This window comes from Anas acuta, chromosome 17 (assembly GCF_963932015.1).
Source record: "Anas acuta chromosome 17, bAnaAcu1.1, whole genome shotgun sequence".
Classification (NCBI taxonomy): domain Eukaryota; kingdom Metazoa; phylum Chordata; class Aves; order Anseriformes; family Anatidae; genus Anas; species Anas acuta.
In genome coordinates this window covers 12,885,085-13,004,467 of record NC_088995.1, presented here as the reverse complement: position 1 = coordinate 13,004,467, position 119,383 = coordinate 12,885,085, and the positions used below count along the sequence as shown (strand labels likewise).

Sequence of the window (119,383 nt, the reverse complement as noted above, 5' to 3'; positions counted from 1 at the left end):
AACAAAAGAAAGCACAAATACCTCAGCCCTACACAAAGGCTTGTTGGCACTTCTTTCTTCTAAGGCTGTACCAGAAATGTTATTACAATATAGGAATGAATGTTAGAGCTGTAAATCTGCACTTTTAGTTACTTGCTTTCACCCACACTATACAGCATCTGCCTAAAAGCTTACACAGTCCTTCCTGTCTTTTGTTGTTATTATAACGGTCAGACCAACAGGCCATAAGAAGAAGGTGATGAGCACATAATGTGTATTTATGCAGACAAATACACAGTACAAAGGAGGTTTCGCTCAGAAGAGCCTTTAATCCATAAAACAGTTTTCTGAACTATGAAGCAAGCTGATTAGAAGGAAAAAACAGGCCTCCCAGTTTCCAGCCTACTATTTTATCCTCTTGACCACATACAAATTTACCATAACAGAACTTTTGTAACCATATCCTATCAGTCTGAGATGTGTCTGATTTTAACTTCTCTTTGCTTGCACACTTGTATATTACCTTAACATGACATTACAAGCCTTTGAAATCTATAGTGATCTGTAAATATTTCAAAGAATTCTTTAGTCTCTAAAAATATATATGTATAGTTATGCTATACATACATACATATGCTAGAGAGGGTGTAAAAATAATTATAAATGAAGTTTACCCCAACCGATAATTTATGTGGAATAAGTTTTCTTTTTTGATTTCACCTGAAGTGTTTTGACAAAATTTTCAGCCCAAATAGGATTCAGTCCTGATGTATAAAGGCAACATCTCCAAGAAGGACAGCCTATTCTTATCAAATGCATGTTCAGCCTGACTTGCATGTATCACCTGCACAACATATTGGTTACTGCACAATTTCCAGGTCTAGAAAATCAGACAGAAGCCAAAAACAATGTTGAAACAGCTACTATCCAAGATGAAATACTGTCTGAAAGGTGCGTGGCATCTCTCACGGCACAAGAATATGAAACAGATGGTTTAAACACTGTTCCTACTTGTGTCATCAAGCTGCTGTTTAATTTCAGGAAAGTCACTGCCCTTTTCTCTCAGGTTAGCCTGCTGCTCTCCTGTCCAGGTTCCAGCCGGAAGCATCTTTCCTTAAGTGCACCTACAGCATGGGATATTAAAAAAAAGAAAAGGAAAAAAAAAAAAAGTAGTACCAGTAAAGACTCCTTAGGCACTATACTAACTCTGTAACAACATTGCAGACTGATCTTAATTCAAGAAATAATCTGTTTACAAACCACTCGCTCCTAACTTACTTCTCTCAGCATTTCCTGAAGATTTAAGACTTATCTGTTTACATATCAATCATTGTTTCGGCAGTTCCAAGTTAGTTATTTTTGACATTAACAAGATTCTGAAGCCAACACATACTGAAATCCAGGTATGACAGCTGAAGGAAGTTAAACCAATGAAGCATAAAACAAAATGATATAGTTTGCTCATTTTCAGTCAGTCATGAATGTTCAGTTTGGATGTAAGAGATCAGAAAACTCTCATAACTGAAATTGCTTCCTTAGAGCAATATGCTTACTGTTTCCATTGTACTATTTGTTAACATCTGAAAAAAAAAAGAATGTAGTGGCAGCAAGCGTTTTTTGTTTTTCAGAAATTGAGAGCATAATTAGTTATAAAATGAGCGCTTTGGAAGTGCAGCTTTAGAATTTTAATCTTTGAACGATCTAGAGTTCAAGAGAGGAATCCATACTTCACAATTCAAGGAAAATATTTTTGTTCGGTTTTTCAACTTTCTGAAACTATGGAGAAGTTTAAAGCTATATTACTAATTAACCCTTATCACTTCACTGATAAAAAAAATCAACTGACAACTGCAATATCACATTTTAATGCATTATTTAATACATTACTTATATGCAGGGATAACATATTTTTGTCTTGAAGCAAGTGCCTGTTGTGCTTGCTATCAAGATTACATAATATTCAGCATATATGATAGCAATGAGTGGGAACGCCTTTGGTGTTGAAATTTTCCAAGTATCCAGCCACCCAGTAGCTTTCTACACATGAAACAGAAAACTGTAGGCATCCTTTCATGAAAGCCTTGGCATTTGGCATCCCTCATTAACAGATTTACTAATTTTCCACTCCTCAATAGGATTTTTTTTTTTTTTCTGGCACTTCTCTCTCTTGTATAAGTTATTCCTAATTAATTAAAATGAAATTCTTAAGATGTGAGTTCATTAATCCCTTTAATGAGAAAGAACATTTTGGACCTTATTATTAGACTGTCATCAGTATCTGTTAGACAGTTAAATTAATAAAGTGATTATATTCAAATAATTCAAACATTTGCATTTTATTTTTAACATTACATGTCTCTCTTGCTTACTCTGAGACTGGGGAAGTTTTGTTGGCCATGCAAAAGTAGTTTGGATTGATTTCTGTGCACTGTATGCCTGGACCCTTCAAATGTGTTTAGGGGTCAGAATATCTGTGGTCTAGGAGAGGTCTACTTAAGGTCTGCTGAAACCTCGAGGAATGATTCAAGCAAGAACAGAGCATAGACATCTCTGAAAAATAAAGGGAACGCGGTCCTTTATTATTAGAAAGCAAAAGGCTTGAAAGAAAGATAGTGAGAATGGACACTTCATATCCTTGAAAGCATCAAGATAAAGTGGGACGCAGCAGTAATTTGCTACTGTACTGCACATTTTGTGTACTACTGACAGGCTGTGAAAAATATCCATCGGCTAAAAGCAATATACAAGATGGAACTAGAGCTCCAAATGTCTCCTATTCTTGTGAAAAGCCATGGGTGTTTTATAATGATCTCAACATGCATCTTCCTCAAATAGTGATCCTCCAGCTATGCAGCATCCCTTTAATGCTTTTCTAGGACACTGATTCAGTCAAAGCACACAAAAGAGGCACGACCTTAGCTCAAAAAGGCAAGTGCAACCACTTTGAAAATTGTAAGTCAGAGAGGTGGATAAAGCTGGTATCAGTTAAAACATTAACTTATGAATCCTTTTAACTCACAAAACCTAGATCTGATTTTTAATAACCGATTTATGCTTTATAAATGTGCATATTGAAATACCAAACTGAAATTTTTTGTTCTCAAACATCTTTGGTCAACAACGCAAGCATTTTTCTCCTCTTCATCATCACTTAAACAATAATCATCACATTTCTTCCTTCTCACATTTCCCAAGTCATAAACATCACAACAATCAATAGATATTTAAAAAAATAAAATAAAAGACAAATCCAGCCCAGCTCCTGCTGGAACTAAATTACTTTTTAAATGTTGTAATCTTTAAAGGCAAACAAGATAAACTTTTGCTTCTAAAAAAGTTTAGATTTACTGTAGCCACATAGAAAGAAGCCGCACGAGTGAGATTTGTTGCTCAGCAGACAAGTACAAAGGAAGAAAGAGGAAGAATTTTTCCAATTTAATTAGAAATGGTTTTATGTCTCAGGCACCAGTGCCTCCTAGACAAGTTTAGCTAAGGAGGAATTTAGAGTGTTGCTTCTTCAGCTATGCCTGCTGCAGTTATATAACTAACATTTACAAAACAATTTAGCTGAAAAGATAGTGGAGCACCTGTTGAATTGTTTTACATATTTACTCCACAGCTTTTCTTTCTTTCTTTGAGGCTTTAGTTAGCCACAGAATTGAATACCACAGGAGTTAGATTAAGATTCATCCCAGAGTTAATGACTGAAATTGTGACGTACATCAGAGCTGCTGTCATTTGGAAGTAGTATCAGATCCTTGGGCTTGAACCAGTGCTATTGATCATGGTGACGATATAGAAGCTTCCTAAGAGCTCTCTTGTGGTGGAACAGTACAAGAATGCCCAGGGAGAACAACTCTGCCAGTATCTTTGCCATATATCCAGCTCACACATAAACATATGTCTTACCTTCCAGTTTAGCATATGTTTAATGATAAAACAAAGTGATGTGCATGGCAGGCTAGCAGCCTGAAAAATTTACTACTGGAGGAACTTGCCACGTAAACCCACTACACTGTGAGAGGAGAAAGGTCAGTCATTGTGTTTAGAGATTCATCAAATCAGTGATTATAAACCTAGAAAATGCAACACGCATTCCTGCAGGAGACACTTCTCAAATCACCTCTGAAGGTAGGTCAACAACAATCAAGCCCAAAGAAAACTGCAGCTTCTTCTATGTGGTGAAAGTACATAACATGCCTCCAGAGCTAGGCCACTGGTATGTAGGAAGGTTCTCGATCCAAACTTGTAAGGTAAGAGCAACAAAGTGCCAGTTTACCATCCTGAAAGATTCTGACTAACGCAACATTAACTCCAAGATGAGTGCACTTCAAATATTGTCTTGTTCTTCACAGTACAGTCACAGTTGACTAGTAATCCAATTCAAATATTTACCAAAAACTCACACAATCACTACATTGTATTCTCAAATAGAATATTTGCTTCTCTTTGCACTAGAAAAACCTCATCATTTCAATGACGGATCCACTTATCAAGAGTAAAGAAGAAAATTGTGTGTTTGCCTATTCATTTCTCCTGTCAGAGAGATGCTATTTAAATCAGTCATCCAATTATACATGGAAAACAGAACTACCATAGCATTGTATATACAGCATCACATTGCAGTTTTTCTGTGGGAAGAACATATGTAGTACATACATTTCTGGATGCAGAAATGAAGTCTTGTAACCACTGTTTGTTTTTTTGTTTGTTTGTTTTTAAGTGTTGAAAAACACCTAGACAAACAGCTAGTATCTTCCATATCAGCCTTTTGTGAAATCAGAAGCCTTTTCACATTTAATTGCAAACCAAGGCTTTACCAATCATTTTAATTCAAAGTGAGAAGGGATTTGATTACTGTACATTGAATTAAATATATTTTTATTGAAAAACTGTTAAAATCTAATGATATATCCATCTTCAATTACTGGATGATGAGTATTAACAATAGGCTGAAATTCTCCAACCTAACTAAAATCATGTTATCAGAAAGCTGTTCTAACCTGAAGATAACATCCTATTTCACAATATTTTTAATGGGTAGCTTTAATTTACTGCTTAAAATAGAACTGGAGTTCTGCGATTAATAAAGCTCTCTCTTGTATTGCCAGTGATGTACTACATGCTCTTGTGTCCCTGAGGGCATCATCTGGCTTTACATAATGTTCAGCATATATGATAGCCAACAAGCCTGACAGAGTGCTCAGCACCACCATACAGCCTGCATCCAAACTGGGTGCTACGGGCTTCCTGCAGCTGGAGAGATGGAGCTCAGCTTCCACCGCAGATTTTAAACCACCAGTGAAGGTTACTTCAAATCTACTTTTCAAAGCAAAGACTGTTTTAATGTCTCAAGTGCTTCAACCCTTAGGAAAAAAAAAATATATATATTGTTTAAATGCTGAAATAAGGGAATAGCAGGATTATCAGACCATTTGTGCCAGAACATTTTACGAACGCATCAGTGCAGAGCATATGTTTCAAATTCATCAAAAAACATCAAATGCAACTCTTTGAGTGAACAGGGCACTTCAGAAATTTTTGAAAGGTAATTTTTTGGTGTTTTTGAGGTGAAACATTAACAAAATACCAAATCAAAGTGCTTTACATTATCACGCTTCTATCTGCCTTTTTTCTAGCACGTACTATTTACCAAGTTTAGCCCAAATTCTCAATTTTTTACTTTGCCCTAAATTCTTAATAATTTTTTACTTTGCCCTAAATTTATACTCATCAAGTACATAGCTTTTTTCCCTACTCATTCCTATCTGAAGTTGACACTTTTTACACACATGCTGCAACATAAAGAAGTCAGCAATAATATTAGTGGCTTTAAATGAATTCATATAACAGGAAAAAATTATGTATAATACACGTGCTTCTCATTTTCACCAGCAGGCCAGTTTAAGTACTATATATAAAACAACACTATTGAGCTTGTTCAGTAAATTTAAGACAACTGGTTTTGTTTCCCCAAAGCAGGCCCCACAAGATAACTAACGGAGCTCTAGATGTCCACAGAAGCTTGAATTCAGAAAAAGACAAAATCTGAATATAAATGGCTTTTAAGGAATGAACATTTTACTTTAAAGTAGTTATCCTGAAAATTTGGAGGTACTGATTTTACAGATTTTCTAGCTTTTGATGCCCTTTTGGTAAAAGTACCTAAGCATGTACTTAAAACATACTTAAGTCTAAGATATGAAGATATCTCAAGCCCTCATTCCCCTAGTACTTCAGTAGCTTATAGTTACGACCACATCTACAACAAATGAAAGATAAGTGAAGATAAGAGTGCTGGTACACAAAGATCATGCTCTTAGAAGCACACGTTCAGCAGGTGAAGCTGGGATACCAAAATGCTCTTCAGAACAGTCTGATTTGTACAAGGCCACACAAAAATGTTGCGACAGAACAAGGAAATCTGTGCCTTTATCTCTGGATCAAGTTTTTTTTTCTCTCCATCGTAAATGTCAAGAGGATGTAAGCACATGCTCTGCTGAATATAGAATCATTCTACTGATTTAAAACCTAAATCAGCATTCCTGGAAATTGAGGACAATTGCTTAATTTTTATTTTTGTAATACATAGCAACAAGAATAGTGATATATTAAATTGAATTCTGAAGTAGAGAGCTGACACAGCACAAATAGGTAGTTAATTTTTCCCTCCTCATCACCATCTCCTAACATTACAGCATTTGCACCTTATCACATCATTTCTTACTACAAAGCATCTAAAGAAGTCAGGAGATCACTGCAAAGAATGCACATCATAATATGATAAATGCTATGGATGTTAGGGAGACACCTAACTGCATGCGCTATACAAGCGTTTCTGTGAGTTGGAGCTTTTGGAAGCCAAACTTGGGCATTTACTTTAGCATGGTTGGCATTGCCTGAGGTGATTAGAATAATTTAATTTAATTTGTATACTTTGTGGACTTTTATCACTATGGAAATATATCAAATGAAATAAACTTCTTTCAATCATTTCAAAGCACATTTACTTTCTGAGCACTGCACTAACCCCTGCTGTTACAGAAACCTTCAGGGATTTCTGAATGGCTGTATGGAAAATTATTCAAAGAAGCTACATGAATTGCAAAGACAACAACTGTTTCAATTTTGAATCCAACAGTTCACAAGTGTTGACTGAATGCATACTCTTTCAGTATAGAAGGCTGATATAGCAGTAATTATTTTATTTTTAAATTAGCCACTGATTAAACAAGTCCAAATAGAGGAGGTTTAAGCAGGTAGATAAGTTGTATGTCATCCCTTACTTCCAATAACTGTCTTTTTTAATAGCAAATTTAAAACACAAGTTTTCTGCTGGGCTGTATTGAAAAGGACAATGCACAAAATCCAGACAAAAATATCAGGTTTTGAAATTGTTGAATAGTTTTATTCCTGAGAAGAAAATGTGCATGCATGTTTTTTTGTGTGCGCGCGTGCAAGTTCTGCAGAATGTACTTCCAATTATATTAAAATGTAACACACAAACAAAGGAAAAGTGAGGAAAAACTAGGACAGCTATTGTATCTTTTACATTCAATCCCCACACTTCCATCCATTAATGATTAAACTTCAGCTTATATAAATAGTAAATTCCACTAAAGATTACCAGGAGTGTTCTGTATTTCTGATCATTATGCTCTGTACCAGTATATCAGTGAACTATTTTGCTTAGTATGCCGTTCTCTCTCTAGATTTTAATTTCTGAAGTTCCTCCTGACAGAGAGCCTCTCTTGACAGAGAAGTTCAAGGCACAGAGTTACAAGCTGCAGAGCGAAGGAGACCAAACGAAGGCAGTAGGGAGCTGAACAGTACCTGCACTCATCTGTACTCCAGCTTATTTAGGGACTACAGTATTTTCTTTTCCAAAATAATGGAGACAATTTAGCTTCAGAAGCAGGGTTATAGCATTGTGGTGTTTTTTGTTGTTTTTTGTTTGGTTCGTTTGTTTTTGTTTTTTGTTTTGTTTTGTTTTTAACATAATTTATCTTGGAGAAATAAAACAAAACAAAAAGATGGTTGTGACCTACAGTCTAACAGGAAACCAGATTAATTTGCAAGGGAAGTTTCACAGCTTATGAAAATTTTGGGGCACACAGTATGTTCTGTGTTTCCTTTGTGAACCTCTTTGCCAATTCTGCTCTATTCTAGATCTTGTTATCCATAGCTATTTGACACTTTTCCTTCAGAACCTTCCCTTTTAGTAGACAGTTTCTCTCACATTACAAGCATCAATATATATCCCAGTTTTTACACTAATTTAAAAAAGAAAAAGGAACATTAGATCAACAGAGCAACATCACAAATTAAGACACAGTAAAAAAACATTTAGGACAAGTCCAAAACAATTATCTCTAAAATATTTTAGAGGGATTATGAACATGCATTTCAGCAGCCAGCAGATTTAACGCTGAATAAAAGGAAGATGCTGAACCCTCCTTTTTGGACTCTGATCTGTATTCCAGAAATGCAAAGTGAAGAGTTAAATAACCGAGTAGAGCATAGAGATTACTTAGCAGGAAGCGGTCAACAATTATGTATCTGCATTTTGAGCCATTAACTGGGTAGTAGTCTCGTAGGTTCAGAAAGATGTTAACAGAACAGCTGCCAGATAACAGGAGGGCTGCAGAAATATGTATTTTGCTATTTGTTACACTGGTGTCAGGGTGCGCATCTGTCTGCAGATCAGCCTGATCCAAAGCCCACTGTAATCTGTTCTGTGACTTACATAGCCATTGGTGCAGGCTCTAGACAAATTCAAACCACAACTGGTAACCTCTGGATAGATGATTTTAAATCCTGTTAAAATAGGACAAATTCGGGTTGTTAGGCCTAATTAAATCTAAATGTGTTAAGATAAGTTGCGCTGTTGCAGAGTTCACTGTGGTCGCTTCATACTGTGGTATTAAAGTAGCTTTCTCCTCTGCTTAACACAATGCCCATAATCCTTTAAGATCATTATCATGGCTCTACGTCAAAGACAGAATAGTTATACGTTATTAGACAAAACCTTCTCTACAGTTAGATAAAGTAATTTCTACTGCTTAAGTAACGAGATGCAGTCATATGCAAGAACTCAACAATGAGTTCTTGCCATCGAGCTTTGCATAAGAATATTTTTCATTTATTTGCAGGTCCTTTAAATTCATTTGGCTGTTATTATTCAGTATGGAAAGAGCAAAGTAAAAAGCACTTATGGGCTATTAAATAATTGAGGAAAAATGCTATACAGAAATCCCTGTATTGTTTAAATTGCTTGTTAGTAACAAAGTTTAAGTTCACAAAGGCTTTAAAATCTAAATTTCTATTCAATTCTGTCAGACATCTCTGCAGAAGAGAACATGCTGAAACAAACATGCTAATTCTCTAAGAGTTTTTTGGTGTTTTAGGAAATCAGAAGAGATTGTATGGTCCAAGTAGTGATGTGTCAGCTCCCGGATCAGTGCCTGAGATAATCTTTCAAAATGTCTTTAAATTTTGAACTCTTGAAACTCATTCTGTGTAAGGGACAATTGTGCTTAAAGCATGCACATGCATGAAAAAAGCAAGACTTTTTATATGCATTTAACATAGGAGTAAAATAGAGACCAGAACATTTCTATAAATATCAGAAGTTATTTTGTTGAAGTCAACAGAAAATGACACCTGCACTGTCCAGAAAGCAGAAGAGAGAAATGCAACACAACAAAAAGCATAGGGGAAAATATTGATTTCATTAGTGATAATTTCTGATTAAAGTCCTTGAAAAATAGAATCATAGAATCATAGAATATCCTGAGTTGGAAGGGACCCTTAAGGATCATCAAGTCCAACTCTTGACACCACACAGGTCTACCCAAAAGTTCAGACCATGTGACTAAGTGCACAGTCCAATCTCTTCTTAAATTCAGACAGGCTCGGTGCAGTGACCACTTCCCTGGGGAGCCTGTTCCAGTGTGCAACCACCCTCTCTGTGAAGAACCCCCTCCTGATGTCAAGCCTAAATTTCCCCTGCCTCAGCTTAACCCCATTCCCACGGGTCCTGTCACTGGTGTTAATGGAGAAAAGGTCTCCTGCCTCTCGACACCCCCTTACGAGGAAGTTGTAGACTGCGATGTGGTCTCCCCTCAGCCTCCTCTTCTCCAGGCTGAACAGGCCCAGTGCCCTCAGCCGTTCCTTGTACGTCTTCCCCTCCAGGCCTTTCACCATCTTCGTAGCCCTCCTCTGGACACCCTCCAACAGTTTCATGTCCTTTTTATACTGTGGTGCCCAGAACTGCACACAGTACTCGAGGTGAGGCCGCACCAGCGCAGAGTAGAGCGGGACAATCACCTCCCTTGACCTACTAGCGATGCTGTGCTTGATGCACCCCAGGACACGGTTGGCCCTCCTGGCTGCCAGGGCACACTGCCGGCTCATATTCAACTTGCTGTCTACCACGACCCCCAGATCCCTCTCTTCTAGGCTGCTCTCCAGCGTCTCATCGCCCAGTCTGTACGTGCAGCCAGGGTTTCCCCGTCCCAGGTGCAGGACCCGGCACTTGCTCTTATTGAACTTCATGCGGTTGGCGATCGCCCAGCTCTCCAACCTATCCAGATCCCTCTGCAAGGCCTTTCCACCCTCATTCGAGTCCACAACTCCTCCAAGTTTGGTGTCATCAGCAAACTTGCTCAAAATACCTTCTATTCCTACATCCAGATCGTTTATAAAAATACTGAAAAGTACTGGCCCTAAAATGGAGCCTTGAGGGACCCCACTGGTGACTGCCCGCCAGCCTGACGCAGCCCCATTCACCATAACCCTTTGGGCCCTGCCTGCTAGCCAATTGTTCACCCGTCGTATGATGTTTTTATTTAGCTGTATGGTGGACATTTTGTCCAGTAGGATCCTATGGGAAACCGTGTCAAAAGCCTTGCTGAAGTCCAAAAAAATCACATCAGCTGGTTTCCCTTGGTCCACCATACGGGTGATCTTATCATAAAAGGAAATCAGGTTAGTTAGGCAGGACCTACCCTTCACAAACCCATGCTGGCTGGGACCAATGACTGCTTTGTCCCCCAGGTGCGCCTCAATAAGTTCGAGAACCATCTTCTCCATGATTTTACCAGGCACTGACGTGAGACTGACAGGCCTGTAATTGCTAGGGTCTTCTTTCTGACCCTTCTTGAAAATCGGCACAACATTTGCCAGCTTCCAGTCTACTGGGACCTCTCCAAATTCCCAGGATTGTTGAAAAATAATTGAGAGAGGTTCCGCGATGACGTCCGCCAGCCCTTTCAGCACGCAGGGATGAATCCCATCCAGACCCATGGACTTGTAGGGATCCAGGTGGAGTAGCAAATCCCGCACACATTCAGGGTCGGTTGGGAGTTTGTCATCCCCACCGTCCCAGTCCTCCAGCTCAGGGCACCCTGGGTCCCAAAGCCCATCATCGGCATTGAAGACAGAGGCAAAGAAGGCGTTAAGCGTCTCTGCTTTGCCTATGTCATTGTCTGTGAGGAGACCTTCCCTATCAAGGAGCGGCCTATGTATTCTTTAGTTCTCCTTTTTCCATTCACATATCTAAAAAAAAAACTTTTTATTTTCTCTCACAGACACAGCCAGCTTCAACTCTAGGTGTGCTTTAGCCACACGAATTTTCTCCCTACAAACACGAACAGCATCCCTGTATTCTTTCCATGACACCTGGCCCTCCTTCCAGTAACGAAACACTCTCTGTTTCCGCCTAATCTCCATAAGAATGTTCCTGGTCAGCCACGCCGGCCTCCTGCCCCGCCTGCCTGACTTGCGATATTTAGGAATTGCCTGATCTTATGCTTCTAGGAGGCATCGCTTAAAGAATGACCAGCACTGGTGGACATCGAGGCCTTCAAGAGCAGTTTCCCAGGGGACCTTGCTGACTAGTTCCCCGAGCAGCCTGAAGTCCGCCTTCCCCATATCTAGGGATGAGGTTTTGGTGGCACTTTTCCTTCTGTCACCGTAAATTTTGAACTCAACCACTTCATGGTCGCTATGACCGAGGCGGCCACCAATCACCACATCTCCCACCAGACCCTCTCTGTTTTCTAGCAACAGGTCTAGGAGGGCACCTTTCCAAGTTGGCTCCGTTAGCACCTGCACCAAGAAGTTATCATCTAGGTGCTTCATGAACCTCCTGGACTTGCTCGTGTCAGCCGTGTGGCACTCCCAGTTAACGTCTGGCAAGTTGAAGTCCCCCATAAAGACAAGGATTAAAGTCCTTGAAAAATAGATTTAAACAAGTTCAAATTATGTTGCTGAAGTTATTACTCTACCGAAGTTGACTTTGGTCTTTTATTTGCTCACCTTTCTTCCACTAAAATTACAAGAAATATTCCTACCAGTATTTCCATACCATGTCACCATTATGTTCATGGTGGTCAGTTTTGCAGTTGGTAAAATCTCTAGTCTTCTTCATACCTATCCACATTTTATGAGCTTCAACAGTGTTATCTTCCAGACTAAAAGACTGCTCATGTTAATAAGCATGTACTTAAATAATATATTATAATGGACTTAAATGGCTACAGGCCTAGACACCAAATGCAAATCAAAACTCCCGTGAAAGCCATAAAAAATGCTTTGAAAATTACTATCAACATTAGAAAATGCGTAGATAATAAGAGATTTATACAGACAGATTAGGACTTTAAACATTCCAAAGAGATTCTTTGCTTTCTATGTATTAAAATCCTATTATAAAGGAAATTAACAGAAAAGTACTAAGCATGATAAATCTGAAAAGCCAAGTGTTGCAAAGCATACAAATCAGCAGGAAGTTCAGAGGAACTCCACTGCAGTCTAACCAAAGGACATTGTTTTCTTCTGACACTGAATTCTGAAATAGCCCAGAGAAAAAGCTGTCCTAGAGCTAAGGCAAGGAAAGAGAACTTCTCTCCTTGAAAGGACAGAAAGGAAACCACCCTTTTTCCAACAGGGCCCAGTAGTGCTGAGCTGCACTTACCGGCTATCCCAGAGTAAGTCAAATTTATAGAATTAGATTTTATTACCGGAGCAAATAAGTTGTAGCCATTTCACAACCACAGAATAAGGAATCTTTATTATCCCTTTGTTTTCCTCAGTGGTTTTAAGAGTAGGAACTCTTTCAACACACATATTCAAACATCCCAGAACAGCCTTAGGATCAGGCTATCCCTGCAGAAATTAACTATATGGGGAAGGGAATTTAACAACAGGTGGAAGTGTGAATGCAAATGCTTCAGCTTTATTGTCTTTGAAACAAATCTGATAATGACTAAAGCAAGCAACATCAGCTACCAAGAGGAAAGAACTCAAACTGTAGCAGGAAAACCATGGAAAAGAGAGGACAAAGTGTGGTGGTGCTTTCAGATTTTAATCAGTGAAAGCCAAAATGAGCTACATGCCTGGCTCTATCAAAATCTGGCCAAAAAAAGAAATATGACATTTATTATAAAGCTGAGCAACAAAATTTGTCTTCCATATGACAATTTACAAGATAATAAGAAACATGTCTTTCAGTGTTGTGCTTCAAAGACATCTGACAAGAAGTGTAAGATAAATCAGTATTCTGAGGAACATATTTCCATTAGAGTTGTGACTCTTCCAAGGTGTTCACATCCAGATACAACCCGAGGGACAAATATTTTTTTTACACAAATATTTTTTTACTTATTCTCACACTTGATGAGACGAGGGCTACAGAGGTAAGGCTGGGAAAGTTCTTTGGGAATTTTTCCTTCTAAGGCTTTCAGATACTGTAGGAAGGAAAAACAAGAAGAAAAAACATGAAATTCTGGGCTAATAGGATGAAAAAAATCAAAAACTATGGTCTGACAAGTATTCAGGAATTTTGGGAACAGCAACCATGCCACATGAGAGGAGTTGCAGACTTAAAGATGTTTCCCCATGACAGTACTGGAATACTGTCTTCACCCCATCCCTCACTCAGTAACATTTCTGAAGACGCTTGTAGAGAACAGCTTTCAGATTTCAACAGAATTATATATATGTGCCTTGTAGCAGGCACTGTACTCTTCACAAAGAAAAAGTCTATGGATTCTATGGATTCAGTCAAGGCTAGAGCATCAGCTGACTCAATGCCTACTTTCAAAGGCTCTCAAATTCCTCCAGCATGTTTCTTTCCATAAAATCAAATGACAGAGAAAAGCTGTTGCAAAAGGTCTCTTCTGAAAAAAATCTGTACCATAGGGAGGGTTGTCCCATGGAGGGTTTAAACTTCAGCAGTTTATCTGCTTCAATTGTGCAGAGAAACTAATCCCTTTAGAGTTTTACTTTAGAATCCAGCACAACAGTTTTCTATCAGTATGTGGGGTGCTTAGCTTGGATTATAGTGTGGTTTTATAGTAGTTTTAATAGTTTAGAACAATGTTTGGCAAAGGCACTAACTATAATTAGATGGCTTTTTCAGGCAATGATTGCATATAACTGTGTGCACGAATGTTTAGCTCAACTGAGTCCTCATTTCAGACAGGACCTTTTCTGTAAGAGCAACATGCAAATTTTCTGGCTTACAACCATATTAGCACCAAGTAAGCAATTACCTAGACTGTGTATAGCATAAAGCCAGCTAGCATGAAGTCACATAAAGCTAAGTTGAGAAAATACAGAACCAATTTAACAAGATATGGAAGCCTTGTACAAAGTCGTGAGCTTTTAAACATTAACCACTGATTAAGTTAAAATGCTTGCCCAACATATTTTGGGGTGAAATAAAGATGACAGAAATATTAGAGCACCAAAGCTCCAGAAAGTTCCATGTTCTTAGATGTTCCCTACATCAGACTTCTTTATATTAAACTATGAATATGGCAGTTTTGGCTTTGATTGGATTAAATATAATAAAAAGAATTACCACTTCAAATTTTCAGTAGTTCTCATTTCAGTGTAATTAGATGTAGTGATTAGAATATCTTTTCTATTGCGTTGTAGTTCTTCCTTAGCACCAAGCAATGATACAAGTTATTTACATAACTATCTTAAGTTAAAGAAGGAGCAAAACTTAACACAAGAGTTGCCATTGTTTCCACTGGAGTTTCTCCAAACTCCTGCCAAACACCCTGCAGTGTTGTGCAATGTCTTTGTAAACTTTCAGTTTACAAACAACCTTGAGTACTTTGGGTATGGAAGACGGACTGGCTTTGTGGTTATGACTCCAAAATGCAGAATGTGAGAGGAATTGTGAAAACTGAAGAATGTGGCCTTTCATTTAGGAGAGATACAAGTAACTTGCACTTCCCTAAAAATTTCCCAACATAGCATTGAATTTTGAAGTGACTTGCGAATACAGATCAAAATTTTTTAAGTGAAACGCATTTCAGCTGAGGTGGTAAAAGGTGAATAAATAGTAATAAGCTTGTACTTCTTTGTCATTACCAGTCATAAAAGGAAGGCAATCTTTGCAGTGTGTTTGCTGGCTTTGGGTGTACACCAGGGGATGGAAAGTTTGTTGTCAGTTCACTATCTGTAACATTTTTTTCTATATTAAAACACACAAAAAACACACTTCTCAAGACCTACCAAACTTACCTATAGACACTTCAGTTCATCACTCGCTCCCTCAGGGAGAGATATCCTTTGTACCCCAAAGACCCTGAAAGAAGCTTCGGATATTAATTACTTTTGGACTGCCTGCCTCACCTGTCAAGTTCGAAGCACAGACAGGATGGCCTCAGCTTCTTCATGTTTCCTGAGATGCTAAATGGATCTCTGCATGTCAACGTATCGTGAACATTTACAGTTACATTAACAGTGTGAGTAGTTAAGAATACTTCTAGGAACCGCACTTAAATATATAAACTCTCATTTATCAATGTTTATGAACATTTAGGTTCCAATTTGTTGGACGATTAATCCAAGTTTTTTTAATAACCCATGCTGAAAAGTTACTAGGAAAAAAATAATTTATGGAATGATTTTTGCTTACTAACTTTTTTAGAATAGAAACAATGTCAGCACATGAATTATATGTCAATAAAGCAATATACTTGACTAACTTTCCAGTCACATACTGGAAGAAAACAATTTCGGCTTAAAGAAATATGGATGAATTCTCTACTCTCTTCTCTCACTGAACGTAGCTAAATGACAATGATGCTCTTGATTGAGATCTAAATTATATTTTGATCTATGTGTTCTGTGTCTTCTGTTCTAGGGCTGTCTGATAACAAAGCGTACCATCACAGACTTTTCTATTCTCTTGATAATACTGTTGCTAATTAGTTCAGCAATTGATCTCCATCTCTATCTGATTCATTTAGCATTGTGATAGCAATAATTGTTTCACCCTGACAGCAAACACCGAGCAGCCAAATCCCTAACCTTGTTACAACTGAGATTTTGCTACCACAGGAGCTAAGTGAAAAAATTGTGTTCAAAAGCTTTGAATATTTTAGGTGTGTGCTGTGACCTTCAGTGGGACCTAAGCTGCCCTTTCAATCTGTGGCCACAAAGCAAATGTAGCAAGAGAAGTTTTCCTGAAGGTCTGCAGCAGCTCTTTGAGTCATCTGCAGCAAGAACAATTTCTGTGTATCCATTGCTATTCTATAAAGCAGGGATAACTGCATTTCTTTCTCCCCAGTGCTGCGTGGCATAAACTTTCATAGTTTTATCATTTCTCAGTACTTGTACTTATTGAAGACCCAGTTCCTAATATTGTTAAACTCGGTCATCACAGCCAAAGCCAAATATCTACCAGTATTCCTGGATTTGCTCTGTAGCACATCCTGTTGCATTCCTGGCAGCTCTAAGCTGACTGATCTAAAGAAAGCTGAGTTTTAGTCATCACAGCTGACATGATTATCACTAAATTATTTGAGGCAGGGACTGACTACTGCTATCATGGTTGTTTGGGGGTGTTTGTTTTGCAAAACATTAACGGATGTGTCTGTATCCTTTGTTCATATATCCAGTTTGTACTACAACATAAATGACATAGGTTTGGTGCAAACAGTTTTTGGAGTCCAATGGAGCTTTGCTCCAAAACCACATACACTTCCCTCCCTCCTTTCTCCCCATCAACTACTAAATTAGCATGAGACATTTAGGGTGGTGTCTTATTTCTAGCTTTGAGTCAGTTGCAAGAACAGGCTCCACTTCCAGAGTGAGTAAGCTGGCCAACACACAGTATGTCAGCCAGTCACCTGTAGAGACATTGCACTGAGGGATGGCCACATGTGAATTTTCCTTCAGCAAGCAAAACAAATTGAGGAAATCCTTTTATCCAGAACAGCAATTATGCATATTCTGACTTCCAAACAATAAAATTTTAAACAGTTTAAATTTCAGTGGTTCTGTGAATCGAGCTCTATATTTTTGCTGTCAAGTCATCATTGTTTTGTGGGTTTTGTTTAAATCCACATTTATACAGCTATAAATCAGTCCAGCAGACATTTGTGCCAGTGAAAAGGAGCTTTAAAGAGGCATTTAACAGGCATTCCATACTCAGAGCAGGAAGGAAAAATAAAGGGGAACTGAACCTTCCTTAAGATTATTATTATTTTTTTTTTTTTTTTTTTACAAAAGGACTCGGTCAAAAACCAAGTCTAACAGTGAAAATGGATGCTATGGTTGGAACGTGCCAAATATTTTAAACAAAACCTAGCAGCCTACATGGCAATTGCAGATAGATAATTGCACAAGGGAAGGAGGAGATTTTGCCACGAAGCCTTTCTAGGGGAAATTGGGAGTTTGCATCAAAGTAAAAGCATTCCACTAGAAAGATGGAAAGATAGTCTGAAATCCTCTAGCATCCACTTCCAAGTTGTTTAAGTCTTTACCATTTAAAGAAGTTGATGACTCTAATAATTTCTACAGCATTTCCTCCATTCCGCACCCCCTATACACAGCATATGAGCAGCTGATGAAAAGTAACAAGTTAGATAAGAAGTGAAATGCAAACTGTCACAAGACTTTCATGATTCAAGAAGATCAGGATGAATATATTCTGTTTAATCAACCCACAATAAATCCCTGCTCTCTTACCTCACTCTTTGAGCTCATTACTCAAGATAACTATCCCAGCTTTCTCGGTTTTAAGAAAAGTTTTTTTGTAGCTTACATTAGTCAGGAAATTCCACAAAATGCTGACAGTTCAATCTCGCTCTTCAGTCATTATTTGTTCTATTTTTAACAACAATGATTTACTCACCAAGTCTCTGTACTTTTTAAATGTCTTCTGTTTATTTCAAATTTCTTAGATACTGGAAAGTATTCAGTAATTTTTGTGCAATGCCCTTTTCAATGCATGAGTGATTAAAAATAGCTGGTTACTGGTACACACACAGCAAATTGTAAGTCATATTTGCTTTCAGACAGGTTACATAAATGAGCCAATCATCATGATGGCAAATTTTAATATCATAATGTTAAAGATTTAATCAGATATTTAATTAGAACCACTGCTCAAGCCTAGCATACTTTTCACATATGTATAGGCCAACTTGGAAAATCCAAGGGTGGTCCCTCAAGAGGCTCTCTCTGTAAGCTTAGCTCAGAGTATAAGGAAAGCTAAGAAAATTTCTGCGGGTACAAGAGCCTATGCCACATGCAGCCTGTTGCTACAGGACTGAGCTGGCTGGAAGCCATGTGAATGTACCAGTGAGGTGCTCGTTCTATCTGGCAGCGTGCTGCTCCTCTGCAGGCTTTCTTTGGTCTGACTCAGCTTAGCACTGGCTGTGGCCCCTCAGCCTTTTGTTGTGCCTGGCAGGGGGCTCAAATCTGGCTGGGAAGGGCCCTGCGCAGATCTGATGTACGAAGGACAAGGATCAGACTTCAGCTCGCGCTTTCCTCACAACCATTCATTTGTTCCTGATTTACAAATCTGCAGGACTTGTACAAAGTGGAAAGTGATCAAAGGATTGGAACGAGGATCCTGGCATGCTTCCATGGATAACGCTCCGTAGTCACTGGTCATACATGAGCTCCTGGACTCAATGCGGGAACTACTGTATGAAGTGCACTATCCTGAGATCTCCACATTCACCAGGTGATCTAATTGCTGCTAGGAGCTGCAGCAAGACTAGCACAGACAGCAAAATAGCTTGTTTCAGAAGAATAGATTGGATTTTCTCACCATATTACAAAGGGTCAAACTATTTCCTGAGAATGTTATGTTTCATCATTCCCAACCAAATGCAAGCATCACGTGTGAGCACTCTCAGCTCTCATTTGCAGGAACAGCTTTACTGCCAGCTAAACAAAACAAATGCAGGATGTTCCATTTTCCTACCTGTAGCTAAGCTGTTGTTTTTTTAGCAGGAAATAAAGGTAGTCTTTCCAGTAATCACTGGGAACTCTGGACACATCAGCAGTACTTGCTGGTAGATTGCTAGAATGTGTGTGATCTGAACAAAATGCTTCAGCTGAGTGAGCTACATTAAAAATTGGCTGTTTTTAATTTAAGTCTCTGAACTTAAAAATAAATCAGTGTGAGCTAGAGCACTTCTTTTCATAAGTTTTTAAGCCCTTCCTCAGAATAACTTTGTTTTCTTTATGTGAATCCTGTATCACTTGGAAAACGTTTTTTTGTGCATTTAAACAGCACATTCAAACCTATTTTCACGATTTGAGGAGAATGGAAAAAGGTGAAAGAAACAGGATAGTATCTCACCTATCATAGTGAAAAATGAAGCTTAAGGCATATGATTTTTTGTCTCCCATTCCAAAACTGGTGCGAACACCACAGAGGTTTCTAAAGAAGCTCCCACCTATGTTCTGCAACAAAATGTCATGACAAGGCCAGTCAACCAATTTTCTCAAAATACCTGCTGTACTTTATTTATGCTATAGTTTTTCCTTTACCATATCTTTATCTTTACCATACCTTTAAATATGATACTCCTTCCTATTGGCCCAAAAAAGCTTTTGTAGAAGAGCTCCAGTAATGTTCCTCTATCAGCTGCTTCACACAAAATAATCAACTCTTCCATGAGTTTTCATTTATTTGCATTTTAATGTGCTCATCAACCTGATTAGAGAACGGGGATCCAAACTCTCTAGAGGACAGTATGCTACCCATGAAAATACTGCTTTTGACTACTATAATAAAAAGAGATTTAAATACTACATTCTCAGTCAATCAGTAAACGTCCCCCTCAGCTCCTTACATCCACCTTCTATGTCAATTTTATATTCTTCAGACATCATCATTATAACAGCCAATCTAGTATTTTATAGTTTAGAACTAGTTTATACCTGATACCCAAGAGAATTTGGGGTTTCAAAATACCTAGACCCCAGAAAAAACAAACAAACAAACAAACAAAAAAACACTAGAAGTCTGGCAACATCTACTCCAACATACAATGGTCTTAAGTTCACTGCATTTAGGAAATTAGCAGTGACCTGACAGAGAACATATATTGTATAGTAATTCGGGCTGCCAAAATAATTCACAGAATCACAGAATTTCTAGGTTGGAAGAGACCTCAAGATCATCGAGTCCAACCTCTGACCTAACACTAACAGTCCCCACTAAACCATATCCCTAAGCTCTACATCTAAACGTCTTTTAAAGACTTCCAGGGATGGTGAGTCCACCACTTCCCTGGGCAGCCTGTTCCAGTGCCTAACAACCCTTTCAGGAAAGTTCTTCCTATCATCCAACCTAAAACTCCCCTAGCGCAACTTAAGCCCATTCCCCCTCGTCCTGTCACCAGGCACGTGGGAGAACAGACCAACCCCCACCTCTCTACAGCCTCCTTTGAGGTATCTGTAGAGAGCAATAAGGTCACCCCTGAGCCTCCTTTTCTCCAGGCTGAACAAGCCCAGCTCCTTCAGCCGCTCCTGGTAGAACTTGTTCTCCAGGCCCCTCACCAGCTTCGTTGTCTTTCTCTGGACTATCTCGACTACCTCGATGTCCTTCTTGTAGCGAGGGGCCCAAAACTGAACACAGTACTCGAGGTGCGGCCTCACCAGAGCCGAGTACAGGGGGACGATCACCTCCCTAGCCCTGCTGGTCACACTGGTTCTGATACAAGCCAGGATGCTGTTGGTCTTCTTGGCCACCTGAGCACACTGCTGGCTCATATTCAGCCGACTGTCCACCATCACTCCCAGGTCCTTCTCTGCCTGGCAGCTCTCCAACCACTCATTTCCCAGCCTGTAGCTCTGCCTGGGGTTATTGCGCCCCAGGTGCAGGACCCGGCACTTGGCCTTGTTGAACTTCATGCAGTTAATTCCTCGAGTAGCTGAACTTATGTCTGTTGGACTTGATATACAGCATGGTGTGTAAAAAGCCACCTACTTTTTAAACTCCCTTTTTTTCCAGATTGTCTAAATACATCTTGATTAAAGTTAAGATGATGAAACAGACAGGATATCAAAAAGAAAAGTCTGCTCTGTTCTAGAAGATGCTTGGAGTCTCCACTCATCTACCAGAGAAGTTCCCAAGGTGCAAAATTTGTGACTGCAATACAACCACAAAGCTACAAGAACACTTGCTTTTGTTTCTCTGAAAAGAATTGTAACAAAACTCTATGGTCTCTCCAGTACAATGCCTACTATTTCAGGAATACCAGAAAAACACTGAGCAGAACCTTTTTATTCCATCACTTTGTTTCTTACATTTCTGCCCTTCAGAGCATTTAATTCTTACTATTTTTCAAAACACTGTTCCAACTCCATTATAACCTTGGACCAGCCAAATATATCAGGCAAAAGCCAAGCAGACAATCGTAGTACTCTTCAGTGTTAGGTTCTTGGACAACTTGCATCATAAATTTACAAGCTTGTCAATTAAGTTTAGAGATCCAGTAAACCATCTATATTAAGTATGACTTGGATATGAGGGAAGACAAAAGAAGATGAACATGGCATTCTCACAGCAGGCATAATCTGTTGACTTTTGGGTGGAAAAGATGCAACAGGCTGTCCTTTACCCTTTGCTTAGAGTTCCACTCAGTGCTCCGGATTTGCAAGCATCTTCAGAGCCTTCCATTTTTATTTATTTATTTTAGGAGAAGAAATATCCTTCTCTAATAATTTGTGAAACTATCATACCATAACCTAATGAATCAAGTCGTTTTTTTGTTTGTTTTTTTTTTAAATTTATGTAATGTATTCCATTGTACCTTAGCTCTATAGAATTCATAGTTCACAATGTTTTTTGCTTTTTATTTTTGTATTTTTTTTTTTTTAAGCATGCACTTCTGCTTGAGCAGCTGTTTACAGATTAACTTGAGTACCATTGCATATCTTGTTCTCAAGACAGTCAGTCTCATCAGGCAGTACTGAAAATAAATACTTGGCATTCCCACCCCTCCTCCCCGATACACATCTCAAGCTCTGTTTCTTCTGGTCCTATATAAGCTTGAGTTTGCACATGTGAACGGACTCACTAAAGCACTAAAGTCACAAATATTGAGCATGCATAAATCGGATAATTTTATGTATAGGCTAAGCATTCAAGAGAAAAATATATAATACATGGGAAACTAATGCACAGGAGTTAAAGCTGACATTTTCAAGTAAATCCAAAGGATTGAAATGCCAAAATCCTGGTTGTAGTGTGCATATTAGAGTATATCATCCTTCTTATTTGACTATTTCCATGTGCAAACTAATTCCCAACAGAAGATAAATGCATGTTAAGCTTTAAATAAGCAAGGACAGACTTACAGAACTAATCTGATTTACATCACTGAAGACTTTTTACCTACTACCTGTGGCAAAGCAAGTCAGCCTATTCCTCAGGAGCTTCCTCAATAATAAGCAACAAATTCCTTATTGACAGAAGGCTTTAAGACATCTCTCAAGAGCCACCTCCTACAACAAACACACACACAAAAAACCTTCGTTTAGGTTTACATAGCATCTCTGCCAATTTCCAGTGAGTATTTTGTTGTTCTTGTTTATTTTAAAGGCTCTTACAAAACAGACCTGTCATAGGACCTGGCATGTAAGTACAAGGAAGCTCACCAAGTTAACAAGGCCCACCAGTACTTCTCCATTTGATAATCAAGCTTGGGAAAAGGAATTCAAATGTTAATGCAATGTACAACACCTTAAACTGATTAAACCTGAAATTTACCTTCCTCTGTGTATTTTTGTGCTGTACTTGATTGCTAATCATGCCATGTGAAGTGTGGTAAAGGTCAATAGACTGTTAACATACATGTTCAGGGTCAGTTTTTGACAAAAGTTTTTGGACAATTTCTACCATATTTATGTGAATTCCAATAGATACTTTTTTGTTGTATTGGCAAAAGGACAATTCTGGATAATGTTTCAGACGACAATTTTGAGCCATTTTTAAGTGAATTGCTGCTTATTGGGTTTTCTGTTTTGTTTTTGTTTGTTGATTAATTAGTAAGATCTGTTTTCTCTCCCAGAGTTCAGTCATCATGCTAGTTCACCCACAGATGTTTTGAAAGAAGTCAGCAGAACCTTCTCTAACCTACTATGCGACCAGCTATATAGTTCCTTTGAAAGTTGAAGGTGATGCCCATTAACACACGTTGCTGCCTGCACACAGTCCTTTGGGCACTTCTACCAAATTGTTTCCTGTTTGATACGTTCTTAGATGCTATAAATCTTTCCCATTTACCCTGACAATAAAATACGTCTAGGGGATTTTTCTACTATTTATTTAAAGCACTGATTGAAGTTTCTGAATTATAAGTAATTCTCGCCAATATTTAAGCTCATAAAAATGATAACTCATCAAAATAATCTCTTCATTTCTATATGTGGGTCTATGGCTCTATTGATGACTTCAGAGAACCAGGAGTTTTTTCTCCTCAAGAAAAGCAACGAGCGCTGCAGGGACAAGGTGCCCTTTAACTCCACACTGCACATTCACAGCTAGATGAACTGGATTTTTGTTGACTGGGAGCATTAATCGTAGTGTGATTTAATTTACTGGAAGGCCACAGGGCACCTTTCTGCACACAAAACAGTAGCAATTTCACTCGGCTGTCCCTTGCTAAAGAAACATAAGGAAACCTGATTAAAAATACTAAAGAGATAATCTTTTCTGCCTGACACAAGAAGCTAATTACAAATGCAAAATAATACTGCAGTATTATTTTGCAACAAAATAGTGAGAAGGAAGAGTTAGGCACTGAGGTGGCAATTTGCTGGAGCCTAGTCAGAATATCAGGGAGCAGCTGATGCTCAGAATAAGAAAGCTATCTGTGCCTTTGAAGTCACACACACAAGCATTTGGGATTCAGCATAAAATTCCATCTCAACACAGTATTTTCAGCTAAGTACTATACATAGTATTGGTAGATGTTGTCCTGGAGGGACGGTACTACTGGATCACTGCCATCTTTCTTAAAAGTTCTCTTATTATCCTTCTGGCTTTTTTTTTTTTTTTTTGGTGGTATTTCTCAGAATCACACTAGCAGCTGTTATTGCTGCAGGTTATACAGAGGATTTGCACATATCCACCTCCAAATAGCTGGGAAGGTATTGAAAAGTACTATTCTATAAAGTATTTGTAGATATCTGTATTCTTTGAAAAGATACCCTCAGTTATGACTTTCATTTTTCCTTTAATAGCTACACTCATTACAAATGATAGCTCTCTCAGTATGCAAGATCTAGCTAATTCACTGTAATTGCAACTGAGCACTAATGATTCTTCTAATCTTTGGCTTTTTTATATGGTATTATCCTATTTAAGATCATAAGAACAGTAATAACTGGGCATGAATACCAGACACAGATGCATCTGCCATTTCAAGAGAGCTCTCTTTCCTCCCATGTCTCCTGCTTCACTAGTTTAACAAATATATTTATTTATTTACATCATTTCACGCCTTAAGACAGCTCAGTATTACTGAGCCTCTTCCATGCCAGGATGAAGAAACAATGTCAGGTAACAAAACCTTAAGGATGACTGATTTGTCTCATGCCTGCACTGTAATAAGCACCAGAACTGAAGATGGCCATAAATCATACCAGTATTTCAGGTCAGAGGCTGCAGTACCTGAGCTTCCACAGACACAGAACAAATGAGGACTGTCACTGTCTGGCCGAGGAGTACACATCCTATGCACTTGAGTTTTGCCACTGCTAATGCCTTGTAAGACTTCTCAGCTGCCCCAACAGGAGCAAGTGACACTGAGAAGAACAAGGTCCTGGAGACCCTTTTGCACGGCCCAGCACCCTCATTTCTTGTTTGAAATGGTCTCCAGAGACCTGAGCCTCCTGCCTCAGGAACTGGCTCAAATACAGACATTTCTGTCTGGTGGGTGGCCTCCAGTCAGCCCTCCAGGAATGGGGCCCCATTCTGTTGGTGTCTCCAGGCTGACATCCTTGCCCTTCTGCCCCACACACCTCAGCTTCTCTTTACCCAACCTGTTCTCTTAACACAAGTTTTGGGACAGAGAAAAATCACAGGGAGAGAAAAAAGGGTATCAAAATTCCACTACTCAACATCCAGTTTTACCATCACTGTTAAAATAAAATTCAGTGTCTTCACAACACACATGCTTCTTGGATTCAGAAGGGAGGGTTTGGGACTCAAGTTTTGTAAGCCAGGATGAGGAAGGAATTTGGGCATTTCAGCTCAGTCCTCATACACAAGCTTGGCAACTCTTTCACTCTGTGCCCATCTGATAGCACTAATCCACAGTCACAACAGAGGGAAACAAGAGGCCAATCTGCTGCGTAGTTGAGAAGTGTCTGGCTGAAACACAGAGCAGTCTGCTGAGTCTAATCCATGTTTTATATACAAAAGAGGAAAACAGATACAGTAACTGACTCCTAAAATCTGCAGCTATGGTCTTCCACTTATTCCTCCCGGATAACTACTCTCAGAACAGAGCTGCTTGGAGCTGTATTTATTGTGGTCTTTCTTGACCCAAAAGTATAGCTTTTCATATTTGATCTCAGACTTATATAGAAACTCCACAAGTCTACAGATGTAGAACACTGCACACGCAAATGTGAATCAAGTCACCTTTGGCAGTGTTACCTTCTGGGTAAGCACAGCAGACCCAATCAGAATATGCTTTCTTTGTTAAAGGTTTTATAAAACCTCTCAGTTTCCAATTCTACAACAGAATAGATTAAAGAGCTATTGAATTTTCTTGCTATTTCTATGTAGTATAATTTGCAAAGTTATCCTTGTGCAAAATCGCTACTATACACAGACACTCCTGCATTGCAGATTTTCTTTTAAAGTAGCTATTAATAACAAAAACTCAGTGAAAAATACAATTTCCTTCATTGTCAGAAATGTTTGTCCCTGTTTGCTAGCAAAGTCAGAAAAAGATAGGCAGGGGGGAGCAGGAAGTCACTTTCTTCTGTCAAAATACACAGTAACCACTCTATGGCTTCTCTCTATAAATCTTAGTGAACTGGATGCTGTATGCAAAGTGTTTAAAATCTCCTTATGCTATAAAAGAAAAAATGAGAACACTGTGTCTGACTCATAGGCCTCCCTCCTCCTCTCCTCATCCCAGACTTCCTCCCAAAAAAACAATACAAAGCCAACAAAAAACATCAGATAACAATGGAGATGTGATCACAGAGTGAATGATCTGGTTTCATCATCAAAATAGTTATTTATAGCTTGTTTGCAGGTTTGTGGTTTTTTTTTCACCCTCTAGATCTGTTCTACAGAACTATTGTAAAAGCAAATTTAAGTTTTAGCATTCTTGCTAGGATATGCTGTTTAAACTCTTCCTTTGGCTGGTAGAAATCAATACATGTTTTCTTTCACGTTATTAATCTAAAATATAGTGAGCCCCAAACTTCAGGTTTTGTTTGTTTTTTACTGAGTTGAAGCTGGTATAGCTTTCTGGCAGATATAATTTATTTGATGAGACACAATATCCCAAGATTCTCATTATTTAAGTCTTTGATGATTGAATTATGCTGTAACAGTGCAGAAATTTAAGCACAGTAATACTGTGTTCTAATGCATCTCCTAGTGAGTTTATAACATAGATTTCATTAAAAGATATAGAGCTAAAATTATAAGAACACTTTTCGTGATTTTCATGTCTTTATAAATACTCTCCACTAGTACTAAGTAGTAAAGTGGTGGTCGTCAATTTTTTTCAAAGTTCTGTGATATCAGTAGTTTAAACTTTCTAGCTTTAAGACCAAAATCTTTCTACTGGAGAAGAGGCTGAAGTTCGAGGGAGCAGAAGAAATGGGTGTAGGTCTGCTTTTCACATGAATATATTGAGTTACAAAGTATATTGTTGTGAAAAGAAATATGACAGAAGTTACCTTTACTCATACTGTAGCTATTAACTGTCACAATACAGAAAATTACTAATAGTAATATAAAATACCTTTACTAAGGAAAAATAAAATGGTAATTTAATCAACTTCGATGTCCTTTGTAAATATTACATTTTCAGAATCAGTCAAGAGCAGCTGCAGCCTTCAGAGTTTTTTCTATGCATATTTAGTCCATGCTTTTGAAGTTTTCTGTAACTTATGTTCAAAAGGGAGCAACAGTTTTGCATACAATGTGTCTTATGTCTTCATATCTCTTTATGCTCTTAAATTGCAGCTTTATTTATTTCAAATTCAGTCTGTAAATTAGATACACAAAAACTCTTAAGGTTTAGTTCTAGTTTGGGATCAACACTGATAGACGCTGAGACCCTCAGCCGCAAGACCCTCTCTCTTCCTCCCACTGCCCAGCAACGGATACACCCCATCACTTCTGTTGCAGGGAAATGTGCTGACACAGACCAAGTTAGTCTGGGTTCACCCTGATAGACAGCCCTGACCTGCATGATCACTGTACCAGCCTGAATATATTACATATATTACAATTATGAGCTCAGTAAAAACAAAACAAAAAACAAACAAAAAAAGCAGTTTGTGTTCTTTGCTCAGTCCATGACAATCCATTTTATTTACCGGGTTGAATCTCATTACACCTTATGTCAAAATTGAGAATGACATAGGAAATACTTGGAGACTACTAACATTTTTAAAATAACTTCAGTATATAGTTTGCCCTGACCTTGATCCCTTCGATCATTTAGGTATTCACTTAATTGGAGCCTTTTGGATCAAAGCATTAGAAAGAACTTTACAAAAACAGAGAAACCCCTACATGATTTCATACAATAAAATATCATAGTGAATATATGAGAAGATTTGCTGCATTTAATTATATATATATATATATATATATATATATATATATATATATAAAATAGTAGGTCTGAGTTTACAACCTCTCTTTTGACTAATTTGACTCCTTACGTCTGGCTGATGACTGCTGTAACTCTTGGCACTGGTTAAGGATACCCCTACTAACAACATTTGCTAACATTGTCCCCAGTAAGCAATGGTCACTACTGTTCACTCACATTAAGCTAGAGCTGCTCTCTGGCAGACATCCTAGTAAAGAAGACATCCCAATTCATTACATTTCCCATTAAAATAATAAAGAATATCTTTTCTACTGAAATGAAATCAAAATATTGGAAGATTCATAAAAGTCCTCCCATCTCATTCAGGGGAACAGGAGGTAGGTACTATATAAGCGCTTTGCTATATATAGCAAGACTTTTTGCTAGCAACACATCAGTGTCACAGCTGAATTATGATATTCCAAAAAATGTCAGCCTTCATAACTGCAAAAGTAACCACAACTTCAATAAACTGGAAGGACATATCAAGGTCTGTAGAACAACAAGATGAAAAGAATATGTTATTAGTCTTCTATTTCTTCCCCGTTACTTCTCCTGCCATTAGCTGTTTGCATTTCAAGAAGCTAAGTGAATGCAAAAAGCAAGCAATGTCTCCAAGAGTATTTCAGTCATCCTGAACTCAACTTTAAAAGACAGAACTCATATATTACATCTACATGAATCAAATACACGAATGGCAATACACATAATGGATTAAGCAGCAACAATACACATTTTGACCACAATAATAGACACCTAACACAAGTTTGGTGTCTATTAGCTTGGTCCTGCAGTTGAAACTTCAGTGGTCTAACCTTGAAGGGTGTAAAGCTCAATATTCCCTTGGGAGCAAGTGAGACTGAGGAAGAAGCACTGGGAAGCAGGAAGTCTAGAATTTGGAATACCTTGACAGGGCTGGTATAGGTAAATGACACTGGAAAACAAAGATTTTAGTCTATGCTCCACTGTGTGAAATTTAGAAAGTTATTTTCTGAAATAAGTATCATTGCATTGGGCATATGAAAGCAATAATCAGATTATAAAAATTTACAAGAGACCATGAATTTTTAGTCTGATCTCTCCATTAGGATTAATTGTAAGCAGTGTAAGCAGAGTAATAAGAAGTCCTAGAGGAAAAAAAAGCCTTCCCTATAATTAATTGTGCCATTTGACAAATAAAACAATGTATATTTCCATTATCAAATCTGAAGGCAAACAGAATTGATTTCCAGTTTTACTTGATGTAAACAGAGCTTATTATCTTAATTAATCCTTCCTCAGACTGTTTTCTGGAAGACATTTATCTCAAAGAAAGCGACTTTATCAACATTTAAGCAGTATATTTATCTTTATAGCCGCGGGTATGATGTAGGAGCTAAGACTGGATCCAAGAATATATTCATGTTGCTAATGCTAATACACTTAAGAGTTGGCCCCTGCCACAGTTGTATCAGCCCTGAGACTGCCTACTAAACAGCTCCAGTTTGTAGTGAAGAAGGGCCTTAACGCTCTGATCCACGAGCGTGAGGAAGTGTTTGCAACCAGCAGGGCAGCCCCAGGCAACACGTACCTCAAATGAATATGGAGTTCGTCATTCCCTTCCTCTCCGTTCTTATCTCAAAATGACCTACACAATTACTTGTACGTCTTTTCAGCATTTTCTGCAGTAACTGCTAAGAAGGTTTCCACAACGATAGCTTATTTTTGTCCACCTCTGTACCAGGTGCCTGTGCCCAGGTGCAGGCCATGGGGCCCCATGAGGTGAGGCCGGGGCCACTTCCAGAGGGCTCTGGGGCAGCATGAGGGAAGGGCCACGTGCTGCAGGGCAGCCAGGGCTGAGGTAAAAGTGTGAGGAACGGCCCCTGCCAGCACCATGCCGAGAGGAGGAAGAGGAAGGAGATGAGGTGCTGGACCTACTGGGACAAATGTGTGCCTGCAGCCCATGCAGAAAGGCCATGGTGGAGCAGGGGATGTGCCCTGAAGGAGATGCTGCCCATGGAAGGGCCCACAAAGGCTCAGGGGAAAGGTGTGAGGAGGAAGGAGGGATGCAACTGAGGAGTGGGAGAGTGACTGGCAGCCAGTCAAGGTCACCTCTCACAACCTCCCACTCTTTTGCCATCTTTCATCCATTGTCTTTCTTGCCCCTTTGGGCAGGCACTGAAAGGACCATGCAGAATGTCTTGTTTCAAATTACGTTGCTTCAAATGCCTTGGAAAAGCATTGTTTAATCAAAAGAACTTCATTTGAATTCCCACTCTTCACTGAATTTAAAGCATATTGTTCATCCTTCATCATGAATAGAAAATATACTTAAACAATATCACTGACTACATTCCCTCACAACATACTCATTTATAAAACTTCTCTTCATCTTAAATAATATTTCTTTAGGAATTTTTTCAAAGTCTTTCCAATCCTTTTTCCCCACACACACAGTCCTGATTAGGGTAACAGCATTCAAGGGAAAAAACACGTTGTCAGTATTATCTTGTTTCCTCTCCTACTCTCAGAGAGACGACAAAAAGCCTCCACCAAAAAATAAATAAATAAATAAATAAATAAAAATCTATGCCTTTCGATAACAAAATGACTCTACTCTAGAAACTAGAGTCTCTGTAGAGCTTTAATGTTACAAAACCCAGAAAGAAAAGAAACTATGCCTTCAGAGCATGCAGGTTTTATTTCTTTGACCAAAATCTTAAGGTACTAGCACCAGCAGGAGACATTCTTGCACAAGCAGTTCTTACCTTCCCAGAACATTCAGAAGTGGACATGAAAGCAAAAATTTATACACAATCTCTTTTTCAATATTTGAACTTAACTGCAAGATTTCCTTTACTTCTTTTGTCTAGAGGGCTTCTGCTCTGCTATGACCTAGCCAGTACAGATTTCTCCCACAACTTTTTCCGGGATTTAGGCAGAGAAAATTCAGTATAATAGGAAGCAGCCAGGAGAAATTCAAAATTGCTGCTGGAATGATGGGCTGGAGAGACCTCACTGGCAGCAGAAGACACTAAAAATACAGGGGATATTAAAAATATATAGCTAATGCTATCTGAGAAATGTAACCTTTTTTCTTTAAATTCTAATTACTTTTAATTCAGAAATATATATAATTAAAGAAATTATACAAATAAAGATTTGGTATTTTTGCAACAAACCTTATTTGGTGCAGAAAGACTAGTTACAGAGTAGCTGTAACTTTTTGTAACTAGTTGCAGAATAGCTCCTATTGAGTTATAGGATCAAATATGAGAGTTGACGATTTGTTCACTCATTAGAAGTGGTTTATTGTATAAGTGTTTTCTTAGATGCAAAAGTCTTTACAGTTCATGTAAACCTCCATTGAACAAATAACTGAGATACTTGAGATGCAGCATATAAAAATACTTCATATTTTTCCTCCTATAAATTCTCAAATTAGGAAAAAAATCCTTTCAGATCCATCATGAAATAAGCATAATACACTGCAACAGATGAAAAGGAGCAAGCTATATACCGTGCAATATTACCAAAAGCATAACCAACACATCAAGAGAAGTGATGCATTATGATTTTCCATATGGACCAGAAGTTAATAGCATTAGGGAGCTTTTATTCTAAATGAAAATATGGCCCAAGATAAAACTATATGTTATATATATATAACTCAGACTTTTTATTTTAATAAAAATAGTGACCATCACTGTATTTATTACTCCTTTCATTTGGATAGATGCAGAGCACGTGCAGCATTTTTCCACTTTTATTTTCTTATGTTTCTGCTGAAATGAATGATAAACAGGGAAAGGGAAAACAACAGGCAGACTACAGGGCTAACATGCCATCACTGCATCTCTACAAGAATCCATGTTTTCAGGGCAGCCACAGCAGGCAGCGTCCCATATTGCCACAAGGTGCATCACCCACAGCTATAAAAACAGGACCAGAATGCCAGACAATAGGACACTGTGTAAACATGTAGGGCTTACTATTACAGCACCAGGGCCTTCATACAGTCTGCTTTCAACCTGGCTGTTTTAACTGTAAGGTTTAGAAATGTTCCGTATAGAAATACAACATACCACGTATGTGTTGTCAGTCACAGATGCAGACATACAACAGAGAACAATCCAGGGGACTGCACATCCACCACAATACAGGTAAACAGGCTCAGTGTATTCTTTATGTTAAATGATAAAGATATTTCAAACTACTCACTAATTTCAAATGAATTTTGTTTCCAGTAATTTGCAATAAAGATACTGGCTCAGCAGTATAACAATGTCCTACTTTTAGAAATTGCAAAGAGCAGCAATTCCCTCATTAAACAGACTCACAAATAAATAGTCTCAATTTTCTCTACATTTCTTGTCTTTAATTGATATTGTACAGGCTCTATCATCATTATAAAATGTATTTTTTTTTACAAATAAGATTCCTTGTATTCTGTTAAATATATTGCTTTTTCAAAATCTTAATGCTACTCTCAAGAAGCTGGATGCAATAAGCTGGACAGCAGGGAACCATTTTGAAGGAAGAGTTTTATCCACCAAGGATGACTTTGTACTGCTTAAGGCCAGAAGGCCTTAAGAAGGGCATTACATACTTTTGTGTATATTTAGCTGGTTATACCTAGAGGTGAACCTAAGGACCTCACCCATTGAACATATAGAAATTGCTATCCTTTTCAACCCTTCTTATTTATTTATTTTTATTTTTTAACCAATGCAGAAAAGAACAAGGCCATAAATACACAAGTGTTTGCACTTGTAGTAAAGCAGTTCTAAAATGTTGCTGGCTCTTATCTGAGAAAGAGCAACAAAAACATCCAGCTACCCTTTCACTGCAATACAAAACACATTGATTTGCATAAAAAGTCATAGAGGCTATTTGGTCTCCACTGTCTGGTCTCTTCAGTACCGCCTGTTTTCTTATTAGTGAAGGGATGTCACTAGAAATTATTTAATCTCAGATATTAATCTTGAAAGCTGTTTGATTTAAAGGTATTCATCTTAATATACATAATAAAAGCATTGGGCTGTTTTGGAAGGGGAAATAATTTCTCTTGTAGTGTTATCAAACATGACAAGAAAGCATCTCTGGATCCTTTATTACAATTTCAGAAGCAAACAAGGATAGAAGTCTAAAATGTATAATCCATAAATTTTTGCTCTCTCATAACCAGAGGACAGAATTAATTTAAGATCAATTAGGATCATTGTATGATAAGAACACTTAAACCAATAACAAAAGTAATTGCGTTGTGGGCTGAATATAAAGAGAATTTTCTGCTAAATACTGCTAGCAATCAGCATGTAAATGCTTTGAGAAGTTTGGGTGAAAAAAGTATCACACCAAGTATCATTTGACCTGTGTGTTACAGATGAGGCATCTAAGGCATAAAGTAAAAACCTCAGAAGCTTCTTGAGGTTTTGATTTGACATTTTTTTTAATTAAAAATATTTATCTTTTTTTTTCCCCCAGTGTTTTCATTGAAACACTGAAATTAAAACCCTTTGAATTATAAGGGTACAGACTAAATGGCCCAGGAAGTCAAACTTTATATAGAATGAAAATGGAAGTTATATACTATAAACATTTTAATATCTCAACTAAAAGCCTCCCTCCAGCTCAGCTTTTTACTAGAAATTTTGATATATACATAAGACCTCAACTGCTTTTCATGGCTACTTTCTTGTCAGAAGGAGCAATCTGCTTTTCCTCCACTTCATTTACTTAAACTGAGCTGCATTGTTGTAATGACAAATACAAGAGAAAGTTTCAAGATAAAACTTCATAAGCTAAGAAATTACACAAAGCCAGTTGAGAGCACAGGGTTTTTAGACAAATTTTGGGCAGGCTTCCTTTCACCAGTCTTCACCTACCCGCCCCCCAACTGTCACCACCCTATCCCATCTTAAATTGGAACCTGCACTCTTGGTTTCAGAGAAATCCCTCAGGATACACCAACATTAGCCTAAATGAAAAATGTACCTTTCTAACATGCAAGTGGTAAATCCTCAGGAAGTTCTAATGTCTGGAAATCTGAGGGCAGATAGCTTAACAATGTGATGTAAATTTGGAATTAAATTGAGAATTAACACTGACGATAAAAATAATGCTATGCATCTCATAGGCACCTAAGAATCTAAAGACTAGACCAAAAATGCAATTAGGGTTACTGCATTATAGAAAATCTGCAGTGAAAACCAAAGCTATAAGGAGAAATGTCCTTCAATCCTACAGCTCTTCTAAATAACTGAATTGTGCTTGTAGCTTTAGATTCACAAGAGCCCAGAAGTCCTTAAGAAGACATCATTAGGAGAAATCATTTGAAAGTTTGCATATGTTTGTACTTACACCACCTTAAGGTAGGGTAGGACTGAGACAATCTCTGGTCACCACATGGCTACATCATTAAAGTTCTCCTTTCCACCAGCTTTTCTTTTTAAAAAGTACATGTTGTTCCACAACAATGTATGATAAAAGTAGTGCCACTACTACTTTACTATTAAATAAAGAGGAGGTTCTAATTATAATCATTGGTTAAATTACCAAATTATAGAAATCACTGTTATAAATTTAAATCATATAAGCCAGTTTAAAATCTGTGGATAGTTTTAGAAACGGTTCGATGTAATATGTTTTGTGAAAAAAAAAAAATTGAAAAAGGCACTATGTTTTTACAGTCCCCTTTCTTCCAAGGAGGCATGTTACATTCTGAAAATATTCCCTGTGAACCTTTGCTTCTAAGAGCACCTAAAGCCAGAAGCTCTTCCAAAAAACTCACAATCAACTGTTTATGCTCATGCTACTGAATAATTCTTTATGGTATGAAGCCAAATTAAATATTTCATCTCAGTCTTTAAATAGATTGACAGACTTCAGATGTATCTTCAGAAATCTCCAGAGATCCTCTGAGACTGTGAATGCTAAGATGTCTACAATGCAGCTGTATTCAAAGTATGTATTGATATCCAACGAATTTTCAGTCACATACATCAAAACAAGCAAACATTCAAGAAGCATTTGTTTTAGCAATGCAGTTATGATTCACTATTTACTCTACACTGCCTTCAGCAGTTGAGTACAAGACTTGCTTCTTAGTACACAGGTTTTGTGAATCCATTACTGTTTGGTTGCAGCTATTCCTTACTTTTACATTTCAGTGTACTTTCATGGCAGAGAATGGGACAGGGGAAAAAAAAAAAAAAAAAGTTTTCTAACCTGTATCTTAGTCACTGAAGGAAGTTCTTGTAGGGTATTGCTGCAAGAGTTGTAATGAGTTGCTAATGAATTACAATATTCCTCAAACCAGAACACAAGCAATGTATTACAGAAGTCCTTGCTTAGGGCTTGCCTAATAAGAATCACAATCCTAGGCTCACTAATAGATAAACAAATAATTTCTGCTCAGTTCAGTTTTATAAATCGGGGATTCCCGGAGTATCACAGAAAAACTTAATCTGGGAACATTAAAGCAAAGCTTTTTGAACTGGTTATGAAAAGCACATTTCAGTTTTCATTGAAGAGTTAGCTTATAGCAACTCAAAAAAAAAAAAAAAGCCTCCTACCAATACAAATCTTAAAACATCCTATCTTGTAAACCAGTTATCATTTCACCATTAACTACCTTTTTCCTTGTGCCTGTTAAAGTCAGAGAGACTTGGACTGGATAAGAACAGAAGCAGCAATAATATACATTGTGTTATCAAAGGAGAAATAATAATAAAGATGTTTTATCAATAGATAAGTACACTAGATATAACAAGAGATAAAGTGTCCACCCAGAGACCATGATTACACAAATATTGGCACATTCAAATTGCATAAGCTGCCAGAAAGGTTACTGAGCAGAGGTTCAATATGTAGAAGAGAATCCATTCCCAAACACTGTACCTATCATATTATTGTATCTAGTCAGGGATTCTAGGGGAGATTAGAGTTTTCATATCTGTCTTCTGGGGTGGCTAAATGCAATAAATATCTTTCAGAGTACAACTTGGTATTTCAGTCACAGGATTTACCGTACTTGGCTTTGCAGCCAAGGTATATTTGTCAGGCATTTATTTTCCCTCTACCCATCACTGTTAAAAAGATTGTGAGTGGTTAAATAGAACAAAGGAAAAACAGCCAGAAAATTTGTATGATTTAATTAAAGGAAGAAATCAAAGGGATTATAGCCAACAAAGGAAGCTTAAATGAAAAATTTACTACCTCTGGAAGTAACTCCCTGTGTAAAGTAATAAAATAGTTGGGGTTCACAGTGAAATGAATCATATATCTTCTGCTCCATGCTGTTCACCACACAACTCTTCCACACAAGCTTCTGAATAAAATCACCGCTTTCAACAGCTGCAGCTGGATCTTGTTTTAGGCTGAATAATATTTCTTAAATATTTATCTCATCTTTCTATTTTCTATTGATACATGAAACTTGCCTAGACTGTCTGCCAGACCAAAATTCTGGCTTCAATTTCCTCTTTTTTTTCTGCATCACTGGTGATAAAAAAAAATGGATTTCCTTGCCCTCTGAGATAGAGGCAGGCTGGTCTACTCTTGCTGTTCCTCACCCAGGAAACATTCATCATTTCATGATAATCATAGTTATTAATTGGCTCTGATGAATGAAAAAATAAATACTAGTCATTTTACTCAAATTTGGCTGAGAAAGCGAAATTAGAAGTTTAAGGGAATAGTGTAATGCAAATTTATAAATTGTATTTTATTTATTTTTGTTGGATTGGTGCCTAAGGCTTGGCCAAAGAGACATTTAGGGCTTTGTTACAACTGACATTTTGCCATCAGAGGAAAAGGCAGTCCTTGTTCAAGAGCATGGTTAGTTCAAACTTTAAAAAGCACTCACCACTGGTAACAGCCTGCTAGAACTTTCACATGGATTTACCTAGGAGGCAAAAAATGACTCAGGGAAGAAAAAAAAAAAAAGGTAGTCTAGAGACCAGTGTACAAGTCTGGGATATGCAAGCATCTGAATCATTTCCTCTGTACACTGCAGATTATGCTAGTGTTCTAGGCTGTGATCTCTGAAGTGGATCACATAATCTATTTTTAAGATATTTTTCTAAGGAAATATATTACCAAGATTGTGAGGTGTTCCTGCTTTCTTATTGGAATGCATATTTGTAGAAAAATATGATCAAAGTCATACCTGAATGTATTAGATGTAGCTTCATTACTAGGTCACCATAAAGTTTCAGTCAATTAACTTAGATTATGAATGTCTTATTTTATAAATGAATAAAATCAAACAGTCATTTATCTTCTCAAATTTTATCAGATTTTTTTTCTTTCACATTAGAAATTTTCCATAGCCGCCTCCCCCTCCCTCCCAAAAGATCACACCAAGTTTTTGGGGGTTGCAAAAAATATATATTTATTTTATAGTCTGGCAATGCATTATGAAAGAGCTTTGTATTATACACTACTATATGACTTAACTTCACTATTTGTGCCTAGACTCTGTACCCTTAAGCACTCATCTTTCTAAAGATAAACTAGGAAAAAAATAATAAGAAAGTGTCAAAATAATCACTTTTCGCTCTTTTGTCTATGTTTTTGTTTGGAAGGTAATTTTGGTGATTTTAACCAATGTAGAGAATGGATGAAGTCATGGGATTATCATTAACTCCAAGAACTTCACTGCATTTAGTAATACTGTGATTTCAGCTGCCACACTTCTGGCAACTCTGAATCATGGTGTGAACGTTACAAGAGTCTAAGAGAGTTTCAGCTTTCCTGTGCCATACAAAGGCACACTGCCTAATTCTGCCTACGAAAACATTCTTGTGCAGCACTCTTCAGTCCCCCTCTTTACTTTAGATATCATTCCTGAAAAAATACAGTTACTTGGAATAGTATGGAATGAAATTTTGGATTTTTTAGTATTTTAATTGCACATAAAACTAACCCATAGGAAGCCATCTTAAGTTTTTCTGCTTACACCAAATGGGAATCTGATCAAAAGCATTCCTCCACCCCCCTTAAAGTTTCACATTTTATTAACGCATATCCAACAAGATACCCATCTCTGTAAATAAGAAAAATAAGAAGCAGCAACTGGAGACAACTGCAGAGCTGATCCGTCTTCAAGAAAGTTCACAAGCAGAGCTAGAGAAAGTTCCAAAAGCTGGAGACAAGCAACCAAAATTAGAAATATATGAGAAAGTCATTCCATAGTTCAATTATTGCTGCCAAATGTCATTTGCACATAAAATTGAAACAGAATGCTTGTAAAAATCCATATTTGCTTGCCAAGTGCTTAACAAATCTTTGGTTAAAATTAAGCTTAGATTGTATTTTTTATATTAGAAAAATTGATTTCTAATCTTGTTAACCTTGTTTCTTCTACAAATTTTCTCCATGTTATGAAAGGATCCACATACATGTATATCCTTGTTTTCCACAGAGTTCTAGTCCCTTTTTTTTTTTCCCTTTAGTTTTCTTATTCCATTAAAAAAGGCTGCTTTTCATCATTATTTCTGTGCTGGAGTACACAATGAACACGTGACATCCTCTTTAGGCAAGCAAAGCTTCCAGTAAGCATTAATGAGAGAAATAGAAAGCCTCCCAAATTACCTGAACAGAACTTTCTCTATTAATTAAAAGTTCATTTAAAGATAGGAAAGCTATTTATGTCATACTGGTGCATTGGCTTTCATGAGATTCTACGCTCCTATGTGAAAGCTCTAAAAAAAGTTTGATTCTTTACATGAATGTGTTATGTAATACCTCTCCTTAGACAAACACAGAACTGATCACAGTGAAAAAAGTAGGCTTTTCCAAAACACTCTAATATGTATCAAATCAAGGAGACAAGTCCATATTTACCCTTGAGAAATCCAAATTAGGACACTAAAAAAATAAAAATTAATTAATTAAAAAAAAAAAAAAAAAAAAACAGAAAATCTTCAATTCCACTCTGCTCAGTTAAGTTATATACTCCTCATATACTCCTTTATGCCTAGTAAGCTTCGTTTAGGGTTAAAATGCCATAGACATTTTAACACATCAAGAGTAATTTTCGTCCTAAGTCTAACTAGATTATACACATTATATTGCATTGGTTATACGCTCTTTATCCAACAAACTAAAAAGGAGACTACAAATCATAATAAAACCATATGGGTAACTTTATTCCAAACCACTGCTTTTCTCTGCTTGCAGCCACTAGTGGTTACCATTGGAGCTGACCTTACTTAGCCATGAATGAAGTAAAACGTAAATCTTAAAATCAAATGGTTGTTGGATAACAGCACTTGCTTTCCTTCCATCCTTGTCACTTCAAAAAAAAAAAAAAATCTATACTGTGTATTCTCTCACACTCAGATTTACCCAGTAAAGCAGCTTACTGCTGTTATTTTACACAGCACTGCTTCCTTTAGTTTTATGATGGGATGCTAATGTGCTGGGTCACTCAGGGCTATTATCAGTACTCTTTCAGACTGTATCATTCCTGCTGGCATAAAAATCACATATTCCTCACCCAAAGATATGAGCAAAATGTCTCTGGAGGAGGGAACAGCATCCCTGCCAGCTGGAAGACAATATAGAGAAGAGAGATGTTCTTTATTCCTTATGGATCTTCTCTTCTTGCTTCTCCCATTGCCGACAGGGATTTGGATCTTCAAAAGGAAAGGAATTCCCTCTGGTTCCAACTTCTAAAGGTCTGCAGATGATCGCTAAACCTGTTGGGGCCCTTGTCAATAAGTGAAAATATCTGCATGTGTCACTATATATGAATGCTATGAAGGCTGCTTTGCTTCCTCCTTTCCAATTGCCTCTCCCCTCCCTTTGCAAATGTTAATTTTAATCTTCACAAAGAAATCCTTCATTTATAGGTAAATTATACACCGAGGCCATCTTAAGTTGAATTTGAGCAATACCAGGTCACTTGTTTTGTGGACATCCATGAATCAATGAATTACAAGTGAAAAATCCACGCCTTACATTGGAATAGGCCAGACTAGATAGCTTTGTTTCTTCTGGCTTGTTACTCCCATATCTAGAAGACTTCAGTTTCAGAAAATAAATAAAACAAATATTTTAAACAGGAATCTGAAGCAAACCTTCAGAAGACAAAGGTGTTGTACAGGCATTGATATGCAGCACAGCTAGCAGCTGCAAATAAAATGCTACATTTCAATACATACTTCAGTGAAAAATAGGAAGACTTTTCCTCTTATAGATATTACTAAATTTGAACTCTAAAAATGTCTTGTTTGGCTAATGAAGAGTGTTCTGCAGATACAAATACAAAAGTAGAAACAGCATGCCAGTCTGCAATGAACAGCTCCTGTCATCTCCATTTCCTTAAGGTGTGTGCCAGCCCTCAGACAGGAAACCCATGATGCCCATAGTATGGCTGTGAACAATCCAGTCCATGACCAAAGGAATATAGGTGATTCAAATAGAAGTTTATTCCCCATTGCTGATCTCTGACAAAAATAAAAATAAGAAAGAAGGAATGCCTGGCTATTTCTAATTTAAACTTAGATACTGCAGATACTGCATAAGAGTGTAAAAAGGTTTGATTACAGCCATTGATTCATTTATAGGAACATGGTTCCAGACATTCTTGTGTGCTTTATAGTTCTGGAATCTTGGTACTTTACAGCTTAAAAAAAAAGTTTCCCAATTAAAATGAAAAAAAAAAAAAGTAGTTCACTATGCAACACTTTTAAATGAACATACAATATAAATGTCATTGTTGCTTCCCAAATGGGTCTCTTTGGGATATACAACAGTTGTGATTTTCAAGGGAGTAAGAAGAATATACATAATGTGGCAGTTGTAGCTAACAAACGATACGACTCTGTCAGTTTTACGTACACAAACCAAGATGGTTGCAGCAGAATTATAGGCAGTATATTTAAAAGAATACTCACATTTAGAAGCCTCATCTGACATTACATATTCTGGCTAGTAAATAGCTCTTGAACCACTTATCACAACTTGCATGGCTTGCATATTAATGGTGTAATCACCAGAAATAAAAGAGTGTATCTCAGCAAGCAGAGAATTTAATGCCAAAGGAAAAACACAAGCTTACACACGGAGCAGTGCTGTCTCCCACCAACACGACCCACTGCAAGGGCTGACAGCCATCAGCTCCTGGACTGAGCCCAGAAAGACATGCTGTTCCCAGCGAGATGGTGTCAGTTCAGCTCCCGATAACTCAGAGCATTGCTCTGCGCAGTAAAAGTTTCAACAGACTGTGTCCGCATGAATGCATGTACACCCACAGACAGCCTGCTTGTGAAGGAAGGACTTCACGTCAACCACAAGCCCAGTTCTGGCTGTAACTAGGCTGGCACAACCACCCCAACCTCTCTAACTAACGTTGAGGTTTACAGAAGTCAAGCCAATAAGACACAGTTACTGCCCTATTCCTCATTTAAATTTCTTGTAATGGCCTTTCTCTATGACACTGCAGCAAACAGATCCACAGTATTTGTAATCTTAATGGGGCCATTAGGAATTCCAAATGCCTTAAATAAATAACTAATTGCCAAAGCCCTCATCATCTTCCTGCAGTTTTTACATCCTTGCCAGCTGAGTTACCTACATTCAGTGAATTAATCAGATCCTGGGTATTGTACAGACAAAAATAAAAATTCAGATCTTAGTCTCAAGAACTATGGGTGGACAAGAGACATTACAGATTTCTTAATAGAAAGAAACCAGGAAGAAAGAAAGAAAAAAAAAAAAAAGAGGCAGAGGAAGCAGTAACATTGTAAGCCCTTCTCCAGAAATAAGCTAGCACAATTCAGAAAACATATTGATTCTCAGATCAATTACAAAAAATTTTCTGGTTTTTTATTTTATTTTATTTTTTTCCCCACAGAAAAAAAGGTCTTCCTTCCCATGGTTTTCCCATTTCATGTTGCTCCCAATGCCATGTTACCTGCTGAGGGGAAAAAATTGATTTTGGAATTATGATCTGCTCTTCAAAGTATAACACAAGCTTAGCTTCCCAGTAAAGGCACCAGATGCCTGTGAAAACAAAACTCAAAAGAAAAATCAAGACAAGTAGGAGGCTCTTAGGAGGCATTCCATGTAGAAAAACACCTTGATCTCACAACAAACCAGGGTACTGAACCTCAGAACACCCCCGGTCTCTCAGCTCACAACCATAGTCATCCAGTAGCAACTAGGGCATCGATTGGCAACTGTTAAACTTCCTGCTGCAGGTTTTCTGCATGTAAGGCTGGAATTTTACATAATGTGTAAAAGACTAAGATCTTCAAGTAAGGAAGTTTGATCTCTTAACTAATCCTGAGTCAAAAACAATCTAGGGTTGTTAATCTCTAATAAATACATGGGGGGAGTAAAAGTAAAGTGTCACCTCATGAGAAGACATTTATAACATTTCCAGTATCCTACTACACACTGCTCACTGTAGATCAAACAAGCAACAGAAAACCAGGGAATACAAAGTAAAGATGTTCACATTTTGACAGTGTTTGTTATGCAGCTTTACAAAACATCAGTATGAGCCTCTGCAAAAATATTTCTTAGGTTTTAATTTGTGTTACAAACACTGGACTAAGCACATCTTTTCATAACATCCTTGTAACAAGTTCAGATGTTGACTAGTTACACCAGATATGCATTATTAACTGCCGCTTGTATTTGTCCTACTCGTTATTATGATTATACAAAAAAAAAAAAAAAAAAAAAAGAATTTCCAAGATTTTGTTGAAAGTTAATACGGATATAAAGTAATCCCCAGCCAAAGCATTACTCTACTGTGCAAAAGAACAAAGTATAAAAATTTATACTCTTATTAGCTGAAACCAGCAAGAACAAAGTATAAATACCTCAGTATAACTTTTGCATTTTACAGCTGGAGTTTCACCGATGTTCTTGTTGTTTTTCACTTCATGCTCATATCTTACCTAGTGCTTCCCAGCAGACAGGCTCAGTTCAGGTGTAACATTATCACATAAAATTAATGCAGTGAAGACTCTTTTCAAGGCCTCCACAGATGCTATCACTTAAATCATCATGGGCAGAGTCATAATGCAGAATAATCACAAATGAAATAATTGACATAGAACTAAGACATCTGTTGTTTTGCAACTTAAAAGAACCTCCCACTTCTTCTCCTGGGGAATGTTTATTTAATTTCTCTTTCTATATTCAAGAACTATGGGAATCAATAAGAATCTTTTCAATGACACCAAGGGGGTTTGAATTAATCCTCCTTATTTACAATGAAATTTAGCCTGTCAAATCCCCGCAGTAGTATTTCATATAATATGCAAACTCAATGCATTATGTGGTTAGAAGATTAAGTTCTTATTAGGATATGGAAGTACTAAAGATGTAAATATTGGGCCTAATTTAGCAAAGCACTTAAGTGCATGCTTAATGTTAAACATATGAGTTACCCCATTACAACCAGCTGGATTTCACATTAAGCACATTTTTAAATTCCAGTAGTGCTGGAAAAAATACTGCAACCAGTGTTCTTGGACTAACTCAGAGAGGTGAACTATTTTTTATCATAAAAGGATCAGTGAAACAAATAAAAAATTATAACTGGATTTACACTAGAAGAGAGAGATGTTGTCAGGGCAGAAAACATTATTTGCTTTCACTGTTACATTTCCTTTGAGATACAGCTGTCACCCCAAGTATTTTTATATCTTGCAGGCTTTATTCATACTTTTTTTTTTTTTTTTTTGAATAATCACATCCCCTGGCTTCTTATCTGTTCTTCTTTATATATTCCCTCCATACTCTTTGTTTACTATTCTGCCTTGCTCTTCCAGAGAACCAGGTGAGAAAACAGCAAAGTAAAATATGCACTGTGCCAGGCCTTTGGCTCCCAAGCTTTGTGATATAAAATTTTGTTTGTTGAATGCCTCAGCCTCATTATAGCTGCCTTGCTTTACTGCTGCTGGATATATGACAGCTAGAGGTTACAGAAGTCAGCCCATGTAGTGGACTCAGAGAGCATGTTCCTGCTCTAGCACATGGATTGCTGTGGCTGATATAAGACCTTTCTCTCATTTGCGCTAGCTTCATATTCTGTCATTGTTTCTTAAACATCAGTTTCTCCCTCACATTAAAGGCTAATATGCTTTTCTAGTAAGCCCCATTTCCCTAGAATCTGAACATTATTCCCATGATCTGAACAATAGCCGCCACTGAGATAACCTTTTTCAGGTCTCCAAACATAGGAGGAGACCTGAAAAAAAAAAAAAATATATATATATATATATATATATATATACCCCTATCCCAAGGGTAAGCCAGGTGCAAGACTGTCTCTTGGCATTTTTTATGAGGATTCTGGAGGAGAATGGGTACCTCTCCTGGGACACAGAGCACTGAACAGCATTTTAGTTTCCCAACAGCAAACAAAAACAGAGATGTTCAATACAGGGATTGTAAATGCTGACGTATAAAGGTCCAAAATGTTCACTGAGAAGATGGGAATGTTCATACCAACCACTTGCAGGTACTTCACTCCAGGTGAAGTGTCTCCAGGTCTCAATTAAATGCTGAATGGAAAAATAAATGCTGCATGGGAAAGGGATTATACTTGGTAGTTTTTAAGCCATTTGTCAGGAATTCAATGAGAAGGATGAAAACAAAGAAAATGGTCACATGTTGTATCTTTGTAGTAAGTGCAGAATAGAAATACCACTGTGTGGACAGTCAATCTGAAGAAATTTAGCCAGGAGCCTCTCTTAGCAAAAGTAGGATCTTTCAACAAACTAGAATACATCCTACGCTAAGACTCAGACTGTTTAAGTTCTTATAATGAGTGAATGCTATCTCAGTATCTCAGACATAATGTGATCTCCTGCACACCTATAATCTCCTCCTCACATCATATATTTGCATTTGATTTGTTTTCTTAAACCTTTAGAATTGAAAGCAGGAGAAAAAGCTTTTAAAACTCTCAACCACTTGAAAGGTCAATGACATGAGGCAATGAAAGTTTCATTCCTCCTCCTTACAGAAACAGCTTTGCAGAATTCATTTCCAAGGCTCTCTGAATACATCCCACCTAGAAAATTTCTGACACTTCCATTACTTTACTTGGGAAAAAAAAAAAAAAAAAAAAAGCTGAAAAAAGATAGAGTTTCATTTTCAGTTTCATACTGAGTTTGAGCAAAAGAACTTGACTTATAAATATGAAAGTTTCTGCCCTCCTTATGAACAATATAGTACAGACGATACATGGAAGGAATATAAGATTTTTCGCAAATAAATTCAGCCTGTAAATAAGGAAAGTTTTTCAAAGTTAGTTTGGCAAAGATGCTCAGTTCTTACAGATAAAATGTTAAAGTATAAAAATCTTGTCTATTTTACAGTAGCGTGTTATTTTAGATCTGGCATTTTCACTTGAAACCAACCCCTGATCAAGCTCACCCTGGCTTCAGCACACGATTATCTGTGATAAGATCAAAGACAAAGTTTCTTATACAAACTCTATATTTTCCACTTTTCTCATAACTGCATATTAATACTCAAAAATGAGCTTAGGGTATGTAAAACAAAGAGACAATATATAAACCCCATATGATACATAAATCCTGTAGATTTTATCACAGCAAATTTATTAAATATTTCAGAAATAGGCAAAAAATATCCCATGGCCATCCAATTTCAAAATAAATTATATCACTTAATTAAAGGATATCCAAAAAGGACTTCAAAAATGAGGCAAAATTACATTAGCAGTAGCCATAAAGTGAGGCTATTTATTTATTTATTTATTTTATTGTTAAGCTTGGTGACCTATCTTTGTGGCTAACTTGTAAGATCTGGGGTTCAATTGGCTGAACTTTAAAAAGCTTTGTGGTCTCCTCTTGCCTTTTCATGGACTCACTTTATGGATTGCTTTTTTCCTGGTTTTCTGCCCTTTCAAATATTACTTGGAAATGATAAACATAGGCTGACTATATAAAACAGGTATCAAAAGTCAGAGATTTAATATTCTGTCAGAAAGACCCAGATGTGGCTGTCAAATGAAAAACTGCACCAAGAGATAGGACTTTCACTGGAACTAATCATAAATATCTTTCTTTTTTTTTTTTAAATGACATAATTTGCATATCAATACTACAAGTTATATACAGGTCTTTAAAAAAAACTGCTGTACATACAAGCCAGATAACACATGCAGTTCACTTTGATAGGGTAGAAAATCCATGCTTTATACTTCTAGAGCAAATCAGACTTGCTTTAAGCAGTACATTGCAAGTACTTTGTGGCAATGCATTAAAATATATTTAAAGCATTACCCAATGTTTCAAAATTTATAAAGTTGATTTGTTCAAATTTTCCTGTCATCTTCCCTTCCTTTCTTCCTATGCAGAGCAAGGAGGCTAATAACCCTCCTTTATTTCCTCTTTATAAGGGAATCCCTTTATAATTTGTTGAATACCACACACTAGGCCAATGACCAGAGTAGATGGCATGTTGTAGGTGTGCTGACTTTTAGTTATTATGTGTAGCTTTCTGTCAGTTTTAATGGACAGGTTCACCTCTTCATATCACTGCACTGGCGCTAAGGCCATGACAAAACCAAACAAAAGATAAAGACAAAAAGTACAATCAAATCTCCACAGTTTGAAGCCAGCCTGCCATGTTTTCCTATGCAATTTATTTTATTACATTGTGTACTAACACTAAACTGCTGCATCGATCAGCTGGAAGGGTAAATTTGGGATCTATTCAGCTCTCAGAATTGCCCCTAGTGCATTGCAATTATGGAAACACCTGATTTGAATGATTTCTCTGCACTCTGCTGTAAAAGTTCAGTGCTCAACAGACCAAAATTTCACTTCAGTCTCCAATATAGATAATGGACTCAAATTTGTAAAGGGCTGGGGACTTCTCTCCTGTCCCTTCAGTTAGCATCCTAAATGGGGAAAATAGATTTTTTTTTTCTTTTTTTCTGATGTCACGTGCAATAAGTTTTTTGTTTTGTTTTATTTTTAAGAGATCATTTTGGAGCTTGGCAAAAGCCCCTCTCTTCTCTAGATCAGCCTGGAATTACTTACCATCTGGGAACACGGTAGCTCTGATCCTCACATAAAGCAACGGAGATGCATCCCAGCCTATTGCCTGCCATTGCTTGATAGTCCTAGCAACATCTTTGCAGGTATACCTGAAATAAATAAATAAACAAATAAATAAAATTACTTTGTATTTCTGTACTGTCTTCTTATTTGTTCAGAGTTCCTTTTCTGATCACATTTTATTTGATGCTCAGTTTGTATCTTTCTTATATGTGATTTTTATTTGCAGAACATCATCATCAAATTGTAATGATACGTAGATATTGAAATACTCACATATGCATAGCAAATCCAAGATTTTTAAACGTACACACAGCAAGCCCAAAACTGTGAGTTTGCCAATCCTTTGCAGATCTGATGTTCAGAAAATAAATCTGAATGCACAGAACTATGCAAAGGGTGTGACTTGTCATGTCACTTACAAATGACTTAAATTCAAGGTTCTTTCTTTCTGTGCAGGATGGACAAGTTGGCTGGCATTGTCAGTATGTTATATAAACGTGCTAATCTGCATATACAGCTATTTCATCTGTAGCTTCTCCTATGCTTAGGTCTATAAACTTCAGGCTGCTCAGAACTACAAAAAAACTGCTTTTCAGTCACCATGAAGTTCTTCAGCCAGTTAGTATCTTCACGTTTCTAATGTGACAAATATATATATATCATACATACACCATAACCTAGAAACCAGATCACAAGGTACTGGACCAAGACCAGAAGCTATTAACAGCAGAAGTGGAAAGGTTTAGGCATGCATCTTGACCACCACTCTCACCTTACCTGTAACGATCAGTTCTGTGGTCAAGGAAGCTTCCTTTTGGCTCTTGACTTGTGTACAAAGATTGTCAGCTAATTCCTGGAACTGGCAGTGATACAAATATGGCTTGGCTGAGCTTACTAATTTACCACTTTGGGAGCACCCCCTAATCTTCAACCAGCAACTCATGGGTCCTATTGAAGGAAAATAATGAGAAGAAACAACAAATCCCACCCCATATATTTGAGAGGAAGGTTTCAGAGATACAAAATTTGCCTAACTAACACAATCACAACAAATCCTTTATGATTTATAAGGGAGCAGAAATATGTTCATTCAGAGTGATCCTAGTGTTAAATACTTTCTATTTTGAAATTTTCATTAAAAGGATAAATTGTGACTTCTTGGTTCAGAAACGGTCAAAATGAGGCTCCCTGAAGCACCGCGTAAACTAAAAATTAATTGCTAACATTTTTAGGATACATTTGCTTTACAAGTCTTACTGGGTTGCAATTGGTAGCCAAAGAATAAGTATTTTTTTCCCTGTTTGGAGGAGTGCTAAGTCTCCTCTGTGTCAGACGCTTTGCATATAAATTTCTCCTGATACTGGCAACACGTTGCTTCAAATTTTCGAAGAACCAACAAAACACAGCAAAATGATGCTTTTCAAAAGGAACACAAACTACAAATATGGGTCAAGAAAATTTATTTTAAAAATGCAGTATAAGAGGAACAAGAGTCTTCCTGGAACAAAATACTGTTTTAAAAATAACTATCATAAGCTGCTTCAAAGAAAGATGCACAAAACTTAAAAACAAACAAACAAGCAAACAAACAAACAAAACACAGAGTTATGGAGAATGGTTTTAGAATGATTTTTTATTTCCCACTTGGCAGTTGCTTAGCTCATGGCATGAATCTTTGACCATTAAATTTCCTTTTACCAAAAAAAAAAAAAAATCTGCCTGGAGTGAGATGGTGAGATGTTTAAATTAATGTGAACAAACTTCTGTACACTGTAGCTCTTGGGAGCTAGTTTGGCATGTTTACTATATGGATGCAAAAAGATTTCCTATTTTTTGTCTTATGGATTTTCCTCCTATGTGCATGTACTGCAAAAGGAGAAATATGGTCTCTTTCATTGTTATTCATTGTCTCCTACACCATTGCTATTAATCTTTTTAATTACCAATTACAGATGAATTTGTTCTGATGATGTAAAGTGAAAAAATAAAAACATTGAGTGTTCACCAGAACTTTCACATATTTAATTCTTTTTACTACATTTATAAAATTTTACTTTTATTAGAATTCCTTAAAAAGCCACTTTCTCCTCTAAGGCAGCTAGATAACAAGCCCACAGTTTGCAATTCCCTATATAGTAGCTCCTCTTGGAGAAATACTTCTTGGGTCAATGTCTTAACTGTTGTGATTTCATGGATTAAAAATTACTTTAAGCATTTGGTTTTCAAAAAAAAAAAAAAAATGTGACTGGGGACACAGAGGTAAGAGAAAACTAAGATTAGTATGTAAATTGACATTTAGCTTGGGTAGAAGTTAATGAGCTCCATCCTGTCAAAGTCTGATATTGCCCATGAGCTTTCTTAGAAGATGTTTCAAAAAATGAATATGAACAATTTTTAGGGGAAAAAAAAAAAAAGCTTCTGCAAGCCCTATTAAAACCTATCTTCAGGCTCTGAGCATTGCTAATCATGAGATCGAGCTTTACTCCAACTGCTGTGATCAGAGGCACAGAGGACACGAATACATCAATCCTCTGCTCTTTATATCTGTAAGCAAAACAAAAAGTGGGGCCATTATAGATCTTGCAGTAGCTGACCGAGTGGAAGACCTTACTGCCTCTTTGACATGAGTTCATTGAGGTTCATCGCATCTATTTCCAGTGTGTTCAATAGGTGAAAATGTCACACACCGCAGTCCCTGCTTGAACACCTATGTTCCATTCACAGAAAGGGAAATGTGCTACGTGTGAAGGACCAGGTTTTCTCCTATAGTTAGTCTTGGATGACAAATGTTCTATAGCTGTACCTGCTACAAAAATGGTTTCTAACAAAAGAATGGACAAGAGATACAATCTTTATAGTAATATCATTAAAGAGACTGATTGCAGCTCAAGTCCTCCTCAATCTTCAGCAACACTGAAAGAACTATGCAATTCTCAAAGTCCCATTACTCAGTATAGCAGTGCAGTAGGATAGGTCTTGAATGCCCTACAGAGCTGAATGGTCTTGAATGCCCCAGAGAGAAGGCTATTGATGCTTGAACTTTTGCACCCAAGGTTTCTTCACTCACTATTATTTGAACTCTTGCAAAAGGCTGGTCTCATAAATATTGGATTCTCTGCAATATTAATAAGAGATGCTATGATCTGACAGAACTGTCAGTAGGGGATTGCTAACTATGCCTTTGAAATAGGTCCCTGAAAATGAAATGACAACACTCATCAGCTGCCTACATTCATTTAATGTGACAAGTAGCCACCTAAGCATGGCTACAAAATATGCGTGTTTTAACTCCATGGAAGAACCAGGAGCAGAGTCATACCTCACAGGAGCATTCCAGGGACATTCAGGGCTGTCACAGATTTATTAACCTAATCATTAGAAAAGAAGAAAAGTATCCCAGGTACACATAAGTAGCTCCTGTTGAAAATTTCCAGTTCTGATATATTTTAGAAATGGAGTTTCTAAGGCCCATCTTCCCAAACAGGAGAAGCTTTCCAGCAGAAAAAGAACGGGAAAGATTCTTTCAAGACAGGAGCAAGTTTGTGACAATCTTCTCGAGGTAAAAAATGCATATGTTGGAATCTCTGACAAGTCCCTTTCGTTCTTCCTTGATAGAGAACAAACATATCTCATCCTATTTTTTTCTTGGTATTGTTCCTTTTAAAGTGACAAATGAATAAACAAACAACATCTGGGTTGCAGAGTAACCATCTGGGGAAGCCTTGGAAGTGCATGTAGAAGGGCCCCCAGAGAATGCTCAACAGACAGAGCAGAGAAATCTGAAGAGAAAGTGACTGCAGGTGTTCTCCCTGAAGAGAGGGACTCCCACTTATCCACGTGAGCTACCAAAGAGCCTGTCATACTCACTGCATCAGAGCAGGGCTGGGCTGAGAGTCATCCTTCGCCAGTGCTGACAGGGGAGCGCAGGTACATGATGGATGTTCTCCAACAGACTGACTGCTAAAGACATAACACAGGCACTACATCCCCCTACCAGCCATTCTGTGCCAATTGTTTGTGCATTTAGCTTTGCTTTAGATACACATTAAAGGTTTTTGTAGCAGAGCTTTGAACAGCAATTCATTAGACCTGAAGTGCGGTTTCACAGCCAAATTGATTTAATGCTGATCTTGCCTTTTTCTTCCCTGTCTGCAAGCTTGCATGCTCTTGTTCTTGGGCTGGCACCAGCATGATACATTAGGCCTTGCAGCCAGCTCAGCCAGGAGAAAGATTAAGCTGAATGCTTATTATTTATTTTATTTTATTTTATTTTACTTTGATCAGTTTCCTGAACTGGATGATTTCTTGGCTGCCCAAAACTTAGTGCTGGGAGAAGGGAGAGGAGTAGATTCTGTTGCAGGCTCTCTCTACATTTCTCAGCAGCACCACAGACCTAGATGACCCAGACCTCTTTGAAAAGCACGCTGTGGAAGTGCCACATTCATAATGAAAGCCTCTTGAATCTCCTTGACTCTGCTTAACACATCACCCAGGTGACATGTTAGAACTGCACGAAGATTATTACTGTTTCCTTTGCTTCATATCACCATTCTGCAAGCTTCACAACTGAAATAAAATGTAAATTGTGTATGGGTGCAGAAGGGAGAACGAACTTTAGCATACAGGTGATTAGAACATTTACTTGCATCCATCTTTTAAAAGCCATAGTTTACCTGTTTATTTTATCAGAACTCCAATTCAAAAGTATCTTTAAGCATAAACTGAGATAGGTTCTGAATGACCGTTCACTATCAAACCAACAGGAATCTCTCAACCATAACCATCTACCAAATTGAGGTGTAGGTAGGAAAATAATATTTGGAATTTAAACTCTTTGACAGAACTTTAATTCAGGTTGTTAGGTGTACACGTTAATTTCATGCATCAGAGCCATAAGATTAGGTTATATCTTGTTTCCCTTGTTTTCAGCCATATGAGGAGGTAACAGGCTTTTAATTTTTTTTCCCAATTGTTGTATGCTTTTCTGGTCTAAATATCTGACTTAAAGGATCCGTTCCCCTCCCAGTAGCACCATAATAATGATTGCAATGGTAATGGGATTATATAGTGTTAAATTCATTCAAATTGTACAATGACTCAAGAACTTCCTTAGGCTTTTACTTTTTCAGCCAAGAAAGTGTTTTTCTTAAAATTATGTTAAAAAATAATAATAATAATAAATCACGTGGCTTTGGAATATAAATAGGGCAGATTTTCCTTTTTAATTCAAATGTATCCCTTCAGTGTTGTGAAGCAGTGAGTCAGTATGGGCACACAAGAATTAAATTAACTGGCAGGAGAGGGTAGTAAAACATCTTATCATTCATTGTCCCAGCTGAATGGCAGGTTCAGGAAAGGAAACACAGAGGACTGCAAAAAGGCTGATTCTACCTAGATATGCTGAGATCTCAGCTCCTCACTACAAGGCCCACATCTATGCTCTGTACTGCTACAAGCATGATGTTGCAACTAGTCCATGGCCATGTCTTCTGACTGCCACCATAACACACAAAGAGTAAGGAGGGAAGGAAGTCCCTGCCACTCTGCCTTGCATATTCATCCATGTCAATACCAAGTCCTTAAAAAATCAGCCAGTTACTTTACTTTTGGTAATGGTCCTCCTTTTGCTTGTGCTGCTCCAGTGTTTTAAGGCTCATTTTAGTTTTAACTGAGATCGTCCCTTGATCTGTGTTGCAAAACAGTCCCACAAGCAATGTTCCCATGTAGCTCAGGATAGAAGAGAACAATGGGCAGCAGGGACTGCTTCATATGAGCTCAGTGCAAACCCAGCTGCAGTGTGAAACTCTGTCACTATAAAAGTGCTTTGCTTTGACATCGATGGTTAGGGGATTCAGAATTCCTTCAATTTTAACCCCCCAGAAATAAGGAAATAAATTAACAAATAATAGACTTTTTCCTCTTTTTTTTTTTTTTTTCTGCACTTGATATTCTCAATTTTGTAAAGCAGACAAAACAAAAAACAAGCAAACAAACAAAATGACATTCTTCTGCTTGTAGATAAAACCACCCTGTATTGGGCTGGCTCTAGCAAAAGCACCCTATTTTTCTGCCTACTGCATCTTCTGGGTCAAAAGACTGTCTGATAACTAACAGACCACCAGCAATGAGATTGTGCTGAGCTGGCATTGGTGAGTCACCTCAGCCTTGGGCTGCCTGATAGTTTACATGCACAGGCTTAAAAGCAGGACCTGAACCCAATCCTTCACAAGCACATTTAGAATTAGTTATAGTCTCCCTGCACTGTTATCCATGCAGAACATAGCCTGAAATACTCTCATTATAGTTTAATCTAAACCAATTGGTTTTATAATTTATTGTTATTTCTGGTTTACAGAAGAGTAACTCTCAAAGTAAAATGAAGCCAATAACAAGCAAGTATCTATTCCAACATTTCTTCATGGACTTTTAAACACTTCAATACTTCTAACTTCACTTTCATGTTTGGAGAATGCCTGTTTACATTTCAGCAAATCTATCCATTATTAAGACTAACTATAAACTGTGAATTCATTTATGCCAATCAAATTTTTGTGATACACAGACCGGCATTAGAAGACAGTAATTTTTTTAATATTTTTATTTTTAATTTTGGAGTTACAAGTTGATGGGAACAAAGTTGCAGAAATAGAATGAGTTTATATACATGCTATTTTTACTACTCCTGAGAAAATACAAATTTTGTAATTTATTAGAAGCTAAAAGTTACCCTCATTTAGTTTAGCTGTGCCTTAGAGTCTCCAGATCGTTGCCAATATGTGCTAAAATGTTAAAAGGAAGAAAATATTGTAAAATGCCACTAGAAGGTAGTGCAGTCTAAGACTGGATACAAGGACTCTTGGGCTCAATTCCAGCCTGTAGGAATTTGCTGGGGATGATTTGCTTCATTTATGTGCTGACAGCTGTCATGAAGCATACACACCTTTTACATTCCCACATAAATGACAAAGTGTGTTAAATGATGCATCAGCCCACTGCACTGTACATGGAGGGCAACACCAAGCTGGGGGATTGACAGCTTGAGCTTCTGCTCCCCCTGCCCAAGCACAAGCATCACACCAAGCTAACCCAGCACATCCATGGATGCATCAACAGTCATTTGGAGGTCATGAAAGCAGTCAGTGAGCATGCAACTAATATGATGGCAAGAAGAAAAGGAAGAACACCTTTAGGATGAATTCCAGGAAAACTGTCTAAGGTCCACATTATTGTGAAACAGACTCTGGGAGAGAATACCAGGAAACCTCCATCAAGACTTAATTAAGAGGACAAAACAACCAATAATAACAGTAATAACAATAATAACAATAATAATAATAATAATAATAATAATAATAATAATAAATCCTTCATGTAGAAGGGAATAACTAATTAGATTCAATTTCTTCTTCCCTCTTTTGTTTGGCAGAGACTGATCAGGCCAGTATTCCCAGCTGTGAGGCACTTCTCCCTGTGCCTGTTCAGGAGGTACTCGTAAGGAGGGTTAAGCCTAGAATGCTCTACCCAATTAGCTATAAAGTTTCTGGGAACAACCAAGGTGGCAGTGGGTAAAATGCTGCTGCTTCTGCTGAAGCCTGAAGAGGGGAAGGTGCTCATTGTTCCCAGGCACCCACAGTGAGCAAGCAATATGTTGTTAGCAGAGGCACTCCTGGCCCACAACATGGAGGCAAGCCTGCAGGGACAATGAGCAGCAGCAGGGTCACCTGCAAACCCCAATCTGGCAAAGGGAAAGAGGAGGAGGAAGCATGTCTTCAATTTATAAAGCTCGATTGCATGTCTCTAGGCACATATGCATATTCATAAGGACTCTTCAAAAGATGATATGATAATGCAAGTAGTTCTAAACACTACTAATCCACGACAGATATGCACCGAGTAATGCTAGATAAACAGAGAAAACCAAGCAGCCTCTTCCTCCCTAGCAGATGTCCTTGAAATTCCCTCAACTGCTTAAACTCCATTCTAATAGTTTACCTTATCAACCCTGTCTCACAGAACAAGGAAATGCATTTTTCAAAGATTACTGACATGCCATAGAATAGAAATCTAGGGGGATACTGTCAAATTCATACGGTTAGAAATAAATAGGGTAATCTTTATAGTGCTATAGTCACTAAAACAGATGTGATACTTTTATCTGTGTCCAGAAATATATACAGTTTATCAGTGCAATTACAGGAAGGGAAGATTATATTTATCTTTGCTTTCCTGTGGATTAGAAAAGAAGCAAATTATTTGTCTTCCAGAAGACTTGACTGGAAATTGCAGACCTACCTGTTGTGATAAATAAAACATATTTTTTAATTCTGAATTATCAAGAGGACTGGTATTCAAACAGCTATAAATTATATTATTAAACTATGCTAATAAAACAGATTTGAAAACAAATTCATATATATATATATTATTTTTAAAAAATTAAGACAATAGAAATGAACACACTTCTAGTGTTTACTAAAGCATACAGGCATTGTTTTCTCCAATATTCTGCTAACACTTTGTACACTTCAGCGAATGGCTTACAGCTGCATGACAGAGCAAGCAAGGGAACATGTCCCTTACCAACAAAACAGCTGCAGTCAGCCAGTAACAACTTAGATACTGGAGGCTCATTTCAGCCACTGTCTTGAGAGCATTTCACATTCCAGCAGAACCATTAGTCATCATAACCTAGCCACCTCCATAGCCAAACAGACTACTGAACATTTGCTTCTTTAGGAGGTCAGCACAAAACTTAGATAGCAGTTAGGGAAGATGTTCCACTCCCAGTTCACCACACATCAGAACAGTTGCTGCTAATCTCTACTTCTCTGAGTAGGTTGCTCTTCTTCCACTAGAACACTTGCTGCTTTCTGATGGCCAATACATCCATCGCCTTACCATGTCTACCCTCCTCATTTAGAATATTCTGCTGGTGCATCATTTCCAAAGATTAAAGTTGTCTGTACTTCTTCCCCTCTTCCAAGTGGACATATGTGGATAAAATTCAGAAGGGAGGAACTAAAAATGTGAGAATCATCTTTCTGGTAATGATAGCATGATTGGAAAGAAAGCTCAAAGTGAAATGAGAAAGAAAAAAAAATCCTTTGTAAGTGATGATGGACAAATAATCTTGCTGTTTATATACATATACATATGTATACAACATATAGGGCTGCTATAGCAATCCCAAACTGCAACTGTACGAATAGTTAATAGCACAAAGTGAGAAAGGAAGTGGTATTGCCAATTGACCTTCCTCCTTAGACTTACCCCATAGTGGGCACTAATATGACACAGCGAGAGCCAGGCTCCTTGCTTTATTCCATGAAATATAAATGGCAATTTTCTGATGAAGGTTGCTCACCAGCTCTTCCAAATGTGTCCTTATTCATGTAACTTATAGCCATCACAGTGTGCTTAAGCCCAGAAAATATACCACTGAGTTTTTTACAACTGACTTCACCAGATAAAAATTCAGAAACCTGTTAAGAAAACCATGTGAAAGAAAAATTCTCCCAAGAACTTCCAGGAGAAATAGCGACAAATACCAAGTGTCTACACTGGAAATACTTCAGCAGGGATGCTGATGTTGGAAATCTCAGTACTTGCATAACATGCTGTTTTCTGCCACTCAAAGGTAAACAAAGCAGTCAGACTATTTGGTCACTTTCTTAAGTTTCCAGGCATCTGCTTTTATATGAGTTATAAAGGCATTGCCCATATGCTTCCAGATGTCCTTTCAAATATTTAATAATAGAAGTGACATTTTAATTTATGGTATGATTTTATAAAGCATATTATTCAAACAGGTTTTAAAAGTGCTTTAAATAGCTTTTATTAAAGAACTTTTAGCCTCTCAAAAAGCTCTAAGAGTCACAAGCACCTCTGTGTAAATGTTTTTCACTTTCATCTCTTTGCACTAGAAGAATCATGTAAAGCTCAGTTTGTTCGGTGTGGCAACCTGCAAAACCTCAGCACACAAATAATGCATTTGTTTACCATTCTTGTTTCTTTAGTCAGTCATTCCAATGGCTTCGCTGCTATTATGTGTATTGTAGGTTTTGTTGCCAATGCATTTAGGAGTCAGCTTGCAAAGACAAATGTTGTCTGTGATGAACTTGCTATATTAAGGAAATGTGTGTTCCTCTATAAACTGTTCATTTAAGAAGTTCTTGAAGCTGAAGTTACCCAGGGATTCTGAACTCAGTCCCAGAGACACCCTTCAGGATTTTCTGGCAACAACCTTCTTAAATAAACCTGAAACTCATGAGTATGTATACAGGGTTCCCTGGGGTCTGGACTCTGAAGAATGACTCCTTTTTGATGCCCAAGATTAGACAGCCTGGGACAGAACTTAAAAAAAAAAAAATTCAAGGTATTCTGGTTTCCATTGATTTATAAAAATTAAGTGACCAGATTTTCAAGTAACTTTACAAGGTCAAATGGTCTCAAGTTGATAATGGAATTTGGTTCTAAATTTATCAGCTTAACTGCATAGGGTTTAATACAGGCCTCTGCAGAGGGAACAGTGTCTATAGCACTGGGAAAACTGTAAAAATTTGTAAATTGGGACTTTTATGACAGCTACACACTGGAAAGGATTCGGGGTTTCATGTGTCATACATCATGGATCAGACATTCTAGAGAGGCTTTTAAGCCAGGCAATGTGAAATTTGAATAAAAACATGTCATGCACTACTGATTTAGGAAATTCTTATACTATGGTTCTCCTACTATATCAGATCAGTATGACTCAGGTCTATTGAGAAACTTATAGTCTAGCTAATGGGACAAATGGATTTATGCAGAAAGATTGTTATGCTACTCTGGAAAGTTTGTTTTTTGTAAGGGTAGCAGCACAGGTTCATTCATTTAATTGCATTACTTTTAAGTGTCAGAAGTTGATGCCATTGAAGAAGTTTGTTCCTACACTGGTACATTAGTCATTTCCTGGATATTCAAGACTTGTTTGCCCTTTGGGTACACTTGAGGGAAATATGACTGATGGCAATAAAACCAGTTGCAGAAATGTGTTATTGCCAGCAGACAATAACAGAGTTGCCTATCACCCCCAGGCGTTTCCCATATATATCAAGACATTTGCTGTCAGTCACTGACTACTCTAGAGGAGCCTAAATACTTTCTGTATTCCTGGTGGGAGATGTCCTGCCGTGCCAAGAAAACTTACTTTGACATGCACGCTAACAGGCCTCATTTTACACACTAACAGAACAGGGGGGATCAGAAGGAACCTCTGGAGATGATCCAGTGCAAACCCCCTGCTCAAAGCAGGGTTGAACAGAGCAGGTTGCTCAGGTCATTGTCCAGCCTCTGACAGGAATCACAACAGCAGCTCATTGTTTCTCCACAGAGTCTCTAGCTGGAAATCTTTATGGTGACATTGCTTCACAGCATCCCAGTGCTGGTCCAACACTGGGTTATGCCCCTGCAGAAGTCCTCTACAGGGAGTAAGAAAGCCCCAAATATACATGGAGGTAGAGAACGAGATAAGATAATAAAGCAATCGCAAGCGGGACATTTCAGTGGCCTGTCTTGAAAATATGCACTGGAAAATGCCCAGTGGGATCACCTCACAAGAATGCATTTTATTGCTCTGATCATCAGAGGGCTAATCATGACTCCGTAAAACCTTTTTCCCCTCTACAGGAATTATGTGCTGTTCAGGCAGGGGTATCCACACATCATTGGTTTTATATTCCTCATTCGAGCTGACTACATCAATTCCCGCTGAACAAATCTCCAGCATGTCTCTTACTCTTCCTCTGTCCTCATACTGAAAGATTTTATTTGGTTTCTTATTGTCATGTCTAATTTCATGCTTCCAAGTTTTTGTCTTAATTGCCAGGAATTTCTGTGTAAATAGCATCACTGTACCTTTCAGTTTAGTATGTGCAGTTTTAAAACTGATTTTTGTTATGTAAAAGTTAAATGTTGTTTCAAACTTGCTAGGGAATATATGTTTTAAGAGGGTAGAAGACTTGGCACTGCATAAGTTGCTACATGCCCACACAAGACAAAACTCAGCAATGATAATAAGAAAATTTAAAATGAAAATACATGTGACAGAGGAAAGCATAAAATAGTAATTTTCATAAAGAAGGCCTGAAAAATTATACCAAGCCAGTTTATATCCTTATGATCCATTCTAATTTTATAAGTGACACAGCTTTCATATATCCATTCAAAAAAAAATCTTTTATGAAAGAAGCGTCCTTGTGGTAAACTTTCATGTTTTTGGACCACATTACAAACTGCTGTAGGTGAAAAAAGCTCCTTTAACTTCTATGCCTGAAGTAGGAACTCAGCAGAGACACTAAGGTATGTTATTTGAGACTAGAGCAAGAGACCACCCATTAGCCAGAATACAGCAAGAGAAACGCAGTGGATTGCACAGAGTGCTGCAGGCTCTGACACGTGTTAATTACACTGCAATGTCCAGAGCAGGTCAGATCAAAGCCCCACTTAGCTTTGGATTCTGCCTCCAGCTGGGAATGCCAAGACTGCAAGAACAAGGCACATGCATCATGATATTTTTCCCAGCTTTCAGTGATCTGCAGCTCAGGCAGTTCCTAAGTCAGAAGTGATAGCTTTGGTTTGACAGCCTGAGATGGATGTTTCTTCCTTTTTTTTTTTTTTTTCCCTCATTCATTGATAACACTTCATATTTCCAAGGTAACTTCTAGCCAGTACTCAAAGTTACTTAGAATATTACATGAACCATGGCTACTCTTACATACGGGTTTGTAAATGGGGGCACAACCGAGGTGAAAGCTTACATTTTAGAACTATGATCACCTGGAACTCATGCTGGTTGCAAATAGATGTAAAACAAAACAAAAATTTTATAATCAGTATGAATGTGAGCAGAATTCAGATTTCAGCCTCTGTCACACCAAGCAGATAGAGCATTAGATACTCCTTAAAGTAACCAGTGAATTACAACTAAACTTGTTCATGAAAAATAATTTATTACACGTATTTTTCAACTAATGGATGTCATTTAAAACCAAATTCAATTCCTGTCAGAGAGAGGTTATTGGATCCTCAGTGGATGTTGCCTACTATAGGAATGAAGAATCATACTCTTGCTAAAAAGGGGTTCTGCAGTGTACCTCTGGTCTTCTTGAATATCTTTCCCACTGGTATTTAATCCTATTTGAGCACACTTGAAATTAATATGCCTTGTTTATGATTAAAGTACTTTTTCAAATGGCAGCCTTTGTAAGCAATATATTAATATTAATTTCTAAACTTACTTCTAGATCAGTTAAGCTTCACCAACAAATTTGACACTAATGGTAGCAGAGCAATGAAATACATGTGTTGAATATTTTATAATGTTGATATAATATCTGGAAATTAAAGAAAATGAGTTAAGCTGTGGCTGGGTACAGAAGTAGGGCATATCCTGTATATTTTAACTCATTTTCCACTAATTAGAGCAGAGGGTATGCTTAGTTAGGTATATAATTAAGCAATAATGCCCTAGTGATTCAATAAGCACTACTGATGGTTTGCTAATTAATGACTTCATGAAATATAGTAGTAATTTTCTTATCACTTCGATCAATGAGTTATTGATCTTATAACAATATGAATGTACCTGAAGAGGTAATCATTACCAATTGCACTCATATAAACTTACTTGAAAAATAAACTAATCATTGTGTATTTGTAAGAAAAAAATAATAGCTTATATATACATAACATTTTCAACCATGCACAGCAGTGCATACTTTTATCAATATATTTAAGTTAGTGAAAAGTGGCATGAAGGCAGACAATTGCAAAAGAAGAAAGAAAACATACTAAACTAATTCTTGTTGGATAAGGCCATCATACTCAAAGAGTACGTAGATTTAAAAGGCCCATTACATCTACCAGATTCTCACCTTATCAACAAAAAAGATGGTATACTTTGCAGGATTCAGGCAGGTGCGTATGGATGTTTACACCTCTCTGGAACTGAACTATCTTTAAGGTACTGTGCAGAACTGAATTTCTTGGCAGTTATCAGTAAGATAAATATTTATAAAAGCTGTCCAAAAACATTTAAAAATAGGAATAGTCATTTAATCTCTCAGTACTAACACAGAGCCTAACCCCTCCTGTACCTCAAAACAGTGGGCAATGAGCATTACAAGTTTTCCCAACAACAAGACCAAAATTAACACTGACAGTACAATTCCCTTTACAATTATTCCGGTTGCAGAAATAAATACATGTCAGACTTCTCTCAGGATGAGATTCATGCACTTGAACAACAATTTAGTTTCTGTTAATGAAGCCTGTAATTTTTAAATAGTACCCTTCTCTGCTACATTAAGTGGTGCAAAAAGTTTAATGCATGATTAATTTTTAAAAGTTATAATGGTTCCAGAGTATTTCATCATTGAATGATTCATTGGACAATGCCAGATTTAAATATCTGGCAAAGATTTCTTCTTATAAAGAACTGCACTCTACTGAACCCTGAACATGGCAGGCCAAAGATGACCATTAATTTTTTCTTCAGTTTCAGAGTGATTTGTCATTAAATTTTAATCTCTACCCCAAAGCAACCAGCAGGGAAGCAAAATAAGTGATCTTTGAGATTTTTTCAAGACCTGGGCAGTCTCCAAGCATTGACAGGAAAGTAAGGAAAGTCTCTATTATCTTCTCTTGCCAGCCTTAGTAATGAAAACCACATTTTGTCCAACACAAAATTACCTCCCCAGTGTCTTTGTCACAATACACAGCTGCAGAGTTCTCAGATGAGCGATGCAGCGAGCAAGGGCAGCACATAAACAGGGGATTATGAAACCTATAAACCCTTTGTTCCCTTCTGCCAGGGCAACCCCAGGGAACCCCTCCACACCTCCAAGAGAGCAATTGCTTCCTACCGCTGCCGTTTAATTTGAAATCTTTCCATTTGCATTCTGTCTAAGCAGCTCAGAGCAGGCCTTTATCTTTCCACCCACGCAGCCTCAATCCATCTCGTGTACTTCCACCTAGCGAATTCTAACAACTCTTATCAGTTTTTGAACCAAAGGAATCCCTTCAAATCCCAAATGGATAAGTCATTTATTCCCCCAAGACAATCCAAATGATTTGGGGGTGGGGGGTTGGGCTTTTTGTTTTTCCGGGGCACGAACTCTGGCTTCCTTTTGGGGCTTTCTCACCAAGCATTTCTCCACATTTTAAATTATCTCCATCCTATCCCTGGGCTGCACAACTTGGTGCTACCAATCATTGTGTGAAAGAACAGAAACAGTTTTTAAATGTTGCTCCTAGCAAATATGCTGATTTTTTCCAGGACTGTTGAAGGAATTGTTCTTTATGAAAAGGAATAGTATGCCATATTTCTAGTGGGATGTTTGTATTCCTAACACGTTCTCTTCCTTGGAGAAACAAAGCCAAACCCTGGACCAGAAGAAAACAATGCCTGCTACTTGAAGAGCCACACTTAAGGGTGCAAGGCTGAATTGCTCCTAGCAGAGGAGGCAGCAGAGAACATCCTGTCCTGCACCACATTCACCGCATTGCTTCAGGTATGCAGCAAGGTAAACAGAGCCAGCTTCTGTCTTTGGATTCACAATATAAAACAAAGGCAGCAGAATTTCTCTTGCACGCTTAAGAGAAAAATAAACCACCCATGCAAAGTGTCTAAAGCTGCTGGAGCTGTAAGTGTGGTGATGATGTCCAGTTCATAAAGGCTGTAGGTGAACTGAGCCATGAAGAGGAATTCCCTCATCTGTGTTTGAAAGATCACCTTATGTGCTGAAACAAAAGACTAGTTTTCTCTTAATATGCATAAGGGGGTAATGGTATAAATTTCATACATCCAGAGAGATATCTAATTCAGAAGGCCATTTCATAACCATATCAAAGACCAGCTACAGCTAGCAACATGCATAATGATGAAGAAAATGCCACGGTAAAGGTGGTGAGCTGAATTGCAAAGCACTATATTCCCTACACTGAGTGGAAGGAGGCAGGCTAAAAATTAAAAGGGAATTCAGCTGCTATGGTCCATTTATTCCTTCATCTTTCTGAGACTGCAAACTAGCTGGCTGCGTGCAGCTCCAGCCCACTTTGTCACAGGACACAAACAAAAGCCAGAACAGTCCTAACCAAGGAGCTGACCAGCAACTAAAAGATTAAATGCTTCCCAGCTTGGTAGCTGCTGTGTAAATAACCCACTCCTTCACGTAATTGTTTAAGAAGCAGTTTAAAGACCTTTTGGGTAATTGCTGTACTTGGTTGCAGAATCAACACAGCCTGTTGTTAATGAATTCCTTGTATTAGGAGTTAGATCCTGTGTGGTTTAGCTTGCTATAAAAGATAAATTATATCTTGTGTAAAGATCGCAGAGAGAAACTGTTAGGTGGCCATATGTTGAGCTTCAGACTGTGCAAACTCCAGCAATGTTGCTACCAATTTTAGATTGGTTAAATTATCCAAAGAGAGGAGCATCATGAAATGGTGTTTCCTTTCTTCTCCCTAAATCCAAATGGTAACAAACAGCAAAAGTTGTTGCAGGAAATTGTAAAAAGCTGACAGATTCAGCCAAATTAAAGGGAACGTTGAACTACGGCCAAGGACAGTTAATTCTAAGGCCACATCGAAAAATCAGGAAAAGCTGCAACAAAAGTAAGCATAATTATTTTAAAAGTGCCTCATTAATGTAGTGTTAAGCACCAGAATATTCTAAGGAGGGGAGGGCGCAAGAATTAATAGTTTTATTGTAAAAATAAATCGTTCTGTCATCCTTTTTGTATTTCTATCTAAGGCTTCCACTAGTAATTGAACTAGCTAAATGTATCTTTTGTTAGAGGAAAATGTGGCAAGGCCGTTAGCACCCTTTTCGTCTGACAGCTTAATAGAGTAAAGCTTGTATTATAAAAATGAGCACTGCAAAGGAAAATTAAGTTGGAAGAGTTTATTAAGGATCACATCATATTACTTTTTAAGGTAAGTCCTTTTTAAAGGAGTTCAATCAATGCTACTGTTTCTCTGGGTTTTAATAGAATCCATATATTTTTGTATCACAAAAATGTGATAATGGTATTTCTCATACAGAGAACATTAAATTTATTACTGATATAAAATGAAATTGATAAATTATGATATGCCTCTTTTGTAGCACATCTGATTTTGTAATGACTGGCATGAGAAAAAAAGCAATAGACACTACATTCTTCCTCAGCGATCTTTTTTGTGTGTTATAGACACTGGATGTTACGATACTTTAGTGTAAGGCTTTGTAGAGATGAACAAGTGCGTGGTTAAGTGTTAGTTATTTTTCTATACTAACGCTGATTTGCACTGTACTTTGATGATGATGTAAGAAAGATGACAATGCAGTTGGTTCTGGGCACACAGGAGACTACACAAGTCTGATGAAATTCATTCACAGAAATACCGGCATAAACCACGTAGACTGGCCGGAAAATTCAGTTGTTTCAGTTGTACCTGGCCTATCGCTACACACATCTGTCCAAAATAAAACAGTCTCAGTCAAATGCTAATCACTGAAGTCAAGCACTCAAGAATTTCCTCACTTGTTACTAAAAAAAATAATAATAAATACAGATACAGAGAGGACACTTCCTTTTGTGGTTGTTCTCCCCTTTTCAGGGTGAGGGGTAGGACTGAGGTAGGGAGCAGATGCAGTGATTCTTGTTGTACCAATGTCAGCAGATGAAGAGCTGCAAGTTGTAAATACCTGTACCTAATAGACACGATAACACAATTCAATTTCTCCACACAAAGACATAACATAAACACATATGGAAAAGAGATATCAGCCCTGAATTAGAAGGTCTGCAGGTGCTAAAAGCTCTTTATAGGTCCAGGTTAAATTCACCCACTTCAGTGAGAGATCAGTATCTTCAGCTGCAATAGGAGTTAATAGGAGTTTTCTTTATAAAACCTATGAGGCTATAGAGAAGAGGCCCCCCCCCCCCCCTTTTCTGGCACAAAGTTATGTTGATGACCATTGGTTTCTTTCTGGAATTCAGAAAAAAAAAAAAAAAAAAAGCAATCCTAGCAGCAATATACAAAGATTTTAAGCCAAATGAGCATACGTTTTATTATTGATTCAATTTGCATTTTAAATAGAGTACATCCTCTCTGCAAAGATACCAAAGGCCCATTCTCACTTCTAAACTTAATTTTCATTAATTTCCTGAATGTGGTGCTAAATATTTTTAGCCTGATACTAAATCATTTGATATAACTTGGTTTTAATTGAACCATCTTTACCTGCACCAGGACTAATGCTAAATCTGTGTTCTTCAAGCCTGTCATGAATCCAGTCAAAGGCATTGACAATGTTTTCAGTTATTTGACATTTATCTTAAATGTAATCTAGTAGGGCTAACAGGCTCCCTTCAGTCCAATTGGGCACAACAAGTAAAAGCAATACACCAGAACAAATTCCAAAAGAGCTCTCAGGGAAAAAAGTCTTTCTTATGCCATGTAATTAACAGTTTTCTTAGGCAAATGTCTAATAAAACCCCTTCACATGTGCTTTACTTCAAGTGAGCGTGGATTGCTAATGGAGTCAATGGAATTACTTAGAGCTTAAAATACTGGTGCAGGCTGAAGCAGTCTCCTAAATCAAGGCTTTCATGAGTTAGAAGTCTGTGCTTTAATACTCTGAGTCAAACTGAAGAGGGAGCTTTTAGAGGCATATTTCTGCTTCCTTTTATGTAATGGGAAGTCCTTATATCATCTAATTCAGCACTTCTTCCAAGAAGTGGGAATTATTTATATGCTACATTAAGAGCATTTTCCTCATTGGCTTTTGAATTTGTCATCTTCAATTTGGCTCAAAGTCTCCTGACTCTGTATTTGGACAAAGGTGTATCCTGTAGTAAATATGGTATCTACCAATGTCCCTGATTATTTCCCTGCTCTCTAGAATGTTTCCAGTCTTTTCAATCATTATTCAATCTGTGTCACCATATGCCTGCAAGCATTAATTGAAGTGACATGAAATAACTGAAACAAAATTGAGCCAGAACACAGGTAATAGCAATTTGTCCATGTAAAGCGTGGGGGATTTTCTGTTTATCCACTACCAGAAAACAAGATTTTGTCCATCTTATCAGAAAAACAGCAGCCCCCAAAGCAAATGTCCTGTAACACATCCCTGTGGTGTTGGCTGAGTTCTGACATTGAGGAGGAAATATTTTCTTAATGATTTGGAGGACAGGAGGGAGATCAGTCCTGCTTGACATACAGAATCTCACTCTTCTCTTAAATGGGAACAAGAAACATTTTCAGGTAACCATCCACAGTTACCTTCCTATGTCACATGGTTTATAAGCAGAGCAGATGTAACAAGACTCCCCTTTAAGGCAGCCCACCTACTGACTAATGTGAGTTATATCTTACACATTCACTGTTACTACTTCTAAATGTACATTGACAAGGTCTCCCCATCCTGCCAGAAGAAAAGTCACCGGCCACGTCCTCCATCACAGTGGAAATGTGATAACTGCTGTCTCATCACACACGCAATGGCTGGTCCTGTCCCCAAACAGCACAGCTGCAGTCTGGCAAGTGGTTCTGGACAAGCAAAAGGCATTTGGATTATTGTTGATACAAATCAACGTCACTGATAAATTATCCATCACAATTGCACGCTATGGAAACTAAAAGAGATGGCTGAAGAGTGGTTACCAAATCAGATATTTCCAGTATGCTTGGATTGAATTATCCCATGCAGCTTCCAATACCTTTGTCTCAGCACAACTTGCGGTTATGGAAACTGTTTATTCTTCCACAGAAGAATGTTAGAAGATATTTTTCCATCTTGTTAGAAATGTGGGACCGATCCTCATGAAATCCAGTTTCTGTTCTAAAGATATGAGAAATCCGTCAGGAGCCTTTCTCCCAGCATGTGCTCTAAGCTTTGGGTTATTCTCTCTGCCTCAGATTTGTAGATAACCCCTTTCAACTAATCAAGACCACAATGACCCCTTCCACTTCCAATTTGCTACATAACTTTACATGTTTTTAAACTTTCTTTTTCAGCTCAGCTTGTTTCACTGTTTCATCTTCAACACTTGTGAAAGACGAATGTAAAATCAAAGCGAGGTGGAGGAAGGGAACCCTGGTGTCACTGTTCAGGAGTTCAGCCCTGCCAGATACCAACCACTCAGGAGCTGCTCCGCATCTTGCGGAGACACAGCTCCATGTTCTTTGACTTTGCCCATACATTGTTATTTTTAGACTTGTTACATCCTGTCTGCTGCACTGTCACAATGATGCAGTCTCTGAAGGTTCTCTCATCTCTTCCTACCCTAACACAATAGCACTATCAAGAAAAGAATCATTTTTAATCATCCTTTGATTCTAAGCTGTCTTTACCATTGCTCACAATGTTTCTTATTTCTCTGACTAGAGCAAAAGGAAAGTGTATATATACACATATCAACAACCACAAAGACAACTGTTTGCACAGCCAATCATTCCTGTTCCTTATTCTTCATTAACAAGAATTTTAACTTGGTAATCTCCAGTTTTATCAAAATACTAAATTACAACTGCAATGACCTCATTGATTTTCAAGGTGTTTGTTTTTCCCCTGAAGAGTTGCTTTGCTTTCAATAAACCACAAAAATTCATGTATTTCAGAACCAAATCTAACGATTGATATCTTCCTTGCAACTGGAGCTCTGTAGTTTACTCTATGCCATTTGAATAGTGATTAACATAATAATTAGATTTTTCATAAAGCCTTGATTATCCCAAAGGAACTGCAGATATTCAACTGAATATAAACTATTCAATTCTCTCAAACAAAGGGCAGAGCTTGCAAATAGCTGTATTTGGCCAGCTGATTTGATTGGACAAATTAAGAAGCTTATAGGTAGACGATTTTTTTTTAAACTTCCCTTCCTCAGACAAGTTCCTGTGTACATAAGACTCATTTTTCCCACTTTGTCATTTGATCTATTAAAATATTTTACCTCTGCTTAGCACTTTTCTTCCTGTGTTCTTAAACAAACAAGATGTCTAATACCATCTCCAAATAAAAGCCTAAACTGAAAACTAGACTCCAGAGTCTTCATAGTGGATTTTCTACATATTTATTCCATGTGATCACTCTGTCTTTAGAAAGACTTCTAAAAAATGCATGATGATGTAAGAAATTGTAGAGAAACTATTAACAGCATAAAGCCAGATCGCGGAGGAGCAACGTGACTGCTAGTGTGCACAGCTCTTGAAAGGGAGAGGTTTACTCAGTTCTATGAGGAGTTCCGGAAATCCAGGATTTCAGAGAGATTACAGAAATCCTCCCCAGACAGATTTTAGGGGATAAGGGCAGACAGCCTCCCCAGAGCCTCATCATTTGCAGTGATGTAATCCTCACAGAGGATTTGGAACTGTACTCATCTTCATTGTTTGATAGACAGGGTGAAAGTCAAACACCTAAAACAAAAACATTGGGGAAAAAAGGTCTTGTGCACATACTGAAATTGCAGCTTTAAAGACATGACAAGTGAGAAGGCTGCCATGTTGATCTAACTAATCATAAACAACTATTCAATAGCCACTATAACAATGTAGACATCTGCTATTAATTTATGTTTCAAGAGTCGAAGAAACAAAAATGATATCCCTGGAATAAAATACACAGGAAATCCTTGTATTGCAAGTAGAAAAACAACCTAAGCTCATGTGTTATGGAGAAAATTAATTAGAAGAACAGCTCTACTTGGGTATGGGAAGTTTAGTGTTTTATTGCTACATTTTTGCAATACTTTAAGTGGCAAATTTTAGCCATTGCTGTTGATACCACAACCAATCAGTGTTGTTCATGACACAGTATGGACTGGTAAATAAAACATAATTCTAATGAAATTGATGGCGTCCCAGTGAGGCCAAGAGCAAGCCCTCCAAGATGTACTTTCATTTCTTATCCTAACATGGAAAACTGAAGAAGCATGGCTGATACAGGGGGAAACACAGGAAAAAGATTAAGTCAAAAAAAAAAAAAAACTAACTATGATTCATCATACAGCAAACCATGTCAAATATAAAGCTCTTTGGAATAGATGCAGAGGAAACTTACACCAGTGAAAGAAATGGAAGAGCATAAAAAGACAGTAAATCAGATGCAAAGCTCAGCTGCACAACAGCAGAAAATATTGAAAGAATTTAGGACTATTTAGTGGTTTTCCAATCGCATAACTCCCCCCTCTCTCTGGCCTGCTGTAAGCACTCAATTTTATTATCATCATTACCATTATTCATTATCACAAAGGTGCTGAAAGATTGTAAACACTTCAGGAAAGAAAAAAAAAAATATCAGGGACCTGAAGGAATTGATTCATGTGCAATAAAGTAACATCGATAGGAAGAAAGTTTTTAATGATTGAAAGCAAGCACCAGAGAACAAATCATTTACTGTGAAGCACAAAGCAATATGAACAAGTTAATGTATGGAAAGTCTACAGCGAACCTCCACCACCTTCATTGTGTCTATTCCTCTTAAGAGTTTGTAGAAACTATTATTTGGGATACCTGAAAAGCAGACTAGGGGGCTGGCATGGAGTACTGCAGGATGCAACCAGAGCAGAAACAACATGCGGCATTTAAAAAAATAAAAGGATTTTAATTTTTTCCATGTTTCTTTCTTATATTCCTCTTTTCTTAGTTTTCCCTCTAATGTGGTATTAACTCTATTTCTTTTTCTATTGAGATTTAATAAAATACTAGTTTAAGACCCCATTTAATTATCAACTCCTACATCTCTTAATCTGTGCAACCATAGAAAGTTTTTTGCCTAACAGTGTCTATAAAATGACGACTGGTTGCTGTTTGATTCATTGATTCCTGCTTCTGCTGGAGCTTTAAGTTAAATGCTTACAAAAAATAAATGTGTCTGAAGTTACACCAACAGCAGTTTGGTATTCCTATACCCTAACAAATTAGAGAAGAGCTGCAGAAAGATATTTTGAAGAACAGTTTCTAGCTCTGTTCCTTTTCATTTTTTATAAAGTTGGCTTAATCTCTTACTCAAAAATTAATGTCCTTGGACATTAATTTTAATGGCTAGAATATACTGGCTTCTTTCCAGCAGCAGGTTTATTTTCATTTATTTGAAGGTCTCTTCCATGTGTTTTTCATACTAACCATAGAACTGTCCTCCGGTAGATTACTTTTGGTAAATTCATTTGAGCTCCTTGTTTGACCAGAGTTTTGATGATAGCACATCTCTGTGTAGTTAGACATGCTTTCATGCCAGAAGACCCAAGAGTAATTTCTTAGGTTCCCTTCAGCTTCCTCTTGCAGCTCTAGTCTGGGGTAGTCCATGCTCTATATTGCACTCCCACTGACAGCAGCAAGGAGATGCAGTAAATGCCACTTTGCCTAAATCAGACGTGGCTGAGCTACTGGCTTGGGCTGACCATTAAATACATTGGGAGAGCAGAGACAGTGCAATAAGCAATCCATTCCATTAACAAAACACCGAGCCATGGGAGCATTAAGGGGAGACCCCCAAAAGTCAGGCAGGAAAGCATGAGATGCTCCCCTGCCTCAACCACTCCCTGTCAGCAAATTGCAGCAAGCAAGCAAGGGGGCTGCACCACAGGCTCAGGCTGCTCCAGCCAGTAGCCATAAGCCAAATGTGTGACCAGAGGCTGCCACACATCCCCTGGGAACACAGTGCCACTTGCTCTTACCAAGTGGGTGGCCAAGCACTGAGCTTCACTGTCCCCTTGATGCTGCAAGACGGGGCTGCTGGCACACCTCACTCAGTGGTCTGCACCACATTTTGTGACAGTTTGACCCTGAACACAGAGCACAAGAGCAGTTGGCAGCTCTCCTGGAGAGAGAAAGAAAACAAACAAAAAAGATACCACATCCTTGGAGGTGAATGTGGCATTTTCTATTGTCTGCAGCTATAGGCTATTTGGAAGGTGTACAAAGCACTGACTGGTGTTTTTGTACTGGTTCCTCTTCACTGCTTTGCAAAATCGGACAGATGGTATTTAAATTGATTTTTTAAAAACATAAATAGAAGAGACTCACTCAGTTTCTGGTTGCTGTTCAGTGTTTATGTTTTAAAGAGATTAGGATTTTAGGTTTGATGTAGCTTTCACTTGAAACTGAATCTGATTTCTATATATGATTAAGCTACTTAATAACTTTTCCACAGAACCCAGACCTCTCTGCTTAGTTCTAAAACACTCAACTCTGTTACAAAAATTAGCTCAATCTCCTGCCCTGCCATCTATTGTCCTCACACTTTCATTAAAAATTGAATTTGGTTTTAAAGCCAAAAAGAATTTGGTTTGTCTCTCATCTTGTTAATACAAAAAAAAAAAAAAAAAGCTAAAAAAACAAAAACAAGAGGCCTTGTGATAACTTGGGAATCCCTGCCCAAAAAACTAGTTTCAATGAGCTGGCAAAGCTGATGCTGTAGTAATTTCTAGCAGCCAAGTCTTGCCAGCTCCCACTTCAGAGCCATCGGCTGTGACGAAGCATGTGATTTCGGTTAATTCTCTTATGCCTGGGACTTGTGACTAGCAATAGCTGTCATTCAAACATTACAGATAAGGAGCAGGGATTTTCCTGAAGAAGCTTCAGGACATGTTTGTCTCTCCTGCCTTTTGCTTGTTGTTTTGTGATGTACCCTCCATCCATGAATCCTTGAGGAAGAATTAGCAGAGGAAAAAGAGAATACACAAAGGCAGGAGAGAACAGCTGGACTACAGCGTGCTGTCAGAGCACAGAGGATAAATGAGAAACTTTCTTCCCTACAGGCTCCAGTGGGAAACAACACACACTAGTGGAGCCTGAAGTAGCTGGATTACAGGTAAGACTTCATGGGCTAAACAATACTTGTAACAAGCACATATCTTTAAGAAGAGACAGAAACAAGCTACCCTTTTATCCCTTCAGGAACTAGACTGAGAGCCACAAGAGAGCTTTCTTCACTGTGAAACTAAAAGGGATGCTATGCGGAGTAAATCATTAATGTAATGCAAAGAAAAAAACTATTCTACAATTAACTCAAATCAAAAGCCCAGTGGTATCTTCTGAAGAAAAATACAAATAAGTAAATAAATGACATATACTTGCCTTTTGATGCTTGCTTTTAAATACAGTCATGACATCTTTCTACTTCATATAGAAGTAATTAAGCATTTGTTTTCCTGATGAGCCTAGAGCTACTCAACTCCTATCATTCTTCTATTGACACAAGTTGGTTGTTGGTTTTTTTGAAAGATCAAAAACAGCTGAGTGCAGCAAAATATTCCAGAGAAATTAAAATGGCTACAATGGTGTTTGTTTAGGGGCCACAGTCAAAGTAAATCAAATATCTGATGTGCAAATTTGCCTGAGTCAGACTGAAGACAGATTTGAGAAGTTCTCATGCTTATGCAGTTGTCCAAAACCCCCTTGTCTCTCCTTGAGGTGTTTTGTTATTTTGACATGATATTCACTGCAAAAATAGAATAAGAGCTGGTGATCCATATTACAGTTGTGATCATAATCTTTCTGATAAATTGACATATGCCTTATAGTTCTCAGCCAGCTGTGTTCCCACTTGCATACTTAGAGTCCTCAAAACTGACCACTACAGTCTAGATTTTCTGTATGGGCTGGTACTCAGGGGATAGGATGAATTTTGCCCTCCTGTTTAGCCTCCTATGGTTTACCAGGTATTGCAGTCATCAGCGATTCCCCCATCCACAGCAGGGGCTTGAAGGGAGAACAGAAGTGGCAACCCTCACTTGCCAGTCGAGGAAAAGAACATTCCCAGCACTGAATTGCACAGACAAGCCCCTTCATTTCTGGCTGAAGGAAGCTTCCTTTTTCTTCTCCTTCACCTGCATCTCTACATTCAAGAACCTGGATGATGGAGGCCTGAAAATATGCCCACAGATGGACCTTGCAACTGCATTTGAAAGAGCTTGAGAAGATTAATGTGAGAGATTGCATATCAATAAATAAATAAATAAAAGCAAACAACATGTCAGAAGATTCATAGTTCGAACTGATCTTTGCTTTATTTTCAAGGAATTATTCACACTGTCCTTGTCAAACTCATGGTACAGTTTACTTTTCATAAGTAATGGTTCTACTAATAATATAATTTGTATCACAGCAGTTCAAGCCCTCACTCCCATTAAACTGAATAAAAATGGTCCCAGCCCCTAACATCCCACAGTCAAAACATTTATTTCTATCACCAAGCCCTTAGGAGCCCTGTTAGCTCTTTATCATAGGAAGCACTATCATAGAAAAGCGATCTTTCCAAGTTTGCTACTAGCTCCTTCCTCTCCTCCAGTGATACTATTTTTAAGCTATTATTTTGCAAAAAGAACTTCCAGTTTGATAAATCTTTGGAAGCTATTCAAAAACGGTCATGAGCCTGTGTGGGCACATTTCTCACCTAACACTCTTCTGAGAAAGGTCTTCTTTTAATCTTTTTATTGTTTGGAGGAGCCAGAATGAGCAGTAATCTCAGTCCTCGTCACTAGCATCTTATGCTTACAGAAACCTAATATCAACCATCCCATACCTTCCAATGCCCACAAGGAAGCCAAGACAACAGAGCCAGGTTCTTCACAGTGTTCCATGGTAGGAGGACAAGAAATAATGGATATAAGTCGAAACAAGCCAGGTTTAAACAGAATGTAAAGAAAAGATTTTCCATGACCAAGACAGTCAGGCAGTTGAACAAGTTGCTCAGAGAGAAAGTGTGATCTCCATCTTTCAAGGTTTTTCAAGATGCTATAAAACCTTGAGTAACCAGGTCTGACCTCATAGTAGACCCTGCTCAGAGCAAGAGTTTGGAATAGAGACTACCTGAAGTCTCTCCTATCATGAATTATCCTGTGATCCTACTGTTTATTCACCACACACCTTTTTAACTGAAGTTTTTGCCAAACTTTCTTACCTCCAGACACATCAGATCCTAAATACGTTTTCAGCATTTTGATTAAAGGTTCCAAGACCTTTTCAAATAGTTACTGAAATAACATTTCAAAACAAATAGAAGTAACTTATTTTATAATGATTTGGAATGCAGGTGTTTGTTTTCTGTTATCATTCTTAGATGGAAAAAAATGACCCTCAACAGCTAATGTTTTCCTGAATTAAATTATGGTACTTTGGGAGTTAAATATATCTACTCACAGCTATTTGATACATAAATGGACTAAATTATAGACAGAATTTTTAAAATAGAGAGGATCACTTACTGCCAAATGAAATTTAGGAGCATAAAAGGGAAGCAAAACAGAAAATCAAGAGCAATAATAGTCCAGGCTTTTTTCATGTACAGCTAGAAGAAGCACTACCCATCACTAGGCAACACTTTCAATAATTTGCTTCAAGGAGAGTGAGGAAGACAGCCAGGGAGAGTCATATTATGCAAAATGGTTTTTCAGCAAGGTTGGTTGCCGTCTGTTTGTTCAGCACATTCCAGTCTGGCTCAAGATACATGGTGTAAAAGCGTTCTCTAAGGCAGGATTTGTATATAATATACAAACATCTCCTCCCATGGGACTACATGATCAGACGTCTCCTCCCGAGCTACATGATCAGACATTTTCCTAACCAACATAAAATGATCAGAAAAAAAATCCACTCTGGAAGCAAGCAAAAGTCACAGTGTGAACGCATAGCTCAGAAAAATTATACTATCATTAATTTACCAAGAAATAGTTTCCCATAAACTAAAGTTAGAGCTAACCTCTCAGTAAAACAGAGCATCTTTTATCAGAAAAATTACAGCACAAAATACACAAAATCAGTAGAGTGCTAATTCTGTGCATTAACCAGAGTTTCTTATAAACATACTTTAACACTATCCCCCTTCCCTCCCCACAATGAGAAATTCCATTAAAAGCATTATTAGCTCTCCTTTAGATAGCTAATTATACCTAACTCCAGTCATAATGTCTAATTACTGGTTTATTCAGTCTGAGTGGTTTATAACATGATGAGAAATTACTCAGATGAAATTAGATCAAGGGGTAACAAATGTTATTTGCATTTCAAACTGCCTTCGTAGGCAGAGGTGGAGCTGGAGGGGTTGAGGAAGAGAAACAGCAGCATGACAGCACAGCTACATTTCCACAAGCATCCAGAATCTCTTCCCTTCAGTCTCCTTCCTCCACACCCACGTATGTGTGTGCTGCATATCTCTGAGAAACATGCCAGACCAAAGCGGTAAGAGTGTTTACCAGGGTTTCATAATGTGCCAAAAGATGGATGCGATTATCCTCATTGCCTTTGGAAGATCACAAGATGAGACCTGAAGTAAAAGGCTGCAACTCCATTAAACCAAGCCAGCAGTTTTCAAGGGCCTCTGTAGTGTAACCATAATAAAAATTTGCTCTTTGAAATGTGTGTACAACAGATGGATAATAAGTTTTACCTCATTATCTCACAGCAAAATGATGTGGGATTTTTATTTATTTATTTTTCCTATAAAAATAGGAAAGGAACAATTAGCAGTCCTATAAACTTAAACTGTTTCTCAGTCTATATGGTAGCTGATGTCAGGATAACATTGGAATAGTATGGAAATATCAAAATATTGGTGGAGAGGAAGACTTTAATAGGGCACTGAAGTAAGAAGTCTCAGGAGCCTTGATATAAAATAGGGTGGCAATGGGGGAAAACATTCCTAAGAAAGCTCTCTCCCATCAATACTTTTTCACACTCTCTCATCTGCGGTCATAAAGAGTGAGTGACAAATTTTTCTTTTTACACTTACCAAAGTAAAAACAAAAAGCATCTTGAAGTAACTTCAATGCAAACTTATTATTTTTCTGTCTTAGTTGAAAGGATAACACAAACATAGCTAGATTGTTCATTATTTCTGAGTGGGATGCAGCATTCATCCCACATCTTCATGTCACTGAGAAGATTTCAGCAAAATTCTGTGATTTTTTTTTTTTAAGCCAGGTAGATGAAAAAGTGGTTTACCTTAGCTCAGAAAGACAACACAATCTTTCACAAAGACATCCATCTCCTTCAGCAGCAGGATGTTTAATGCAAATGCTCATTAGATCAGATTGCACTTACATACAAAGACTGACTCGAGGACCAACTCCATTCTAATCAAGACTGATAACATCTTCAGGACAATTGCTTATACAAGCAGTATCTCTTTTGCTCATGATTTAAAACTGGGGAGACATTAGACTATAGGTTAAGAACATTTGCTCATTGCGTTCTTTAAGAGAGTTTACAACACCCTCTTCCTTTGTGTCTGTCCTTTCAGAGATGCACAAGTATAAACAATTTCTCAGTGACTGGTTGGAAGCAGGGGAGTTGAACTTCATGCATCACAGCATCAAATTAACAGATGCAGGTCATGAATTATACAGATAGTTTGTCATTCACTTCCTGTAGACTGTACAGCTAATTAAGAGCTGTACTTTTCATACAAATTCTGTAATCACCCTGACATATGCTAACCAAGCATCCCATCTCTGGCTAGTATAATGCTCCATTATAGAGTGAAATTTAATGGTGGTCTGTGGTTCTGACATTACTCTGAACCATAAAAACTAATAGGTGAAACTCCTTGCTCTTGGTGACCCTCTTTTGTGACCTCCTGTTTACCTTTGTTAAAAACATACAGCCTCCTTCACTGGAAAGAATGAGCCCATCTGAAAGACTGTCCCACCTTATCTCATGAAAAAGAATCCCTCTGCTTATTAAAAAAAAAAAAAGCAGGGAAATAACAGAAATAAAGCTGAGACCTTGGACCTTCCTTCATGTCTGAGCATCTCACAGGTACGCTACAGACAGGAGGGGCACAGAGCAGTTACAAACACAGACAGAACTTGTTTACAGAGTGACCCATTGCACCGTACCAGCATCAATCATTGATTATCACTAACCCTCTCTTGCACAAACACAGCCACCCTCTTAAGACTGAAACACTGAAGTACCCATAGAACATCGGAGAAGCAGCATTTAGGCTGGACCACTTCTTGCAGAATACATGCCTCATCAGTAACACACATCAGGACAATTTTTGCTTTAATTTTTCAGAACTGATTACATTAGCTACTGAAGAATGAGAAGTTTTCATTCCCTCTTCTACAGTCATTACCTCTCTGTTAAAAAGATCATTATTACTATATCAAAACCAAATTTAACTTTGTTCTATGCATGAACGATGCACTTCAGGATCCCATCTGCAAAATGTCACATGGGACTAGATTTCATATTAATTCATGAGCTATAAGCACAGATACCCACCTTATGATATAATCAATTTAAATACAGTAATTGAGGAAAAAAAGTGTGTGCGTTCATCATTTCTGGGATCTCTACATACTAGTATTATATGAATGTTAAAAGTGCACAAAACCAAGTTACCCAACAAGATTTTACTGGGCTGCTGCTGAACGTAGGACAAAAAAAAGGCAGAAACAACATCTAAAACTGGGTTTTATTTTTTGCCCAGTTGTCTTTAGCATAAAACCATTGAATTGATTCTCTGTAATTGTACCCGTTCCTCCTACTGAACTGTGACCACCCACATAGAAGAGGGGTAGATATAAAGAACTCACACTCTCATGACCTCTACTTACCCAAATAAATGAGCCAGCCTGGAAAAAAAAAAAAAAAGATTATAGACAAAGGCTGGAACTGGTTTTTGCTAGCACATACTGTACATTTTTCATATCTACAACTCAGAAAAAGAAACCAAGGCATCTAAGCACATAAATTACACCAGTTACGTCTTAATCTCCCTTTTTAAAACTTACTTCAAAGTCAGTTATATCTCAGTATCTTCTTTCCCCCCTTTAGCATGAATCAGTCACTTTAATAGAACACAGAAGAAAAAGAGAAAAAGGCAAGGTGAGGAGACGGAGATGTATGTATCTCATTTGACCTTCTTGACAAAGACAAGGCAGAATCCATTAAGCATTTATATAAAATATTCCTTATTCTTTTTACAGCTCTTTCCCATCTCTCTCACTTTTGTGAGAAAGAAGATTTGCTGCTCTCTCATAAATCATTATCTCTCCTTGACATGCTATGACCTATGCTCCACTGTGACTTTCAATAATGATTTCCATTCTACTGGAACAGAGACTTGGGGACAGAGGGAAGGAAGCACACATTTTTGCTACATAATCTCCAAAGCAACATCAATTGATTCTAATGATTTTAAGTTTTCATGATTCTTCACCGTTTTCTGGCTTTACTTTGGTATGGCCACCAAATCCTCCTTCTCTTTGAAGTGTTATGACTATGAGCTTAATTTCTTACACAAAGGTATAAAAACCAGATCCACAAGTATTTTGCTAAGCACTGCACACACCACTGTATTGGTATCACAGTGTATTAGAGATATCACCTTAGCACATCATTACTACTGAATTTACATAAAAACATTCTACCACAAATGTAAATATCTCTTGTGTATGTAGGAAAGATGGGATGAATATCAAGCGATCTCCATATTCTGGCATTTCTGGTTGTTTACTGTCACTTCTGCCTGCACAATTTTCTCACGGATGCATGGAAAGATGCCAAAGAAGGTGTCAGGTGTCAAAGGAAGATGAAAGCTGTTTCATACCTAGCATTATTTACAAGCTGAAAGACAGACATTAGATAATTGTCACATAACAGAGCAATTAGGATTTTCAAAGAAGCCTAAGGGAACTGATGTCCACCATCCACTGAACTTCAAATGAAACTGGACTTATCTTTAATTATTTTTTTTTAGTAGTTGAAGAAAAAAGGTGAAGTCTTCAATAAATGGCTTAAGTACAAAAAGAAACAAATATGTTTCTGTAGTCAATGGCTAGCACTGAGTGCTATGGTTAAGCAAATAAATGTAAGCATTTATTTTATTTATTTATATTAGAGGGACTGGTTCAAACAGAACAGCCACAAGGTTCTGCATTATTTAGGATCTACTAATCTTTAATAAGAGAATTTCTTAAATACAAGTTTTCCAAATTTGGGGAGCTGACTGTAGTCTTTTTTCTCCTTCATATATCATGAAGGATACTAACAGTCTCAGCTCTATGTGCATAATTTATCTTAGACAAGTCCTTGTACAATATAGAAGCAACAACAACTCTGATTAATGCCTCTGTCACCCTATGCATTGATTGGTATTCCTCTAGTTGTTGGTGTCCCTAGGAAAACTCTTCAGAACATGCAATTAGTTCCAAGTGCTATGTCCCATGTAGCAATTACAGCTACAGGGCATACATACCTCACTTTCCTGTGTTTGAAGAGAGCTCTGCCTATCACAGTTACACAGCTAATTGAATAGGCAAATCCTAACCACTCAACAGCGAGTGTGAAAATCCACATCTAAGCAAAGATGCCAGTTTGTGGCAATGTACATGTATGACACAGCCCCTTGGTAAAATGAAGGTATTGCTTCTGTTTTCAGATCATACACATAAGAGCTTTAGGACAAGCAGCCAACTTTTGTGTTCATAAAACTTTCCATTGTGTGATTTCAAGTGATGTTTAAAACTCCAGTCCTTACTGTAATGCAAGCAACAGCCCATCATGAACACTAGTAGTGAAAGAAAACACCTTGGGTGTGCATTTATGAGACTGACAATCAACTTTACATGCTGCATTGCCATACAGTCAGAGCTAGCCCTCCTGCCCAAAAGGTGTCAGTGCTGATTTGTGTTCTGCCAAGACATTTAGAGCCATTAGCTAAGGCCCATCCCCATGCTAGGGAGAGTTTTATTCTGTGACCTTAAACAAATCACTTGCTCTCACTCCTCTGTGCCCTAGTTCTCAAGTGTAACACAGAGATAAAGCTCATTCCAGTTCACAGAAACACCATGCAAGTTTATCTTTCCAAAATTTGGTGAAAGCTTCCAACACATTGCTAGGTTTCTTTAGGAATGCAGTCTCATAGCTGTTGCTGTTTAGGAATGGGTGAGGTTTCTTTTGGCTGTTTTCTTGCTCATAAGGAGGAAAAAAAAATTCTTGGTGAATTATAAACAGTGCTATTCACCTCAGTTACTACCTTGTCTCTCTTCTGTTGACCACTCCTCATTACTCAACTTCCATCAGCAAACAATCACCTATCACTGCTCCTTGGCACTGTGACAAGCCACCTACCCCTTCAATTTATTTTTTGCAGGCTGTCAGTTTTGATTCCTTGCCTCAAAATGTCATCTTTATCTTTTGTGTTATGCCATTCTTACTTCACAGGGAACTTAAACGCACCATTCTGGAAAGCATGCTTCATTGTGAAATAAACAGCCATTATTTTATGTCAGTCTCACTCTCATAGGAGCACTGATTAATCTAGACTCCAACTTAAGAAGTCTTAGTGGTGAGTATCAGCCAGTTTATCAACAGAACCAGCTCACAAGGCACATAGCATGATGCACCTAGGGCTGAAAACAGAATTGGCACACAACACATATTGTCCCAGAGCCCATAGCCTTCATGTTTACACACGGCTGTGCAAACTGCTGTTGTAGTTGGTTTGCCATACTTCCAGGAGCCTGACTTTTGAGGAAGCAGAAAAAGTTTAATCAAAACACCAGTCATAACACATCCCAGGACTCTGAAGGATAATTTTTTTCCACGTATTTCTTGTGCACTTAAGAAGCACAAATACACAGAGAATCACCAGAGAAGAAAAAACAGCTGTTGTACCTACAGCCTAATGTGAAGAGGGATCACCAGTTTGGGGGACCTACGTGGGCTTCTAATTGGCAACAGAAATGGCTATCTGTTTTAGGAACAAAAGTGGCAAAGTGTTTGAGGAACTTGTGAAACAGCAGTAACGTGGTCATGATGCATGTGCCTGGTATAGGATAAACAAGTTGGCTGATGGCCTGACCTTTCTTCACAAAGAGCTTACAGACACTGTCGCTTCATTTGAAATAATGCCCTGGAAAGACAGAAGTGATGGCATCTTTAACTAGATACTGTTTCTTATCTAGGAGCTGCACCTTTTACTCTTACAAAGATTACAAAAACAAAGGAGATGCTCTTTCAGTAATGAGAACAGAAGGCTCTTAAGGTGTCTACACCCCCTCTTTCCCCCATTAATAAAAGCTTTAGTTAATAACTTAACCTATTGTTTCAAGGGCAAAGCAGTAGTCATTTTCAGATGTGTAGACAATGATGAATTTTGGAAAACCCCAAACGTTTTTCAGCCTTCACAATATTCTGCTTTTTAGATTAACTTCATATCATTTCTATTCTCTTTTTTTTTTTTTAAGATAAAAGCTTTTGCTAGAAAACAGCAGAGCACAGTGACTTCCAGGGTGTCTGTTCAGTTCTAGATACCAGCTTAGCAACAGCACAGAAAGACGATTTTTAGAGATTAGATGGCCTATGCTTTTAAAGTATCTGCATTTGAGCTCCAAAGAGTCTGCAATCACGCTTGAAGATCTTGTCTAAAGTACCTAATTTCCTACTGTTTTGTCTCTTTATGTTGCCATTTACTTCTCTGGGGATTGCACTGTGCATGACATGATGTTAAAATATCCGTGGCTTGGAACACTCCGACATCTTGGTGCATGCCTTCATTCAAAACAGAATAGAGACATTTGCACATGGACTTGAGGAAAGGAAGAACTAAAGCAACAGCCAAGGCCTGTTTCAGCACAATCCAAATAAACAGCCCCCATGAGACAGATGCATTCCTTGTAATGGAAGAGAGCAGCTATACTGAATCTTTACTTAGAATAGTTTTTTCCTCATCTTAGATTCCTACCACCTATCATCTCATCTGAAAGGTTTCAACCAGTATGCTCTGTCTGATCTCTGTAGAAAACAGTTACAGGTTTTTACAAGCATATGTTGACACGGATTTTCTGCTTCACAATCCATCCAGGCCTCAGCCACAGATGAGTTATTTGATTTGCAAGACCAAAATTCTGCATTTGCAACATACCCTCATTGCATGTCAACTGTACCCAACGAGGGCAGGAGCACAAGAACTCCTTTCTGTGTCAGACCTGTACATTATTTATCATTCCTTTCATGGCAAGCTGATCTCCAAAACTCAAGTTTAAGAAGTTGATGATGCTTACTAGCCCCAGGGAGATCTAAGCTCTCATGGAAGACTAGACACATTTGGTAGCACTCCAGATACACTGAGGAATTGTAGAGTAAGTTTTCAGGATGACGTGCCATTTGTTAAAGTCAGTAAGGGGAACACTTCTTTCACTGCATTTTGGAGATGTCTCATGATTTGAGCAAACGGCTGACATAAAAGAAGCTGGGTAGGATACTGAGTTACTCATTCCCAAAAGCCACGATCTGTGTAGTTAAAACAACATATACAGAGCAGCTCTGTATCTGTGGCATGCAGTTCCTCAGATATTTCTCCTCAATGCAGTGTACAATCACTTCCAACAAAGAAATGCAAATGAATTACACACAGCTTCTCCTTCCTGTGTGTTGGGTATAAAGAAACAGAAGACTGGTGGTGATCCTGGCACTCTTGTAAAGAGTTTTCCGAAATTTCACCAGAACAATTACAGTTTTGGAACTGCTTTATGGACAGGTAGATACTTCACAGGCTGACTAAACTAATTCCATTTTTCTTTCTACTATTGATCACCTGGATTGAGAGAGTTTTGCCTGATGTAGGTCATGCAATAGGCTGTTTTTAAAGGCAGGGCTCCTGGTGTAATAGGATAACTGTATCCTGCTAGGTGGTCAGTAGAAAAGGCCACTGTACTGGGTCTGGGTAGGATGTTAACTTTCCCTGCAGCAGCCCATACAGTGCTGTGCTCTGCACTTGTAGCTGGAACAGCAGTGGTATCACACCAGTGTTGTGTCTGCTGCTGAGCAGTGCTGGCACAGCATCAGGACTCTCTCTAACCTTCCTGGGGGGTGGGCAAAAAAGTGAGAAGAGAAACATCACCAGAGCAGCTGACCTAACCCAACCAAAGGGATATTCCATACCATGTGATGTCACACTCAGCAGTAAAAGGTGGAAAAAAGAAGAGGTGAGGGGTCAGCTCTCATTGTGAAAACATCAGTCCTCCTGAATACCAGTTACATGCATTGAGGCCCTGCTGCAAGGATGTGGTCAAGCATCGCTCATTAGTGGGAATTAGAGTAATTTCTTTCCTCTGCACTTCCACATAGCCTTTACCTTTTTTTCCCCCTCTTCTTTCCCCCTCACTTTTTCCTTTCCCTTTAGTTAAATTGTTTTAGGCACTGGAATGGGTTGCCCAGGGAAGCGGTGGAGTCACCATCCCTGGAGGTCTTTAAAAGACGTTTAGATGTAGAGCTTAGGGATATGGTTTAGTGGAGGACTTGTTAGTGTTAGGTCAGAGGTTGGACTCGATGATCTTGAGGTCTCTTCCAATCTAGACAATTCTGTGATTCTGTTTAGTTAATAATAGTCTTTCCTTAATAATTTGTTTTTCCTTTAATTAAATTATTCTTATCTCAACCCATGAGTTGTTCTTTCCTTCACTTCTTCCCCTCCTCATCTAAGGAGGGGGAGTGAGAGAGTGGTTGTGGTGTTCAGCTGCCTAGCATGGTAAAACCACCACAGCCACTTCCTGGAAGACTGAAACATAGAAAATCACCGGAAAAAAAAAAAATAATCACTGTATATTACAAAGAGAATCACTGAAAAAAAATCAAATCACAGTATGTGTTAACTTCACACAGAAGAGGAATTAATATGGAGGCTAAAAAAAGAGAGAAATGGAAGTGTTAACTAAAATTGAATAATTTCTGCTGACCTTCTGTGTTACCCAGATCACGTCCCCATATTTGCTGTGCAGACAGGTAATTCTGTAAGGGAGGAAGAAATTAGCTGGTATACAAACATGGATGCAAAGACACTTGAAAGCATTAAAGTTTAGGAAAAAAAAGCATTGAGGGCACTGAGGAATCAGGAAATGCTAGAACTAGTGTTATTTATACAACCTCAGCTAAACCACCTTGTAAGAATGCATTATGTCAGTGTCTTTAGTTAAGTGAATACACACTGTTCCTCCCCCTGTAGGCTCCGGCCTCATTCAGTGCACAGAACTGGCAGCTTCCAGTTTGATGGACATGCAATCTTTTGTTTTATTGCCTAGCATTTGACCCTTCTTCCTGCACCACAGGTAGATTCTAGTTTGCAAACAAAATTCCTTTTCCTTGTCAGCTTTTCAGGAGCATTTCTTACAGGATTTTTGTGAAGTTAAATCTACTGTATTGACAGGAGGTAAGAGGTTGGGCTATTCCCATTGCACAGAAGGGGAATGCCAGCAGAGAGGCAATCCTAAATTCAGCAAAATATAAGTTGCTTAAGATAGATACTTTCAGTATATGTATTATTCATACTCCACTTAACTATGCACAAAGACTAAGGCATTACATCGAAGTTTCTGCAATTTATTCGAAGTTTACTTCAAATGACTTCCCATTAAATGTTTCAAAAACTGCAAGGTTTTGATGGAAAGCTGCGTCTGGTTTCCCTCAGGAAATGAAACGTATACAGCTGTGCCATCTGCCTCTCCATGTGCTGTTAATGCTCCTTCCACCTCATTTCTGAGCCCATTGGCTGGTTTCAGACAAAATTGGCAGAGAAAAAGGTCTCTAAGTGAATGCCTCTAAGCCTAATAAAAACTGGCAGCTAAGTAAGGAGCAAGACCTAAATTACAGCCTCTGCTGAGAGAAAGGAGGCGAAACCTCTCAAGCTCCCATTCTGAGAGGCAGCAACAGAACCTGGCCAGCACAGGCAGCTTTGAACCAGCCGCTTGTGAGAGGGCACTGAGCACACACAGCTAAAATCCACGTTCTCCTTTGAGAAGCTGTATTCTCATCTGGTGAGATGAAGCCAGAAAGCAGAAGAGTAAAATCAGCTCAAAGACACGCAGCAGTGAGCACATGCCTGCAATGATCGCTTACCACAGGGCTGTGCTGTGCTGCCAGCCCAACACCTCCCTCTTCTATTGCTGCCAGAAGAGGCACTTGGAAGCAGAACAGTGCTTGCTGCCTGAAGTGCCAGCATGCTTTCCAAAGGATGCTCTGGTGCTCAGATGACAGGACACTAGCACAAAGATCTTTCCAAGAATAAAATGGACTCATCCCAGCCTTTTCCAAAAGCTAGCCAAATATACCATAGCTCAGAGGAGGCAAAAGAAACTGCTGTTGGGAAATCAGCTTCCAAGCACAGCAAAGCTTTCAAATAAACAGAAAGCAGTGCCATTTCTATTAGAATTTCTATCTCCAAATTTCCTGGGTTCAGCCCTTGCATGAGGAACTGGCACTCACCCATATCACCTTCCCTCCAGTCTGCCTTGACCTCGAGGCAGTCAGCACTACAACACACCCTTGCCCCCTGTATGACAGCCAGAAAATCCCCCACACCTGCCAGCCCCTTCTTGGAGACGCTGCCTGCAGGGAACTGCAGCTGTGGCCTCTGTGCTGCTCCTTTCATCAGCACTAAACTAGTGAGACTGTAGGGCAATAACAAGGTGACACAAATGGTGCTGTGCTTTTCCCTGCGTAGGGACTATAGGGAACCTTTACCAAGGCTGCTGTAGTGTTTACAAAGCAGGCAGTGAAAGATGTACCATTTTCCTCAGTCTAGAGGTATTTAAGTCATACTAAATAGACTTATAAAGAAAATATAACTGTGAACACAGTAAGATTTGGCTGCTTTTACCATAAAAATTATGCTTAGATATGGTGATGCAAGTGCTTTGGGCACAGAAAATTAAGGAAAGATGCATCCAAAAAATAAATGTTAATGGCACCATGGCAGTAAATTCACACACTCATGTATAGATAGCCTCACAAATCTCTAGCTACTGTACAGAAAGTGGAACCTACAGAACAGCCAAGGAGGTGCCAGCCACAAACAGTGCCATGCTGACCGCTGCTGCTGAGCTGCAATGAGGGCAGGTCTCTATTTGACAATCCCCACCTAGAACCTGTAAATTAAACAAGATCCAAGGCTGGTGTGCCTTACAGCTCTGCCTGTCTCCAACACCATAGGACTGGGATTAAGAGGATCAAGTCCACTGCTTGCTTCAGCTGTTTCTTCCACACAGGCTGATTACTGTGAGTGAATGCACCCCACAAGTAGAGGCGTTTCGTAGGGCCAGTATTCCCATTTGCTGAAGTTGATGAAAGTCATGCTATGGATGGTAGAAATGCAAGAGCAAGCACAACGAAGGAAAACTTGGGCAAGTAAAGGCATAAGAAAACAGTCAGAAAGCCTTGGTTTATGAAAAGCGAAGATACTTCAGAAGAATGGGTTTTCCTTTCCAACAATTTCCTCAGGTGACAGACACTTTCAGCTGTACAGCTCTGCAAATGCCTCTGTCGGTGAACTCATCTGAAAAGTCCAAGTCAAGAGAGGGCTGTCTGTCAGATAAATCTAGTAAAAAAAAAAAAGCACGCACAAACTTGGTCCTTTTCTTCATGAAATAAATGGTATTTAGTGCTGAAGCTGAAACCTGCTTTGAACAGTAGAGCAGAGATACCAGCCAGGCCATTCATCTCTCAGGACAGGTCTCCAAACAAAGAAATACCACCAGTCCCAAGAGGTTATAGCTGCAGGTATTATCATGATCTCCTCTACTCTATGCCTACTTGCAATTGGATTTAGAAGCAAAACAAAACAAAGCACTTAAAATGGGGTTCACAGATAACAGAAACCCACTGTAACCGCCTCTCCTAGAGAAGCTTTCCAATTACCAAGTTGTTCATGACGGACGCCAGAGCAGCTGGCTCTGTTCTGGAGCAATAGGAAGAAGTTAACTAAGATTCAGTTCCACACGACAGCCAACTGGAAGGCACGAGACAGTGTTTTATAGGATAAACACACTTTGCAAATGAAGTGGGAAGGAGAAACAACACAAACCAAAAAAGTCAAATGCAGACGAGAACCTGAGTTCCCTATATTCAGCAATCCAGTTTGGTTCACAAGAACTCTGGCACACACCCTGTAATGCAGATCACGTGGCCCATCAGGAAGAGGTCCAGTAATAAGTAATCTCACCCCATCTTACAACCATAGTGTAGGCTAGAAAGTAGGCTAGAAAGTCACACTGAAAAAAATCCATGCTCCTAGATTTCCATTTGATTTCCTTCAAAAATTCAGTTTAAATGTGGCAAAATACCTTCTGACCTGTAAGCTATGTGACAGTCAAACTCAGACAACAGCCCAGCTTGAACAGCAGTTTTGTTGCCTAATGTTGGTGGGATTCTTGAAATAAATGAAATCCATCGCACTACATTTACCCCAACAGTTAGTGAGAAATTCAAGAAGGTCACAGAGCAGAATTTACTTAGTGAACAGTCTGCTACCGTTAGACACACGGAGCAGGTAACCCACAGCGACTCCCCCATCATAAGGAGAACATTGGAAGGCAGGCAGTGAGAAAAAGAGGCAGTTATAGATGGTTTATTTGAAGTCATCTTTCAAGTGAAACTGTATTCTAACTCCATGCTTACTTTTTTGTGTTGAAGACATGAGAGAAATCTCGTTTTACAAGAACAGATTTTGATGGCAGCTTCTGAAACAACTGAGAGGTGGACACCAAGATCTGCTGGAATACATACTTCCTTCTGCAGTGAGCACCAGCACACATTTTGACTTGAAAAACTGAAGTATGCCTCAGTAGCAGATACCCATTTGGACTCTAATCTGAAATATCATTACTATAACACTTCTACATATACTGGTATACAATTTATCCTAGGTTCTGTTGCATGATATCTCACCATAGCAGTTGAGATAGATACAATAGAATGGCTATTTTATTGAAGTACTGAGATGATGAAATGTTTATATATATATAATATATATGTTCTTGATTCATAGATCTGATGATCCTTAATAGAAACTAAAGTTAGCTGATTATCCCGTAATCTGAGAACATGATCCTCTTAGTTTTATTTTCCATGTTTTTCAGCTTCCTACATCTTTTCTCTTTCCTTCCTTTCTGCTACTACCTATTTCATTAGAAGGCAAAGGTTCTGGTCAGGTCCTTGAAGAACTTAGTGCTCAAACAATGGAAATCATGTCAATCATCTTAGAAAAACATGCACCCACAAAAAAGTGCCCCTGCAGAAATAGCCATTATTGAAGATGACACAAAGCTGGGTATTTTATGTTTAATTTAATTGCTAGTACCCATTTTAATTATCAAGAGCTCTATTTCTACCATAATGAGCAATAACACAGAATAACAATGTTAAAAATTTGCAGATTTTTTTCCCCAAACACACACTTCGTTGAAACCACTGAAGATATCTCACTTTAACAGCTGCAGACTTGGCCCAGGAACATGACAACAAATTATAGCATGGCACTAAACCCAGTGTCCCATCATTAATTCCCCTGCTTCTAGCCTCTGCCATGATGGTAAGTTCTCTAGGATAGGAACAGCCTCTGCAATTGCCTTTCATGACACAGTTTTGATCCGAAGTAGACAGTATAGGGCCAAATACATAGTAATAATACATCTGCAGCTTCTCTGAAGAAGTTTTCCCATACTGACATTAGGTTTGACAGGTGCAGGATCCAAAAAGAAAGTACAAGAAATTGTGGGGAGAATGAAAGCAACCTAATCAGTTGTCATTAAACAGTGCTTTAGTGTACACGCACAGTATGTGAGCACCAGCAACAGGCACTTCAAAATGAACTACAGCAGAGAGAAGCTGAATTTTCATGTAATGGTGTTCTTACTGTTTTATACATCAAAGTCCATTCATGTTAAATTTTAGGTTTCATGCAGACATGAAACAGACTAATCTTCACCATTTTCTAGCTCTTTTCTGAAATTGTAAGCATGGATTCAGACAGTCTGCGTAGGCACTGGGGATATCCCATCCAAGAGTCCAGCAGGGTCAGTTCCTCAGGGCTGTGGCTGCAAGGACACTGCTTGTACTGGACCCAAACCCGGCTAGTGTAACACAGATCGTTACAGGGTCATCCCTTTGGGTTCTGGCAATTATCAAATCTCTGGAGGGCTTCCTCTACATGCCTGCTCCTCTTCCCATCCTCAAACTTTTAGCCTGCTCTTTATGGATGTTACTAGTTCACATTTGTTCAATAGACCAGTATGGCAAATATGGAGGGCTAAGTAAGGGGAAGCAGGGTTGTTTTCATTAAGATAGGAAGATGGGGAAAGCTCCAAAGAGGAGCTGATGTGCTCTACCACAGACCTATAGGTCCTGTATGCACCAGCATCTAATACACCTGCTAGATATAGCCAGACTACTCTCCAGTCTCATGTCCAGACTTGGAAAAACATTCAACAAAAATTGTCTGTCCATGTAAGCAAGCTGGTGCATCAAAAAATAAAGGCTGGACATACTGTATTTTAGTTTACAGAAAAAGTTCTCCGCTGATTAAAGCAGCTTGCACCTGTGATAAAGGGGAATATATTTATTTTCTCCTACCCACAGTGATTAAAAATTACTTTCCACCACTTAAAACATACAAGATAGATCAAGATAAACTGCATGGACCAACAAATGCAACTCTTCGTACCCCCGTGACAAGGAGCTCTCCTTAGAAACATTTCTATCTCTCCACAGGAAAGTGTCTCCATTGTGCACAAGGAAAAACATCTGCTTCTGACAGCGCATAAACAGCAATATTTGTATCTCTGATGACTGAAGACCAATAAGAGCAAATCAGATTCTGTTTAGAACTTTAATGATGCCAGGAAAAAAAAGTGTCTGTGCAAGCTGTTTTGGCATGCATGTCCAGAGCCCAGCGGGACTGTGACTAGGCAGACAATAGTTCACACCAGGTTTGTACTGGAGTGCTATTTTTCTGTTTTGCAGCGCTCCCTGCATACAAATTGTTCCACACAATGTCAAAGAAAACAAGATTTAGGAGTATGCCCCAAAAGCAGAATTTTGCTTTGATTGCAAGGAAAAAGTGTAGTGAATGACCACCACACTCTCCCTTGCTATCATTATTGACCAGCACAACACGAAGTGGACACTCTGGTCAACCATATTTGACCATCATTTTCTTTTTTAGGTTATACCACGTCTGTTTAGGGATCTTGGATAAACACCTGGCTTTAAAATGCAATATAATGCTTCTTTATCAACATCACACTTTTTTCCTTACCTCCACCCAGGTCTAGTTAGGGTGTGCTCTTTAGTTCTGTTTTTGGAACTCTATTTCAAGGGCTTTTACAAGTCTTCTGAAAATGCTGAGGACAAGGATATGGGCTGCACAGGCCAGATGGGCAAACTGCAAAGAGTTGATGTCACTGTCCTCTGGTCCCCCAAATGATGTAAATGGTCCCAAACTGGAAAAACTTCATTCAAGTCAATATTAAAAACATTCAGACTGCTGCAATGCAACTGTAATGCAAACTGAAATGCCATGTACCTTCTTTCATGCCTTCTGTAGCCAGCATAATCGGCAAGGATTTGGCCCTTTGTAGTACAGGAAGAAAGCACTAATTACTTTAAAAGTAATTATATATAGTGTGTGTATCCTTTATGTTAAATAACCTACATTACTGCTGTCCTCCAGAACTACCGGGAACTAAACATAATTGAATGAAAGCTGCAACACTGGGCTAAGAAACTTTCCTGAAATAATTAATACTATCGGTCAATGATATCGACTTATACATTCAGTATTCCAGGCAGAACTGGCCACTGTAGTTTATTATCATCGGGAGTCAATGTATTCAACTGCTATGCAAAAACAAGGGAAAAAGTCAAATAAGATTTGTAACATTTGCAGCTGAAAAAAAAAAGGAGATACTGAATGCAGTGTACACTGCATAAGGAAAAGCTGCACTGAAAAATGAATGGAGAAAGAAAGAGAATCAGACATAAAGGATTGCTCAGCATATGGCCAGAAGTATAACGCAACACTAACTCTTTGAGTACATTGTTATTTGCAGTCCTTTTGTTTTGCCTCTCCAGTATTATTAAAAATCCAAAGGTAGAACTTCATCTCTATATGACTGTAGATGCATATAAAAAACACACACATGCATATATAAAACAACTTTAGAAGAATTATTACTTGTCTCAGAAGACTACAAAGTATGAACTGATACAATTTCCTATCTGTATGTAAAGTCATCAGGGTAATGATATTGTCAGTTAAGGATAAAACAACAATTTGCATTATGTAACATAACTGTAACATAAATTGTTATTTTTACCAGTAAATATATGGCTGGCTTTAGCCTCAGTAGCGGGATGAATGTTAAAGCAGAGATGATGAATAATTCATAGATCTTATATAATACAACCGCTCATTCTGGGATTCGTGTTTGAAGAATGACTTCTCCTGGTTAGATGTTTTGTTGCTGGCTCAGAATCTATCTGGCATGACCTGCCTGCAATGAGATAATGATCTGAAAGTGTTGGTTTTTGTGTTTTAGTGTTTGTTTGGTTTTTAAACCATTAAAATTTCATTGAGTTTCATTACACAAGCATATCTACAAAAGACTGAAATAAGCAAATACACAAACTCAGCAAGCGTGTTCCATCCACTAAGTGGATTGCAGAGTTAACATCTGTGAAAAGTAAACTAAAAGCTAGTTCACATCACGTCCTATGCAGAATGTAGCATAGCGGGGAGAACACTGCACTTAGCATTAGGAAATCCGGGTCCCTTCCCAGCTCTGGCAACTGCTGGGGACACAACAGAAACATAGGGGGGTGGTTTCCCTTGATGCCCTTTCATGTCTTTCCCATGCAAGGAGTGAAGGCTGTACCCATCAGGGGACAAGGACTGAGTCCTGGTGGTCTTACAGATAGATATGCTTGATTCAGACTTTCTCTCCAAAAGCAGCTAAAACAAAGATACCTGGTGTATCGGGGGGAGAGTCATGCAGATAGAGTGGGGCTCTTCACCTACATCACTAAAACATGATAATAATATTCACAAATATAATGGAGCAGGAATCCCAACAGTTTTGGGAAATTTAGCATACCTGCTTATACATTTTTGCAAGTGTCAGGGGAGCTTATTTGAAGATTTCGTTTTAAAACAAATCTTGCGAGAACATATTTTTCTCTACTACACACTGCTTCCCTCACCCCACTCTTTAAAACAGTCCTTTCCCACATGTTCTAAGGAACTCTGCTAATTAGAAAGGTCAAAGAAAAGAACACAGGAAGAGCTTAACAGGATTGTAAAATGCTGCTCTGGATGTTCTTGTAACTAAATACTTGCTCAGACAACATCGTGCATTACAAAAGATAACCAAATTAAACTCACCTCCTCCTCAAAGGAAATTTGAAGGAGAGTTGGTTCATGTGTCTCAGCAGAGATGAAACAAAGATGAAACAGATGTAACTGATAGGGGCTGAAGGGATGCATACTTCTTGACCAAGGCTATTCCATACTGAGCTGTTATATTTATTTATTTTTTAAGCCATCCTTCCCTACCACCCAATAATAAACCATATATTGATCTAGAGATCTAAACAACATAATTCCAACAACCTTATTTATTTATGGGCTATAAGGCCAATATATCAATGGGATGCATGGACAGAAAGAATACTATATGGCAATCTGTACATTCTTCATGCAGGCAAAAGTGCAGTTCAGAGTCCTTGCTCTAGTTTAATACAGGCTCTCTCAGGAACATCTAGCCCACTTTTTTCACATCTTCAAAACAGCTTATTTCCAATCTTTGTTCCACAACGCATGGTTTAGGGGCCACTGTTCCAATGATTATGTTCCTCATTTGAGGGGATTACTCTTAACTGGAAGAGAAGGGATTTCTCTAAACTTCTTGAAGACCATGAAAATATATGTAATTCCTTAGAATCCTTTCATTTCTCCAACTCAAAAGAATTAGGAGGAAACACAGCAAAGAACTAATTTACACATACCTCACACCTTTGGGAACTGACTTGTAACAGTCATTGACTTCAAAAAATACCTTGTAGATGTTGGATCCCAAGTACTTGAAAAAAGTCAACCTGACAACAGGAAGGCTAGCATACGACTCCTAAAAATAAGGGTAAGTGAGAATTGTTCTGCTAAATTTAAAACTCCTTTGTCACTCAGATTTTGAAAAAAGCTCAGTTCCTCCAAGATCCACACCAGTCTGGTCTCAGAAGTTTCCAGCCTGTTCGTGTTACCTCTATTTCATTTCTCCAGCAATGCTCTATGCTTTATATTGCCCAGACCAGGTAAGCTATAGGTATGCTAGGTAAGCCCGGGTATGCTACATGTTTCGCTGCAGTCTGATCAGTGCTTTGTGAGGTTGGAGCTCTAGTAATTCAGTTCAAAATAGGAATCAACCTAGAAATATTTGGGTAGATAAGTTATCCTATTTAATGAAAGTCCATTAGCTATGAATGCAGTGTTGCCTCCAGTTATGCAAAAGATTGCAGCACTCATTCAGTCCAAGGAACCCTTCACTCTGTAAGATTCACAATTTGAATACAAGTGAGATGCCTTACAGTGTGCACTCCACATGCGATCAGGCAGCTGCCCTGCTGCTGTTGCTCTAGAGACAAGGGAGGAAGGAAAGATTACAGATAGATATGGTTATGAGATGAAGAGCATACTGTTCAGGTTCAGCAATACTGAAGCATGCATAGTGCTGTCATTTTTCTACAATGATCCTTTCAATTCAACCACAATAACAAAATGATAATTGCCTGGCTACAAGTGTGCCCGTTAAAAAGAGGTATATAAACTGACAACCACAGAGGGGAAAGAAAAAGAACACTCCCCTCTAAAATTCAGAGACTATTTGTCTAAACCATACAGCTTACTATTGAGAGTAAGAAATCACTCAGACCTCTCCACTAAGCAGATTTAAACAATACCCCTGGATAGTTAGGAGACTCCTACAGTACTCCTGAAGCACTTTCTAGAACTGATCATTCATGATAGCCAGCACATTTACTAGATGCTCAAGTCTGGTTATTCCATATGTTGTGCTAATGATACTATTCCCCATTGAACAGGATACTTGGGATGCTCATTAAGAATTTAAAATTACTTTTACCAATAGTAGATCCATCAAGGCAAGTACTCCATAAAGAGGTTTATACAGATGTATGCAGTAGCTCATACAGTGGCATTTAAAATCATAGAATATCCAAAGAGCATTGTCCAAACCCTTCTTGTACTCCAGCAGGCTCAGTGCCATGACCACATCCCTGGGGAGCCTGTCCCAGTGCCCAACCACCCTCTTGGTGGTTTATCATGATACACAACCTCCTTCTAGCATGATCTTTAACTTCTAATTGAGAGATTTACCTGCTACTTGTTTATACACTTCTTCCATATATAAGCAGCTGTGCTAGCTGCTATAAGGCACTTTTATAGCACTGTTTATAGCAGCTAAGTAGCTGTCAGGCTTCTCTTGAAAAGTGACAGCAGTTTGGTAGCAGTCATCACCTCTATATTCTTAAAGTGCAGAAAGTGCTTTGAGAATCTTTAAGGAGAAAGACTAGCACAGACCACTGTGAGAGCAAAAATCCATGAATGATTAACTCACTCAACCAGTGACACAGGAGGGTGATATTTATGTCTGTCCTACCCCATTTGCAAGCTTTGTAGGTATCAGCACAGTCCCAGCACAACACAAGCTCTCTAGCTGCAGAGCCATACTGTAACAACTGAAGTTTGTCTACATGTGATTGCATGAATTCAGTTACAATCACTTCAGCAAAGAAGTGGTTAAACCAAGGTGAGTTATCTGTAGGTAAAGCTAAAGGTCTTACCAGACAGGAGCACCCTCACCTTGGTTACCATGAGGGTGATTTATTCTGCCAGAAATAATGCAGCGTGGTGCCAACTCCTCAGCCTTGCTGGATAAACCAGCTTTGGAGCTGCTAGTGGTACACCTCTACTGCTTTTGAATAAATTCAACCAGGGTTACTTGGGCACAGCATGTTTGCTTCCCCTGTTTTTGAGATCCAAGCTATACAGCATTATACCACACGAGCCTGCCTACAGTTACTTTAGTAATATCTATCAATGCTGCATTGCAGCACACAAGTTTGGCCTTAGCTGTGCTTATAGCAGCAAGCCAGGGTGGCCCTCAAGCCTACACCTTTCTACCAGCTACATCCCAAAAGCCTCAAAGCTCCCCAGCTACTTGCAGGTTGACCCTTCTCCTCAGAAGCATTACTGAATATTAGAATGTCAAGCCAAGCCCAGTTACAGTGATCTCCAGCTTCTGTACTTTTTGGAATGTTTTTACATGCCCATTAAATTTTATTTTTTAAAGAAACATTACCCTGGTGTAGGGCACAAAGGCTTAGTCATCAAAACCAAACCATAGTGATTATAGCACAAATGCTGCTCCAAATCTGAAAGCATTAATCACTCCTGCAAATAGAGGACTATTTACTAACACTTCTATCTGAGCTCAAACAAAACACTTGTAAAATAGCCTTTTGTTTGCACATCATACTAAAGGGCAAAATATTACTACGGACCTGCAATTTGTCATCTAGAAACATACAGTGAGGGGACAGACGTTCCTGATTCTGTGGCTCTTATTACAAGGCACATCATCATGACATCAATCAACTCACCTGCTCTTGACTTTTTGAACAGTGGCTTTTAAAGTTACCTTCTGCTTCCTACTACAAAAGTTAACACAGTTGCAACATACCAACATGAGCACTTCGCTGTTTAGCAAAAACAGGATAGTGAGGAAGAGTATAAATTGACAGCAGACAAAAGGATAAATCCAACTAACCTCTTTCACATATACAAGATTCAAGAAAAACAGGCTTTGGGGAAAAAAAAAAAAAAAAAAAAAAACAGATTCCAGCTATAGGAATGATAGTATTCTTTTGTTGATCTCACCTTGCTTTTGCTGTTCACTTATTTCACCAATTCCAACTGTATTTCCTAGGATGTTATTCAAGTGGGGTTGTTTTTTGGTGTCAGAGAAATTTGTTTCTGGTGTACTCAAATATGACATCCTTCCTCTCATTTTTGAATATCACCCTGTACTTTGCACAAGGGCAAGCTACAAAGTCAAAAGGGTAACAAGAGGGGAAGACTTCAAAGAAACAAAGCTACAGCAGTTAATGTTGCAAACTTATGTGATGTTTGATGCCACGTTTTTTAGGTCTTTTTCATTTGAATGCTGTATCCAGATGCAAACAGCTCAGCCAACAAGTTCTCAGGCACATAATACAGGTGCTTAAAAGTAGAGTGTGTCTGCCATTGATTCTGGAGGATCTGTGCAGTTTAAGTGCCTTAATGATATTTCAGTTTTGTTTATATTTGCATTATCGTGTCACTCTATGTGCCTGTTCAATAATTTCCCCTCTGCAACTAGTAATAGGCTTGGTGCAAATCTGTTCCAGCTAAATCAAGTTACTATAATGCACGGAAGTTAATAGTTTTAAAATACAATTCATTTCTGTCTATATGTTAAAATTTTGTTGCCAGTTTTTAACATACTTTTTTCCTGAATACTGCCAAGCAGAACAACTTGTATTGATCCACAATATTCATCCTCCATATGATATCACCGACAGCTTCATTACATCGGATGCTATTTTTTTTCCTCCTAATGTGGTCACACTTAATGAGATTAAATTAACTTTGTATTTTCAAGCTACTTACTTGGAAGGAACTGTGATTGGATTGTCATCACACCAAGGTTATCTAACCTAATATACAGTAGAAAGAAAAAACACTTCTGAAAGAGATTATCATCTGATGTTGAGAAAGTATATTACTCAAGTAATTTCTGACATATTAAAGAGGTATTTTATTTGTAATCCTATGCCATTTGAGTCTTCCTTATGTGCTTTGCGTATTTATAGCCCATGCACTTAGGACAATTTCCTCTTTGGAATCAAAATTCAGGTCCCTCTTAAGTCAATGGGAATTTTGCCATCAGCTTTAATGAAATCAGGATTTGATTCGTACTATATATAATTCAGATAGCTTCAGATTGCTCTGAAATACTGGCATGAATTATCACCAACTTCTGCCCCTATAGGAGAATTGCTAACTCAATCAGGCTAGAGGTGGTACAGTAGCAGCAGAGAAAGGCTACAGTTATGAAAGAGGGTTACAGTAATAGCGCACCACATAAATACAGTATCATCCATGTTATGGTGTTAATCTGCATGAGTTTCTTGAATAATCTATCTCCTCTAATTTAAGTCATTTAATATGTAACCCACAGGCACAGAATAATATTTTGCTGCAGATAAGCATGCTGCTGCTACAATCAGCATATTTTCAGGCTATTCATACATAAGAAATGTCAAGTTATATGAATGTATAATGTATACAAAGAAACAGATTACACTATCTCAAAGGCATTTCTTTAACATACGTTCTGCAACTCAACTGATACTTCAAATAACAAAATATTTTCCTGATCCACTGCATAAAAATTATGCTAATTTCTACTAGCCCTCTGGTTTTATAGGGCTTATAACTGAGAGTTCAATACGATCATAATTTGGCTGACTGGGTGACTGGAAAAGAGGCACAAATAAAGGGTCATGCCAGACAAAATCCATGGCTAGTAAGGAATACAATATGCATTAACATATCCCAGAGGACTCCCACAAGCTGGGAGAATCTCATACTCATTTCAAGGAGGTTGGTGCAGACACAAACAGACTCCCAGTTAATTGTTTAGCATTACTTGAGCATTTCAATAGTTACTATTTGCTAACTATTCTCCTTCAACTCATCCTCTTACAGGCATGGAACACTGACCAAACAAGCCTTTATCAGGCATCTCTAACAAATATCACACAAACCTAATAGATGCTGTTGGCTTAAGCAGCAAAGCACACTGCAAACCACATGCAGCAATTTTCAAGAAATTTTCATTTACATCACTTTTGTAAATGGGGGCTGGACTTGGTCCTCTGAAAACTTAATTGTGTCACTGAACATTTCTTTACACAAGTGTAGAATGAAAGTAGGACTCAATTTTTAAGGAGATTCTATTCTGGCTAGCATGAATGTATTTTTTTACTATCCAGCTGCCAGTAGTTCTAAATAATCATCTGCTTCCAGCCTTCTCTAGTACCATTGGCTCAAATTTTGTGTTTCTTTCTCTGGTATTCACTGAAAAAGAAGAGGTTATAAACAATGTAAAACTCAGGCTTGGAAGGGCTTCCTTTTTAGGGATCCAGAAGAAAGGACAGATACCACATTAATGAAGACAGCCATAACAATTGTGGGAAGTACTTAAAAGTCAGAGTACATTTGTGTATCAAGGACCTACAAGCACTTTCATGGAGCTAAGGCTCCTCCCCTGCTTTACATGGCCCAGATAGGTTAGCGCTGATACTAATTTGGCCAAACAACCTTGCATAATACAAGCAGTGCTTATTAACTTTGATTGCTTAACTTATCCAGTAATCTGCACAATCAGTGATATCCAGGTAGCATAGATGCTCCTCTAAATAAATATATATATATTTATATATACAGTTCAGAAGTCAGTTACCTATACCAAAGAGTCAACAGTATACAAATAATGATATCGATAAGCTAAAGGCTTGAACAGAACCACTTATCTAAAAGCCAACTCTCTGAATCAACCATAGATAGCACCCCAACAGTATGACAAGCAAAAGACCAATGAAAAGTCTTTGACTGGCAGCAGTCCTTACATTGCTGTGAACAGGTGCAGCTGATCCTCTCTTTTAACAATCATTAACATTCACAGCAAGTCTGGGGATGACTTCTCACCTTCTCTACAAAACCTGGCCATCCCTCCTAACTACTTCCTCAGTTACTCAAATGATTAGAACCTTTCTCTGCCAAAATCAGAGAAATGGCATATTCCTCAGCCTCCTCTCAGTTTATGAAGTCTAATTGCTAATTACATCCACAAGGGCTAGGGAATGGAAGAAAGGGAAATAAGGCATATCAGTGACAATATATATATATATATATATATATATATATTCTATTAGATGCACTGTATTTTTTTTTTTATATACTTGTACTGCATAATAATAGCTGCATAACAAGGAGTGGTCCTAGCACACTGTTATTGGAAAACAAAAGACAGAGATAATGTAAGTTCTTTAGGGACTTTGAACTGATCAATGCTAAAATTGTCACCAGCAGTCTCTCCCTTTTCTCCTTGTGTTTCCCAGCTTCCCTGATAGTTCTCTTATTGGGTCTTCTCAGGTCTCTAGGACAGAGCTTGCTTACTTTGGCCTCTGTTCCTCCACATGCACCTACAAGCAATTAAAGTAATATTATTATGGAAAAATCAATGGCATATTTTCTATTCTGTTCTAGTTAGTGGATCAGAAACAGGATTCCAAACTGTTACTGGGGGCGGGGAAATCTCGTAAAGCACCCATGAACTCGTTGTTTAGGTATTATAACTGAAAGCAGAGGAGAGAGGGGAAAAGGATGCCATCAATGGGCTGAAAGTCCCAGATAGTTTGGTTAACATTCCCAATAAGCAAAGCTACAGATGCACTGCAAAACAATCTCTGCTGAAACCCTGCAAAGCCACAAGTATTCCTTGAGAGATCCTATAAAGCCAGTCTCATTCAGCTGCTTATGTACCTGCAGAAGCCACCATACTGTGCTGCAAGATTACGAGTAGCAAAGTGATGGCCCAACCAAGTGGGGTCATTAGACTTCTGACCCCCAGTACTAATTATATCATCCTTTGCATTGAAATATGCAAGTACCTATGTAGTTTTTCAATAGCACAGATTAGCAGAGGTGGGTACCTGCACCTACATACACAGCAAAAGAGATTATGTATTATTCAGCCCCTAAAAGGAGCCTTTTAAAGGCAGTCCTCCAGACCACTGAGTGAGATGGATATATTATTTTGAGTAAATTCACAATAACATCAAGCATGCCTGATGTTCACATGTGTGCATTGCATGATGAAGGAGAGCAAAGTGAGTAATTAGTTTTCAGATTTACTTGCTTATGACAGTACCCCAAAACTGGACAATTTAAAGAGAAAAGTAGGCTTTCCTACTTTTGTATGAAAGCGTGCAAGGTTCATACCTGTTATTAGAAGCAGCTTTACCTTACTTAATATTCTTCTGCCCTTCAAAGATCAAGCAGAAATCTCTCATAGACCCTGGTATGCCTGCTCTTCCACTGGTGCATTAAAAACAACATACACAGCTGAACTGAAGGCTTTTCATTTCTTTCCCTAATTACCAAGCACAGCAGCTGCCTGGTAGAAGAATAACGAGCTTTTTTTTTTTTTTTTTAACTAATTTGAGTAAAATTTCATGCTTCTTTAGTCATATTGGGATTTTTTTTAATTTTTTTTCTTAAGATATTACTATTTGCTGTTGTTGAGATTTTATTATTATTATTATTATTATTGTTTTAGTTAAGGACCCTCTATTTAAGCATAATTAAATACATCTGTCCTGCATTCACTAGTTACTGCTGACATGCCTAAGAACAAGCCTCCTGTCCTGCACCTTGGTGCTGTTAGGCTGGAAGTTGTACAGCATCTACTGCTTTTGACCTGAAGGATCAGACCAGAATGACTGCACAACACTTTTGTGTATAATTCAGTTTTGACCAGGATCCAAGTTTCATTACTCAGCTTCAGACCAGTTGTGTTAAAAATTTGTGCAGGTTTTCTTCAGCAAAATAGGTGTTTGACAGATTCTTAAATGTGGTAGTAAGCATGTAGCTCAGTTTCTTTCCCTGCTTACTATGAAAGAAAACAGCAATGTTTCATGAGCTCCAGACCCCAATTCACTGTAATGTACATATTTTATATTAAAGTTTAGAAAAAGATCAAACAATTCCTGAGACAAAACCTTTATATGGACTCCAGTCAGGGACAGCTAATTTTAAGGAGTCAAAAAAGCTTAGCCTCTGCTCAAATCACTGGACTAGGATTGAAAATCTGGAGCAAGTTGTCAGTTTTGCTACACTCCTTGTGCATTGTTGAGCATCTTCTGAACAAGAAAGACAACAAAATATCTTTTCTTCTGGCTAGACCCTACCCCATTTCTGCATGGAGCTGACCCGTTTTAGTTGGCACATCACTAATACTGATTAGTTTGAAGTTACCCATGATAATATATTTGTATTTTTGTATTTTCAGGGTACAATAGATTTCACTGTACAAATTATCTGCACATCTTTTTACAAGAGCTTAATCCTCACAAGTTGTTCTGGATCGATGAAACAAACTTGAAAAGAAACAATATTCATCAGCTATTGTGAAATTAGGTTTGTATAACAGACTACAACACATTCATAGAGAGCCTCAAACCATACACTATTCCTATATGAAGAGCAAAACAGCATACGACCAAAGATGCATCCAGCCATGCAGCAAGACCACTACTATCTATCACTGAAATAGATGAGAAAAGTTGCCAGCAAGTGCTGCCAACTGCTGTTCTAATAAACAATATTTCTCTCAACAGAAAGGCAGAACCATGCGCTGATTTATAGTAAATGTGCCATTCTTTCCCTGTGCTATCAGAACCGAAGACAATAACAAGTAGCTCAGAGCACAAGAATACATTTTTATAAAAACAAACCAACGGGTGTTGGTGTGGCAGCTTATCTCCTATATGTGAGCACAGAAACATTTGAATTGCCCCAGTGGACACCCTAAGATCCTTTATTACATTTATGCTGCTGATTTCTTGAGTACTGCTTTGAGAATGAGGATCCATAAATTGTCAGTGAGCAGTGTTCAGTGATATATTTGACACAGTCAGGCCTGTGGATAGAAAGTCAAATCGAAGGCTGTGAGGAGGCAGCAGAGGTTATGCCCTGCTGCAGAGGTGAGTCGTACATCCAGCTCGACCATGTGACCAGCAAGTTAAGAGCCAAGCAGACGCCCTGGTTAACAGATTAATCTGTAAAAACCCTTTATGTGTTTTCCAAATGCCTGCTATTCAATTACCACTACTCATAAATGGAAAAGGAGTCTCCAGAACAGTGTGTTCCCTCTTCATCATTAGCAGCTGACGGGGAAACATCCTGTTTAGGAGAGTGCATTAGCTTACATGAGTGTGAAGCTGTAATGTTCCCATTTCCCATTGTGTTCAAGATGTTTTCACAGTAGGCTATTAGCCCAGAAGCTGTACTAATGCTCTTACTTCATGGTGTGGCATGTAGGTTGCTCAGTCTCCCCAGAATGCTCTTCACTTAGTTGTTTCCACAAACACAATATCCTCCTGGGGCCCTCCACAATTTTTCATTCCCATTTTACTCAAGGCTAACATGAATCATGCAATTCCAAAATATTGGAAGTCAGGCAGGTGGGGCAGAAGGCCGGCCTGGCTGACCAGTGAAAAAAGAAAGTGTACGGCTGCTGGAAGGAGGGTCAGGCGGCAAGGAAGGAATACAGGGATGCGTTCATGTTTGTAGGGAGAAAATTCGTGGGGCCAAAGCCCAACTAGAGTTGAAGCTGGCCATGTCTGTGGGAGGCAATAAAAACATTTTTTTAGATATGTTAACAGAAAAAGGAAAACCAAAGAAAACATAGGTCCACTACTTGACGGGGAAGGTCTCCTCACAGACAATGACATAGGCAAAGCAGAGACGTTTAATGCCTTCTTCACCTCCATCTTCAATGGTGATGATGGGCTTCAGGACCCTGGGTGCCCTGAGCTGGACGACCATGACGGTGGAAATGATCAACTCCCAACTGACCCTGAACGTGTGCAGAATTTGCTGCTCCACCTGGATCCATACAAGTCCATGGGTCTGGACGGGATTCATCCCAGGGTGCTTAAAGAGCTGGCTGATGTCATCGCGGGACCTCTCTCAAGTATTCTTCAACAATCTTGGGAATCTGGAGAGGTCCCATTAGACTGGAAGCTGGCAAATGTTGTGCCAAGTTTCAAGAAGGGTAAGAAAGAAGACCCTAGCAATTACAGGCCTGTCAGTCTCACGTCAGTGCCTGGTAAAATCATGGAGAAGATCCTTGAAGTGCACTTGGGGGACAATGCAGTCATTGGTCCTAGCCAGCATGGGTTCATAAGGTGTAGGTCCTGCCTAACAAATTTTATTTCCTTTTATGATAAGACCACCCATCTAGTCGATCAAGGGAAAACAGATGATGTGATCTTTTTGGACTTCAGAAAAGCTTTTGACATGGTTTCCCGTGGGATCCTACTGGACAAAATGTCCGGCATACAACTTAACATAAACGTCATCCGATGGGTGAGCAATTGGTTGACAGTCAGGGCTCAAAGGGTTGTGGTAAATGGGGCCACATCTGGCTGGTGGATGGACACTAGTGGGGTCCCTCAAAGCTCCATTTTAGGGCCAGTCCTCTTCAATGTCTTTATAAATGATTTGGATGTAGGACTAGAAGGCGTTCTGAGCAAATTTGCCGATGACACCAAACTTGGAGGAGTTGTGGACCTTGCAGAGAGACCTGGACAGATTGGAGAGCTGGGCGATCACCAACCGCATGAAGTTTAACAAAAGCAAGTACTGGGTCCTGCACCTGGGACGGGGCAACCCTGGCTGCACGTACAGACTGGGCGATGAGACACTGGAGAGCAGTCCTGCAGAGAGGGATCTGGGGGTTGTGATTGACAGCAAGTTGAATATGAGCCAGCAGTGTGCCCTGGCAGCCAGGAGGGCCAACCGTGTCCTGGGGTGCATCAAGCACGGCATCGCTAGTAGGTCGAGGGAGGTGATTGTCCCGCTCTGCTCTGCGCTGGTGCGGCCTCACCTCGAGTACTGTGTGCAGTTCTGGGCACCACAGTACAGGAAGGACATGAAACTGTTGGAGAGTGTCCAGAGGAGGGCGCCGAACATGGTGAAGGGACTAGAGGGGAAGACGTACGAGGATCAGCTGAGGTCACTGGGCCTGCTCAGAAGAGGAGGCTGAGGGAGGACCTCATCGCAGTCTACATTTCCTTGCAAAGGGGAGTGGAGAGGCAGGTGACCTATTCTCTATAAACACCAGTGATAGGACCCACAGGAATGGTGTTAAGCTGAGACAGGGGAAGCTTAGGCTGGACATCAGGAAGAGATTCTTCACCGAGAGGGTGGCTGCACACTGGAACAGGCTCCCCAGTGAAGCAGTCACTGCACCAAGCCTGTCTGAATTTAAGAAGAGATTGGACTGTGCACTTAGTCACATGGTCTAAACTTTCGGGTAGACCTGTGTGGTGCCAGGAGTTGGACTTGGTGATCCTTATGTGTCCCTTCCAACTCAGGATATTCTATGATTCCATGATTCTATGAAACACAAACACCTCAGCTCCTCAGCTCTGCTCCAAGCCCCTTGGAGGCAGGCACATTCCACCCTCAGGCAGCCTCCCAGAAGGTCAAATCAAATGGCTTTCTGGAAAAGTATCGCTCTTCAACCTAGAGCAATTATTTACTTTTGACTAAAGTTAACTCATATTCTGCTAGAGTTAATCTTCCAAAAATATATTTAATATTACTTCAAAGATGTCTGAGGTCAGAGAACTATGGATTTATTGTAGCATTTGCAATCTATGTCTGATCTTTTTAACTGGCATATGTCTGGCTTCCGATTCTTTGTAAGAATCTTCTGATTCTTACAAAAACATTACATAGGACTTAACACATTTTTTCCCATGAAAATGCTACTTCATTGTAATTGAAACATCTGTGAATCTCTTGAATAACTACATACACTAAAAATTGAAGAGCTCATCCCATTTCCAGTTAAACTTGCAGTCTTGGCCATACACATTTCCAAGCCATCCTCCTACCTCAAACTGGGATTTTACAAATACTTTTTTGTTTTGTTTGGTTTTAATTTCCCCAAACAACAAGGTTTCAGCTGGTGCTAGGAAGCACTGCAACCTTCCAACAGTTACTCTTGTGACTGGAGATAAAAGGGTACTAACTGGGGAGAGTTTGATTGACGAGATGCTGCTTAGAGCTGATAGTTATCTTCACAGATCGTGAGTCTAAAATTTTAATTAACCATGCTTGCAGGGAAAGAAAATAGGGATGGTACCACTTTGCAGCAATTACTGCTCAGGCAGACAATGGCGAAATTTCAAGGAAACCTTCAATTCTTTTTGCACGCTTAAAGCCGCCCAGAGACAAAGACAGAGTGCTTTCAAAATAACCACTCTGTTATAGTCCTCCCTCTTCCATTGACAAGCATCAGGGGTGAGTAAAAGCACAATTAATGTATTTTGAGTGGAAAGATTTTGTCCTACAAATTCCCACATAGGGAAGGGGGCTGAGCACTGCTGAGCACTGCAGAGCCCTCGGCAGACCTGGCCATGCTCTTACCAGCCTGCCAGAGGCCAGGTGCCCGCTGCAAGTAGCAGCAGCCAGTGGTGGGACAAGCAAACCCTCGTGGTTCTCAGAGCTTGGCAGAGCAATGGGCACTGCTTTCATAGCTCACTGACACTGAAACGGAGGCTTTTAGAAACACAGGCGAGAATAATTTTCACATATTGCAGTTAAAAGAGAGTATTGCTCAACAGCAGAATCCTTTTATAACACGTTGTCAAAAGAGAGGTTCTGCCTTTTTAATTAAGGTTTTTATATTGTTCAAACAGAAGCATTTAATTACAGAGCAGCTCCAAAATAACACGTTAAGAAGAAACTTAGACAAAATTCAGTTTTATTCATCTGAAATCAAAAGAGGTCACAACTGGTTAATAAGCTACTTCTTGTTCCTTGTTGGGAATTGTAAGCAATTTGCTCAAGAGTAAACTTCTACTTGGTGTTTGAAGACTTTTAAGCAGAAAATTAACTGTACAATATGCATACATTGAAGCATAATCATGAAAATATTTCCTGTACAAATGTTAATTTATTCAAAATTACAGTTGATTCTGTCCTTCAATTTACTTCTAATGGAAAACACATCAAAAAACAAAGTAACTAATTACAGAAACTCATGTTTGTTTGAGACCAACTCAAACAGCTAACAGAACTGCGCGGAGAAAAACACAAGATCCTTTAATTAAAGATTAAAATTCTGTAAAGTATATTCTTTTATTGTATTTTCTGTGCATTTCTTTGGTGTTGTTTGTTTGCTTTTGTGTTTTGTTGGTGTTAGTGGGATTTTTTTATTTTTTTTAAGCTATGTCCTGATCAATGCTGCCCATAATCTCAGAGTTGATTGCTAGAAAGGTTTTAAAAACAGCTGCATGCTCCAGGGACTGGAAAGTTGCAGCAAACTGGTGCATTTCCTGCCTCCTTAGAAATTAAAGGTCAGCCAACAGGCCAGGCAGACTAATCTGCCCAACGTAGCTGGTTTCTCCATATCTAAAAACAGCTGGTGATTTCAGAATGAAAAGCTTTAGGACATCTCTAGATATCTAGGGTTTGGAGACGAGAATATAAAGAGCCTACGTTGCCCAGAAATCAAGCAGGCTGCTCAAAACTCCACCGAAATTGAAAAACACTGGCAAGCTGTTACATGCTTAACCTTGTGGCACAGAAGAAAATGTTTAATAGCTTTCCTTATTCTGCAGGAAAAGATGCAATCACATTCTAGAATAGTGAATGGGTGTTACTTAAGAGTTTTATTATTTTAAATGGTTAAAAAGAAATCCAGGTGGTGGTAACTGCCTCCCTGATGCAAAGAAAACATTCTGCTAGCAGTATTTTCTTTATACTGAATACTACAACATTACCCCTTGTTACACACAAACTGCTTTTCTTATAAAAGTTGAATAACTTGCACCTCAGAAACAAGTAAGAACAAGAGGGAGGAAGTAAAACCCTAATCTTTAATTTCATTTAGGGCTTTTGCCTTTATTCTGACATTATTTGAGAAAAACTATTCTTGTATTGAAGCTGACAAAATACTTTTCAGACCTTGGTTCTTGGCAAAGGCAACTGAGGGGCTTGGGCAATCAGGTGTAACATGGAAAGTTATCAGAAAAGAACAATAGGTTGAGTATTGTCTTTAATGATAGTATTTAGTAAAGAAATTTGCCTTTGTGCTGTTAAGTTGAAAGAAAAACGGCATGTCTTTTCAATGGCCTTTTTGACCAAGGCTAAAATGAAAAAAATACTGACTTCTGTAAATAATCTTCTGTAAATAATAAAGTACTAGTAAATTACAGCAGCATTTCTTTAACATCATGGTTAGAGAAAAAAATCATTGTTAACAGTTGGCATCTACTGTACATGGCTTCCCCTTTCTCCTGAAATCCAGCTAAATTCTCCTCCTGCCACCCAGGGGATTAAAGCCATCACACTACAAAGCAGGGATTACCAAACACGCAGGAACAAACGACCATTCTTAGGATTTCTGTGCTATACACAGAACCCTTACTGAAGCAGAGTATTTGTTTCAAGTGGGAAATGCAGATAATCAACATGAAACTATAAGCTAGATTTTTATTTTTTTTTACACTAACTACTAGGTAGTTTCCCAGTGAACTTTAAAAAGGACAAGATGTCACTGTGTAAAATATTGAGAGATATCTCAAAGATTCAACCTTAAAGGTTAGTTTTCAAATTCCATAAACTTTTTCGTCTTCACAAATATCTAACTTTTGCTATTCTGTACTTAAGAAAGACGAGTGAAAATCCCACTATCCAGTGTGCAATGTATGTGTCAATTCTGCTTTGCTGCTGACAAGCCATTTGCATAAATAAAGTCTCAGGAAGATTTCAGCCTGCTGTCCAAGAGACCCAGAACTTCCCTGGCACACAGCATGTGAAAAATAGCATGGGAGAACTAAATTGTACCTTTGAACTCATAGAAAACTATGATCAAGGATAATCCCTTTTCAGTAATCTTAGAAGACAGATTTTTCCTTCTGCCTTCGCTGCATAGAACATGAAAGCATCAGTGGCTGATCTCCTCATTAGCCTGCATTGCTAGCCCTGAATTGTGTCCAGTATCAAATTATTCTGTAATAGCTCTGAATGTGCAATATATTCCAATAACATGACTTCACTGAGCTAGTCAGTCCTTCGGACATCACTGAGCACTGCTGCTGTTTTCTTACCATCAGCTGGAAGGAATATAATGGACTGTATTTTCCCTTTAGCCTGGAGCTGGCCATTGGCATACAGCAGAGGCTCCCAGGATATACAGGCAGTTGTGCGCTTCTCAAAGGCTTCTGACAGCAAGAATGACATAAGTACTGCAAAACATTTTGCCATTTTCAACACCACTGACAAATTCTAAGCTGTGCTTCTTCCAACATGTAGAGGTAGAAAAATAGTTTTATATAGATATGTATGTTAAAAAATTGCCACAAAATGCCACTGTGCCTATAAGTTTTAACTTCCAAACCACTTTTCTCAGGAAAAAAATAAAGTCAGGCCGAAAATTTATGCATGAGTGGAAAATACCATGGCCAACACTTCAAGCATGATAGTGTTACAGTTTTGGGAAGCTGAAAATTATTTTCAGGATACATTTTCAGGCAGCCTTGGAAGAAAAGCTTCAAGGCCAATTTAACACTCTTTTTCTTCGTTTGTTTTTTGATGTTTTGGTTGGCCAGATCTGAAGTTATTTATACTCATATTTCACTCAGCCTTCTCTCAGCAATACCTCAGTAACATCAGAGATGATTGCCTAAGGAGGGAACCAGGTAAAAATGCCAGAATAATTGCACAGAAAATAATTAAGCTCCACGCTGCAGTCTCATGCTAGGAAGTCACACTTCGCTGGCTAAGTACACAGAATCATTTGGGAATTTTATTTTTATTTATTGTGAGCTTCATTATATCTGAGCAAGATACACTCTCAGGATAGGAAGTGGGTCATACTGGATTTATTGTAGAACAATACATAGACCATCAAAAGAAAGATGTATTGCAGAATTTTTAAGACTTTTTTGTTGTTAATATACTGTTTATAAAGAAAAACTAAGATCAGATGCAATGTGGAATTGATGTTGGAGGGATGAAAAGATTATCATTTCCTTGTCTTGTGAGTTGACCAGGTCTCAGAGGAAGAATGAATTTACCAGACTTCAATAAAGCAGCTAGAGCAGATTACCACACAGAAGAAAGGCCCAGAGTGGAGGCATTTGTGGCGTTACTCTTCTTACAGCCTGAATTTTAAGACTCATTATAGAAAAAGGTCATCCTTTGGTATAACTGAATGTATTTTTTGCTCAGCATAAACCTTTGAAAAGGCTTGATAAAAACAAGAAAAGTGAATGTTGGGGAAATAGTGTCAGGAACCAGTTGTGGGGAGAAAGGAAAATGCTTCTTCAGAAGCCTGCCAAGACAGAAGCATCCTAGGAGAAAGTCAGCTTTAAATAATCCTGCACGGAGTACATGTTTGGGAAACGGTTGTGTAGTCAGATCCTGTCTAGTGACAAAACTGCCTGCAGTGGTTTCTTAGATAACGTATTTCTGCAGACAGCTATCCATGTGGGAACACAGGAACACAATGGTATTTGCTTCTTGCAACTCCGTTAGCCCTCTTCAACTATATTGCAGTTACCATGTCCACGTAAAACAACAAGAAAAAAAAAAAAAAAAAAGTGCTCCAAGTAGGTATCTTTGATGTGGTTAGAAGTCTGAGTTTCTTACATGTATTTTTTTTTTTCTAAACACCCAGCCCTGCCACTAATTAGGCAGGAACAAATGAGCCATTTATATTTTTCCCCCCAAAGATGAATGATGAGCCAAAATCCTTCACTGTGAGCTTCTCCAAGTTTTTGAATCAGAGAGAAGTGGGAATTTTCTCTTAAGCATTAGTGCTTCTGTAAATCTTTGCAGGGCAGATTGCAAGCCAGCTCATTCTACTGAAGGTCAAAAAGTGTGGCACAGAACTGGCAAAACACAAACATCTCTAAATTGTGTTAATTACATGTAATGTAATTTCAGATTCCTTGGGGGAAAAAGAAAAAAAAAAAAGTTGAAAAATGTCCATTCTGTGAAATGTAGTTGTATGTTTCATTGGAACAGATTTCCCCTTAAAAAACAGAGTGAAATGGCAAATACACCACACCAGACTGGCAACCATCCAAGGCTTACTGCCTTTTCTGAGGAGGATTTCATTCCCTGCTCAGAGCCGGACAAAGCTAAGCCTTGGTCTCCAATGTTTCTACTGTCCACTGTATCTACAGATTTTTCTGCTCTAAAATTGTTCATGTCCCATTTTCTATTTGTCCTTTATGCGCTCTGTTGCTTATGTTCAAAACTACTGATAGAAGAACAAAGTCACAGACTGCTTTGTGAGCATAGCTGTGAAGTCCAGCACTGCAAACAGACTATTCCATTGCTCAAACACATTCCAAAACCATATTGACCTTTTGCAGATACAATTAGGTGGATAATTAATTAACAGAATATGATCCAGAAACAAATCTTATAAAGACAGCAGGTTGTGAGGAGGCACCAACATAATAAGCAACCAAAAAAGCAAGAAGCGTCTGTGCCCTGCTGCAGTATAAAGATGATCCCATTCTGTCTCTGTTAAATCATGGAACTTTTTGAGCACAGTAAATTTGGGTTCCTTCACGTTTTCTGAGAAGATGCTCGGTCTGGCAGCAGCCTTCTGTTAAGGTATTTTTTCCATTGTGGCTTCACTGGTGTCTGAGCTCAATGCAGATTGTCCCTTTTGCAGAGTTTCAGGATTTTTCTAATCCTGATGTCCTGTTTACACAAATATAGTTATGCTTGAGACATTTATTCTGCTGTCAAAGTTCTCCCACAAAGGCATTCAAACCTTTTAATCAGACTCTGTGTTTTAAAAGAAAATATTTTCTAAATATTCAGCTTAATGTCTGTATCCTGGGCAAAGTTTGCATCTGGGCCTGGTTTGCACCTCAGACTCTTGGTTCAGTGATCGTGGCTGACTGATGTTCATTTAGCTTCACAGCCCAAACTCAGACCATTCCCCCATCTCCACATTGGCACAGAAGTTCAGTGATTAATGTTCATAAATCAAACGCAGCCAATTATTAATACACTGTAATCCCTGTAATCACTTCCTCTAGCGTTCCTTGTCAAGGCCCTTTAAATCTGTGCTCAGGTCAAGAGACAAGAGCAGAAATTCAAGGAAGTAAGTGCTCTTCATTCTCCTCTTGCTAGCAAAACAGTCACACCCTCACGTACACATAGGTTACACACACATATGCCATTTAATATTAAGAGCTTTCCATTGATCCAAGTCTTGGCAGAAGTGTAGAGAAATGATTCACATGGCTGTATTTTTGTCCTTGCTCAGTGAAATACTAGTCTGCTGGCAACTGTTAGCTCCCAAGAAATGCAACAGGGAAAGAGTAACAAACTGCTCTAAAAAGATGGGGGGGTAAAAATCAGGACCCTTCAGCAGCAGATGCTAGCTTCCTGCATGGCACATCTGTTATTTAAGAAGGCTTAATAATAAAGAATAATGTAACCTCAGCCAAAATGCTGGAGAACAAGTGGAACAGTCTGTCTGCAGGCTCAAGGCTTAAGCCAAATCCTCATGCTGGATATTCTGTGTCTTTCAGATTTTTTTTTATCTTCTGTAATTTTCTCAAGATAGTTCCCTTTGCAGAAACTGAATTTATGGAGTCTGCATAAAGCTTCCAGAAATCAACTTACCTTCAAAACACCCTGGAAAATAAGAGGTTTGCTGTGAAATACTACCTCAGAGCCTCAGGGGGAGTTTCATTGCTCCAGACTTTAGGGATCACTCTGTGTGGATGATATTTTTTGACGTGCTTTTATCAATAGGACAAAGAGATAAAGAGCTTTTACAATATAGTCTGTTACATGCATAATTAACGTTCTTATTTCAGTTTGCATGTTACTGTTGTCCATCCTGAGCTCCTGTACCAAAATACTGCTGCTTTGGCCACAAATTAGATCTCTAAGACATTAATTTTATTTCCCAAGACATATCAAACACCTACTTTATGTTATTGCTTTATTTTCCTTTGAAACATGAACCAGCTGTCTGATCCAATATTTCAAACTCTTAAGTTGTTAACCAGAAGCCACCAAGGTATTGAATGTAAATTACTTCTACTGGAAGGAATCAGGAATGACTGACTGCTGAGCAGCATTTATTTCCTTTCTATGTTAACAACATTTAGGTGTGCTCTCCTTCACTCTGACAACTACTTAACATGATATGGCCAGGCTTATGCAGATCAGAACAGAAGCAATACAGCACTAATTATCAAGTCCTTCTGCCTTAGGTCTATAGCAGCAGAAGCCCTTGGGCTTACTGAAGAAGTTAGCAGAGAGTGACCTTTAACACACCTTTTGCTTGTAGTTTTTCTCTAGTCCATCAGATTATTCAAGAAACAGAATGACAGAGTAATTGAGTAATTCTGAGATAAGACTGAATGTCTTCGGTATGAGGACATTTGCATTCAAACTGTGAATGAATAAAGATTTAGGATTGCAAACACTAAAAAGCCATGAAGAAAACTTTACTGAAAGTGTCATGCTACAACTGGATCAGCACAGGTGCACAGATGCGCCTGGGCATCCATACTGACACACAGATCATTCTGGCTGCACAGAGGCAGGTATTAGGCTGGGATCTTCCTCATTTAAGTTTTCGTATAGTACAAAGCATACCAAAATAAGAAAAATGTCTTGAGGCTTGGATTGCTTATATGGTGAGACTTGAGCTTACCATGCTAATCAACATTGTCTTTTTATGGTGTGTGCACTCCTTATACGCTAAAACTGCATACAGTATGGAGATGCAAATATATCTTGTCTGTCTGTAGTAAGATAACACATCGCAAATGTGCTCACAGCAGGTTTTATTAACTTATCCAGCACGATGAAGCATTTGTTTTTGTTTTCCCTGTACAAGCAAGACATATTAACTTGCATGTCTTCAGCAGTTCAGACTTCCAAGCCAGGAAAACCATAACAACTGCATAAAGCAGAGGGGCATCTTTGTGAAGCATCAAAAGAGTCTGGAACAGTTTGCTTCCAGAGTCAGTAGCTCAGTTTTTTCCCCTCAGAGCATTAATGCCCTGAGCCTTGCTCATAGAATTATGTATTATGAAGAGCTGCAGTCAAAAATGGGAGAAAGAAGCTGTGGAAAACAACATCAATAGAGGAAGACAGCAGGACAGGCACCACTTTGAACTAGTATGTGCTGAGAGGTTTCTGAGCAGAAAATGTTGATTAGGTGATGAAAGAGACATTCTATATTAGAATTTATTTTTCTAAAATTTATAAACCTTTTTCAGATTGAAGTATTTGAAATAAACCATTGGATCCAAATGCATACCTCTAAGTACTGGTATTTTTTTCCATCTTCATCAACCTTCAGAAATGGATCTTATCTCCATCAAACGTAGCAGAGGATAAAGCATTTAAGCACACTTCAAAGTCCAGTGGCTCTGAGCTTTTCTTTTTTTATTATTTTGTACTTGAGTCTCAGATTTTGCCACCATGGAAACACTAACAATTTATACCCAGCAGATCCAACGTCAAGGTGTGACAGTTACATTGGCCTCCCATGTTCGTCACTTGATCCCAGCCTATGTGTGAATGGGAAAGGCAAAAGTTGTGTACAAGGGATGATAGCAAATTGCACTAAAAGAAAAAAGAAAAAAAAAATGAAGAAAGCGGCAAATTACATATGGTTTCACACCGACTGATTTGCAGCCACAGTGTGTAGCACTCTGAAAGCACCAGCTGTTCAGCATGAAACATTTGACACTGCTGAGACATTTGGAAGCCAAACATTTAATGCTGAAAGAGAAATCTAAGGATTTTTCATCCAAGAAAATTTGAAGCATTAGAGGGAAGAAGTATCTGAATTTGATTACGCAAACTGGCAATACTAATATGAAGGCCCTTCAGCCTTCCTATTTGATAATTCTGCAAATCATACAGCCGTACAGAAGACAGTGCTGCTGGAGGTCTACTTTGCACGATAGGCAACTTCAAGATGCAGGAATCAACAGCATGCAGCGTGTTGTCCAACTGTGCCATCTGGCACTAGCTAATGTGTCTATCAGTGACTGCTTTCACACTCCCACCTAAGAAACTTTTCATCATGTTATACTGAATGGTAAGTCCTTCAGCAAATATTTAAATATTAGGTTCAAATAAAATGAAAACCTTCAAAAAAGTGTCCACAGAACAGACAATCAAAGACCATTAAAGAAGCAAATAAACAAGACAAACTGCTGCTGCCTTATCCTTTTCTTCTAGGAATGAATACCAGGCCTAAATCTTTAGTAATTATTTCCACATAGGAGGTCAGCATTGATTTTTCTAAAGCACGCAAAGGGCCAGGAGTGCTTCAGCATCATTTGAGAGAGAAGCTTCAATAAGCAGTGGCAGCTTAAGAACAACATTTATTTCATTTGCAAAAGGAAGAATTTCAAGAACCATAAAGTTTTCAAGTAGTTAGCTCCTATGTTTATTTTATAATACAAAATGACAGCCATTTATAATCTGTATTCCCTTGTTGTTACTAGTAATAAATATGGCCTCACAATCCATTAAAGCTAATGAATATGTCTTGGGTTCTTTAACCATGCAATTATAAATAAATAATACCAGTTTTAACACAGGGTTATACAAGGCAGACTTTGATCTTTTGATATCTATATATTCCCAATTATACAAAGTTTAAAAATAATAAAGGAAGTAAATGCTCTCTGTTTATGTATGAAGTGGGGTTCTCTTCAAATAGCAGATCAATGATTGTCAAGGTTTAGTTAGGAATGCTATTACACCATGACTAATGTTACTGCTCATAGGAAAAATAAGTTTATTTTCCATATGCAAAAACCTATTCAGCTATGACCTTCTGCAAAAGAAGAGAGAATTCCTCTTAATGGCTAAGAGGAGATTAAATACAATTGGGCAGACTGTAACACAGAGTTGGCTGCTTTGTTGCACAAAGAATGTGGTGTAAAACCTCCTTGCAGTGAGAAAGATAAGCTATCAAATTTGAAGGTTGCTCTTAAATGCATCAGTTCTATCTAGAAAGTAGTAGTCCATTTTCATTAATTTATCTGCAAGACATAATATTACTTAAAAACAAACAAACAAAATAAAACAGAACATAAGTTACTATCCAGTGATATTATGCTTTGCAAACAAAACCACAACACGTTCCTTATGGAACTTACGTCATGGGCTTCCGCAGTAACAACAAAAGCAAATTTATGATGAAAGCTGAATGTAAGGAATTTGGTTAATTGTAAGCTGAATATATTTCAAAACTATTTAATTTGCTCTACATTTTGTGTACAGTAACAGAAACTGCTTGTTACACATTTTAACTGAAATGTGTCATACATAATCATTTTTCTGGGGAAAAGCTGTAAGAAAACAAAGCTACTGCTGCTATATGAGAGAATTCAGGAGCAAATCTAACATTGATTGTTAGCAGTACTCATAAACTTTAATTTACTCTTTCCAAGCACATAGTAATAAAATGCTTTACATAATACAACTGCAAAGATATTTTTGAATAAATAAAAGAGAAAGCAAATGGAAGGAAAAAGAGGACAAGCTTATTTAATTTTATTGTATTTTGCAATCAGCTGCACATTAAGCTGTACTGCATCAAAGCAACAGGAACTGAAATTTCTTCAACCAAACGATGGCACCTACAAACTGATCTATATCATTTAGTCTCTTGAGGACTGTCTGATAGAACCTGATGGGCCTTTTCAAGGCAAATATCATGGGGGAAAAAAATACAATCTTTTTCTGAATAATCCCCTCCCTCCCTTTTATTTTCATTTGTTTAATGCTTTCTGTTTATATTTAAGTGCATCTTTGCTTCTTAAACACACCCTCAAGAAAGGAGACCAAAAGTAAGCAACCAAATGAGTCATAGAAATTGGCAGGCTGTGAAATACACACACACTCACAGAGGAAACAACCTACCAGAGGAAACATCGCGTATCTGTGTAACTTGTTAGAGTAAGAAAGGTGGTCAATAGACAAAAGCACTGTGTTAAAAAGAAGAGAGCTTTTTACCTCATGTTTTTAGACAGATAGGTAAATATAATCTTCATTCAAGAAGTAACTCTCTGGAAATAAAGCAAGCAACTAAGCTATGAATTACAGTAAGCTTGTAATTAAAAAGAGCTGGAAATCCTCAACCACTACTCTGTTACTCTGCACCTAGTCATTAATGCAGCCAGTTACATACTGCAGACATTAACATACCCATAAATTGTTTACCTACCTACTGTTTTATAGCAATTCTGTGTTTAAAAGGTGATTCCAATTCAATTGGACTGGAATTACCGTATGTTTTATATGTAGATGCTACAGTAATGGCAGAAGTAACAATAAAATCTGCTCAAAAAGTCATGATAATTTAGAGAATATCTTCTTTAAGAGAATAATTATGTATAATTTTAGTGTTCAAGTAAACCACTCTGGTTCTGTGCGAACATCCCTAAAGAACATGGCAGCTCTTCTGTTACAAGATATCACTGAGGCAGAATAAAGTCTGATGGCCATGCAGGTTCATGCCAAGTTCCTTAATAAACAAATGACGACCCAGAAAAACCTTAGATCTTGGCTCCAGCCTAAGCACAGCATTTTCTACAAAAATAACAGGCCCACTTCGAACGTCAGTGTCAACAGTAATATCATGATAACTCAAGCTTTCAATTTTTACTAAAAGAACAGTGTGCTGTGTACACCAATAAATCCTATATGGACTCATATAGAGTGTCATCACCCTATAACCAATAGGAAAGAATGTAACGTCTTAGAATTTATATGACTACCCACTCCTAAGTTACAACTACTTAATTACTGAAATTTTGCACTCTTCTCTGCAGAACCATTTACCCCTCCCTTTGCTAATGTCTTCAGAGGGGATTCCAGCAGCTGAGATTTCTTTTCTCCTCTACAACTGGGATAATATTTGATGTGTTCTTCGGGTATGCTTGAAAATCCCTTTATATTACTGAAGGACAAAACGTGAGGAAAACGGTATTTTTCTTTCAAATCAGCCCAACATGCTTTTCTTTGAAACCTACTTCAGAACTGAGAAATAATGTGTTTTCTACACTTTTAGCTGAAGGTAAGCCACAAAGCAATACTAGATGACTACAGTTCTATTAAAATAGAGAAGACGGAAAAAAAAAGTTTGTTTTTACTTGCTTTATTCTTGCTTTCCTATCTGCAACGGAATGAAAATATAAACAGCAAGAGGGAGAGAGATTCATTTTATTTTTTTCCTGTTAAAGCTAGCTACTCTTCCTCCCAGCCAGTTCAGCTAGGACTAATTGAGTGTCAAAATATGAAATAACATGGACATTCTACCATATAAAAACCTTAAAAGAGAAGCCTAGAGTCATTTCAGAGTATATTTTCTTATTAGCTGATATTAAAGCTGGATATGTCTTCAAATGTAATTAAAAAAAAACTATAATATGACTGGCACCAAGTTTCCTTCCTGATACATTAGAACAAAAATAAAAATGGAATAGTTTACTGATACATACTGGAAAAGAAAAAAAAAAAAGATATTTTTATTATTATTATAATGCAAATTCATAAGGTACTATTATGTGCTTCCTTAAATACATTAAGGATCCCTGTGTGCAGTCTGCTCATGTTCCTACTACCTTTCCTTGAGTATTTAATAATTTGAAAATAACTGTTGTGCAGTAGTCCCATTCTTGCAGAAGCCTCTCTTAATCTCTCTTCTGTTTACAGGCTAATTACATGTGAACAAACAGTCACAAATATCACATGCTACAATAAGCAGTGAGATGCTGCTCAAGGCCTCAGGTTTCACTTTGTCCCTCTTCTCAGAAATAAGCATGCAGCTCCCCTTTTCCATTTCCTTACATTAACTTCAAATCACCAAACCAGCACCAATTAGTTTTAAAGTCTTACAGTTAGCATATCCCCTCCTGTTCTTAATAATTCAGGGGAAAAAAATATCAACACCTAGTGCTTTATTGTTCCTGGGTGTTCTGATTGCCTCTTGGTTCTTCTACAAATGGCTCAGGTGGCTGTAAAATTGCTGTTTGTTCGCCTTTATCCATTTCACCATTAAAGAGCTCATTAAAATACTCCCTCCATCTTTCTCTAATTGCATTCTTTGTAACTAAGATTTCCATTTTTGTCCTTTATCTGACTCATGTACAGTTCACACCCTTGTCTCAAATGCTGATATCCTGGTAAAATATTCTTTAGTTATCTCATCTCATTACACTTAACTGCACAAAGCCATTTTTGTGGCACGTTGCTAAATCATTTGTATTACCAGGAGATTTATGGAAGTCACAAAATCCTCACCAAATATTAGTATTTAATTGCATTTTTACACTGCCCTCAAAATCAATTTGTTTGTTTGTTTGTCTTCCTTAATCTTTTTATTGTTTTCTCCTGCACTTTTCTTTACTCCAGGCGTTTCCCAACTGGTACAAAATTGTGGAATGATGATCAGGCCTGTTCCCCTGTCTCCTTGGTATTCAGGTCTGTATTCCATGTTTCTCAAAGGTGAGTGTTATACTAAGAACTACTCTCTACATTAAAACATCTCAGTCATTACTTTTGCATGACAGCAAGATACATCCAAAGCACCTACCTTTAGCAGATTTCTTCACCCATGGCTCTGAAGCAATCAGTTACTAATAACTTCCACTTGAAATATGCTCCAGGGTTACAGATTTGTTAACTTCAAGAACTTCATTTTTTAACCATCTTTTATAGCACAAGGAATTCCAGATATATGTGTACGTGCATCATAATTACTTAAAAGTAGCAGTATATAAAGTTTACTGAGATTTTGCAGTTCACTTTCACATATATTGTGGTAACCCCATGGATAACATCTCAGTTTTATGACTAAAACTGGAAGAAGAACTGCTCAAGGAAAAGTTTTACATTTCTTCACCACATTTATGAAGTAGCAGGTATTTCTAGATGCAGATACAAGCTATCCATTTCTTTTCCAGTGTTTGTGCATTGCTTTTCTCACACTATTTTACATATTTTTTTCCCTTGGGTGCGGTGACATTGGTAAATCGTTTGTACTGGAAAAGCCCAGCAGCTCTGTCGGTGTTTATTGGTGTCCAAAATTCCTCATAACAAAAGCTATGGTTTAAGTCCCATTTTGAATTGCAAAACATGATGCATTTAATTACAAAACATATTGTAAATTAGGCAAAGCGACTTGATCCTTCATATTAAGTTCCTGAGGAGCTTAGTTGTTACTGCTTTTTTTGCTTGTTTGTTTTGTAATTTGTGTTGTTGTTATTGTTACTGTGTTTCTTTGGTTGTTTGGGTTTTGTTTGTTTTTCACAGAATCACAGAGTGGTTGAGGCTGGAAGGGACCTCCAGAGATCATTTAGTCCAACCCTGCTGCTCAAGCAGGGTCACCTTGGCCACTGTTATAAATGAGGTCTCAACTCAATCTGAATTTTGTAATATTTATAAAACAAATATTTCTAAAAGGTATAAAAGGC

General features: G+C 38.2%; 1 long non-coding RNA gene across 1 annotated transcript; it reads right to left on the bottom strand.

The window, feature by feature from the left end:
• Positions 1–13,329: 13,329 nt before the first annotated feature.
• LOC137841329 (uncharacterized) lies at positions 13,330–100,206 on the bottom strand. Its single transcript, XR_011088569.1, has 3 exons — positions 100,114–100,206; positions 47,138–47,244; positions 13,330–13,730 (listed from the first exon to the last, which is right to left on the bottom strand). It is a non-coding gene; the product is annotated as an uncharacterized lncRNA (long non-coding RNA).
• Positions 100,207–119,383: the final 19,177 nt, after the last annotated feature.